This window comes from Seriola aureovittata, chromosome 12 (genome assembly GCF_021018895.1).
Source record: "Seriola aureovittata isolate HTS-2021-v1 ecotype China chromosome 12, ASM2101889v1, whole genome shotgun sequence".
In the NCBI taxonomy this organism is placed as follows: Eukaryota; Metazoa; Chordata; class Actinopteri; order Carangiformes; family Carangidae; genus Seriola; species Seriola aureovittata.
The window spans coordinates 13,541,883-13,686,061 of record NC_079375.1 but is presented as its reverse complement, the minus strand read 5'-3'; the positions used below and the strand labels follow the sequence as shown (position 1 = coordinate 13,686,061).

Genomic DNA, 144,179 nt, shown 5'->3' with positions numbered 1-144,179 from the left:
CTATTTTGATTGCTTGAATTTAATCTCATTTTCTAAATACAGGCTATTTGATAAAATTAAAAGAGTAGGGAGGAACTTAAAGAAACATGTGTTTGCCAAAAGTCTATCATAGAGTCATTTTTTTTCCATTGTCATTTTTTTTTTTTTTTTTGAAGAGTCTGAGGAGCCCATTGTGGTACCACAAGCCGCTGTACTCTCGGCGAAGATGAAGGGGGATGAAGTCATTATCTACTGATGTCTCTTTTAAATTCTTCTGTCCTACTGATGTATACTCAACCCACACTATCTCCCCCACCCCACCCATACCCTCCACCACCACCACTCCTCTCTATCTCTTCCTTATTTGACTTAATGCTGATAAATGAGCCCGTTCTTACCCATAGCATTTCTCATTCGGAGTGGCCCTGCTTGGATTTACTGGTGCTTACTTCACAGTATCTTTCTCCTTCTGTCTTTACGGAACTGGTCACAAGGACGAGAAGGTTCTAGTTGTGCAGCTCTGGTGAAGGTCATTCACCACCTTAACTAACTTCCCAGTGAGAGAGGTTCATTAGAGTTCACAGACTCGAAGGTGGCACTTTTCACTCGCTCTCACCCAAGAGGAAATTCAGAGATATGTTGTGTATATTTCATATTCTCTTTTTCTTTCATTTCCTGTAAACTGTGAGCAGTGATATTCAGAGAACCTTTTGAAATATAAGGAGGAAAAATACCAGAGGTGTTTATTGCATTTAGAGAGGAACACTAGAGCTGCTAATTTTTTACCTAGGAGACTGAAACTCTTTAAAGCAATGCCATTGATGTAAATGAACACCATTATTCTCCCAACGGTTTTTCCAGAACATTACTATAATTACCATAATTATATACTGTAAAAAAAACAAATTTGCTGAACAACTGGAGCAATATCTCCACAGCCTCACTGTTTAGTGTACGCTTGCACATTTTTCTTCAGACGCACTAACTCTTTTAGCAAACTTCTCATTCTTATTCCCCTGGAGAGCTTTTTGTGTGGCTGTACATTTTTTTTTTCCATTTATAAAAAAAAAAAAAAAGAGAGAGAATTAGGGTGGGAAGGAGAAACGGGAAAAGAAGGAACTGTGTGCAAGCATGTGAGAGATGTGGAGCTTTACTGATATTGCTGGCTGGCTGTGTGTGACGCTGGGATGCCATATCTGGGTCAGGCCTCCCAGCCTGGCTCAGGCATCATGTGAGATTCTACAGGGAGTACTCTTTAACATCAACATGGGTGAGAAGGAGATGGATTTTGCGAATATCTTGTTCGGCAGGTGTGGCACGGTAGATAAAACACTCCCTGGTAAGACAGCTGAGCAGAGATTCATCAGCAGCACAGTGGGGCTAAAACATTCACAGACCAGCTGGTACTCTCTCACAGCTCTTGGCAACCGCGGAATTGCACTTGAAATCTTCCCACTTGTGCCTACCTGTGTCTGTATTCTTTTCTGACACAAACATGCAGTGAAAAGTGATGGTAAAATGCAGCAGTGTACACCCTTGACCCGCTCCACCAAGCTATGCCCTTGTGTTACCCAGGGCCTCTGGGGTGGAGGCCCGTTGATGTACATAGTTTAATCAAACTGGCAGGGCGGCCTGCACTGACAGGGTGTGTTATTTGAGCACATTGCTCTCTGTGGCTGGCCATCCCACTCTCCTCTTTTCCTAACATGGGAGTCAGAGATCAGTGCTACGGCGACGGGCCGCATCTCTTGTTTTCTGGTGCATCAATCCCTGCTCCTCCTACGCTCACATAGTCGAGCGCAAACTCCAGGACGGCTCAGTTTGTCTTGAATTTGATGATGATCCGATCATTACTGGATTATTTATGCTGCTTCATCATGATTACAAGGTCTGGCTTTTTCTCAGTATCAGACACGTTGTTGGTAATTATGACCATGTTTATGGAAATGTAAACAGCACCATTTTGCCATATATCACTGTGAGGGAATATCTGTCTGCTTGAATGCTTTAAATTAAATTGACATGATTCCTTCTGGCGCTGCCTCCAGCTTCTTGCGCATTCCACAGGAAACATTTGGCCGCATTTGTGGGTGGGCGTACCTCGTCTCTTGCACTTGGTCCGGGTGCCTGCCCAGTGGGGAAGTGGAACCCGTGGGAGATGGTGTGAATCTCTCATGTGCTACACCCTCCTGGTGAAGCTTATCGCTGGCAGGTGAGGGGAAGCTGCTGGCAACACTATGTGTCACAGACGTGGCACACGGTGTCTGTCTTTAGCTCTTCCTAGGCCAGCAGCGGTGACAGCCACTGAAGTGCACAGAGGACCGGACATGCCAAAGATGGTAGAAAACTGGGGGTGGGGGGGGTCGAAAGAATAAAATTTATAACCTGCATTTTCAGTAAATTTTGTAGCTTTTCATTCTGTGCTCTCTAATTGCAGAACTCCTTGTCTGACCTTGCCAAACAAAATACTACCTTCATGAAAAAAATGTCTTGGAACGGGGGAGAAAGTTGTTCATTACCTTTTATAATAAAGGAATGTGCGTGGCAATATATTTTCCAGTAGTTTTAAACTATGTAGCCTTGATATGTGTCTGAACATTTAGAACAGCTAGCTATCAATATTGCGAAATGCTCTCAGACAAACCTAGAGCTGTTTTGTATTGTGGGCTGGCTACCATGTTGGATGGGACTGAGTTCAGTGTAGCCATGTTGCTTTGTTTGCGGATGTAGATGTACAAGCAGGTTTCTCCTTTCCTTATAGGAATTTCCAGCAGGCTGCATAATAAAGTTAATACTTCACATTTAAATGTTTATTTATTTTTAACGTTTCAGATTGATACTTTGATCAGAAGTAAATCTAATAAACACTGATGCTGTTAACACTAATTTACACATCTGAGCATCAATTAACTAAAATAACATGCTTTAAGTGATTGTGGTAGAATGAATGTTGACAGGTAAAAACATTTTTGCACTTAAAACTTCCAGTCAGGGCTGGTGGGTTGAGTACAAAGAAGACAATCATCGCAGTACCACCCACCATGGTCACTGCCGGATAGCGTCTGGATACTGGTAAATGGCCATGAGCGTGGTCATTCACACGGTGAGTCAGTCTAATTTGCTTTGTAAGTGAGTAGGCAGCAGTCAGGTCATCTCAGCAGGACTCGACTCGAGTAAACTTGCAGCAAAGTCCTGGGATCTGGCTTTTTTTAATTTTATTTTTAATCTGTGTCTTTACAGGGACACAAACAGTACGAGTCATCTAAAGGTTTTGTTAGAGTCAACTGTGAGGGATTAGAAAAAACGGCAAACAATAAAGGCAGGTGAGCAGTCCACAGCCACAAGTATGAGGAGCATGAACATCTAAAGGACAGGAAAACATATTGGTTTTGCTTTGTTTTGTTCATCTGATTCAGGTAGAGAAAATTCTTTGAATAGAAAAGGTTTAATCAATTCGTCAGGAGATTTTGTCTCGCGGTGTCCAATATTTTCACTGTAATGTATTGATACACTGAAATCAATACTTTAAATCTCAATCACTAAACAAGTGCCTCCTTATCACAATCTCCCCTGCTCCTTTCCTCCTCTTCCTCTCTCCTTATCTCCCCACCACTTGCCCGCATGTACAGAAATGCACACATGCATGCATGCTTGCTCATCCCTGTTCTCCAGGACTAATTACTTTAAATTAAAAAAGCTCTCCTTTGGGGCACCAATTTCACCCAGTGTCTGATGAGCAGAAATTACATGTCTAATGGAATGGAATGGTTGTGCAAATTGAAGAAATGAAACACACTTTTTTATCTTGGTGCCACCTTAAATTAGGTTTTAATTTGGACCACACTCACACATAATGGAGTGCTGTAAGCCTTCTTTGGCACCTTTCCTAATTGCCTGTGGCTTTCTTATTTCTGTAGGTCGCTTGCTGTATCCATTATCAACTATACTGACCGCCATTTTAAGCAAGATTAATTTGTGAGACAGGAACATAATGTCAAGGCAGCTACAGTAAATGTGAGAGCTGAACCGCAGTTTGTGTACAAACCCTTCTCAAACTAGAACTGTAAGAATCAGACTTCATGCCCTGTTGTTCTGCCTCTGGAAAAACGACCTGCTGACTAGGCAGAGTCTCCTTGCATGCCAGAAATATTTCCCTGCCTCTGGAAACGCAACTTGCCAACCAGGCAGAATACCCCTACATGGTAGAGATGCTGCCCTTCTTCTGGTTGAAGAACCTCCCTCCCTCCCTTCCGGAAAATGACCTGCCAACCAGAGCAATATTGACCTGCTCCTGGCGAACCCGTCAGCCGACCTACCCACAGTCTTTCCTTTCAACGCAGTTGACAGATTGATTTTCCACAGGCAGGGTGAGATTCCCTCCATACAACACCTTTCCAACGGTTTGTTTTCGACAAGGGTGGAGCGATGTTCCCGCCATGCGACAAATCCTACCTCAGTGACAAGTCGTTATGCCAGACACGGGGCCTGTGGCCTGGTCAACAGGGTGAATTATTTGGCCTGCAGGGCAATCTTTGCCTAGTTGGCATATCAATTTTTTATCAGGTAATTTACAGCTTAGTATTGTGGACTGTCAACACATGAGGCAACATTTGACAACTCTATGAGCTGAAGCACCACCATGAGGTGAAATAAAAAAGCATTCTTCATATTTTAATACATTTATGTATAACCACAACTTATGTATACATAAAATTAATTAAAAAAATGACTTAAGTGTTAACTAACAGAAATACATTAAATTCATAAGCCTAGCATAATAGGAAAGCTGGAGGAGGGGCAATGTAATATATTACCTATTATTCCTTTGTCTTTCAAGTTTTCATTTAAATATGTTTATCTCCCCTTATGCCACAACTCACCCCATGACCCCTCTCCACCCCCATATAGACTGGAATACCTGCAGTCCACAAGAGGCATATGAGTTACTAGTTAAGCAGTAAACGGCGCCCCCTACAGTGTAGAAATATTTGATTGTCACATAAGATCTAATGCTTTCATTGTAAACAACTGCCTGCACCGCCACCACCACCCGTATCACACACAAACAACAACAAATATTTTACAGGTTTTTTTATTTTCTTCTTCTTCTTGCCCTTTTGGAAGGGGAGTGGAATAAGCTGAGGAATGTTTGCTTTGCCTCCTCCATCTCAGCCCATCTGAAAAACATGTCTGAGTGAAAAAAAAAAGTGAAAGAAAAGACAAGATAGAGCTGCTGGAGTTAAAAATAAACAGAAACTGAACTTACGTGAAGAGAGTTGGTGAGAGCTTTAGAGGCAGCTTCGAGAGGCTAATGGCATAGAGGTCACAGGGCTGTGTGTCTGTGTGTGAGTGAGAAGATGAAGAGAGCGACAGGGAGAGAGTTGATTTGGAAAGTCTCAGAGAGTCCTGAACAAACTTTTTTCCAATAGAAAAAGGCTGCTGCAGATATAATAAAATGAAATAGAAGATATAATATGATTAAAATCAGCCCAAAATGTGATGTGCTGACTTTGTGAAAATACATACTCTCCACCATTAAAGAAATCACACCAGTCCCATTTAAGGAAAACTATTAAGCTTCTTGGCAACCAAAAAAAAAAAAAAAACAGCATTACTTAATTCATTCATTCATTTGTTCATTCGATTTATCTGCTTATCCCTATTCAAGATTATATGGGCGACCAGTTCCAGCATACCAACCGAGATTCAATGATAAATGAATAATGTCTTTATCTAGTTTTATTAGGATTCTGCTGCAGCCCACTGCAGCTGAAGAAACATGAACTTATCCAAATTTGGTGTAGTGTGTGCGTGCTTGCGTGTGTGTAAATTCCAGTATGTCATGAATAAGTTACACTGCAGTCTGTAATCATTACCACAGTAATGCGTTTTTCATTGTTTGTGCTCTGCTCCTGTGCACTGGATTTCAAATGAAACAACAACTATGAGGTTAAAGTGCTGACTTAAAGCTGCGTCAAAGGGTGTTTGGAAGTGTTCACGTCCTTAGTGGGTGAACAGTGTAGGACCTGTAATCCATTTTAACATTAGAGGTCTGTATAAAAGGGGCTATAATGTCTTCATGATTAATTGGCTGTGGATGTAAACATGCTCAACTTTACACTGAAAGTCAACATTTCAAATCCAATGTGCCGTTGTATTACAGACAACAAAATAAATGTTCTAATATTGATGTGCAGCACTAGGAAATGTCCAGTGACAGGAGGGTGAAAAACTGCTTTGTCCTGGAAACTATCAGTGATAACTTCAGCACTGAAAAGATGACATAAAAAGGTTGGGGGTTAGACCCATGAGTGGCAGCTAATGAGTAAACCAGAGCAAAAGTTAATGCTTTGAATTATGTACTGTTCACCTCTATTCGTTTTTCATATTTCACAGTAAATTGCATAACTATCTGCATCCAATATTACCTCTTCACCCTACAACAAACTACTTTGTGCGAGATAATATTCAAAGCTTAACCCTCAAAATAATTCACCATCGCATAAGAATTCATCCTGTAATAAGGGATTATACCACAGCTTACTCTGCAGGATTTTTTTAAAACCATAAGCTGGAATGGCACAAAGTTCTCTGAAAAGATTTAGCATGGCATAATATAAGCATTGATAGATAGATTTTAACACTCCAACCATCTCATTGTGATCATCATGACTCAGATATGCAAAGAGAGCCACTCAAGTGGGTTTGTTTTATTTCAGTTTTTACATAATCCCTCCCAATGGAGTTTAAACTGTGGACAGCAAAATAGCTTCTTCAAAAAACTTTTGGCCTCACTTGCTGAAGATGATTTCTGTGTGGGCTTTAACATGAGAGTTTTATTTCTCGATATACCAACATCGCCTGTTAGGCCAATTAACCCATGCCCCCTCTGCCAGCCTGCACAATTTTCCCAGCACATTGAGAAACTGCCGGCATTTTCAGAGATACAATGTTTGCAGAATGAATGCAGATGCTACTCTAAACTAGGTGGTCAAGGGACAAAAGAAGAAATGCATTACATTTACCAATGTAGCGTGGAGTGCGTTGCATGGAGAATTACCTGCAATAAATGAAAGCACAGAGAGGAGAGCGAGAGAGATAAAGTGAGCGGGTAAAAACTAGAAGAATGTGCCCACCATTTGCAGATTTGTTGTGTGAAATAGCTGGCCATTATCTGGACAGCCAGGAAGGTTTAGCACAGTATGAGGAATGCTAAGGTGTGTCCTGGCGTGTAATTAACAGATAAAACTGTTGGTTCATTAAATGCATATGCAGCGTCATGCATTCACTATGCCAGTATTGATCGTGGGGACATCTCCACACACCTCCCTCTTCACCGGACTTCTGACACACTACATCCATCACGCCACCTACCTCCACCATATTTATAGAATTTTAATTAGCTCTGAGCTCAAGCCAACATCATTAGCTTTTTTCTCTCTCTCTCTCTCTCTCTTTTTTTTTTTTTTTTTAGCAAACAGCCAATGCATGGTAATAATGGTCTTCTCAGACAGAAGCAGTGGGTACTTATATCAAGGACACAGCAAGAGAGAAAGAGAGAGAGAGAGAGAACAGGACAAAAGGTTGACAGTTTAAAATGACAATGAAAAATGGGAGCAGTGGAAGAAAAAAACAGCATAACATGTGGAATGCAGGCAGTAATGTCACCTTGGAATAATTTCAGTATGATTAAATGAGTAGCTCCAGCCATTCCTCTGTGATGACAGTATCTGAAAACAGTCAATACAACTGAATCCCAAGTAGGTGGGTGTGAAGTTTTAGTCTCACTAACATGCAAGACAAAACAAGTTTAGCCTTTAGATATGACCAGAAAAAAAAAAAAATAAACACCATGGTGGAAACAATACATGTTGTTTTTACAAAAGTACATTTTCTGAATAAACTCAGTGCCTCCACTTTGATACTAGTTTGTATTAAAGGAGCTATGTCCATGTTTTCTTATTGCTACATCGGCAATGTTGGCATCGACAGCTGTTTATTTACCAGTCCTGCCAAGAGCTTCAGCCATTGTTGCGTTAACAAGACAAGAGGTTATAATACGCCCTCTCAGAGGCACTACTTCTTCAGGGCAGACTGGACACTACAGTGACTCGGTATCGGAAAGTGACGAAACAGGCCGATTTAGCTGAGGCTAGCTAGTTAGCATGCTAACTTTGGTAGAAGAAATGAAGTGATAGAAATAGAAACAAAACACGTGGGTTGCTTTCCACCGCTGGAGACAGCTCTTTGCAAGTAAAGAACTGAAGTTCGATGCAGAAGTCGCATGTTTTAGAGTGGTAAGTAAACAGCTGTTAATGCTAACATTGGCTATGTAGCTATAGCAAAACTTACGAATGGTTCCTTTAAATCCACCCATTTTTGTGCATCTGGTTGCATAAATCTGGATAAGCACTTGAAGAAAGTAGTCAGCTGGACTATTATAAAAGAAACCATTAACTATAGCTTGTAAATTTTTATCCAGGTGTCTGATCACTGTCTGCTATCGGCACAGACTGTTCTTCAACCGCAGTCACGCAGGAGTTAGTCAGGAAAACAAACAATATGGTGATAAGCTCCCATCTTCCCTTACTAGTGATAAGGTGTAAGAATCATATCCACACCAGCGCATTGCAATGCAGCAGTGTCTTGGCAGCCATAAAGTAAAGTGGCCTCATGCCCAGCTGTTGAGATAATATAATCAGTAGGCCTGTCATAGGAATGACAGAGACCGACTGTGACGCTAAGGAGCCAGAGACACGCCTGTGCAGCCAACAAACAATGATCAAAAATCCTGGTTAATCATACATAAATACATATTACAAACCAGGGTGCTCCAGGTGCCATCATGCCCAAAAGATGAAAAACTGGATCTGACTCACAAGCAGGGACATGCATGAAAACACACTCACTGCATAAGTGTGTTTTACCAAATTTGCTCTCAGCTGGGTAGAGAGGCACTTTTCAGCAGCCTACTGTATATTTATTCTGATCTTGTGACTCATGGACGTGACCCTCTGGTCTGTTGGGAGATGGGACTCACACACGCATTCACTCACAGACATATACACGCGCACAGTATCACAATACTCACTTAAGGGTGACCTAATTAAGCCTGAGGGTAGGTGTAATTACATGCAACCTTCATCTGCCCTATTCTCTATTGTTATGGCTACTTGCTGCCTATGGACTCAGTCACTGTTTGCCCATGGTGTTGTCACCCAGGGACTCTCCTTGTTCAATCCATTAGCTGTATAATTCCACAGAGACGCAAATATCATTTATAAAGAGACTTTTAGGCTGGTATGCTGCCTTAGTAATCCATTTACTTTTTCTTGGTGGGGTATATAAGATCACATTGCCGCCTTCCCACTTGGTCAGATAATGATAAATTATAAAACAAGTATTCAGATCAATAATTTAGGTTGTCTTGTGTTTTTAGATTGCAGCATTTTCAAGTGTGACTCCCTAGAGACTGGTTGTGCATTATGTGCGATTCTAATTAAAAACAGTGAAATGTTGTATTCAGGTGTATAATATAAGTGTAAAACCGAGAGTGTGATTGTTTAAACACACATGTATGCTATCTGAAGGCTGAAAGCAGTGGAGCTCTTTAGCCGTTCTCTGATGGCAACAACCATGGCCATTAGTCTCCAGGTTATTAATGGAAAATGTTTTACCTAATAATTATACTGTCCACAACTGGGAAAATATGTGATCTTTTTCAACATATAACCCTCCAGCTGTATTAGTAGAAGCAGTTTCCTCTGTAATGTTGATGATGATCGAGCTTTACATTTTCGGTAAGCCAAAATGTCAAGATGACAAGTTTACGAAATTATTATATAATTTTTTTATTATATTGTAAGGAATCAAAATTTTCACCACTGAATTATAGATTGTGTGGTTTTTTTTTAGCCATGTTTAATTCCAGTTATATTGGAATTAACACACCTTTTTTTAACAGCTCAAATCACCTTTAGACTGATTTTGAGATAAATGTGCGTGCTTTCTTTGAAAATAGATTTTGGTTTTGGTAGCTTGATCCTCTTCAACCCCACTAACCTGCCAGTGGCTTTCTAATTTTAAATTCATGATGTGTGGACAAACTTTGCTCAAACCCACAGAATACTGTTTTAAATTCTGGTAAAGATCCAAAAGTGCCCAGACATGCTACAGATGTCAAGCTAGAATAACACAAAAAATGTAGCATATCTGAGACTTTACTCACCAGATATATGACATTACATTTTTAACACAATTTTAAAACAACCTATGTTTTTTCTTATAGTGCAGAAAAAGTAAACCTGTCGAGGTGGGTGGGGGGCAGATGAGGGTAAAAAGATATTTGACAAGTGTATTCTTTTAATTTTAATCTATCCTCTATCTTTAACTTGTAACAGTGTTTAATATGCACTAAAAATAAATTGTGATTCATATCATGCATTCAATCATTTAGCAACAATGGCTCCATTAATGCTTCCCCTGAAAGAAGGTCTAAATCAGGGCGGTGAGATCTATGTGAGTTATAGAAGGGGTGATGGAGGTCACTGATAAGAAATGTTATCACACAAGCTGTCATCTGTGGCAGCGATTCGCTGTAGGCCCCGTTAGTAATTAATCACAGGCGCCTGGTAATACATTCATTCGATCTAAAAGGGATTCATCGTGTTGGACAGTGGCCCTCAAAAGGTCAAACTCCGCAGGTGTTGGTCAGACTTTGAGCCCTGTATTTGAACGATGCATTAGGGGGAGTCCTCTAGTCAATACCAGTTAATCCCTATGCACATATTAAACGAGTCACTGCCAAGATTGAATTTAAATGTGTACCTTAACAATGTGTGGAAATAAAATTTACCACAGTGATTTAAGTTTGACAAGAACTACAACACAATTGATAAGATAACACAATATCAGGTGCAGAAATACATGTTGCATATCAGTAGCTCTCTTTATTTTGAATTTGAACTTCATATGAAGATAAATATTTAATGAGAAATTACAACATGCAGTATGTCAGTATTGGACAACTGCTGGAAGTGCTCTTAAAATAGAAAACACTGTTTTTTCAAAGTGCATGCAGAGGTCCGGTATATTGTCTGAACACATTTCAAACTATTGAGTGGAATTGAAACAATGCAACATGCAACAATTCATTCCACAGTGTTGGACTTGCTGATGACGAGGCTTTGATTTGACCTCTTGGTGGAGAGAATGAAAGGTTAGAGGAAAGGAATGACTGCCAAATACACTTGCATCGATTTCTTCTCCTCCATCATTCCTTTACCTGCCACTCACAATAGATGGAGTGGTTTCTGGGATGTCGGGCGCGCAATCAATGACGGAGGAAGAAGAAGAAGAAGAGGAAGTTTTGGTGGGTGGAAGACCAGGGAAAGAAAAGGAACCTCGCCCTTATTTAAAGGTAGAGTCGTAGTGTGTGGTTTGTCAGAGGCAGAATATCACGACACACGGCGAGCCGAGGAACAGCAGGATAACAGGTGATTCTGCATGTAAAGCAAATAGGTCAAGGTTGGCCGTTTGCTGAATGAGGTGTGTTGTGAGCAGGTGTTAAGAAATGACACGTTTTGGCGACACTGTGACAGCGTGTAAGAACTAAGGTTGTGTGTAGACTGACAAGAGCACTGCAGTAGAGAGAACATGAACAATGTTTACTTTGCAGTCATTTGCCGAACTGGGTTATATTTCATCTTCTCACCAGTACTCACAGACACACGCCCACACTGGGTGGATTTTTTTGACTTGGACAGAGCCAGGATGAATTGTTTCCACCTTTTTCCAAGTCTTTTTGCTAGGCTAAGCTAACCGGTTGCTGGCTGTAGCCTCATATTTATTGGACAGATATGAGAGTTTATGAGTCGTTTCATCTAGTTCCACATCAGAAATCGTTTTTCCCAACTATTCCTGTAACACGATGCAAATTTCAGTACAAATGCTTGCTAAGACTGATAAATCTTCATCTCCATCACTAAACCGAAGTTTTCCCATATCTAAAAACTGAACTAAACCAAAACTGCTTTCCAATGAAAACACCAATCAAAAGATGCCGACGATAAAATGATTTAGCTGTTTTCCTCCTCTTTTGACATTTGAAAACAGCTGCAGGGGCAGCACTTCTTTTTCACACATGAACAGTGTTTTCAAATTTAGCCAGCTTGCATGGGAGTTAGGATTGATTTTCATTTTAAAATTGTATAAAATGTTTACCATGTTATGCCAACCAAGTGAATTTTGTTGGCAGGCGCTACACCTATCAATATGGAACACAAGTTAGCTCTGTAGAAGTGCAGTGTACCGCTGTGATTTATTTTTTGTACCGATAATCTGATTTATTAACTCGGTTGAATCAGGTCTTCGCTGACATTTATCATTTGGCTGCCAATTGTCTGGGAATGGAAGCCAAAGCGAACTCAACGGAGCGCGGCAGATTTGTGTGATGCCGCTTCTTTTGAGCCAGTTGCATGAGATATGGGGTCAACCACAGTACTCATCATCATTTGCTGTTCTATTTGTGCTCTGCTCGCTCTCTCACCAGCTGTGTTGTTATGTACCAAACCTCCTTATAGGACCATGTTGATCCAAGCCTGACAAGAAATCAATAAATTGTATTCCCTTAGCATCAGTGTTAGTGGATATATATATAAAAAAAAAATCTCTTTTGAGTTCAGTCTTGGAACATGAAAGAGATCAACATGTAAGGGGTGTCAGTGTGGTTTAACTTCTTTAGACTTTGGTATAAATAAACAACAAAGTGGTCACAGGACTTAGTAAGAGATTTGCTGCTGTGCAGTATTGGATTTTTTTGCCACTACTGTGGCTACATTTATTCAAAGATAATGAAGTTGTATGTGTGCAGAGTGTGCATTTCTTTGCATATTTTATCCCACTGGGATTGCAGATGCAGATCCTCGGAGACTGATACATAGAATATATAGAATAATCACATATTTGTCCAGAAATACATCAGAAAAAAAAAAGTTGATTCTTACACTTAGTCCAATAATCCTGGTTTTTCATTTTGAATTTGACTGGTTACCCGTGGTTTAAAAACTTTTCAATTATCCTCATCAATATGCAAATTTTTTTTGTTACGGCCATCGAGCTCAGAGGACTGAGGGGGCCGAGATTTGGTTGCACACTGTGTATGTACAGCTTCAACCTTTAGCTCATCTTGTTTTGACACCTACAGTGTGAAAACATTCCCTGAAGTCAAATGTGCAGTGGGCCAATTAAATCCCACACTAAGACTGTGTGGTTATCAGGGCATAACCCCTGTGTGAGCCTGTGTTTTGTAGTCTACTGAAGTCTCTCGCTGCACCCAGCCCAGAGACTGGCAGTGAGGCAAGAGCAGCAGCTCTCACAGAAGGTGGTCTGATCAGCTTTTTAAGGTCTTCACTGCAGGGGTTAACTCACTGAGAGCCAGAGTGAGCAGCCGCCTTTGCTTCGATTTAAAGCCTGACATCAGTCCCCAAAAATCAACTCGCAAACACCCTCATGAAAATTGTCTCACCTCCTCATGTGTGTATGTCAGGCACTCTGCCTCTCTTGTTCACACTCTTAATCTACCTGTTTAAACCCCCCGCTCCTCAGCATGTCTTACCCCACCTATTGCTTTCTTTCCACTCAGGCGACTCTGCTGATCCCAGCATGTTCAGCTGTTAAATCCTAGCAGTTGGTGAGACGTGACAGTAAGATTTTGCAGAGGGCTCACTTTCATTATGATAGCGAAATAGAAGAAAACACTTTGTCAGCCCCCCTCGTTTCCATCAGATAAATGTAACGGGGCCACTGTGCTAATACGCCTGTGACGAGCAGCAACGTCACACTGAGGCTTAGTTAGACTCTTCCTTCTTCTCTGAAGGCTTTCTGGCACCAACAATGCCCTTCTGAAATCACAGCTGTAGTGTTGTTCTTTTTTAATGAGCATATTCATTAAAAAGATTATGCTGTGTTGTACTTTGACATACAATAGTTGCACAAGTGATTTCCTAAGACCTGAGACAAGCCATGAATTTCTCTCAGAACACTGTTTAAAGCCTCAGCACCTCACCCAAAGTGTGATCTGTGGTGTAAGCCTCAGCTGGATGAACAGTAATGAACAGGAACTGCACTTTATGAGTTTTGCTTGCTCTATGTCTGCTGCTGCAGCTTTGACGTCTCGTTTATTGCACTTCAGTACTTCTGTACACAAACAGATATCTCGACCACACACCTCAACAGTCTGTTGATGTGGTTCAGAGGTGCGACTGCTGAGATGAATGGCCCGAGTCGCGGTCAACCTCAGCCATTCACTCGATAGAGCAATGACTCGGGGGCTCCACCCCAGCTCATACTGTGGTGGCCACACGTTCGATGAATGCTGCAGTTTGATCGTGCAATTTACAAAAATTAATTTCATGTCATTGTTATTTCAAAACAATTTCCCAGTGAGTTTATCCTCCTATACTTTTACATGATGCTTCTGTTCCATAATACCCGCTTTGACCCATCATTTAAATCAATGGAGAACGAATGCATGTTTACTCAGGCCATGTTTACGTTGAGTCAGTCCTCTCATTGTCCTTTTGGAGATATAATGGTATCTAGGATCTATGAGATGATTGGGGAGATAGAGGAAATAAATGACATGCATATTTAGACTGTATGTATCTCTTCTGCTGTTATAATCATGGGTGTAATTGAATGAGTTCATTTCATAGCAGCATAGCATTTCGGCACCTTTTCTGTTGACTGTTCATCACTTGAATCAGTTTGTCTAATTAAGACCCAGATGTCTCATTGAGGCTTTCCACTGCTAAACAGATTTATCTAATTAATATGTAAGCTGCACATTTCAACTGAGTGTGAGTAATATGGATGGCAACTCCAGGAAGAAACACAATACCTCAAACGAACGGTGTAACAAGTAATTTGAGCCCGTCGTTAGTGTATGAGAAGTTTGAAGGTGCGGTGCATTCTGCCAAATGCTTCTTTAGGAGTAGTCGTTGTGATGACAGTACAACCACACATATCATATGAATTTGTAAAAGCCACCACACTTATTTTTCTCATAATTACATTCCATCTTTAGTAATGGTCGATGCGGTTACCAGAAATGCCATATTATGTTTATGGCAATAGCCTTTGAAATTAATTTCAGCTGTTTGTTACCAACATTTTGATTACTGTAAATAAAACACTGTTCAATTTAAATGACAAAAGCATAACATAATCCCGCTTTGAAGTATGATTTAATTGTGATGTCTCGTAAAATATAATTATATTTTTAGAGCCTGTTAAATATACTATTCATTAAAAATGTGAGTTTTAAATAATCCATCTTGGCAGTTTCTCCTGCTGCACTCGAACACCAGCCTAGAGAGAGGTGGTGGTCAGCTCCAATCTCACTTTAGTCATAATGAGCATGGAGGTGCGATGAGAAGCCTGATCATGTTAGATAAGTGACACAGAATATCAGTGAAGGGGACTAAGAGCACGTGATACCCGCACAGTGTCTGGCATATGCCACATCAAGGCACGATGAGGCTCCTGTCACAGCTCGTCACATCACTTCACTTTAACTGGGCTGTCGTGGCTTCACAGCTTAATTGAAGTGATCTCAGGTGTTTGGTTATACATGTGACAGAGAGAGAGAGAAAGTGTCTTGACTGAAATCAGCCACCTTCTATAAATATCCCCCCTCAGCCGCCTCCACAGCAAGTGTTCAATTCAGAGGAGAGATAAGTGTGACACCTAGTGTCCGTTGTCGTAATAGCATCTGGGGTTTTGAGCAGAGCCCTGCATGAGGAAAGTGTAAATGAGAAATACATGATCAGAGACACGTGAGTCATTTGAAACAATACATAATTGCACTCTTTCATGAATACAATACAATCATTTCAATAAAGCCATTTTGCATGCAGTAACACACGCTTCCAGCGATTACATAATTCCCAAACCAACCTAAATCCCATATATACATGACCCGGTTTGTGCTATCCCAAGACACACAACGACAGAACTACTTTGTCATGTGCATTGATAGCAACTGAAACATCTTGCACATGCCACTTAAAACTATAAATCCCGAGGCCAAGTCAACAGGAGGTTAAGAAGTTTGTGCGCTCCACGTTCTTGGCAGCTCAAGGCACCCCTCCATACTGAACTCAGATGGAGCCAAGTGTCCTCAGACACTCTGGTGGAGGGTGAAAACATCCTATCTGGAGAGATTGTTTTCACAGTATGCCGAAAACTAATTACAAGCAATAAATTAATTTCACGCTACTGCTTTAGAATTAATTGCATCTTTACAGAAGTGACTGGAAGTGATGGCTCAAGCAGCTCTGATAAGGGTGGACACACTAAGTGGTCTATTGAATTATGTGGCTTATCAGTGCCATTGCTTTACATGGGGATGCACTTGATAATGCTTTAAGAAATTATCTAAATTTCTGGTTTGTTGTTGTTTTAATTGCTACTGAGGTATTTTTGTCATGCAGCTCCCATGGCGCACGACATATGTTAGGACAGCTGAGCATGTTGTTTGGAGTGGTAGGCCGTTACAGAAATGTTTCTTTTACACCGCATAACTATTTATATACCTGAGCATTTACAGGGAAATTGTAATTTACTGAAGTGAAAGAGTGAGGCAGAGTTAGGTGTGTCTTATCATAGAAGATCTGCTACTGTCAAGTCAAACTCTTTCCTCCCTAGTTCGCAGTTTGAACCTAGATGATACATTTCACACTCACTGAATGGTAAGTGCCTATAAATAAACTGTGCGTTGTTCGCTTGTTCAGGAAACATTTACTCCGAGGTCTCTGAGATCATCACTGTGAGCACTTCCTCAGTCAGAATGTCCTAACAACCCAACACAGATCATGACCTCCTATATCTGCCTCTGGAGTATCTGGCCCTTGGTAAAAACAAAAAATTATGTAATTCGTCAGAAATATATACGTTTTTTTTTTTTTTTTAAATGCTCATGGATTTGTGTCGTTGCAGATTACTAGAATACCAGTCATACACAAAAGCTTTTATTTCTGCAGAGAATAGTAATTAAAAAGTGAAAAAAAAAGACTGTTTATTGATGATATGGGTAATTGAGCTTTGAGTCTGTGCTTGGAGTGCCTTCTTTAGATATTTGGGTTAACTGCTTATTGTCATTATTTTGAGTTATGTGACTTTTCAAGATTCTCCTAATTGGCCCCAGTGGGATTTTGAGCAAAAACCCTTGATGTTCACATCTCGTTCTCATCCCCCTGTAATTGTGACAGTATTATTGTAATCTGCGCGGATAATATTGTTGTATTTTTAACAAGATTCCAGTGTTTCATCATAGCGAGGGACTGGTTTCATTCCAAGATTTAATTTCCCCCTTTTTTTTTCCTGCTCTCTGCTGTCATCTTTGATACTCTTCACCACAATCACATGACAGATGGTCCTCTTCCAAACCATATAATTATATTTCCGGCTTCAAATTCATAATTCATCACATTGATGCATGATTTGCATGTCATCAGCAAAAAAAAAAAAAAAAAAAAAAACTGGTGAATTGTTTACTAGCATCAATGCTTTTTTAAAAAAATATATTTTCTATAAATTAATCATCTGTAATCTGCCAAAGCGTAATAAGATCAAGAACTCATGGGGGATTTCAATATGGGTTTCAATACATTTGTTATACTTTATTATTCATTTATGGAGGTCTGTGTCTATTGCAGCGAAACCTGTTATCTACAGAATCTCACCATTTGAAAGATGTTAATGATTAATTAGAAGTGACATTATATGGACCCTACAGTGACTCTCCTATTACTGGGAAATTTTTCACAAAACAAATTACAGTTACTGTCTGGATAAACTTTATGGCAACAGGCAGAGACAAGATTACATAATTGGGAAAGTAAAAATGACACCAACCAAAGTTCACCAACCTGATCAGCAGAAGGCTAGAGATAAATATTTGCTAGGAGGTGAATTTAGGAGGTAGTGTGGCAGTAGGTGAAACATTGTCACCCCCATGTTATGTAAAATCAGAGTGCCACTCCTTGTAAATCATTCACCAGAGTACACCTAGAGATTGAGCATAATGAACAACTGTTTCTGCTCTAAAATGCTGGTCAGTCTATCTGCCAAAATACATCAAAACAGCACAAGCAAGCTTCTTTTTTTATTTTACAAGTTAGTGTTTATTTAAAAAAAACAACTGCTGTTAACATGGGATCAAAGCTTTGAGCAAAGCTTTTAGTGCATATAGTTGAGTTACAGTTTTCACTTTAAAATGCATAGTCTGCTTAATAACAAATTTATTTTATGAATCTTATTTGAAATTTTATTTCCTTTTAAATTAAGCTTATATAAAACTAAATCTGACACAGTGAAGAAATTCACCAAGCACACACCCTCTTTAATTACCATGCATAATTACAACATGAACAACTTATACACACATATGGGAAAGTCAGATCCCTTTTAATTATCAGGTTCATGGATATTTTTCTGAACTTTTTAGCTTTCCCTCTCTCTGCTAATTCTTGCGTTCAGACAGTTGCAGGGAGTGTCAGTTACACCTCACTCCTCCCATTCACACCCATGTGCTGACTTTTGCAGGATTACTGCCAGAGTGTTGCAATAACTTCACCAACAGAGGACTGAAACTACGCCCAGTAGACTGTCAGGAGTTGCGCAGGAATGTGTTTGCACTGACATTTACTGTATCTTTTCGAAAACCAGTGGAAGTCAGTCAGCATTGCTGTCTAACACTGATAAGTAAATGTAAGAATGTAATCTGAAATGAAGTTGTGTCATTGTCTTTTGTCATTTAAGTGTTTCTTTTTCTCAAAAAAAAAATATAAAAACTATCAAATTGAGCAAACGGTTTAAAAGCATCCACACGTACATTGTATCATCAAACTAATAATACCAAAAATACCCAAACTTGTTACTAACTGATAGAAAACCCCACAGCCCACAACTTCGTATATGAATTCAACAACCATCATAACCCTGCAATAATCTGCAAAATTTTAAAGGCAAACAACACATTAATACACAGTAAAACACAACATAATAAGTATATACAACATAGTTTTCAGTGCAAAAGACTTTTACCAAAAAGCAGTGAAAATGCAATAGCAGAGCAGTGCATGCACACACTGACACCACCTGCTTGTTCTTTTTCTCATTCATGTTCAGGGGCATACCAAGCATTAAGATCCCAGGCCAGTCTACATCCTGCACAGTCAAAAGTAAACACCATTATTTTCAGCGTTTCATTGTTCATGTCTTTTTGCAGACGTCTGCCAGAGTTTTGAACTTTGGTCCAAGTGTGTTTAGGAAGTCGAGGTTATCAGTGTCGCCATAGTCACTGCAGCATCCCACAGAGCCAGCTGCAGAACCCACCCCCTCAAACCCGTAGCAGTGGACGATGTCATCTGCGTACCGTTCGTCCCCTTCTCCCCCGAAATAGGCCAGTTTCTACAGAGACAGAGTGGAAGGGAGAGGAAGCTTGTTATTACTCTTTGTGGACTAAAACCGGGTGATGGGGAGGGGAGATATTGCACCATGTGATAATACGAGGCTGCTCAGGATATGACTGGCAGTCAGATATTACACAGCGAACAAACAACTCACCAACAAATTAGAGACATAATATTTCTCACCAAGAAGTTCAGAATTATTAAAGTTTACAGAGGATATGTTCACAGCTTAGAGAGCGAGATTATATTACACATGAGAGTTACCTAAGCTCTTACAGATAACAAAGAAGGTATTAAACCTCTGAGAAAAAAAAAGGTGCACGCACTGGCCACATTTAAATCTGCCACTTTCTCACACTTTTTCTGCTAACATCCACTCTTAAGCATTTCTTTGTTGCACTATATATACGGTATATATTTCTGTATATAAACAACATTACCTGGTGTAGATAGTGGCCATTTGTTTGCCAGGTGTGAAGAAGATTCAAGTCATGGGGGAGGAGTTCGGGGACATAGTCAACACAATTGTCTATATACTGATCTTCAATGTGTTGAGTATCATATTGAGTCTGGCCAGAATATATATTAGTTTGAGTATTATATATCCCGTTCCCATTTTTGCTTTGACCTCCAAATGCGGCCATGTTCTTCTGCGACAGCCATTCTTGTTTAATCTCCTTTTGTTCAGTGGAGGGGACAGTGATGAGACTAGGATCCTGGGGAGAAAAACAACAAAACAAAAAAAAGCAATTAGGCAACAATTAAATAAATGAAGAAGAGAAAAAAAAAGGGTATAAGCTTTCATTATTATGTCCTTACCACTTCATCCCCTTTGCCCTCAGTGTTTGACGCGAGCAGGATTCCTGCACCGTCTCCTGTATCTTCAATGTCGATGTTGTCCCTCTTTGTCACGCAGAAAAAGGCAAGGAGTAGAACTGCAATAACAGAGCAAGAATGATAGAAATGAGTGCACATGGAGTGCATTTTCTAATAAGAAAAAATAAAAAAAATGCTCCATGTGCTGTAGGCATCACAAGAGTGAGCATAATGGTATTGTGGTGTGCAATATACAATGCATAATTCAGCAACAACAGAATCTTAAGCTTTCTATCACTCTTCCTGCACTTTTACACATGCATGAGTACAAACCTGTTCCATTATCTACACAGTGCAGCCTACACAATTCTGCTGGCAAGAGTATAGCAGTGAGGTACTTACACAGCAGTAGGAGGAGAGCCAGAGGCAACAGCATAGCCAGTAAAGCCAGTCCCCCTAATGACACAGAGCGATCCTGGGCCAAGCACACTCCATTCCTGCACTCGCAGATTCTTACTGTCACCACCTGTACCTCACCAAATCCCTGCAGATCTTTAATATCCACGGGAACCTTGTACAGCCCCTTGATAAGCTTTTTGGTAGGTCTCAATGTAGCTGCAGTTTCTGAGGAGGAAATGTGTATTAAAAAAATAAATGAATAAACCAACCTCAGGTTTCTCCAAGATATTGCAACAGAACATTGTGTAGACAATTCTACAGTGTAGAACTTGAATTTAATGTTTCAGAACAGATCTAGTGTTGATTATGATGATTTCAGCAAATACTTTTTTAAACCTTTTTCTTGTTATTACTTTTTTGACAACCATTGTTACAAAACGTAAAATTAGCTCTTAAAATTGTATTTAAAGAGCTAATTAATTAAACTGTAAAAAAAAAAAAAAAACTGTATACAAAGAAAGAAGTGACAGTGAATTCCACCTCAAAGTACTATGTCGTTAATATGTTACTTGTATGCAGGACCTTTACTTGTAATGGACTATTTTTAGTGTGTGGTATATGCAACTTTTATTTGAATGATGTGAATTCTTTTCCAACACATTTTATATTGGCATTAGCCTCAAAAATTAATTTGAGTTCGAATCCCGCATCAGAAAAAAATTTATTTGAGTTTCAGTTAAGGTCTAATACCGGCTCTTGGCTCTTTCTCTGGAATGCTTCTGTTAGCTTTTGTGGTAGCAGTTTGTTTTGATAGCTTTCACCAAAACAAAGGTGTTTTTGGAGATGGTAAAGATATGAAAGTATTACTGAGACTTGGATTATGTTGTGCGGATAGTTTTAACGTTGCTTACAGAGCTTGTACAGATGTTTTTTTTTACTGTGACTAAACAAGTATTTATGCAAACTGTCCCATTAAACATTCACTCTGTCAGACAGAGTTAGATCAAATGGGTAAAAATACAACCACCTACCATTAACTCTTGTCAGAGACCATTTGCCGTCGTTGTCTGATGGCAAACTAAAGCTGAAAGGGGAAGAAAGGGGAGCCTCGTCTTTGTCTTCAGCCATAACCAACACAGACCCAAGCTCTCCGTCCTGCTCACATATCACCAGCTCGCCAGTGAGGGGCAGTGGCACGTTGTCGTTGACATCCTCCACCTGAATGATGACTGTTCCTGTGCCTGTTTTGAGGCCTGGAATACATAAGTACTACATTAGTACACGTGTTAGACAAAAGCGGACATGTTGGTACTGTGAGAAAATGTGATAGACCTAGTCAGTCGAATTCTGACATCACTTGGGCGTCAGTTACTCGGAAAATTCAAATTCTGGGCTAAAAGCCCAACTTCCAACATAATACCGGGCAACTGTGAGTCATTGTAAATATCATGTTGTCAACAGGTGTTCTCAAGGTGAGACAAAGCTAAATCACGCTGTTTGTTTGGACAGATACTGGTGAGGGTGGAGCTGGTGTTCTTAACAATACCATCAAAAGACGTGACAAACATGCTCCCCTAACATTCCCAAAGCAGCATTTTCTTGGTGACAGTATGATGGAGTGAGTTTATAAAGCAGGTAATAGATGTGAATAAGAAATGTGGTAAGAAAGCAGTATTGAAGGTTGTTACGTCTTTGTCCACGGAAAAGCAAGTGCACAGCATATACAAGCAACTTACTAGCATCAACAGCCTTCATGGTGATGTTGTAAATTCCATTCTGGACAAACTGTGACTCTCTGTCGATTGTGTTTGCGACCCTCAGCTCTCCTGTACTTTTGTCGACATTGATCCAGGAGGCTGGGTCTGTGGCCTTGTAATACCTGAGAGACGGTGGAAAAATACATGTGTATTACAAGCATATTTTTCAGTGCAGCAGTCAAAGTCTGCCCTCCAGTGTTTAAGAGACGTAACATAATCTTCAGCTGGGGTCTTGAGGATTAGCTTTGATTGTGTCTGTTATTGGCCATACCACAGGAAAAGTTCATTTCTTTAAGACACATTTAAGTATGTATTTACTTACATGATCCCATTGCTGCTCTTGGTCTCAGGATCTATGGCTTTGTAACTTCCTATCAGTGTGCCATTTGGTATGTTCTCTTTGACGATGAAGCGGACAGTAGGAGCTGAGAATTCTGGGCCCTCGTCAACATCATTGACAGTTACAGCCACAGGGATTGACAGCCAATTGGCGTTTGCATTGCTCAGCTCAGCTTCGTTGCGGGCCGAAATCTCAAGCTGTACATTTTTGGTCTGCTCATGATTTAAGGCCTGGGAAAAGAAGGAGGGAGTGGGCTTTGGCTTTCCTTATGATGTGAGACTCTACTTTATGTCACGTTGAATAGTTGTACTACTACTAATTTCATAATAATAATACGAAATGTTACTCACCTTCGAGACATACAGAAGCCCCTCATTAGTTTTGGGGTCAGTTTCCATCCTGAAGTTGCCATTTTCATTTCCTTTAGTGATGACGAATTTTGAAATCCAGTTTGGTGTGTTTATTAAATCCTTGTCCTCAACCGGAATTCGAAGGATAAGTTTGTCCTTTTCATTTTCATTGATGCTGGTTGTATACTAAAAGGAAACGAAAGCAGTGTTCCTTAGATTAGACAACCAATCTTTGAGCAAAACAAGTTCAAAACACCTGTTTTTTATTTTTTTATTTTACTGTCACGAAAGAAATAAAGATAACATTTTTGTAGTCAGTATTTGCTAACAACTTACAGATGTTTCTTTGAAAGTTGGTGGGTTGTCGTTGATATCACCAACAGTAATTGTTGCTGTTCCTGTCGCTTTCAGACCATTTACTGCACCGTCCAAATCTTGTATTTGAACTGTCACCAAATGCTTGTCTTTTTCCTTAGGAAGAATGTGACAAAATGATATGAAGAAAAGAGAAATAATGTAAATTCAAATAATCCAAGAAACCAATATAAAGCATGTGTAGCGTCTCATTTTATGTTGTCTTTCTGAGTAAATTATTAAAACAATGATGGCAGAGCTCACCTCTCTGTCCAGGGTGTTAGTCACCGTGGTGATGACACCTGTCTGTGGGTTGATGGCAAACAGGTTTAATGCAGACAAGAGAGTATACCTGATTTTGACATGGAGGGTACCCTCTTGGTCTTTGTCTGTAGCATTAACCTTCCCCACCACTGTACCTGTGGTGTAAAACATGATCATTGGGTTTATTATCATTCCCACTGGGGGTCAAATACCACAGGATTACCAGTGTGCATTTCATGTACCTCACCTGGTTTGCTTTGCTCGAGAACAGTAAACTGCATCGAGTCTGGGAATTGTGGAGTATTGTCATTCACATCATCTATATCTATTTTGACGTCCAAGGGTAAGTCTGTCTCCTTTTTTGTGGTTTTGTCAAAAACTTGGGTCTTCAGCTGCAACAAAAAAATAAGTCAATTTTAGGTTAACATGCAAAAAAATCATCATCATAAGAAATTTAAAAAAGAAAATAATTAATCCTTTCAGTCATGTTTCAACATTACTTTACTTAGTTGCAACTTCTCAATTTTAATTTTTTTTCTTAATGTGATAGTAAGTTTAATGTCTTTTGTACTGTTGTTTAGAGCTTTAGGAAATTATGATGCAGTTTTATTTTGCTGGTTTGTGACATTTCATGGAACAAAAAATAAATTATTAAAAAAAGTAATTGTTAGTTACAGCCCTATTTCACACTCACCACAAACTGTGGGAACACCTCACGATCAATCGGACCGTGCACAGTCAACATTCCAGTGTCCTTGTCAATAGTGAACAGGTTAATTGGAGGCTCATTGCTACCAGGTCCACTGATCGTGTAGTACACGTTGTGCATGCCTGAGGAATCTGACACAATCTACAAGAGAAAACACATAAATTCCTACATATACAAGAAAACAACGAAAACAAACAAGGATTCTGTTTTTCATAAACCATCTACCAGAGTTAAGGCAACCCTCTGTGACTTATTTCAAATTGTAATACTTCAAAATGGATGAAGGGAAAGGGGTGAGGGAAAAAAAAAAACGTGATTCCATGATATCCTAAGGCAGATTCCAACTGACAGTCTGGTAATGCAGGTGAAAAAACATCAAAGGACTTAATAACTACATAAAGTCAGCCGAAAGTAATGTAATTAATAGGTGTGTCTGGGTGTGTGAATCAGATTATCTAGGGAAAAAAGATCATGTGACTAAAACAAAGATAATTTGTGGACTTGTATTTCCAGTAAAGACTTGAAAGTCATGCAGTGTGAAGCTGATATAGCCTACTATCTTAGAGTAGCTTGTGTTTTCGACATTAATATTACCTTTTCAATGTCTTTTGGAAAAGGCCCCGCGTCATTCTCTAATATGTTGAAGGGTGGGGGACTCCATCTTCTTTTGGAGCGCTTCAGGAAGCCTTGGCCTTTGTACTGTGGCATGCAAATGAAAGGATTTTTTTTAAAGTCCCGTGTGTACCATTCTGGCCTGTATAAACAAGGTTTACTGCACAGTAGTTTTACCTCTCTCTTCTGGAGTTGTCTGTGGACAAGGTGAACTTCTATCTCACTTTCCGGTCCCCTGCCGTCGTGAGCCCACACAGAAAATGTCCGCCCTCTTGTTGCCACAGATACAGTATTTACAGCCACTATCTCCCCATTAGTCTTTATTGTAAAACTCGGGTCCTTCAAAGTGAAGTGCAGTGAGTTGGTGTCGCAGTCGGTAAGTGTAACTGAAAGGCGAGAAAGAAAAGGTTAAGGAAAGGGAGGTACAAAGCCAAAGCGAAAAAAGCCATTACAGGAAAGGGTTCCAGGTGAAGCGGGTAAAACGGTAACATAACGAGTTAATGAACAGATTATCAGAAAAGTACCTTTTGTGACTTCGTATCCAGCCGGAATTGTTTGTGGCACAAGCACATAGAGATTGTTCGGGATAAAACACGAGTCCACACAGGACAGGACCTGAGGTAGAGTCGTTCTTATAGTGAGTTTCAGTTTATAGTGAGTTTGTTAATATTAATGAAAGGTGTTACATTACCAGCAAATAACATTAGGCTATAACTTTATTCCGTTTTAGTGTTGACAAGTTTAAAAGTAAAAGCGTTACATTTGTTTTAATAAAGACTTATGTTTTAGTACAGTGGATACTTAAAAAGAAAAAGAGACGGAACTTACCATCATCAGGCAAATGTTGAAAATTAAAACATTCGCCATTTTTGAAAACTTTTGATGCACTCCTGCTCTGCAGGAGGAAGCGAGCTGGACTCCTACGAAAGCGAATCGTCCAGAAAGTGACAGTTGATTGATTTGTGACGCCGTTTAAAGCCGAAAAGCACAAACTCGCCTGTCCCTGCACTTGTGCTCTCTGTGGGAACAGGCAGGGTTACCGAGAGCCCTGGTATCTGTCTGTCGCTACTGGCACTGACTCAACCGACCGACACACCTAGGCTGCCACACCCAGACTGTCAACCTCCCTGGTACGATCAAAAGGCGAAGCACCTTTGGGCTGTGCTCTGGGATGTGTCGCTATTGTACTGAACACGTCAACTCCTTAAAGTTTTCAAATATATATATATATTTTTTTTTTTTTCTGCCAGCAGGGGGAAACATTGTCTAAGTCTTTTGCCAGCTAAAGTGACTCCGTAATCAATTTTCATACTGTTGCAACACACCAGTACGAAGACACCATATAATTCCCCATGGAAGAGTTATGGTTTCATCATATGAGATACATATGCCTATAAAAGCAATAAAGAGTCTTAAAGGAACAATGCCATGTCTGTCAAAGCTGAGCAGGTGCTCTTGAAGATGTGTAGGCTGAAGAGAGATAGATGAAGTCATTTTTATTAGAAATCATCTATTCTATTTTTATTTATTTTTTACATTTTTACATTTACCCTTGGGATTATTACTTGTTTGTGTATCTGCTTGTCTTTCAAAAGTATCTGGCTTAAGAAACCTCACCCAGGTCCACACAGAGATTGACCCCTGCATGCCCCTCCTTTCTCCTCTGCAGCTCTGCCCGTAGGAGGAACAGAACTGGGCTCCTCACTAAACACCACAGGAATGTGAGCTGAGTGAAGCCTGGTGTGGGGGAGGCTTCGCTCCCACAGCGAAGCGCTCACTATCTCTATAAACTTCTGATAAACGAGAGAGTGGCCTGTGTCCTTAGCAACATGTTCCCATTTTCATCTAGTGTAATGCTGTAGAGCTTGTTAAAAGTAAATTGGGAAGTCCCACAACATGGGACTGCAACAGGAAAGGTGAGAAAAATGTCAGGAAGACAGTGTTGTTGTGAGTCATGGGTGTGGGCATAATGAAAGAGGCTGAGATCTTAACAGTAATTCAAGACAGACTCAGCAAAATACCCTCCTGTCTCTCCCAAGCTAAAAATGAAAGCAGGTTGTTGTTGCACTCCAGCTTCAGTGTGCACAGAGCACAAAGTGTAAGTGTGTGTGAACAGATAAACCTGTTGTGTTGCTGCTAATTCGTCTGATGACACTGTCTGACCTCTCTAATAGTCACAATAGACAAGTTTTAGTTCCTGTAATCAACCAAAGTTTTACTTTTCTGCTGAGTATCACAGTTTAAAGAAAGCCATTCGTTTGAATTTATACAGTTTGTCTGTTTGTCGTCATAGGTATTGTACTCGATGTGGCAATATGATGTTAGGAAATCTTGTGTGGAACTAACCATCTGCATGACGCTAAGAAAATATGTGTCAGGCCAGAACAAATGCTTGTAGATGTTTTCAGGTAACATGTTTAAAAAGATCAAAAACTAGTATGAATGCAGTTGTTGAGTTGAAATATATCCTAGAGGCAAGGAAGTTTTGCACCTTAAGCAGCTACTGCACCAATGCCACCACTCCCTTTGGATGAGTGCCAAATGACAGGCAGGGTGGAGCATACACGTAATGTGTGAGGGTTAGTATTTGGGTGAGACAAATTGCTTGGTGGTGTTTTTTTTTTCTTTTTTGTTGAGTGGTGTGACAAATGGCTTTTGATTATTAGTGAGTATTTTGTAATAGTCATATCCATTATTATTACTTGAATCAAACAGTCTATGACAACAACCCTGCAATAACTATTAACAAAATGAAGAATATACAGTATGTTCAAGCGTTGTTGAAAGTGTTTTACAGAGTGGTTGACTCAACTTTATAGTCAATTTATGCTATGGAATAGTACTGTGATAGACTGAGAAGTTTTTCTGTGTAACAAAAGCTCCATTATAAATACTTGAGGGTGGGATTTATCGCAAATCATATCATATTAAAACACATTCATTTTAGGGAGGTGTACTTAATAAACTGGCAACTGAGTGTAAACGCTGTATAGACATACTCACAAATACACAATTTATTCTTGATCTGGATGGTCTATATGAATTATTTTTCAATTCTGCTCCCAAGAACATTTCCTTGTCTGCTTAAAGTTGTTATGCCCTACTTTTTTAATATGGACTAATATGTTGCATGATTGCAACTAAAGCTTAAGATTACTATTATTCTGCACATATAAACCAGTATATACAATTGGTCAGTCAAAAAAAAAGGCTTCTACATGTCCACCAACAGTTTGACGGTACCTGAGGCAATGTTGTTAGAATTTTTTCTCAGGACACTGACATGTTGACATTTGACGTCCTTCATTAGCAGTTTGGTCACTCAGACTGGACAGATATATGACTCACCCAGATCATATGACATGTTTTCAGACTCACTGCTGTATTTCAGAATAAAACTTTTGTATCATTTTAATGATCTCTGTCAAATCTCTGCCACATTCATTACAGAGACTATAGGGGAAAAGAGTTGGTAGCTTTAGACTAATGCATAAGTATAATGGAATTGTTTCTTCCTCTCTTTCTGTCACTTTTTCCAACGTGCACCTTTTTATTGTTTCTTTTGCATCATACGCTTCCATCGAAACCATTGTACTGCTTGTGTTTTTGGGCGTTGTCTAATCAGACCTATATGAATAATAAACTATTGCTAGAGCAGTCACTCACTGTGGCTAAAACAAATTCCAGTGAAAATGAAGTACAACTGTCAGATTATTACATCATAATCTCTTTGTCGAAAGTAATTGCCTAATTCTGAGATGAATCCGATAGTGTGTGATATTTCTGACACACCTTTGACGTCAGGTGGTAGAAGCTTCATGAATCTTCATGAAAGTCTATATGCAAATTCTCACCATGCACCTTTGTCTTCATCTCCTTTGTTTGTTTGTCAACACAGACACACACACACACACACACACACACACACACACACACACACACACCAGTCCAGTGTGCAGCTGAATGTCTACAACCTAGAAACAGAGGTGTATAGCCCACTCCTTGGGAATTTCACAGGTGAAGCGGAAGTCTAACAGATGAGTGAGAAAGTTGATGGAAAAAAGGACTCTTAAACTCTTAAAAGGACTTTTAAACAAACCGAATACAAAAATCAAACATAGCAGACTTAATCCCCAAACTTAAGATGGAAATGGAAATGTTATCATCATCATTTCACACATTGTCACTTCAGATCAACAATTAAACATGACCAACTGGTTCAAACACAATTTGTTGCCAGTTCAGGAGCGGTTTCCTCTGAGGTTTAGTCCACCTTTACGCGTGTGTGTTTGTGTGTGTGCGCGTTTTTTTTTTTTCTTTAAAGACAATAGACTGCACGCAAACATTGCAGCTATGCGGGCCGTGGACAAAACCACCCCCACTCTCCGCCTGTTATCAGAAGTGAGCAATCAAACCGAGCGAGGAACCGCCTATAGCTGGGCTGTAATATTTCAACTCAGCCTCAGTGGGGTCAAAGTCGACACGAAACCAACAATAGACCACAGACGATTCCGCTTCAACAGGAGGATCAAGAAAGTTTGAGACATTTATTTTCAAGCTGATGGCTCCACTGCTGAAATGCGCCGTTTTCATCCTGCTGGCGATCTTCCTAACGGTAAGTAAACGAGTCAGTATGTTCAACATGTTGTTCGATACGTTTGGGTTTGTCAGAATAGCGGATTTTGAACAGGTGTGGCCCTTCTCCGTCTCCCGTGTGGAGGTAACCTCGTCAGATGCTTTGGAGCCTGTAGACTAAAAGTTAAAGCATCGAGTATCCAGTTGAAGATTAACGACAGAAAAAAGTAAATGCGTAGTCTCCGTGTTTACTCTCTCTTACTGAGCTGGAAGGTCACTGTGCAGCTCTTTCTTTATTTCCTCTTCAGCAACACAGCTTTTCACAGGCATTTCCCTGAGTATTGGATGTGGGGGGAACTACACGGGCACAGTCTTGATCTCTTCCAACTATTGGGTGGAAGTTTTTTTTTTTTTTGAATCACATTGTCAGATTAGAGGAAGTTTTTAACTTTGAGATAATTGAGATGTACATGGTAACATGGATGATATTAAATATTATATGTTCTAGCTTTAAAAGACTTTCAACCTTGAAATTTAAATTTTATTGACATCAATAAATGAGCGCACATTTTGTGTGTGTGTTTTTGTTTGTTTGTATTTTTTTTAACTCTAAGATCCTTAATGGGCCTAACCTCTCATGATGTAAAGGAAAAACACGTGTAAACTGATGGCATATGGGTATTAGTCAGGAGCAACAATACACCATATGATTTTGTAATCATTACACATTATTATTAATAATACATTTTTCCCCTATTTGTTTACCTGCAGTCAGATCCGGTGGAGGCAGAAGGAAACGACTTACACAGACAGAAAAGAGAATGGATCCTGGCCCCGAGGAAGCTGAAGGAGAACATCGATTACACCGGCTTGCAGTATATTGCTAAAGTGTGTATTGAAAAATTCTTTTAAAATTGAATAATTCTTCATTTGCAATCATCTGAAAATATACAGAATATTGAATGTGTGTTTAATGTAGGTACAGCAACATTTCATTCCTTCAAATATTTATGGCATAGACAAGTAATGTGTATTTTACAAATCACTGCTTTAATCCTTTGTTTTTTAAAGCTTAGCTTAGGCTAAGTGTGTGTGTGTGTGTGTGTGTGTTGTGTGTGTGTGTGTGTGTGTGTGTGTGTGTGTGTGTGTGTGTGTGTGTGTGTGTGAGTGAGAACAGCTCTCTCTCTGGCGAAATTCCATGTTCTTAACAAGTTGGTTCAGACCTGGGACATGATCATATACATGTATTTGTTCACACTCTTATATGCCCACACCTCTGTTTGATGTTCTAAAGCTAATCAAGTTTCATATCTCAGCTAGATGTCTGCCAAATGTCGTTATTCTCATCATAGCAAAAACTGTCTGGATGCCAAACCTCAGCTTAGGGTATATATCATGTCGCTTGCATTTGGATGATTTGAATGACGTTTGAAATTATATCTCATAGAATACAATTGGGAAAAGACAACATGTTATTTTTATAATGAAAACTTCCAGTAAATAAGCTACTTTTAGACTTTTCATTGTGAATTGAAAGTCATAGATGTCCAAATCAGGCACATTAATTTTGCGTTTCTGTATTTGTGTTTCAGATTCACTCTGACAAGGCAAGCAAACAGTCGAAGATATTATATTATCTATCAGGGCCCGGTGTTGACCAGCCACCTCAACATAGATTTTCTATCGATGCTCAAACTGGCTATGTGAAAGTCAATGTCATTCTGGATCGAGAAGATATCGCCTTCTATCATGTAAGAGCACTTATAAATCCCTTTTGTAAAGTATGAGGCATTTCTGGTCACGTGCTCAGTGAGGAAATGGTAAAGTGGTTCTGATATCTTTTCTTGCAGTTGAAAGGTAGTGCAAAATACATTGATGGGACCCCCGCTGAAAATGATATTGACCTTAAAATTACTGTGGAGGATGAGAATGACAACCCACCAATCATTCAAGCAAAGCAAGTCGGATTTGTCAACGAATCCAGTGCAACAGGTATTTTAAGACATGTACAGTATATTGGTGAAATGGTTCCTGAAAAGAAAATGATTTTTACCTGTACTCAATCATCTGTAATATTTAATTTGCTTTGGTGATTTCTAGGTACTTTTGTCATGAAAGTGATAGCTACTGATGCTGATGAAGCGAACACAACCCGATCCAAGATCTACTACAGCATTGTGGAGGAGAGTAGCTCAGCTGGGATGTTCTACATCAACTCGCAGACCGGGGAGGTCATAGTTAAAAGGAACACTCTAGATAGGGAGGTGAGGCACTTTACCCACCCCTGAAGTTTCTTGAAGCTCTTTGTCCAGTACAACTAATTAGATTTATTGTAAAAGCTTGCAACACATGGTGAATCTCACATTCACACCTTACAGGCATTTTCCATTAGTTCTTATTTTCATGAATATGCCTCTTATCAGTTCAGGTGTGGCCTAATAACTAACTGGCCTAACGACAATTTAGCATCACCACACAAGATAAACATGTTCTATTTTCCACCAGAAACATAATTCCCTGTTGGATCACAGGCAGTGAGAAAGAAAGAAAGAAAGAAAAATTATACATTTTTAGAAATATTCAACCAAATATTAAGACAGAATCATAGTCACGTTCATCAACAAGTTATGGGAAACTAAAAACTAGAAGGCATAAATCTCTGATCTTTATTTTTCTTTTTTTTTCAAGACGAAAGATACATATACGTTGACTGTCAGTGCCACTGACATGGAAGGGCAAGCAATAGGAAAAACAGGAACCGAGCAAATTGAGATCAAAATTCTGGACATAAACGACAATGTTCCAACCCTGGAAAAAGAAACGGTAGGGCTGACACAATTGTCACAATTAAAAACTCTTGTCTTCTGTTTTTATTTTTTTTAAATTTAAGCATAACTTTGCATGTGCATTTTACTTGTAGTATGAAGGGAGTGTGGAAGAAAACACCATCAATGTGGAAGTGATGAGGATCAAAGCCATTGACATGGATCTGATTCACACTGAAAACTGGCTGGCTGTCTTCGAAATCATTTCAGGGAATGAGGCAGGCTATTTCAGTATCACTACTGATAATAAGACCAATGAGGGAATTATCATGATTCACAAGGTAAAAAAAATTGTACTAAAAAATTGATTTTGATTGACTATGTAACCATATACAGTAAAATGAAGAATTTGATTCAGTCAGCAGAGAAATTCTATCATGAAACTGCATATCCTGTGCATTATCCTTTAATCTACAGGCCCTGGACTATGAGCAACTAAAGATGCTGAACTTGGAAGTGGCTATTTCCAACATAGCAAAGTACAATATGGGGACAACCACCTCAACCACAAAATCCTACCCCATTAAAATCAATGTGATCAATCAGAAGGAAGGCCCCCGTTTCCAACCAACTACCAAAGTGGTGTCTGTCTCTGAGGGCAAAGATTCCGTCTTCATCAACAAAATCATCACCAATTACGCTGCTATTGACAGTGACACACTACAGAAAGCCACCAACGTAAGGTATGGCCTCAGAGAATAGTGAAAGACCTTACTAAACAACTCTTTGTGTGTCTGAATTGATTTATTGTACATGAGTGCCTTTTTTTTTTTTTTTGTCCTCACATGTACGGATTTTCAATCTTTCAGGTATGCAAAACTCTATGATGAGGACAACTGGTTGATTATTGATGAAAAGACGGCAGACATCAAGCTGAATAAACTGCCTGACAGAGAGTCCAAGTACCTGATTAATGGAACATATTATGCCAAAATTATATGTATCTCCAATGGTGAGTTCTGTAATTATGACAGTCGTCATTATTCCACTATGGATGTACTATATACGGTGTTCAACAGGTTAATGCAATTTCTCTTCTTTGGCTTTCAGAGACACCCTCAAAAACTGCCACAGGGACCATAGCCATTCAGGTGGAGGACTTTAATGATCACTGTCCAAAACTGACCGCTACAACTCACACCATGTGCTTCGAGGATAATGTGATCTACGCCACAGCGGTAGACGAGGATGAGTTCCCCAATTCAGCACCATTTGAGTTCACTGTGATTCAGGGGAGCAGCAAGGGGAAATGGACAGTGGAGCATCTTAATGGTAAGGCCATGTGAAGAGGACAGTTACTCCTTGTCAAAGTTGCGGCAAATCGCTGTTAAATGGGAGGGGCTCTAAAAGGATTTTATTACAAATTCTGTATTCAGCTCTAGTTTTTAAATCCCAAACTTTTCTAAAGACTCATAAGCAGACTATGGTCATGTTTTTTATTGTTAATTTTCATTGGCTTCACACTGTACAAATTTGTATGAATAGCAAAAACATTTCATTGTTTACGTTGTTATGGTTCGCATCAAATCCATTGTAATTTAAACTCCAGAATCTCTTAGCCAGGGGTGTTTTGCTCTTAACCTACATATTACTGTTCGTTTTATTACTTTCCTGGAATGTACTTTGTCACAGACTGCATACCATCTCAGTATTCCGGCTTCACTGCACTGCCGTTGTGCATTGAATCATTTTTTATGTTATAAGCTACACTTTTCCTGCTATGCAAAGTAAATGTCTGTCATGAAAAAGTTCCATCTTGGCTTTTTAACTGCTGTATAATAAAAAGGAAGCACTATTACGTATCACAAACAAACATATATATATATATATATATATATATATATATATAACTTGTGCAGCAAACCTTAAAATTTGGGATTCGTCCTTTTTCAGAAACCACAGCCATCCTGCGAGACCAAGCCAAATTGTGGCCAGGCATCTACAGAGTGGCAGTGGACGTCAAGGACCAGCAAGGAAAGTCGTGTGGTGATGTTCAGATGATGGACGTAACAGTATGCACCTGCGATGAAATCACTAGAACCTGCAGGTCACGCCTGACAACGACTTCAGGTTTTGGAGCTGCAGGTGTCCTGCTTCTGCTCCTGGGACTGCTGCTACTGCTGTGTGAGTGAACTATTACTGATTTTTTTTCCCGCTTTTTGTATGTTTTGTTTTTAAATTTACCATACAAGGTTGCCACAACATCTTGGCTATGCTGTCCTTATTTTGATTCCATATGTTTATTTATATATATGTTTGTTTATTTTTCAGTGCTGCCCCTGCTGCTGCTGTTCTGCCTATGTGGAGGTGCTGCAGCTGTGGGAAGTTTCAAGCCCATTCCATTTGATACGAAACAAGGGCTTATCTCATATCACACCGAGGGACAGGGAGAAGACAAGGTACTTTGATCAGTGCAGTGTTGATATGAATGGATCTTATATAATGTTTAGATATTTTTAGTTTTGAAAATGTGTTAATCATGTTTGCCTAAAATGCTACGTCTGTAATGGAATCTCATATTTTTGTCACAGGAAGTTCCTCTTCTACATGTCCCAGTGGAAGTTGATCATGGCACAATTAATGCCAATGACGGCAATGGGGCAAATGGGTACGGAGAACTTGGAGGAGGAGCAGCTGGGGGAGGCCAAATTTTTGTAATCAATGACAAGAAGAATTACGGCCATTACGTCATGGGTCAAAAGGAGAGGGAAGTAAACGTTTCAGGAATGATGACAGGACAAGAAGACCATTTCTCTCAATACGGAGCTGGGGCCTTTGATGGGATGGCTCTATCTGAACAGTTCCTGGAAGAGTATTATTCAAGTGTGAGTATCTTAAAAATTTAATTGAAATCACAATAGGGTAGAATTAAGATGATGATAAATACACTACTGGTCAAAAGTTTTAGAACATTTAAGCCTTTCCAACTGTTTAAATGAACATAATTCAGTCTCTGTGTTTCTGAAATAAAAGCAATGAAAAGAATAAATAATTGAAGGTTTTAAAAACAAGGAGTCAGAGAACATTTTTATTGAACCCATTCTAATTGAATTATTTGACTCATCTAGCAGCCAGTCACACTAATAATGTTATTTCTACAATGGAAATCAAATGTTCCAACATTGTTGCAGAAGTTCCCACAAATGTGTTGCACTTGCAGGTTGTTTTGGTATCACCTTCTGTCTAGTACATCATGGAGTTTAAGACTGTGCTGGTTTGCCACCGAGCGAAGCCACCGTCTTCTTCTCTTCTTTGAATGTTTTGGTTCATTATCGTCATGTTAGGATGAACCCCTGACCAACCAGTCTGTCTTCCTTTGTTACTTGCCTTTATTTCACCATTCTGATAGCAGTAAAACTTCCTGAAGTACAGTATTGTACTAATAATGCATCAGAGGGTGTAGTGACACAATTTGTTCCAACATTGCCTTTTTACAGACAGAGGATTTGTAAGTAACCACAAAAAATTTGGGGCACCAGTAGGAAATGTTTGCATTAACTTTAAAGGCTTAATTTACTTCCAATTCTGCAGGTAAACTGTAAGTTAACCAATTTTTTTTTTTTCAAAAAAGGCCTATTTAACAGTTTTGTTTTTTTTATTACCTTGTGCAGCTTACCTTTCTACCATTTAGACTTGAGCTGCTTAAATTTCAACAAAACTTGGAAAAATAAAACTTTTGACTGGTAGTATACATATTCAGATAAGTGAAATGTCAGTCTATTTGAAGTGCAACTCATATATTCTGATTTTATTTGTTTGCAGAAATCAAACCATGCTGTACAACAGTGCCAGCAGAAGGATGCACTGTTGGTCTATGACTATGAGGGTCAGGAGTCCCTGGCAGGTTCTGTAGGTTGCTGCAGCCTTCTTGAGAACGATGATGATCTTGCATTCCTGAATGACCTTGGGCCTAAATTTAAAACCCTGGCCGAGATCTGTCAGGGATCAAACATAGTGATCGAGTCTGTGGATATCTCCCCAATCAGGCCAGTGTCTCCAGTCAGGCCCTCCACCCACACACACATGCAAACTCACACAGAATCAATGAGGGAGAGGGACCACGTAAACATCAACACCATCAACACCTCCAATGTAGCTTCAGGATCGTCTACCATCATCCAGGACAAGATAATGATGCCCAGTCCGACAGTGCTCATACAGCAGCCCACTATGTACTATGCTGCTACGCCCATGTATGTAGTTGAGTCCCAACCCCAAATGGTGCTTGTGGCAGGGGGTACCCAGCAGCAGTCAGTGGCTCAAGTTGGGCTAAGTCAGGGGCTGGTGCAGGTTGGTGGTCTCCAGGGGACTCAGGGTGTGGTCCTTGTGGATAGGCAGGTAGGAATGGGTGGAGTGACAGGGCAGGTAGCACAAGGCCTTTCACAAGGAACCGTCTCCAGGTCCAGAAAAGTGTTGGTGGTGGAGAATGGGTCCTCGGGTGGAGGGCAAGGTCTAGGACAGGGGTCTACAGCGCAGGGCTTGGAGGTGAGTCAAGGTGTACAGAGTTTTTCACTGAGTTCCCATGGTTCAACAGGATCTCATGATGACTCTTCTGTGATAGCCACACCCAAGCTGCAAGGTAACCAGAAACTGGTTGTGCAACATAAGAAGGTATTAGTCACTGAGAGAAATTTTGAATCTAGTACAAGAGCATAAGGCAAACCTTTTGTTTTGCATATTCACAAATTTCACATTGGTAAAAGGATAGTTTAGTCTGCTTTGCCTAAAGTGCAATAATGTATGTCGTCTTCTGGCGACACTAACACTACTGATCATACTAGTTAACACATGGTATTGACTTCATGACTATCTTGGCCATAAAAGGCATTGGGTTTCCATAGTTTTACTAGGTAGGAAAATTACTCATTAATACCAAATAGTGCTTTAATTTCTCATATGATGCCTGTTAAAATGAGGCTGTGGTAACATTAGCTGAAAGTGTACACGTTATAGTATTTGTGTAAAGTACGCAGTAGAACTGCAAGAAAACAGATTCTTTGACCCCTGTTAAACCTTGGCTAATGACCGTTTACTTTAGGCACCAAATGACAGCTGTAAATGCACTCTATTTATTTCAGGTACGCTAGTGTGGCTGCAGGGCGGGAATAGTCAAAGTAAACAGAACAGAACTAGACCAGTCAGACCTACAGTGTCTACTTACCTATTCAAACAGAAACTAAGAACCTCAGTCCAAATCTCCTAGCCAAAGAGAAACTGGAACAAGCAGAGAACAGACAAAAAGGCCACCCACCTACATCTCTCAGGGAAGAAATAAGTGGACACTTATCAAAGTTTAAAGTCAGATCAGTGAGTTCCCTTCCTATTCCAGCTCCCAACCTGCCAGGCTAGAATAGGGAAGGGAACCATTGGACTGGTTGTAGCTGGTCCTGTATCCCTGAGGGCTGCATTTGGGAACCAATCACCAGCCAGAACTCTGCTGAACAATCAAACTAGCCAACCAATCATAGCACCCCGACTGCAGGTCAGACACGTCCACACCTCAATAAGAACAAAAGGAGAGAGAAACGCAAAACATATAATGTACAAGTACACGGTAGACAGATTATAGTTTGTAACATCAGACAGATAGTGGGAACCAGTGATAATTTGGTAACGTTACTATAATAGATGTGGGATTGGAAAGCGGAAAAGGAAATGTTTGAAAGTTAATAGTCATGTCATTGGTATGGATCAACACTCTTTTCAAACAGCAGTTAAACTCTTACTTATTGCTCTTTTTGATAAGAACAGCACAGAACCAGTTTCAGAACTCTGAAAACAGTGTGTCCATAGAATTCCTGTTGAAACGACCACACAATGATATATTTTAAAGTCACTCGGGCAGAGGTAGAGATAAAGTTTCTGCACTTAGTATCACGTTTGCATTGATCCATAGAGGCTCTGCTCCAAGTGCTGTATATGTTTGTGTGATGTATTCTTAAAGATACTTGTTTTAGCTATCCTTAGCCATGCCATAAGCTGTCCAGCTTACCTTTGGCTTGCTGTAGCCTACTTAGTTATACTGTAACTAAGAGAGAACTGTTATATGGGTGGCTTCCTTGGAAACGACTGGTAACATAGATAAATGCCATTCATACTGTACAACTGTTGAAAGCACTGTTCGCAGAAGAAGCAACGTGTTTGAATGATTTATTGCACCAAGAAGGGATGAAATTCTTTATCAGTATGAACCACAGTCATTATAGACTATAAACCAAAGGAGACAACACTACACAAGTTCCCTATTGTATTGTTTCACTTGTACAATAAGACAAGTAACTCCAAAAAGGTGCCAAAGCTGTTAATTTTTTTTTTATTTACAAATGTATATTGTGACATAATTCCTAGATATATTTTTAATATGTTTATGTCATGTTATTGGTAAGGTAACATAATTTGTGTATGTGTATGGGAAAAATGAGCTTGCCAAGCACTGAAAACATTTGGTAGAATGACATTGTTTTATATTGCTGTTCTTGCTATTGATATGTATGTATTTTGTCTCCAGTACATGATGTGCTGTATGAATATGAATATGGCGTATATTGCTTTAGAGCAGAACAGTACTAAAGCAGCATTATAGTGGGGATGTTTTCTTTTTTTAAGTTTTGCACCTCATATCAGAATAAAATCAAACTGAAAAAAACTGTTGTATTGGCCATTTCTTTCTGATTAAACAGATTATATAAAACATAGTTTTGCGATATATAATAATACAGATCATGTTAAGTATTGTACATCAGGGATCAAACACTGGTATGTGACCTCATCTGAAGATTTAACAGTATTTATATATATTTATATTTATATATTAATGAATATAAATAGGTTTAACTAATGCAATGTTTCAGCCGTATAGCTTTCAACACGGAGGACATCATTCAGATCAACTATATTTGTATACACAGCAAGTCAGATGCAAAGAAGAACATCATTCCATTATATTTTGTTTTGAAATACTTCATTTGAAACTATGGTTTGGTGCTAATTGTCAAATGCACATACCTAAACCATTCAAATACTGACTGTTGAATTTGCCAGGTTAAAAACATGAACGCAGTTCCTGACCTACACAGCTATGGCATATTTTTTTGTCAGTGAAAACACGTTTGAGTCGGTGAGATTAAGGTCTCAAGGAATTTGCTCTAAGCTTTTCCCAAGCAGACAGCAGCATTCAACTGGTACAAGTGGCTTCTTTGTAGCTGACCAGAAAAGATTCCCTCATGCTTCACGTTAACAAAGAAGAGAAAGTAGAAAATCCGGTTTCCCCTCATGGATCAGGGTGCAAGTAATTTACATGGAGAATGCAGGTGAAGTCGAAAAAACGGCCAGAGTGGGGTGCCAAAAGCCTGGTTTTCATCTTTCTAACCAGAGCTGAGACTTTGGCTGTTCTTTGGCCTATTGTTTATTTTAATAATATAATTAGTAACATTTTAATAAACCAATACCACAGGATGATGATCGTGCTGTTGTGATGCTGAGATGAGGGTATGTTGTGGGTTTGACTGTGCACAGGTTGAGTCGATGTGTGCTTTGTAGAAAGCCTTGGAATTTCCTCAGTAGTGCAGTATTGTAGCGCATCTACATAATGTTCACATCAAGAAAAATGACACCTTTCCATTAGATATGTAAATACTAGAGAGTTATTATAGAGTTACAGAGGCTGCTTATTTGCATGATATGAAAGAGCATGTGGTTTGTTTGCTTACTGTTTCTATGCTATGTATCCTTGTGGGAAAATAAAGAATAGAGAGTGTAGTTTACTTAACAGTTATTAAAAAGTAAAAGAAGATTCAAAAGAGGGACTTCTACATGTCCAGACATTTACTCCTTCTTATTCAGCTCCTGAGAGGAAGCCTCCCTGATGTCTCATGCTGATAGAAATGTGAGCCAAGCCCTCAGGAGTTTTTTCCAATCCAAAACAAGTCAGGTAAAAACAGCTTTACTGACTTATAAGTATGACTTAACAATTTTATTTTGAAATTCCAGTCCTGGCAGTACACACGTTAATAGGTTTTCATCCACTCTCTCTCTCTCTCTATCTCTTTCTCTTTGTCCTTGCTTATGTAAGAGTAAAAACTTTTCCTTGCTTGTAAATGAGTTTGCAAATTTGTTGTCTTTAATTGCTTTGGTGTTATATTCGTGTCTAACCAAAACAGAAGTGTCCTCCAGACAATAGGGCACCTTACAAACATTGTTTTCCTGTCAATAGACAAAGCCTTTAAAACCTCCATGAGCAATTTTGTTAATTAATCTCTCTTCAAATCTGACACCTGTAAAAATGTAAGTAAACCTGACCTGGAACATGATGGCCTAATGGTGTCATTGGAGTCGTCTGGCAGCTTGGAATGAATAAGACTTTCTCTATTTTCTCTTTTGCTTCTTCTATTATTATCTTTCCTCTGAGACAATTTGTTTAAAAATTATATTTGCTTTCGCTTCAGTCGGAAAGGAAAAGGGTTAATAACATGTAACATAACAAAAGTACTTTCTTTATTTTTCTCTAGAATTTGTTATTCTGGCTATCAGTCTTGTCAAAGCAGATGGTTTTCATCAACTCTCAGTTGGAAAATTCCTGCTTTGATGGCCAGGACTGGGGTGTGGCAAAATGTGCAACATATTTCAAGGCTTCACTCCTTACAGAGTAGTAAGGAGTGTAGGTTTGAAATGTCAGAATGGCAACGTGTCTTGTCAGGAAGCCAAAGCATATCAGCAAGTTTCATCATGCCACTCTCATAGTTTTCAGATTGACAGTGATTAATGCAATTTCTCTCCTATTGCTCTCTCTGCAGATTTATTCATCTTCTGTTGCTGGATTCCTCAATGTTTATTTGGGTGTGTGTCAATCTGAAAGGCTCTCTGGATAATAAGGTCATAGATCAAGATGTCACAAGAAGATGTCTCAACATTTTTATGCAACTCAAACCAAACAAGATTTTTCAAATTCAACTGGTTGCATCACATTATTTGATGCTTCACATTTTAGAGGTTGCCATTCATCATCTTAAAAGGACCAAAATTTGTCCAGAGATAAAAGGTATTTTTGTCGATGACACAGCTAACTGGATACAAATCAACCTTGTTAGTCAGCCTCTCACCTGGTTTTTGTCTTTCGTGGGATAAGTTGAGGGGCCTATATTCCGATGAATTAATATCAAGTTTGCCCTATATTTGCCGTTACGCCTCTGCAGCTATCAAATAAAAACATGACATCAAGTATTGACAGGAGTGGATGTTTTATTTGAGACAGTGAAAGCATGTTGAAATAAATGTTACAAAACTGTGTTTAGGACAAGACTTCTTTTTTGACACTTGCAAAGCATGATTCTGAAAACCAAATACTATAATACTTGCATATTTTTAAATTCTAATACCACTCGTGATCTTTGTCATTAAAAGCCATATCTATATGCAGCATAATTTTTGCTAAACAGCTATATTTCATCATGATCTGCACACTGCAATATGTAGTTGAACATTTGCATCTATAGCGTGCTTCTTGTGATCTCACTGCACTGTTCAACAACAATTACTATTTGGAGGGACTGGTTCACTCAGAATGTCAGGTTAGTGTTTTATAATCAGTGGCGGACATCTTCCTCATCCTCGATTTCATCTTCTTCATATTCACCCATCTCATCGGCGGTGGCATCCTGGTACTGCTGATACTCAGACACCAGGTCGTTCATGTTGCTCTCAGCCTCAGTGAACTCCATCTCATCCATTCCCTCTCCGGTGTACCAGTGGAGGAAGGCCTTGCGGCGGAACATGGCTGTGAACTGCTCTGAGATCCTCCTGAACAGCTCCTGGATGGCCGTGCTGTTGCCAATGAAGGTGGCGGACATCTTGAGACCACGGGGTGGGATGTCGCAAACAGCGGTCTTGACATTGTTTGGAATCCATTCGACAAAGTAGCTGCTGTTCTTGTTTTGCACGCTCAACATCTGCTCATCCACTTCCTTCATGGACATACGGCCACGGAAGATGGCCGCCACGGTGAGGTAGCGTCCGTGGCGAGGGTCACAGGCTGCCATCATATTCTTGGCGTCGAACATTTGCTGTGTGAGCTCTGGCACAGAGAGGGCACGATACTGCTGACTGCCCCGGCTTGTGAGAGGCGCAAAGCCCGGCATGAAGAAATGCAAGCGAGGGAAGGGGACCATGTTGACAGCCAGCTTACGGAGGTCAGCGTTGAGCTGGCCAGGGAAGCGGAGACAGGTGGTCACCCCGCTCATGGTGGCTGATACTAGGTGGTTTAGGTCTCCGTAGGTAGGTGTGGTCAGCTTGAGGGTGCGGAAGCAAATATCGTACAGGGCCTCATTGTCAATGCTAAAGGTCTCATCTGTGTTTTCCACCAGCTGGTGGACAGAGAGAGTGGCGTTGTAGGGTTCCACCACAGTGTCGGACACCTTCGGGGAAGGCATGACACTGAAGGTATTCATGATGCGGTCGGGGTACTCCTCGCGGATCTTGCTGATGAGCAGTGTGCCCATTCCTGAGCCTGTACCTCCGCCCAGAGAGTGGGTGAGCTGAAAGCCCTGGAGGCAGTCGCAATTCTCCGACTCCTTCCTCACCACATCCAGGACCGAGTCAACCAGCTCAGCTCCCTCGGTGTAATGACCCTTGGCCCAGTTATTCCCTGCTCCACTTTGACCTGTATGGTGGAATGTTTCAAGACAAATCATGTTGGACAACAAATGGTTCCACATTCTAAGGGTTAAGGGTTTATAAGTTGTTACTGTCTTTATTGGTGGATCGCAGTGAAATTTTGTACTGACATACATGGTCCCCAGAGGATGGATCCTAATGACTATGATGATCTTGTAATTTTTCATCTAGCACCACCATAAGCATTACAACCATTAACATTTTTTATATTTAGCAACATGTCTTGGCTGCATTGTCATGAAATTTACAGCCATAATGTCTAGACATGGTAAATGACATTCCTAATGACCTATAATTGTCTAGTTTAGATTTAATTCCATTTTTATTATCATAAAGCTTAAAGACACTTCCTCTGTTTGTCTGTTTCCTGGTAAGGCGAAATGGTTAGTCATCCCATGATGCAGTTTTTTTCGGGTTTTTTTTGGCCCCTGTATCATCACTTGTGATCAGCACTGCAGCAGAATCTCCTAGTAGATTGCTTTTTCGCTGAGTCACCATGAGAGCTGTCTCAGTCTGACACAGCTGCACATGGACAATGCATCACAGCGCTGGCACATCGCTGAGAGGCTGCAGAAGCTTTGTGCTGGGAATATACAGTACTCTGCAGTGCTCTGAGGTGAAACTAAGCACAGCTTTTTCAGGATATGACAGCACTTGCTGACATGCACACATATCGTACGCACATATTGCAGCTGGTTCAGGATGAGTGGTTGACATCATGATTTACTGTCCACTCACCAAAGACAAAGTTGTCAGGCCTGAATAATTGTCCAAACGGGCCAGAGCGAACTGAATCCATGGTTCCTGGCTCCAGGTCCACCAGAATGGCACGGGGGACAAATTTGCTACCTTTGAAGGAAAAAGAGCAGAAGATAGAGGGATAGGGAGAAGTAATGGATGGAAGGGTGGGGTAAGCTATCGACAGTCTCAGCGTGCATGATGGCAGAGCGTTCGTAGTGATCCATGGAAAAAACTGTATTTCAAGTGATTCTTTTCTCCATTTTTTATATAAATAAATATACAGGTCTAAAAGGACATTAATTGAGCAGTACCGTTTGCTAATGTAAACATTTAGGTGAACAGCCTTTATGTTTAAAGGACACCACAGCCTCTCCATCAGGCTGGATATATTTAAAGACAGTGTGGTGCCTCCTGTTGTTTGTTTATGGCACTTTACCTTGCTCCACCCTCTCCGTCTGTGACCCCTCTTGCAAGCAAACTGCTGCAGCATGCTGCACTGCTAATTCTAGACCAGCGGGGCTTTCGAAGTGCTAAGCTCTGCAGAGTCCATTCAAATAAAGATGCAATCATCCCCTACCCGTGCCTCTTTTTCATCTCATCCCCATCTCGTCTGCTCAAGTCTTAATATCGCTTGCCCCTGTGAAAATCTGCCAGTTTGTCCTCTTTGGTTTTAACGAGAAATTGATTAGTAGGAATGCTCAATTAGTCTACATGCAATATTAAGCCAGTAGGCGACACTGATGTCAGCATGCAACATGGAAACAAAGGATCAATAATGCCAGCTGTTAGGAAATTGGATAGGGGTAGGCCGTAGTGGGCTTAATGTGCAGGCCTTTCATTTAGCAAAAGCAGATGAATGGGCACTGTTTGATCTCGATCCTGGATACAGATCTGCACTGACTTGTCCTTCTCTTAAAGGCTGAAACACAGGCTTTATGATTACGGCTGTCATTCACCGCATACTGCTCGACTGCTTAATGCACGATGGCTGGCTCTGAGCAGCAGCACAGGGTGCATTTGGAATGACCTTCAACATGCCACGCCAATAAAATCAGACACTGAAATCAGACCGAGGCACAGTGAGCTGGGGGGGGGGGGGGGGGGGGCTATACAGAGACTGCAGATACCTGTACTCCCTATAGAGAGAGAGAGAGAGAGAGAGAGAGAGAGAGAGAGAGAGAGGGAAGTAGAGAGAGAGAGAGATATTTTAGCAGGTTCACTGTCCTAATTTTTCCCTGCACTCATGGTGGGACCTACTTTCCCCTTGCAGCTATATTAATGACATGAGCATACAGTGGCATTCAAATGAGGTCTGTGTGATGTAAGGTCATGCAAGGATAATGAGCAATGGAAACAAAGCTCCATGTGGTGGTAAATTATTCAGATGCAAACACCTTATTTGTTTAAAACAAACATGGACTTTTCTTTTTTTTTTACCTGATGCTTCATTGTAGTAGACATTTATCCTCTCCAGCTGCAGGTCACTGTCACCTTGGTAACTACCGGTGGGATCGATGCCATGCTCATCACTTATCACCTCCCAGAACTAAGATGGGGCAAACACAAACACGCACATCTTACATTGTTGGTGGGGAGCGGGGAGATCATTTAGGAGCAAATCCTGGCGTGAAAGCGAGTTAAAGCGTGTGCGCCAGGTCTTATTGTGGTTGTTGCGCATCTGCTCGTGGCGACAAAAAGACACGCGGCGGTGGGGGGTGGAGGGGGGGGGGGGCACATCAATGCGACCGCTGGCTCCGAGCAAAGCCCAGCCAGACTGAACCCCACCCTTCATATCAATAAACAAGTAAGAATCTATTTCAAACTTTAAAAACGAAAAAGAAAAATATATTCAGCCTATTCATTTCTTCCTCAAAGAGACGCTGAATCCATAAATTATTCAACACAAAAAAACACTGGAAAATAACACGTGTGACGTTCCGCATCAAAATAACAACGACTTAGTTAATTCCCCCGCTTCTTAAATTCAATGATAATGTTTATACCTTCGCCCCAATCTGATTTCCACACTGCCCAGCCTGGATGTGAACGATTTCCCTCATGGTGAGCTGCGGATGCGGGCAGAGAGCGTCCTGTCTCGACTTCACCGGCGTCCAGTCTTCAGTCTCTTGCCGCTGTGTTTCTAAAAATCAGCACTTGCCTCATTTCTAGGGCGAGTGTTGAGCCGGCGAGATAGATAAACGTGCTGCTGATCAGATGACGTTGCACACAGCGCAGCATCCCAGTATCCCCGTCAGCCAATAGGAGCGCCCCGGTTTGATGCAGTGGACCAGAGGATCATGCTGCATCATCCTCCTGACATCACCCTGTCCCATGCAGGGGAAATGTGGCCTTTTTTTCCCTTGCTAGGCTGAGGTTGTTCTGTAAAGTCTATAAGTAGCTAAATGTTTTACCTGCCAGAAAATGTAAAACTTTATCAGGGTTATACTGAAGGCTGCACATGTGCTGATTCAGTCAGATGACTGAGGTGGGTGGATAACATATTAAGAAAGAACTACACAGGGAGCTGTGATGTTTTAGGCATTTTAGCACTCAATATGAACTCAGTGATGTTCATGTAGTAGTGTGATAGATAGATAGATAGATAGATAGATAGATAGATAGATAGATAGATAGATAGATAGATACTTTATTTATGCCCTAGGGGAAATTCAATCAAATGCAGAGGCAGCTACAGAGAAAATGCTATGACTAGGTCAGAAATGAGCTGTTGGGCCTTTATTGACACCCTCAACCGAAACATCACCACCTACACCCAGGTTTGCTTTGTGGTTCATTTTACTTTTGTTAAATTTGTTGAAGGATATGCACAGTGTAAGCATCAAGTCAAATTCAAGTCATAGCTTTGCCCAATATTTCAAATCACAAATTTGCCTCAAGGGGCTTCACAGCCAGAGTACGACACTGTCTCGACTCTGAAAAAGCTTGGATTCTTTTCTCCATATTAAGTGGCAACTGGAATATAAAACAGGGTAAAATGCAGGAGCCACCTTGGGCAGGGCCATTAGCTTTCCATTTTTAAGCCATGCTAGGAGCATAGCTCTTTTCAAACTGATGGCTCATCCACCACATTGATCCAGGCTGAAATATCTCAACATGTATTGGATAGATTCTCATAACAGTTTGTCCTGATATTCATGGTCTTAGAGAATGAATCCAAATAACTTTGGTGATCGTCTTGACTTTTCCTCTTGTGCCACCATGGCCTAGTTTGGTACAGACATTAACACACCCCCCCCCCCCCCCCCCCCCACGATGAATTGTAATAACTTTGGTGATTTCTAATCACAATCACCATCATCAGGCCAATATTCTAATTTGTCCAATACTTTAATAAATGACATAAACCAAAACCAATGTCATTTCCATTGTGTTTAGTGCTAATTAGCACACGTTAGCATGTTGATAAGATAAGCTTAGATGGTGAACACGGTAAATGTTACACCCATCAATATTAGTATTGTCATGGTGAGGATATTAGCATGCTGGTGTTGCCTACACACAGCCTCACAGAGGCTACAGACTCTTAGCCTTGTCAATTGCAAGTGATTTCTAACTCAGTACAAAGTAATACAGACAACTTTCAGGGCCCCAAGGGTCAGGGGGCGTTACCTGCTATGTCTGATTGGTAACCTAGCCTTGGCTACAACCATTGTGATTTTGAAACCCTATTGCATGATTCATGTAAAAAAAAATGGGAGAGGAGAGTGCAAGACTTTATTTTTTCATTCTTTAAAAGTCATTTTCTCAGACACAGGGCCTCCGGCCAACAGTGAAATTTGAATGATTTATTGCTTGGGATCAACGTTGAAAAGTTGTTGTAAAAGAAAAGACTCAATGAAATTCATAGTTGATCAATAAATAGTGGTTTATTTTAACAACAGGTATGGCTTATATACAAGTGCATTATGTCTGTTAAAACAAAAACAAAATGAAACCAAAGAATTGGAAATTATAAATGGTACAATCCATGGTTTTTACATTCATTCAAATCTCCCGTCGAGAGATTTGGAGTCGCACGGTTGAGAGAAGCAAAACCTGAAATGTGTACACTGGGGACTTCATGTCTCTGAGACTTATTTACCAAGTTCAAAACTATTCACCAGTCCATCCATATTATGATCCACGATCTTTCATGTTATCCATACATTTACTATTTACAAAGACATAACCCATTCTTCTTCTTGTTTTTTTTTTTGTTTTTTTTTGCTTTTCCACCAGTGAATGTTTGCCTGTCTACCCTATCGCTGGTGCTAACATTGCTTTGGATTGCTTTCACTGATTTTTACTTTTTAATTTTTACTCCAAATGAAGTCAAACCAAATGCTTACTACGAATGACGAAATAGCTCCCATCGGCAGTGTGGAATAGGAGTTGTGAAAGCAAAAGCAACAGATCTCAGAGAAGCCTCTGGTTGTATTGTGCTGTGTCATTGTCTTTACACTGGTGTTGCATGGGGTTTTGGCGATACACACAGTTCTATATCTGCAATACGCACACTGAGACAGAGAGACCAACACTCACAGACAACGAGAACTCGGAGTAATGTGAAGCTACTGACCACCGCAGTCAACCCACTCTCTACTGCAGATGCCAAGAATTCCTTATTATATCCAGGTTCAACATCCTGTTCCACAAAGTAGATTACATGTGGGTCTATTGCAAAAAGTTAATATAGTCATTTCTTTATTGTATTCAAAAACCCACTTCATTTTCCCTTTTTTTTTCTTTTCTTTTTTTTTTTTTTTTTGACTGTCAAGATGCCATGCTCCACCATATCTGACATCACATGATTGCAGGGCATTGTGCTTTGAGGCTTAGCAGCATGGCATACGTATATGTCAGACATTTAATGTTCTCATGAATCTATCAATAAATGGAAGTTTGTTGACTCCATGATCTTTTAAAAGATCATCCATGAATCGACCAAAAATAGAGCTTTCATTTTTTGATTCAAGCTTCATTTGAGAAAAAAAACAAAACAAAACAAAAACCACCAGGCAGGTTTGCCCACCCATTCAGATACCAAACGATATGCGGCCTTCATCAGTGCACGTCTGACTTGGATAAAAGCAAAACGACAATTTTGGTGAGTAAAGTACCTGTAAGGTTCTTCGTAAGTGTACCACAAGATGGTGAGAGTAACAGAAGACCTTCTGTTACGTCTGTTAAGTGTTGTCTTCGACTCCTGAATGACACCTTAATAGATCATCAATACTCCCTGGATAAATGTCATGATATACTGTGAGAGAGTTTTATCACATTTGAAATGACGAGACATCATTCAGTTGGCTCGAAAGTTTTACAGTACGTTGTTATTGTTATTATTATTATTATTATTATTACTTATTATTATTATTATTATTATGAGGATTGTTGTAAACAGTGGTCTATCTGTAATCACATATCTTTCTTTGACAAATATTACAACCTCCAATGTATGAAGTATGTAACTGCAACTGTCAAAGTTACACACATAGTTAAGTCAAGTATAATTCTGTCCATAGATGGACATGGACTTTGGATGAAAAAGTGCCTCCTTAAGCAAGAGTCTGTCAATTTAAGATTATGAATAGGTTTATCTATAAATAAAGATTTGACCTGTATTCTAAAATGTCATTTTGACAAATATATGAAATATTGCATTTTTTTTTTTAAGGTAAACTTAGTTTTGCATGTGAATGTATGAACACACTGACATACATAAACTACGTTAATGCCAGAACATGATTTGGGAAACACTGAGAAAGTTAGCAATGGTGTGACAGTTGGCAATCACATCAAACATTTTGTCATCCATGGGTTTCATCGTGTGTGTGTGTTTGTGTATGTGTATGTGTGTGTGTGTGTGTGTTCTTTTGTTTGTTTTTTTGTTTTTTGTTGTTTTTAAGGTTTGCTAGTTTGTTTTGCTGACACGTTCACAATTATTTTCATGCTTTGTCCCCACTGCAAATAATAAGGTGCCACCACACTGAGGTGCCACAAATACTGTTAGAATGAAGTATAGCTCTGTACAATAAGGGCACGCCATGGGAGATTGTTCAAAATAATACTTCGAATTAAAAAAAACAAAAAAACAAAACTGAATCAAGCTCAACAACTAATTTTGCATTTACTTACAATATCACATTTACAAATAAAAGCATTTGCATACCATAAAGTTCATTGACTGAAACGATTGGAAAAATAAAAGTTTCTTCAAGACCGACAAAATATGGGTCATTCTTTTCACTAATATCACTGTTCATACAATGAACCACGTGTTGACGAAAGCAGTTTTAGCTCAATCTCGTCTCTCAATTCGAATTCGTCAAATGATGATACAGCTTTCAGTCATTTATTAATTTGAGAAATAATCTCTGAAGTTTGAAATCGGGTTCTCTTGATTCACTTTAATCCACATACAGTCTATGGCAGGGGACTGCACTAAACAGTATTTCTCAAAATACTGCGTTAATACTAATGTTTGGCACTATGTCTACATTTAATTTTGGTCAGAGTAGTTTTTGGCATTGTATTTAGAAAAATCACTCCAATTTGGATTGTTTACTTCTATAACAGCAAAAAAGTACTTTGTAACATTCAGATTTCCTTGTCCACATAGTTAAGGCGATATTTTTTTTTTTTTTTTTTTTTTTTTTTACAAATATGTTAGACGGACATTTTATTTTGAGCAAAAGTACCAGTGATTAGATTTTTTTTTCTGTTTGTTTGTTTTTAGCATCATTGTGTTTCTCACCAGTCCTGATGACACACCTCAGTGATTGTGGGTATAGTTGTAAGTCTCTTTAAAATGACAAACAGTGATTTCCCATTCATTTACATCAAAGTAGTTTATAGGCTGGTGATTTCCAGTGACATTCAAAAAGAGCAGAAGATACTGTCACATTGTCACAAACCAGCCTCTGGCACTCTCTCGCTTGCGTGGTCTCATTTATTGGCTAAATGCAGGAAGGGAGGGTTGGAGGAAGGAGAGAGGGGAAGGGGGGTATTGAGAAACGTACAACAACTCTGTAAGAAATGTCTACTCAACTCCAGGTGGGGACCGTCTCCATGAAGTGCCTGAAGTCTGAGCAGGACAGTTCTTGCACCCCCACACACCCCCACCCACCCCCACTTGAGATATTTATTGGACGTGGGCTGCCTCCTGGTGCAACCATAAAGCTTCTTTTCCTGGCTGCAACACTGGATCACGACAACGCCACACCGTTGACAGTGTTGTTTTCTGTGCTGGCACTGTCCCTGATGGGGAGGACACCAGAGTCTATGGGGGAGGAGACGGTGCAGTCCATTAGAGAGGAAGGGGTTGCTTCTGTAGAGCCTGAATCCGTGATGGAAGTTGGTACTGAATCTAAGACGAGGGAAGCAGCTGAATCTGGTTCAGCGTCCGTGACAGTCAGAGTGGTTGATTCTGGAGTGGAGGTGTGCACAATGTCTGTGACGGGGAGAATGGTACGAGGCGTTGCGGTGCTGCTGACAGTATCTATGACAGGGGGAGTGGAAGAGTCCTGTGAGGGCGAATGGCCTGAGTCAATGGGTGGAGGTGGAGTGGGTGAAGGTGAAACAGTGACTAGGCTAGGAGGAGTAGGGGAGGGAGGAGATATATCATTAAAACAGGGAGAGGTAGAGTCTAACTGTGGTGGTTGGGAGTCTATAATAGGAGGTACGGGGGAGTCTCTAGTTGATGTAGACTCATCTACTATTTCTAACTGGATAGGAATGTCAGAGTGTGTGCTAATGGAGGGTGGAGGGTCAGTGGAAATGTTGCAGTCTGTCATAGGAACAGGAGAGGGAGCAGGGGATGGAGGGAGGCTGTCATGCATAGGTGGAGCAGGGGAGTCATACGGAGCAGTAGTGGGAGCTAAAGTGGCCTGAGTGTCCTCTGGCAAAGCTGGGTCAATTTTCAGGTTGATATTGTCGATGTCGTTACTTAGGGGGTGTGGGGATTCTAACATGGAGCTCGGTGGGGGCTCGATGATGGGTGTGGTGCAGATCAGTAAGGAGGCAGGCGTACTTTGAGGGACGGGGGGAGGGGAAGAGTCAAGTGAAGGGGCTGGGGTAGCAGCTGACTCTTTTGTAGGAGAAGGACCAGTGTCGTTCATCTCAGGAAGAGTAGAATCCGTCAAGGCCTCAACAGAATCCTGGACCGTAGCTGGAGGTTCATCAGCATCGGCTAACAGTGGGTCTGTGATGCAGGGGGCTTTGTGTAAAGGAGTGGAAGACAGCAGGTGCTCTTTGCTGGCATGTATGATGCCGTCTTTAGCCAGCGCTGTGATGGGGGTCATGGATAAAGATGATACTGACTGACCGTTGGGGTCTTTAGTCTCAGGCTTGCCAGGGTGCACCTCCATGAATGTGGGCGCGGACATATCTCCGACCGACGGAGCGGTCAAATCAACAGCAGAGGAGGCGGTGGAGTCCATGGTGGACACTGCAGTGGCAGCTGCCTCGTGGAGTGGCGTGTCATGCACCCTGGTGTAGTCCCTGCTGCTCTCGGATTGGGCCAGCAAGAGGCGCTGTTCTCCAGGTTTCCTCGGGGGAAGGAGAGGTTGACGAGTGTAGCTCTCGCCATCGGCCAGAGTCTCAGGGAGGGGCTGGTAGCGGGTCTCTGGCAGCAGGAGAATGCAGATGATGCAGATGAGAGTGCAGCAGGCAAAGATAATGTGGTGAAGGAAATAGCCCTTCTGATTGTGGAGCTCCATGATGGGTGCAGTCAGCATGCCAAAGCCAGCGCTGGCGAGGACCAGGCCCAGACCGCCACCCCTATGAGGAGACAGAAAGTGTTGTCACTTGGTAGGATTTATGATCACACAAACCTCAAACCTCATAAACCTATAAACCACCCAACCACTAAATTCACTAGAATTGAATTAAATCAAATCTATGTGGTGTTCTGCAGAACTATCACATAAATCATGCATATAAAGGGAAGCTCTTATTTTTGCTGTATGCCTCCGTTGACATATCACTGCCATTTTATCAGACAGCAGCAGAGAGTGCTGCAGTACCACCAAACGCCCTCCTCTGCATGCAGTCTCATTCCTCTCCTGCCATTGCTTAAATTCACCACCAAATGGAGCCCTTGGAGCACTGTCAGCAGAACAACTACCCCTTTACATAACCCCAGATAATGAACCTTCCAGTGCTGTGTCATATATTCTCAGAGGGAATGGCTAATTTGTACAAGACGTGGATTACATTTGACACTGAACTGTGAGACTCTGTTGTTTCCAGCAGCTCAATGATTTCATACCCAGCCTTTAACAGGAAGAGGAGCAGCTGATCCATCTGGAGGAACATGTTATGACAACCAACCTCTGTAATATCCACATTACATGCTAGTCAGGTGTAAAAAGAATGTACACCTTGATTTTTCTTATTACTTGCAGATTTATGACATTTAGAATTCCATTATACAAAGTCTATTGACAAAGCATGTAAAAAAAAAAAAAAAAAAAAAAAAAAAAAAAACATAATTTACTCCTCTTAGGAGAAAAAAGTTTTTCACATTTTGCCCTCCTCCTGTGATGGTACAATCTCTGCATTCCGGTAGGTTTACCTGATCACTGTGGGTGTGATCTCAGCACAGAAGAAGATGCTCAGGTTGCTGACAGCGTGGGAGGAGAACATGCCGATGATGGAGAAGGCTATAGAGAAGTTCTTATTCAGCGAACCTGAGCTATCTGCAGACAAAGCAGGAGACATATGGAAGTTTAGACTCAGTACCCTGAGCAGTTAGTAAAAAAAAAAAAGTTTTTTTTCTGCTTTTGAAGCACAGCATATTTAAAATATTAAGGTAAATTATGCAGATTTTTTTTTTTTTATTGATGATATTGCAGCATTACTTTATTTAACACCATACAGAGAGGAACTAATGGAATAATTCAGCTCAAATTTACCAAATAGTAAAAAATTAAGGATTTATGGAAGCAAAGACGATCAGAAAATTCAAGTGTCCTAAGTTTCCAATCATTCATCTGAACTTTTATTTCTTGGTTCTTGTGACTGACAGGAAGTAACCTGGTATCATAGCCCCAATGTTCAAGTCTTCATTTTGAAATGAATTTTAGCAACTTTTTTTTAAGTTATATTTTTGGGCATTTTTGCCTTTATTTGGACAGTACAGTGAGAGATAGACAGGAAATTCAGGGAGAGAGAGAGAGGGGATGACATGCAGCAGGGGGCTGCGGGTCGGACTCGAAACCCATGGCCGCTGCGGTTAGGACTAAGCCTATGTGGTACATGCTCTACCAGGTGAGCCACCTAGGTGCCCCCATGTTTAAGCAACTTAAATAGTTTCCAAAACTTTAGGAGTTTTTGTAAAACTTATCACAATTACTTCCTAACTGCCTTTGAGAAAACCTGGAGGTTAAGCGCCGATAAATTTTGGTCAAATAAAATGCTTCGGTTTCCCAGTAGCACTAATGTTTATTTTGACAAGTTACTGAGGAACAGGCTTGCACACAAAGAGGCTACAAAGAGCCCATTTAGGCCAAATACGGTTTGAATACAAACCATCTTAATTTTTTTTTTTTGTTTGTTTTTTTTATGAATAAGACACGTTGAAGATGGCATAGAGAGGATCAGAGGAGACTGCTCTGTGATCAGCTCTAGCTTCCCACAGGGGGATTAGTGTGGAGAGAATAAAGAGATTGATAAACAGAGGAGAGCAAAGAAGGAGTTCAGATTCACAGCTCTATAACAAAGAGGCTCACCCTCCTCAACACAACGGGGATAAATAAGTGAAAAGCTAGTCATAATTACTTCTAGGACTTCATTAAAGGTCTCTGCAGGGCTTGTATTCGCCTAATGAAATACTGCAGAATATCTGAATGAAGCACATTTTCGGAAACCTCATCAAGATAGTGCAGCAAACCCAAGTGATGTGATAAGAGTCATCATGTAACATGATACAATTTACACTTTAAAAGAATGTGCAGCTGATAAATATCATAGTAGGAAAAAAAACATCAAGTAAGAGCACTCAGTTACTGATTAGTTTATCTACCCAACACAGACATTATCAGCAAACACAAGGCTTAAGAATAGAAATAAAGACATGATCCTACCTATATTCAGATGGACACTGTACTTCCCCAGCACTAGAGGAAAATTAAAGACATCAGCAGATATGTGAGAGTGAGAAACACGAAAACAGTAACATCACATGCACTCCGATAATTAAGTAAATCCAGAGTCAAACATTACAAAGAAAAACATGCACACATGTTGCACAAAAAAATTGTCAACACAGTGTTACAAAACAAACAGCTTCAACTGGGAACATGAAACATGAGCATAACCTTGATGTGTTGACTCAGGTTAAACATTAAGTCTCGCTCATTTGTAACTGAATGAGCCGACTTGTGTACTGTTTTGATCATCTGGAGCACTTCTTGGCACACATTGACTAAAACAGCAATTTGTAATCATGTTCGACTACGCCATTACAAACAGCTAAAGGTAGCTACGCCCTGACAGAGTCCACTCACAACAATGAATGTGAGCTTTTACAGCAGGAAGCACAGAATTTCAAATGCTACTACAGCTGCATTAAAACTGTCTGCAACAAAACACATGTATCCTTATTTTCTGTATTCGGTAAATTGTTTGACAGTTAATTTGTAAATCAATGGATGAAGCTATATTTTCCACACGTCACAAAATCCCATAAAAAGGCCGATGCATTAGTCTCTCTCAGTATTTTCTATGTCTGTAGCATGCAGCCTCAAGATCAGTTTTCCATAATTAAAACATGTAAGCACCTCTACATTTTTCCAATTTACATGTTATATCTTGCTTGTCTTATACATACACATGTGATAATGTAAAAACAGTAAGTCTTGGTTTTATGGGGAGTTACATGCTGTAACTACTTCTTAGCCAGGCCAGGGCAGATAGGCAAAACAATTTTGCATTTTATGACTAAAGCATGAAGGTTTCAGCCTATAATCTACATACTCCAATGTGGAGGCAATTTGTATACAGCCTCTGGTGACCTTGAGAGGTCATTGACCTCAGCATCGCATTTTTCCAGTTTTTGCCCCATTTCTCCATTATTATCATGTATATCTTTGCCAAAACTGCATGAAGATGCTATTTGCTGCTATGGCCATGTAACATGATTTTGCTTAGAGCACTATTTTCACAGGGGGGGAACTGCAGACCCCACCACTTCCAGGTGTTAAGGTAGCTATAGGCTAGCTTGTTAAAAACACTGACAACTTCTGCTGTGTGTTCTGTGGAATTACATGACTAGCTAGCACATTAGCGAACGTTCTGATCAGAAGCTAGCATGCTAGTTTGGTCTGGACCACACTCATTACTCCAGGCGGATCTGTCCTGTCCCAGAGGTCACATCTGAAATGCCTCCACGTCTGAAAATAAACTTCATGGTTTATACAAACAGTGGAGACAGTTTCATGCTTAAGTCATAAAATGCATTATAACCTTCCACGTACAAGCTTATCTGCTGCACTAAATTCTTTTAGTTTGAACAGAGCTAGGCTAGCTGTTTCCCCCTGCTTCTAGTTTTTAAGCTAAGTTACTCGCCTGCTGGCACCGGTTTAATATTTAGCACACAGACATGAGAGTGGTATTGATCTTCTGATATAACTTTCAGCAAGAAAGCGAAGAAATCTATTTCCCAAAATGCCGAGTTGTTTCTTGTCTCTTGGAGAATTCTGTGTCCTATACTTTAAACTTCAGAGTTTATTCGATACTTCTCGCTATTAAAATATTAATAATAAACTCAATAAACTACATCATGGTGGTGTCACTTTTCAAGAAAGTAATAGAAGTTGACAGTGTCTTTCATAATGTACTCACGGTTGAGCAGACCCAGCTGCAGCAGTGACGCTAGGGCAGTGATGATCATGAACATTAGAAGGCCACCCCGCCGCCCCATCAGACCCACTGCCGGGCACAGCGCCATGCAGGACGCCACCGCAATACCTGCCATGGTGTAATAGTCTGCATAGAAGTCATGGAACATGGTGGTTTCCAGGGCTTCAGGGTCCATCATGCTGCGAGCAAAACAGTGGTGGATCCCATAGCCTGTTAGCCTGCGTACAAAAACATACAGAGGGAAAAGTAGTGAGGTAAAAACAAAGAAGTATCAGAGACTACAGTGATTAAATGAGAGGATATTGGACAGAAGATGTTTGGGGAAGTGAAAGGGGTAAGTGATAGTATGAAGGAGAGAAAAAAGCGAAGGGAGAGCAGAGAAAAAAAGAAAATCATATACGCAAAGGGAGAAGACAATAAGAACAGAAAGAGGCTGGGTGGAGAGAGAAGAGGAAGAGGAACCATATTATGTTTGCTCTCATCTCAAAGTATCTAAAAAAAACAGCACAGATGTAAATACTGACTTATTGACACATAAAGCATACACCCCACAAGCTTACACACACAAAAAAATAAAATAAAACTCAAGCAAACACTCACACCCTTCCTCCTGGCTGTCTAATGTTTCCTAAGGACACAGCTCATGTAAAATTTATGCTGACTTCGGGAGTCAGGGACATTGGGTCTGCCTAGCTACGGATGAGGTCTCAGATGGAGAGAGGGGGAGAGATCCCACTGGAGATGAAAAGAGAGAGCAGCAAGGACAAAAGCATTGAGGTCCACTGATCAATGTTATATCGAGCCTCCAGGTTAATAGTGGCTTCTTAACTGTACAAAATGTTGTGCCTGACTGGCATTGCCTCGCCCTACACACACATACTGTACAAGCACGCACATGCACCTTTTTTTCTTTTTTCCCCTCTCTCTGTTTTCTGACCCTCCCACGTACATTAGCATCTTGACACACAATTGTCCAAACGGTTTTCTAAGTGCTAACACATAAGACAAACACTTACGAGTTGACGCAGAGCACTACAATGTTCTTCCACAGGTTTCTCGTCCCGACCATTTTCACAATGCATGTCTTTTTGGGTTTCTTCTGGAGAGCTCTCTGCAGTTCTGGAAACAAGTGGACAAATCAATCTTAGAGCCTGGCCAATAATAATTCTAATAGTTTCATTAAGAGGCAGGCAATGCAAAAGGATGGTCATTTTGAATTGTTTGAAATGCAATAGCCTTAGTTTCATTTGGACGCTTGATCACTTCATATCAACCTGCTGGTACAGTGTCGGCTGAGCTGTAGTTAATATCATTTCAAAATGAGTTATCAGGTCAAAGAAAAGTTCGACTGCAGTCTGGATCCTCAAAAGCTGATTTATTGCAACCACAGGAAATTCAACATGTATTTTTAATGAGCGTGTTTCATCCCACACTCCCGCTCTCCTGCTGCTGCTGTTGTGAGACAGGTATGACAATGCTCACAGAGGAACGGGACTAGTTCCTGACAGGGCCACACCCCTGAGCTGCTGGTGATATTTCACACTGCACACGGTGGATGTTTTGGTATCGGAGTGCGGGTTGCCACAGAAACACACCTCTGCTTTGCGGTACTGTCTGCTCATGTTGACTCAGGCATGTGACGGCATTCCACATTGCTGCCTCAAGGTTATCTCCGACTGTATCACTCAGGCCTTACAGTGAACCCCTGGCTGAGCTACAAACCTCTGAGTAAGTCGATCCCTACTGAGATCTATGAGATCTATGCTGAGATCTATGCAAATCACTTCTAATTGGTACTTACACATGTGTTAAAACATTCCTCAGCTCTTCTTCTATGGCAACAGTAAGTACATCCAGTGCCACGCATTATATTTAGTGCTCAGCACTTGAAAGTAGGAAATATTACTAGAAGGGTTGGGGACAGCCAGTTACTATAAAAACAAGATAGGATAAATCAATGTCTATGGCAATGTACATTGACTGTGTGCTGCATCAGCACACAGTCTCTGAGTTCTGAAAAAGAGCAGTCAATTTCACACTGAGTGGTTTCTCTTTGAGCCCTTTCTTAGCTGTTGTTTTATTTCCAAAATGTATTGATAATTACAGAAAGCAATAGCAGGTCAAAAACAGCACTGTTGAAGCGTAATACAAAAGCAGTCTGCTATAACATTTGACAACAGCACAGCTCCTCCCTCTGCTCTATGCCTCTGACAGGGCTTCTGAGCACAGACATTAAGAGTTAACCCAGGGTCAAAATGCCTGACCTGCGTCCATCTGCCGTCTGTACACCATCATGTCAGACTATGTGCACCCATCCAGGCTATAATGAAATTAATGAACGTTCTAGAGTGTCATAATGTAATGTTCAACACCCACTGCTACCTCTGGGGTGGAATGTTACTATGGTAACAAGACAGGAATTACATATAACCTTGTCAATCTGGCTTATTTAGGGAAGCACAGATGTGGGGGATACTACTTTACACCCTGCCCTACAAAAATCAAATAAGAAAATGCAGCAAATATATAAAGACAAGAGTAGTTTAACATAAAAATGTATCAGTAAATACATATAGTAATCACAGAGAGTAAAATGGAGTCTTTTAATGCAGATATCTTTAAAATGAATGTCAATGTGTATGTTACCTGTGAGGATATTATCCGTGTCAAGCTCCATGTTCACTCGGTTTTTCTGTGCTATGTGTCCCATGATCCATTTGGAGCGGCAGTACTGCTGAGTGGCCAGCAACCAACGCAGTGACTCAGGGAAGATCCTGTCAGAAAGACGGGGGATGTCCTTGTTAATAAGGCATGAAAACTGAGTCAGAATGAAATAAAGACTGTTTGAAATCTCACTTAATCAGTGTTAGCAGCACTAAATCTTGTTTTTGTTAACCAGCATACCATTTCAACACATTCTGATTTAAATGCAGACAAGAGCTAAGGTTATAAATTGTACCCTGAACCGAAAATTAGTCCTGATTTCATTTGCTACGCTCTATTATCTTTTGTATTAAGTTACATTGCACACATTCCTCTGAGTGGTCAGATTTCTCCTAGCACAATATGTTGATTTGATGATAGTCAGTAAAAACAATGCCACATCCCTCAGTTGGCTGGATTTCTCTGGATCAGATGTTTATGAAGTAAAAAAGTGCTGGTTTCACAATCTTGCACTGGTGTGGTCTGCGACTGTTTCCACAAATCAGCAATAAACCCGGATCACCTGCAGTGTTGAACTCTTCAGCCCAATCAGCTGTGATATTTGCAGAGTCAGTTACTTTATCAGCAATGGGTCCAATTTGTGCCCATAAAGGCTGTCTGCTTTAATCAAGATAGTGGAGAAGGCTCCATACTTCCAAATCTCCAAGAGTCCTCTTGAGAGGGCCGACACAGGCACGCTGATGTGTTTTTTGTGTGTCAGCGGTGTGTGTTGTATGGACTCACACAAGTGTAGAAAGAGTCCACAGTGTTGCCCTGCACTTTACAGGTTAAGTTCACTGCGAAAAGTCCAATGATATCTGTGAGAAATATCAATGTCACAACCTGCTTCATGTCCTTGAGTGCTGTTGATGTTTTATTTTTTATTTTTTCAAGGCCGTAATTGAACCAAAGCAGACAGCAAACAGTTACATACCCTACTAACGCTTAGCAACCGAACTGCTTAACAATGAGGGATCCCTTCATATACAGTGGCAAGAGAAAGTATATGAACCCTTTGGAATGACTTTGTTTTGTGCATTGGTCATAAAATGGGTAGTGGAGACAAACACAATGTGCTTAAGCTAATATCACACACTCAATTATAGTCCTTCGTGTCTGTGTTACTGAACACACCCATCAAACACTCCCTGTGCCTGGGGGAAAAAAGTAAATGAACCACTGGATTTCAACAACAACTTCAAAAAAACACTTCCAGTAGCTGCTGAACAGACCTGCACAATGTTCAGGGGTAATTTTGGACCTTCGTCCTACAGACCGGCTTCAGCGCAGCCATATTGTTAGGATGTCTGGTGTGAACTGCCCTCTTTCGGTCGTTCCGCAGAATCTCTACTGGATTAAGGTCTGGGCTCTGACTGGGCCGCTCCAAAAATTCCTTTGTCTGAAGTCATTCTGTGGTAGATTCACTTTGATGTTTAGGGTCATTGACATGCTGCAGTCACCCAGCTTCTACTGTGCTTCAGCAGGTGGACAGCCATCCTGACATCCTGTAAAAGACCTTGATAAACTTGGAAATTAATTTTCCCCTTGATGATGGTGAGCTGTCCAAGCCCCTGTTCATACATAGTGCTGCGTGTCGTTCCAACACAATTCAAACTTAGTTTCATCAGCCCACTAAACATTTTCCCAGTAACATCGTGGACTGTCAAGGCGCTCTTTGGCAAACTTCAGGCATGAGCTGCTTCCTCCGTAATGTCCTGCCATGGAGGACACCTGCTCCATGCAACGATGCTCCATGATATGCATATGGCAGGACATGCATATGACTCATTATTGATCATTCTGTTTTGTTTGGAGTCATCTTAGCTGGACGTACGCACTTCTATGGAGAGTAGCCACAATTCTAACTCATCTCCATTTATAGACAGTTTGTCTATGAATATCAAAATTCTTTGAGTTTATAATGCTTGCAGATTAATGCAAATCAACTAAGGTGTCTGACTCCTGCACTGTATTATCCCACTAGTGTGGAAAATCCCCATCAATCCCCCATCCGGTCTGCTCCGTGTCCCACACTGATTAAAGAGCAGTATATCACCAATATTGATGTTTGATCAGTTTAGTGCTTCGCAGTGCTTTTGATTGTTTCTCAGTGGAACCCCACTTTGTTCTTCAGGTACACCATGGAAGAAAGCCAAGGTCTTTGATACACTGATAAAATCTATATTCTTGGATTTCTTCTGCTGACTTACAGCAGTGCTGTGGAGCGCTGTGCTTGGTGGCAGAATAAATGGAGGGGAATACATGAGTATTTACTGCCTGAGCTTCAGCAAAAGAGACTGCAGTCACAGGAGAGGTCACTGCAAATGAGTTAACATAAAGATGTTACATTTAATTCAGCTGGGAATTCACTGCTGGAAAATGTCCTTGGAGGCAAGGCTTTCTCCAATCTTTTTTTATAACATTTCCCCATCTGTGGAAGCATCTTTGTCTTAACAAGGTTTTATTTAGACTATAAAACAATGGATACTTAAGATGTAACCCATGTAGATTTTTACTGCAGATGTAACCACATATTTCAGCACTAATAGAGTCTTGTGTAGGATTTAAAAACACCTTTTAAACAAGGTTTTGAACAAGACAAGTCTGTTCCAAAGCAGCAGATGCTCAAGTTATTTCCTTACCAGATGTAGGACAGCATCAGCAGCAGGGGGCAGATGATAACAGCTTGAAGTACCTGCCAGTCGCGACAGAGGTAGGCCACCCCAGGCATCAGCAGCTGACCACCCAACACCACAAAATTGGCCACCATGGTCATGGAAAAACGCCATCCTGGCAGGCACAGCTCAATCCCTGACGGGGGAACAAAAAAGAGACGCAAAGAAAGGTTATTAGGTTTTTCTGCAAGGGACAAAGACACAAAATGGGCATGTATGACAACAGGGCAAATGCCACATTTCCAAGATTTCCTGACAATGTAACACCAGGAGTAATAACATAAACAGACCCAATGGATCCAAACAGTAATCTGATTTGTCCTTGTGCTGACAGAAACAGGCCAGAACGTGGCTCCTGACGACAGCGATGATCTCATGATGAGAGGTTTTTGTTGCTCTGATGCAACACAGACATAATTCCTATATCATCAAACAGTATGACTACTATTGCACAGATATTGTGACTTTTAATACAGAGAAACACCTTATTATTAGTTTACTACTAGTTGTTTTACTAAGCAAGAGTAGTAGCCAGTGCCCCCCAATAAAAGAAGAGATGTTAAAGACTTAATAGTTAATTGACTAATCAAACAATGAATTGATTAATTAAACAAAAAAAATCAATATGCCATAAGGTCAGTTAGAGATATAGGTCACTTTTAGAGCTACAGTACATACAAAGAGGTTAAATAAATCAAAAAAAAATAAATAAATAAAATGCGATAAATGACCATGTACAGTTGTTGTTCAGAGACAGTAGGCTGCTGTGAGAGTGAACTAACTAGAAAGAGGTTCCTTGTACTCATTTCTCCTCTATCAGAATGGCACTGATTCATTCACCCAGTCATTAGCATGCACACCACACTGGCAGCCAGCAACCACAGACAGTCCAGCCCTTTAGTTACTGCAGTGTTGAAGATGGCTTCACATCAAACCATAGAAAGTGAGCACAACTGTGATGCCGCTGTTCTCACCTCACCCAAATCTTTTGTCCCGCTTCATTCATCCCTTTTTTGTTATAGATCACAATTTCTTTTTTTTTTTCCGCTAATGGTTCTTTTCTGTGTCCCAGGAATGTGAACAGTCTCCAGATGGGCCTTTCAAGGTGACAGGGCCAGCATAATACAGTGGGTGTCTGTGGCCCCGCTTCATTCCAGTGGAAAAGACCGGAATTTCAATTAGGACTTGCCCCCTTCTGAGGACATGAATAATGCTCTCTGTTCACAGACACTATCGCAGCTGGAATGACAGAGCCAATGAGTGGAGAGCAGGGCGATGGGTGCAAGACCTGCTGAGTTTGAACCAACTAACCTCGAGACTCCTTCTGTGTGTGCTGCTGGGAGAAAAGTGACGGTTCACTGGGTATGGACTACATGGGATTTGAATTCTTCGGTTATGAATAAGGCGTCATGTGCACTGAACAGGCCACTGCATTGTGACGGGAAAAGGACACCCTATGGTGAGCTATGCTGTCACACAGTAAGATGTCTTAGCAGCACAAACTATATTATGATATCCATGAAATATGTATCCATGAAATATGGCACATTTTCTAGATTGAACTTCAGAATGAGTACACGAGACTGTAGAAAAGGAAGGGAGGTCTGAGCACCTTACTCCTGGTGACCCTAATCCTCCACAACCCACTAGATCAGCATTCCCACAATGCCCTGCTGCAGTCTGTGTCCTACTGACATACAGTAAATCTACCAATAGCTAATCTGATGTCACATAACAGAGATGCTGATCAAGGGTCTTTGGGTTGACAAAACAAGTTGGACATACAACAATCTATTAAAAAAAAAAAACAACACACATTTAAATGCATCTACTATACACAGTGAACGTGGAAATGACATCATCAATGATCAAGCCCATAGCCAATTAATAGTAATGATAATCCCTAAAGAAGCTTTGGCTGGTTTGCTGACTTTGGCAGAATAAGAATATGAATCACACTCTCTGGTATGTGCCACAGTAGCTCACTAGCCTTCTATCAAGTACACAGCTCAGTCAAGGAGAACCATTGTTTTACAAGAGAAAGAGACTGTTTGACCACTAAAAGCACTCAGTACAGCCACTCCCTGTACCCACAGGCTAATGTCACGACCTTTTACTGGTCACATGAGGTCCTTAAGGCCTTTTGCCACGATTTCACGGCATAATCCTGGCACACGCAATCCGTTAAGTATAAGGTAATGATAAGGACACTGGTTTGTTTGCTATATTTAATTTTTTAGGATTTATTTTTAGTGCCACCTGCAGTAGCTGGAGCTGCGGGGCCCTGCTGTAGGTGTCACAGGTGAAAGCAAACAGTGCAGCTGCATTACAGTTGCCATCCCACAGCTGTGTTCCCTCCTCTCCCCCCCACATTGACACAGCTGTGCAGGCTGGCATATTTCTTCGATTGCCTGTTTTGAACTTAAATGCCCCCTAGCAACAGTTTCTGTGTTGACTGAAAATGGCAGGTCGGTAGGACGGAGTTTCAGAAAGTTGTCAGTAAAAAAAAAAAAAAAGATTATTGCTAGTTAGTTCTGGTGTTGGAAAGGTGTGGGGTTTCAGACGCTGTTCAACCATCCAACAGGAACTTTGATTGAGGCATAATGAATCACTCCAGAATCTGGTGACTGTGAAGGCTATAGCATATGAATCATATCATTTTCATACACATCAAAACAGTGACCCTTTGTACCCTGCATGGAAGCCTCCGCATCTGCCCTGCTTTCCTACAAGCTTAGTCAGGCCTTGTCCAAGTCTCACTTCCACATAAAAATGTACTTAGTAAGCTCAGAGGCCTGGGTCCTTGTTCATGTGGGTGGACTGTATGGGGCTCATCCTTACTGGGTAGGTTTTTTTTTTTTTTTTTTTTTTTTTTTTTTTAAATCAGTACACAGTTAAAGCTCCACACCTTCAAAGCTGCGGTCACAGATGGAAAATGCTTGTTGAGACCAAACTCAAATTCAGACATGTGCAAAGCTGCTGATGAGTTCTTGCAGTGCCCTCTCTGAGTGACAAGCCAGTGCAGCAATGTCAGCACACAGCATTTCCCTGATTAGGAACCAATGAACCTTGATCTTTGCCTGGACTTACTGTAGATCGAAGAGTTTGGTCAAGGCAAACTGCATCATCAATGGAACACAGTGATCCCGTAGGGGAAGAAATCACACAGTGTGGAGGCAAGTGTTTAGCCCTCTGCAACTCGCAGTTAGTCAAGGAGGTCTCTGAGAACAGGTCACTTTGCTCTCAAGGTATCCTTCACATTTCAAGAGAACACAATCATCCAACAGGCTATGGCAGAAGGCCCAATGGAGCATGAAGAGACATATTCTGCTGACAAGGTCAAAGGCCTTTTGTCAGGTCAGTTAAAGGTAATGTAGAATGGTCTTCTCTGCTCATGGCACACAGAGAGGATCCTACTGATGGTACATCATTGAGATCCTGGGTACATATGAGCAAAAACAAACAGCTGTTTATTTACAATCTCTCTGGCAGATAACCTCCAAAGAAGGCTCAGAAGCATTTTCTTCTCTCTTTGTTTATATGTAGTGGTGATTGTGTTACCACACAAATATCCTAAGGTACCCTCCCTCTTCTTCCAAGCAATGAAAGGGGGTTATTGACTAAGAATAAGGTCATACTCATTGATTAGTCCCTTATCTGGAGCTGCAAAGAATGCCAACTAGCCTCAACTAGCCACAGGCACTTTCCTTTGTTCTATGTGAGCTGAAATTCTCAGCAATCAAACTACAAGTAGAAACACAAGCAGGAGAGTATTTTCTTTTGAAAATGTTTGCGCATGAGTGTGTTTCTAAACACACACAGAAAGATGGGCACAAAACCAAGTCATCGGCCCTCACAGGAAATGGGAACAGAGTGACTGATGAACGGCTTACACTTTGACACAAATATAAGACTAAGTCAGGGGTTACCTTAACACAACAGATTCATCAGCCTGACCAAAGAAGATCTGACACACCACTCCTTTTTTTTTTTTTTTTACACCCATAAAAAGGAAGTGCAAAGGTTGACCATGCTGATTTCGCCAATCACTGGACTTCACTCAGGAGTTTGCGGTGTGAAATAGTTTAAGGTTATGTGATGCAATGTCTTTCAAAAGCGTTGCATGATAATTGGAACATGACTCCAAGTAATCCAGTTTAAAATATAGACTGAGAATAAAAATGTACGATAGGAGGAAGTGTGCTGGGCAACTGAAATGCAAACTCTGCACAAAAAGAGAACTTTAACCCTGCTCAGAGAGAAAAAAAAAAAAAAGTCTGCACCTTAACCCATTTATCAGCAGACAGCTCGAGCGGCTTATGGGGAAGCATGAGGACAGTTCAACCTCTGATCATGGAAAATACCACTCTTTGGCTGAAATACATTTGCACTCTATACACGGTCTATGTCACACCCTGCCTTACTATATATTTCATCATCCCTTTCAGGCCATTCTTAACCCCCAGAATGGAGAAGTCCGTCTGATGGCAGGACAATATCTCTGCAGTGGTTTGAGGCGGACCTGGCTGCTGTCCTCCGGGAAGCATAGGCATATGGTGGGAAATGAAAAGCTTCTCTCTTCAGAGTCCGGATCTGGCACACATTACTCAGGTCAGGCCAGACTGAGTGATATCCATAAATGGCTTACACACAAAACAGAGAGTAAGACAGGTGAGGGGAGGAGAAAGGCAAAGGAAGAATGCTGCCTGCCAGACTTGAGGCATCTGACATTGACACAAAACTAAACCATTTACACACAGAGCTTCCATCTTTCTGTGCTGCCTCGTCTGTGCGCAGAGAGATTAATGCCTGTGGTAACAGGAGGGCACCACAGAGAGAAAGCACCTCATGGAACCTCACGCGACACGTGTGTTGTCACATGACCAAATGTAAGGCTTTGGCTTTGCATACCACATAAGATTCGTTAAAAGGTGCTCTCAAATGCTGATACTCTGTTTTCACTCACACACACACTTTAACATTAACAGTAGTTAATAGTAAATACTGAGAATTGTTGTAGCTTAAGCCGGCACATCCAATCATATGTGACGCCAACCTTTCTGTATCTGTTCACACACACACACAAACACACACACACACACACTGCTGTACTCATTCTATCCGTCTACACCACAGCACTTATTTCTTGCTATTGAACTGCTGCATGCTTTTAGCAGTTTTATTACCTCCACCTCCTTAGCCTCCTCCTGTATTAGCATTTAGATTTACATGAATTTTAAATGTTTCTTTTAATGTGTTAATGTTCCAATAAATGTTGTGCATCTCAGGCGGTGCCAGAGGGGTTGTAAGCTGACGGACAGTCTGTGTCAATTTTGACTGGATTCGTTCAGACACATCACATGAGAAGAGCAGAGCAGAGCGAAACCGCCAAACTAAAATGTATAACATTGTTGCAATAGACAGTTAAAACCTCCAAAGTAATAACTAACTCACTAACACTAAGGGCGGTCAAATTATAACTTTAGCACTCTTCAAAAAAGCTTTTAACGCAAACTACTATGGAAAAGTAGAGCAGAGTGCTGTAATGCCATTCATATCACGTGTGCTTCCCTTCACTGTGTGTCTAGTAAAATGTAGTTTTCTGTTTGTGTTTAGGCACTTGATCACTACCCATACTAGTCCAGTTCATGTACAGAAGGAGTGACAGCAAACACTACCCACACAATCAATAAAGTGCGAGTGTCTGGGCGTGTCAGGAGCAAAATTACTGTATTGGCGGAAATACACGACAATGTGTGTTTCTTTTTTTTCACCCCTGGAGAAACTACACTTGCTCATATGGGGTCATCTAAGATTTATGGATTAGTCATTAATGTGATACATTTAACATTATTTTTTATCTCTTTATCTTCTTTGTCTTGTCTTGCAGCTTCTCTTGGAGACATAAAAACATTTTCATAAGCAGCAACTGGAATTATTAACTAAACAAAATCCAAGCCAATTATATAAATAATGGATGCAGTGTGAATTTTAGCCATGACTCAATACAAGACCACAGTACTAAATCAGCTCGGAATATAAGGTTATTTCAGTGCATGACACGGTTTCATTTTTGTCATTTTGTGGTGAATAGTAACAGGTTAGGTTTTCAAGATAAATTTCAAATTGCCAATGATATCTTTTTCTACAATTTTGGTCAACTAGATGACTATTCAGTGCCAGCCACGGTTGACTGTGCTTTTGTGTGATCTGTTGCAGTCATTGCCTTTATTTATGTGGCCCTGACCTCTCATCTGGTTTGTCAGAAAAAAAAGAAGGTCCCCTCCATCATAGTGTTTGGAAAGCTTGTCTTGACTAAGCTCTGGAAATGTTATTGATACTTTTTAAATTCACATGTACTGATAAATCTGAACATCATTTTTTTGAAGTTTCCTATCCCTGTGAATGCACCATCTTTATTCAAATAAATAAGTATAGTAGGAGGACAACAACGTGAGCTGGCTATTTTGCCAAAGCATTAGCATGCGTTTGTACCACAACATCCGCCATTAAAAATAACTTTTGCCTTCTAGATCATCACACACAGAGCAGTCATGAGCATGTGTGTCAAAGGTTACTGACAGAAAAATCATGAAGCTCTTTATGATGCATGACCCAACAGAATCATGCGCTCCGTCTGTTGTCCCTCTCTCTCTCTCCCTCTCCCTCTCTCTGTGCATGTCTACAGTATCTCTCTCTACAAGGCTTCTCTCACACACAGCTATGGCATGTATAGACATGCTGCCTCTGAGTCAGACATGGAAAGTGAACATCCACTTAGGATGAGTGTAGAGACATTAGCTCTTTTCTGTAAGGCAATTACATGTAGTTCTCAAAGTAAACCTCCTGCTGCTTAAAAACATTAAATAGTTGTTTTCAGGAGGTCAGAGTTGTAAGATGAAAAACATTAAGTCATGCACACACTTTTTTTATCGAGTGAAACCTCACTTTAACCTACAATTGTTTCAGAAAGTTATATGATATGTGTCCTTTTCTCAGTGTAATAATACTGCTAAACTGATATTTGGTGTAAATAAATACTTCGGGGGGGGTGTGGGGGGGGTAATTTATGTGTTAGAAAAACAAAAGATTTTAGCCCCAAAGAGCTGATGTGAGTGCATGATATAACCTGTGTAAACAAAGAGCAAGCTCTGGCCCACTGCCCCAGTACACAATCGCCTCGTCTCAAGCTGATCACAAAATTCTCACACAAACACCCAGTGCAGCCAGCTAGCATGACTCAGCATGATGATGTGCAGTGTCTTTGTATGTATGTGTATTTGTGTGTGTGTGTGTGTGTGTGTGTGTGTGTGTTTTTTTTTTGTGTGTGTGTGTGTGTGTGTGTGTGTGTGTGTGTGTGTGTGTGTGTGTGTGTGTGTGTGTGTGTGTGGTGTGGGGTGGGTTGGGGGTGTAGATAAGGTTCAGAGGTGATGTACAGGAGGGGCAGGGTGGGGCAGGGGTGTTTACTGTAAAAGAAAGAAAAATGCAGTAGTGAGCAGCACTATGATGCTCAGCTATAGGCACTATGAGCCTTTCCTGCCTGGTGCTGTGATGCTAAAGAGGCTAGCTCACACTGTTGGAGCACTGGGGTATAAATAGTAGTGCTGCATCAGATGACTTTCTATAGCAATCGGCTTTGCTATTCTGCTGGTATACTTTGGATTAGAGAGATGCATTTGCTTGGTTTATACATGAAAGGGCTTCATGTTAATATACAGAAAGACTTCACTTTCACTTGAGGTGGTGGTGTAATTGTGTCAAACTGCCTCTTAGTCTAATACTCTTCTGAGGTGAAAAACTTTCCTCCCTCTATCCCCAGTGCAGTTTCCACATTCCTCTCAGTCTTTACGTTCCTCTTTTTCTTTTTTCTCCTCATAGTAGTTGCTGGTGCCCATTCTGTTGTCTGAATGTCTGAAACCAGCCCGCCACAGATTCTCTTTTCTGTCTCTCTGTGTGGCAGTTAGCGTCAGGAGCTGTATAAGTGTCACATCATATCAGCCATGTTGGGCCCTGCATTGGGCTTGATTCTGACAGGCCATCCTGGCGGAACGGTCAGTAGCTGTGCACAAATTGCTCCACACTCTTAAAAAAAAGAAAAAAAGAAAAAGGAGCTCACCCATGTCCTCAAAATGGGTTTCCTGATTGATGCCTCCATGGAGCAATGAGGATATATATAGGGGGTCAGGAAGGTGCTGTCTTCTTATTACTTCATGGCCGTATTCACAAGGATGTATGAAATTGTCAAACCAAACAGGAAGATTGCAATTATATTGTCCAGACTAAAATAATCGTACATATTGGCGCTTCCAGGCTTCAAGATGCATGAACTAAGACCTAATTGCTCATGGATTGATAAGAAAGGGGGATTAGTGTAACGTCTCCAGTGCAAAAACAGCTGAAGCCGGGATTTGGCTCAGACTTTCCTTTGTAAGCAGAGTCAAACAAAGCAAGCCACGAAAGAGGATCATGTGGTTTATAATGTTACATGAAGCAATGTCACATGACTGACACAGTGTCAAGACAGCAGTATATATTAGCTTAGTTAAACTCTTAGCATGTGGCCGATTCTCATGCAAATGCATTAAATACCCTAAATGGCATGCCGTGAAACAAAAGGATTGATTCTCTCCAGTAATGTGTTATTGAACAACCGTGTTCCTACTGCTGGACCGGCTCTGGTGAAGTTTTGTCAATACAGAGTGGCTACAGGGTAAATATCATGTGACAGGAGCCACACATGATTAGAAATAAGGGTGGTAGTATAGTAACGCAAAACTTATACAAATAGGCAAATGTATGTCCAGCTAAGCCGTGCTCAAGTTGGATCTACTATATAGTGATACGAGCTCTCTTAGACAGAGCTATCATTTCTGAACAGTCATAAGGACACTGTTGATTCAATGGAGCAGTTTATGTGAGGGAATTAGTTTGATTATTGTTTCATGAGGAAGCTAAATGGATGACCCTGCAACAACAAGGAGGAAATACAATGACTGATTGGATGACAAGTCTGTGCTCGCCTGCTTGTTCTATGCTCATTAACTGAGGAACTTGCTGTTACATAGGATAACATAGGTTATTTAACCAGACTCCGCAGTCCTGGTTTAACACAGGCCTGACTACCCCTAGAGTTACTTGTCTATAAAGCTACAGAAGCTTTTAACATATCATCTTAGCGACGTCTAGGCCTCTAAACCATTGCTCAACCGCACAGGTACTTGAATATGATTGTAGAGGGTAAGGTGTTGCATCAATATTTCATAAGGCATTTCAATAAAGAAAAGAACACTCCTAGCAACAGGTTGTTCATGACCACTTCATTTACTCTGTGAACACTGTATTGTAGTTTTGTAGATTGCAGATTGTATGGTAGAATAGTAAATGCAATGAATGTAAAAATAGGGAATAGAATAGTAGAGCAGGAGAGGCGGGCAGGGAAGGTAAACTTAAAAAGTAGAGACTGGGAAAGAAAGAGGAATAACAAAAAATAACTCCAGAAAGAATATTGAGAAGAAAGAAAGAAAGCAGATGTGAGGTATTATAAATTCTCTACTCTGACTCACAATAATTGGACTCTCTAAGACAAATATGCCATTTATTTGGAATGAAGAACATGCATCAATTAACTTAATATTAATCTACATTTCATAAGATAAGAGCTAAAATATGACAAAAAAACCCAAATAGGCATGTTATATAAGCTTGTCTCAGAGAAATACAGAAAAATATTGTCTCCGTAAAATTATTGTGCAATCTCTCCACCTCCTTATGGGCTCCAACTACCAGGTTGAGAACCACAGATTCATTCAAACTATAAACTGTAAGTTTATGCGAAAACAATGGACGCTGATGTCAAGTTCATTTAAATTTGATAAACTGCTATACAGTACAACTCCACCCCTTTGCCTCCGTCTGCTCCGCCCTTTTCCCTTTGTCTCTGGATTTAACGGCCTTTCTATTTTGGGAGTGGGGCAATGCTTTTCAAGGTATACAAAAAATTAGAAAGACAAGGACATTGAAGGCCCCTTCCTTCATTGTCTCACCCTGCTCCCTCCCTCTCATCTTCCCTTCCCTCCACTTTTGCAACCTGCCTCCACACTGGTCAATTACCGCAGCCAAAGAGGCTTTTAAGGATCCATTGCCAATTATCAGGATGCTATCAAAAAAGTCCCTTCTCCCCCATTCTTTGGAACCTGCATTCAGTAATATTCCCGCATAACATCCCACAGAACTAATTATTTAAACCTTTACTGTGCAGGGAGAAGATCACATCAACAGAGAAGATTCATCTCCACGAGCACAAGAGTCTGTGGAGACTCTTCCTGCAGTGATGGGTGAAGCTATAGTGAAGACAAGCCCCCCCCACCACCCCTTCTGTTGTTATCAGAATATTGATTAGCAGCAACAAGGATTAAAATCTCAGGAAAAGACACATGCAGGTGCACCTAAATCAAAATTAAAGAGTTCACTTCAAGGATACGGAGGGTGGCAGTTTCTCAGTAATGAGAATTTATCCCAACAATGGCTCTCAGTTTAATAAATGTTAGGAGGTCACTGCAACACAATTACTCTTCTTTTAGCTGAATGCTATCCTCAGCTAGAGACAGGAATTAAAGTGGAATAGCTTTTTGATTAGGTGTGTCAGGTTGTTAGTGAGCACAGTAACAGTGGGAGGATATTAAGGATTAAGAGAGGGCGGTATAGACAAAATTAGAATTGTAATAATATAATCATAATATCAAGGCATTATTTTCAATATATATATTTTCCAGTACGTAAGATAGAATGCTTTGACAGATTTTGGCTAAAGGGGTGAGATTTGTCAAACACAACATTTAGGAATGCCATAATACGATTATATGGATGTGATGAATAATATTGAAGTTCTGACTCTTGCACTCCTTACAGTGTTTGAACAACAAGAGATGCTCCTTTTTCCTAGACATGGAGCCAACAAACCAGTTTGATCTTCAGATAACTACATGTTCCAGGAAATAAGCATCCATTCTCTATAGGCTGTTCCTGCATTGCTGCTGTGGCCATATCTTGTCAGCACTTCTGTTTAGTGGAAACATTAAAACCAAGTACCCTCTACAAACCTGAGATAAAGCAACAACTAGCTTTCAGAGGGTTCTACCTGCAGGGCCCAGGGCAAAACATCTCTGCATCAGGCTATCATAGTATAAGGCAAAATACTCATTCAACACAGACGTGAGTGTGAGACATTTTAGTGTGCACAAATTATTAATTTGAGAGCACAAAATTATTAAAATCAGGAGCACAAATTTGTTTTTTTGTTTCTCCAAACATATCAGTCAATTAATATCTTCTTCTCAAAGCCTTATCTCTTGTAAGAGGCTGACGTTTTGCCTATGACCTGTTAGCTTTAGCTTCATTCCGCTAAAGGAGATATTTGTAAGTTTTGCTAATGCTACATAGCCAACATTAGCATTAACGGCTGTTTACTTACCAGTCTAGAAGAAACATTGTGAGTTCAATATCAAACTTCATTACTTTACCCGCCAAGAGCTGTCTCCAGCGTTGGAAAGCAACCCTCTTGTTTTGCTTCTGTTTCTTTCACTTCTTTTCTTCTACTGAAGTTAGCATGCTAACCAGCTACCACCGGCCCGGTCAGACCATCTAGTCACTTTTGGATACCAAGTCACTGTAGCGTCCAGTCTGCCCTGAAGAAGTAGCGCTGCTCAGAGGGCGTATTATAACCTCTTGTCTTGTAAACACAACAATGGCTGAAGCTCTTGGCAGGACTGGTAAGTAAACAGCTTTTAATGCTAACGTTTGCTATGTAGCAACAGCAAAACTTACAAATAGTTCCTTTAACATTACTTCTAACATGAATGTAGCCATCATGTGCATATTTAAGATGCTTTTATAGAAATCTTCTTTAAATTATGTCAACTAGAAATATTAAAGTTGGAGACAGAGAGAAAAGTTTTAATTTCAACTGACAAATTGACCATCCTCTGGTAGAAATGAGAAGCCTGCTTTCATTTATATCTGTGTGATATCTGAGATCCAGTGTGTCAGAAATTACTAAAATAGGTGTAGTTAGTCTGCTAACAATACCAGCATAAACTGCATAGCCTGTGTGCTGTGCTACAATGGAGATGACAGGTGTAGCAACAACAGCAAAGGCAGTGAGGTTTACCAAAGGGTCAATGAACACAAGGCTTTTAGGTGATAGTTAAAGACTTACTGAGGACGTAGAGAGAAAGGGTGATTCCTGCCAGGCAGAAGCCCTCAAAGAAGCGCAGGGTGCTGAACATGGGGACGTTGACAGAGAAGGCCACAGTCAAACCAAACACCAGCATGAACAGCACCGATATGATTAGCACTGGGTGGCGGCCAAACCTACAAAATAAGGTAAAAAGAAATGTGGATGCTTGAAAATACCTTTTCATTTCTACATATCTGTCAATAAGACTTGTGTGACAAAACTTGGCTGAAAATCTTACCAGTCAGCAAGGATTCCGAACACCAGGTATCCAAAGATGGATCCCACCAACAGAGAGAACTTTGCAATATGGACTTTCCATGCTGAGTCACACACCAGACTCCACTGTAGAGACAAATAAACACAGGCATTAGTTCCAAGAAATTTATGCTGGGTAAAAAAAAGTGAAAGAGAAATAAAATGTTTTGAGGATGAGCAATTGTTGTCTCTGGACTATCACTCTCGCCTTGGTCTGTGTGATTTATAGTCCTTATTGCCACCTAAAACACATAACAGTGAAATGTCCTTTCTTAAATATTCCATTATTTTACACAGAATATATTGCAAGGTGTTTAACTGTTAGACTTGAGGCTCAGGGGTCCTCAAAAAATGTCTTGGAAATAGTGATTCTGCAAATAAGTATAAAAAAGCTGTGTAAATTATCAAAATGATGCATTGGGGTTTTCCTCCACTATCCATGTTTATACAACGCCCACATATTTGACTTGTGATGCCACTGCAAATGTTGGAGGATCTTATTTATTTTCTGCAAATCAACATCCGGGATTTATGCCAGTAATTTCCTCAATCCAAATCATCAGGTCTGCATAAAATAAGATTTTATTATTTCATTATTTACTATTGCCTCCTCTACTGTGTGTCGAGATGTTCTATGACAGACCCCTCTGCCTCTCCTTATTTTCTCTCTTGAGCGAAACTCTCCAAACTAGCAGCAAAGGGATTCCTAGAGTGCAAACAATGCAGTGCGTGACTGCTTTTGAATTAATTGTGCACGCCCTGATTTTTTTCTTTTTCCCCCACAGCACTGACAAGTTGTGACAAACAGGCCTCGTACACAGCACAAGCAATGATCGCAAAGCGGTGCAGCAGCAAATGTAAAGCCCAGTGGTGTGTGTGCAGAAACTCGCTACTCAAAATAGTCTAGCCAAACCTGTAGCTTGGACAAACATTGACATAATTACTAAATGGTCCTGGTAGAGTGGTTGATCCTGAGAGTAACAGAATTTAAATTTCACAGAGGAGGTGGATATTAGGAATCTTTTTGAGAACATATGCCTCCCAGTTGTCTGTGCTGACAGAAGCGGCAGGAAGGAGCAGACAGGGGTGTGGTGGCCATAGCAGGTGCATCGCGTATACAGGAGGCTGATGAACACTGACCTCAGCTCTGTTTCATCTATACACTACACCTTCTTTCTATAGGAAGACCAAGAAAACACACTGCCATGTCAAGTTAAAATGACATTTATTTCGTGTGGCAGCTCCAACTAAAAAGTGTAGTTTGTTCCTACATTTTTCTCTGAGGGGCTCTAACCTCGCATAACCTCTACCATAGTGACTTGTCCAGAATGGAACGCTCCAGGATTACCCAGAGCCACCCTGCCATCACATGATCCAGGCATGCCACTCATTCACGGTTTCAGTATCAATGTCAGCAGAGAAAAACACAGAGGGAGGCAAACAAGTTGCTGTTGCGCAATCACTGCAAGACCAAGGGTGTTTAAAAGGCTGAAGCTTCCCTACTCCAGGAGCATGACAAACTCTTCAGTCTGCACGGCTGGATGACAGTTGGGTGACTATGTAGAACCAGACATCTGCGGGTGACCCCAGACAGACCAATGTTGTAAAATACCAACGTATTGAGCATTCCCAAGTCATATGACAAAGGCAAAGCAGCAGTACGTCTCACAAGTGCTAAATGCTGCTGAAATGTGCAATGTCCAAATGGGCAGCGCATGGCAGGTTGTGATTGCCAAAGTATCATTAATGTGCTTTATTTAAAAGCATCTGCCAATTTGCATATATTATTAAACACCGTCTCTCTCCAGGCCAACACTCATACACCATCATTAGCATTGACTTTCAGCCACAGCAGAACAAAGAAATCTCGGCAAACTGATTCAGTCTAAGCATGAGTCAAATCCATGCAGCTTGTCTGCTATGCCCCTATTATTTCTGTCTGTTGCTCCTTTGCTATTGTTTTGCTCATTTGGGAGTAATGAATAGAGTGCGAAGTGTGCAAAGTTGAGCAAGACACATACAAATCTATTAGCTGACAGAAAAATGCAGAACAATGAAGGACTAAGAGCAATTCAGTTGAATTCCCCAGGGTGTCTGTCGACCTCTCTCAAATGACCGGCCAGCAATGATCGGTCTACACCAGCGAGTCTCATTAGCTCAGATGAAGACACTCAACTACAGCTGCACATTTCTGCACTCGTTGAACTACAGAGAGGTGGGTGGGGGGTGGGGGGGATTGAGAGGAGGGGGAGGAAGGGAGGGAGATGGATGAAAGCACAGGAGGAGGGAGGAATAAAGATTATACAATGTAGAAACAGAACATGTAAAAGATAGAGAGAAACGTGAAGAATAAAGATAGGAATGGGGAAGGATAACAAGCTAAAGAGACAGAAATGCTTAAAAGCACTTGTGAGGAGAAAGCAGAAAACACATGGAGAGACTGCTGCATAGTTACTGCCTAGCAACAGACCATCTCAGTGGTTATCAGACTCTTTCTGCTTCCAAGTGCAAGTTTTAGCACCACTGCTTCACCGAAGGGTTGAAATCCTATAATGTGGCGTTGGCATAGGTGAGGGTAAAAGAGAATAACAAACGTGAGCAAAAGGAGGGTGAGTGAGAGCAAAAAGATACATCTATTTTGTCCATACTCACTCTCTATTGCAGCTTTGTGGTAAAAAGGATGAAACATCCCACAGATATCTGACCCCGGAGATATAGCCCGAGGGACTTACTGCCGGAGTGCAAATTTATATTGTAGGTGTGACAAGTAACTGTCATACTACTATACAACACATCAGATGAGAAACACTAACATGTTAGACAAGTTATATTTTCCTGCAACCAACAGTGACAGATGGTGAAACAACAAACCTTTGCCTTCCAATCTACTATTCACTGTCTCATTTTGTAACTACACAACTAATATACTACTACTACTCTTCTGTCGCCAAAGAAACTGCATATGCATGGACAACATAGCAACACTCCCACAACCTTAATTCCATTACACAATCCCAAAAAACAAACTTAAACCAAGGCCAAGGGTCAGACACCCCACATTTCTCACCCCTTCCTGTTACAAAACAGCACTTATCAGAAACACACACACACACTCACACATAGAGCTTCAACAGCTTTAGTTTTATCTTTTAGTCACACAAGCGTCTTCCCTCTCAGCTGACGCTGTGAGTGACTGTCATTGTGTGCTGACTGGGTATCTGCAGTGGGGTCATCGCCTTTCAACAGCTGAGACCGTTTCAAAGTGTCCCACACTGATCCGGGGTCTGTGGAAGGAGCCAACCAGCTGGGTAAACAGTATGAAGGGACACAGAGTAGAGAGGCCTGCACTGGTGTTCGACTACAGGATCATCTTTCAGATCTATGGGTGTGGGACCTCCAGACACTGATACTGGGTCTGGGTGTACCCTGAAATGAGCTTTAGCAACATATCTTTCTTATCACTTCCATACAATGCTCTAACCCACATTCTAAGAAAGATACATACCATATAATTGTGCCATCTATATACTGAGTCATGCTGAAACAGTCACTTCATTAATCACTCAACTAACAATTACTTTCATTATCAGTAACCCAGCAGTTAAAGATTTACATTACAGTTTCCCTGAAGGCCAAACTAGCATCTTCAGACCAATTTAGAAGCTATAAACACAGAATCTTTGGCATTTTTTGCTCAATCATCTCAGCTCAACAATCAACAGAAAATGAATCTACAACAATTTATATTATCAATCAATCAATCAATCATTTAAGGCATTTATTAAGCAAATGTGCCAAACACTGGCTGGTTCCAGCTTCTAAAACATTAGGGTTTGTGGCTTTTGTCAGATTTGGGTTTTGGACTGCTGGTCAAGCAACAAGCAATTTGAAGAAATTACCTTGGATTTCATTTCTGTACAATTTTCTGACATTTTGAAGAGCACATTTAAAAAAGCTTAAATGCATAGTTTGGTAGGAGTCCAAATGCTATTCTACCGTGGAGTATTACAAGAGGGGAAAAACTGAAATTGAGGTTTAGATGCAAAAATCATAAGTCCCTAAATGCATTGTTTCTCTGATATTAATATACCAGATGCAAACTTTCATAGGGGATCAATAGAGAGGTTAATCTTTGCTTTGAGGAGGTTCTCAGGTCACTATTTCGGGCAGTGTGTGCAGCTGCTACCCATCTGAATGGGAGCTGAGTAGGGTAGGTTGCAGAGAGACTCTATCTGTCTCTGAGTAATGATACATTCTCATTTCTTAGGCTCAGTCCAATTAAGACGGACCCTGAGGAGAGCCTTGACTCAATTAGGATGGGTCTCCACATTAACCACTTTGGATCCTTCACCACCACCTCAACCTCTGCTGCCTCCATCAAGGCCTTCCCTTTGTGATGACAAGAAAATGGAGCGAGCGGACATGCATTCCTCTGCTACTGATTCTGGAAACAAAACCTGGTAAGTTGCAAACAGGGAAAACATCATCAACTACATTTGTTTACATGTTGACCGCACGAGATATTAGGGGTTAGCAGAGTACTATGGCTATTAGAATTTGTTGGTACATTTTGACAGACACTAACACATTTTGTCAGTGTTGGCTCTGCTTTTTTGGGATCAAGTGTCACAGATAGCTGAGCTTAGTCATGTGAAGTTATGCCTAGGCAATCCAAACACAAGGAGAAATGCCAAGTCATCACTTCCTGCTCAAGTGTCACATCCTAGTGTCACTGCTGTGGTGGGGAAAAAAAGGGGCCTGAGAAGAGTGAGAGACGGGTTGTCAAAAGAGACAAGATTCAATTCTTCATTTTTGGCTCAGTTTTGGGATTCGCCTGCGATCTGATTCAATTTCTCCCAACGGTGACCTTGTCAGAATGTGAACTGCATGGGTCAGGGAAGACGAGCACTGGCAGGGACTTTTACCAGCCCCGCTCAGCCCTGTCACTGATCCGCAATGGTGGTAGTGTCAACATGACATTCTCAGTGTGTGTGCAAAGGCAACATAAAAGTTAGTATCTACAGGTTCTGACGCCAGCATGAAAGGAGAGGCAGCAGTGTTTGAGAGCTAAAGTCATCACACTGGAAACTTCTCTTCATTTTTTTATGCCCGAGAGAACAGACATTTTTTGATTGTTAGTAACAAAGACCCACCCAATCGATTCCCCTCACATATGCCTACATCTTCAGCTGCAAGTGAGGAATATTTTGAGCACCTCCATCCATAAAAAAGTTGTTGCTCTCCAAATTACCCTGCGGACAGTTAATGAAATCAAGACTTAAACTGTCCTTCAGCTCATGGCTGAATTAAATGGCCACAGCTGCATTTTATTATGCTTTATTTAAATGAGTCCATTATCAGTGATAAGCAGATGGGCTGTTGGTATCACAGTGGATGCAAGCTCCGGGTGCCACAACCACCTTCCTATAGCACAGAGAGGCTTCAAAGCCTGGCTTCCGATCAAAATGTTCCTGATAAGCCTTTTGATTATGGCATGAATTCCAAACCCTTTAGAGGTGAAGATGCTGCAGATTAAAATGCAATTTACTGTGCTCTGCAAGTGTATGAGGTTATCAGGGTGTGTATCAACACTTCAACTTTTTTATGAGCAAAACTGAACGATGAACACATGAATTCTCTCTTTCTCAGGTCTTTATGATCAGAATATGGAGATTTAGGGACATTATCCTGTGGATAGTTTACTCAGTGAGTCTTGTGGATTAAAGTTTCATGCTTTTCTCCCTGCACTAAAATAAAACTTGGTATCTTGATATAAGACGCAGCATCCACAGTGGGAGAAGAGCTGATAGGCATAATGAGATATAAAACCCTTCCTCCTCCAGCTAGCAGACCAACTGTGATAACTAAAGGCCTATACTGTCTCCTCAGCCTGGCATGCACAGATAGGGATATTACAACATTATGGTGATGCCATAGCAGGTAAAGGCATCCCCCTCAGAGAGTCAGAATGAAAGCTACAAGAAAATCTCACTGATGTTTGGTTTAGGCCGGTGATAGGGCAGGTGATGTTTGGCCAGGGATGGGGTTGCATTATTCTAGAGAGTGCACAAATGACCTTTGCTCTAAATCAAAGGCTCTATGTCTATTATGTGCATTACGACAACCGGCAAATTCCACCAGCCCTGGCAGGTCTGCCCAAAGTGCCAATGGTGGCCTCTCTCTGCTATAGATCACACTTTGTGTCAGCTGTTGCGATGACTCACTGTCAGCACGATGCATGGCTCACCTATATAATCTTCATACTACTTTTTTGGTCCAAAGTGAACCAATCCAAATCGTGGCTTTGGTGAATCCCTACAGAATAAAATGACTCAGTGCCAGACGGCCCATCGAGGAGAAATGCACGCCTTGGATGCAACAAAGGAGGCATTTAACATTACCACTATGCAGAGTGCTGCCAAATAACACGGTCTGCGCTTAATTTCATATTAACTATGACTGTAATGCAGCTTCAAAAGTGACATTTGTAACGATGGGTGTAGTGTTGATAAGTGCCAGAATTTCACTCTCTTACTAACGTAAATCAATCCCACTAACAGGATTAGAGCGGGTAGGGTGTCGCGGATGCACAACACAATGGGATGGAAAGGATGCCCATCCTCAATATGGACAGCTTACCTTGGTAACCACGTTCTGCACAAGTCCTGTGTGCAGCTCGAATGTCCACTCACTGCACCTACACTGCATGCTGGTCGTGTCATTGTGGTTGCCGTAACTTCCATTGGCATAAATATAAGCTGGCCGCGCGCTGATGTTTTTTGGCCTGTCTAACAACGAGGAATGACTTGTAGTCTGATTAGTCAGGTTTGCCAAAGGCTGGACACATGTGTTGTTCGGCTGGGCAAGGAGGAAATTATCAGAGAACTGGCTGAATCCAATAAATAGCGCCGGAATCCATGTCAGCACGATCAGCTGTTTCTGGTACTTCCCAAATCCCCCGAGAAACGGCAGAACAGCACCGTCGATGCGTGTCAGCAGCCCCGGCGACGTGGTTTCGGGGGACACGAAGCCGTTCTCCGGTTGATGGTCCTCCGTGTCGAGCTGCACCACGGCCATCGCGGTTTCGCCGATAGATGCCTCCGTTGTGTAGCGAAGCCGGGGTTGCAGTGCTACTACCCCCTGTCGACTCCACAATGCGTCAATGCCCCCAGCTCCGGCGGTGAAAGCCGTGCGCAGTCAATCACTGGAATGGAAATAAGACGCACCTCTTTATTATCAGGAAGCATTTGCCTCCGTCTGCCACCTAAACAAGTACTGGACTGAGTGCGGACTCGAGCTCCTAAACAAAAGCGGGTTGTAGCTGAATTACACAATGACGAAAAAAAAAAAAACTATTTCATGATCTATACCGTCGTCTGATTCATTGTGTCTGTGTCAGGAGGCAGCTGTGGCAGCAGAGCTCTAGGACGTGTAGGCTACTTCCTGAGGGAGCCACAGGTAACACACCTGCCCACAAAGGCTGTGTGCTGTTGACTCTTCCTAACATGGCACCTGTAACCGTTGGTAACCAATTTGAAAGGAAAATGCTCATTCTCTTTGCAGTTCTAGACCAAGTCAGCTTCTGAAAAAAGAACGATATTATTGTTCCTTGTTATATATATGTTTTTATTTCAAATGAAAAGACACCAGTTCTTTTGTTTGTTTAGTTGGTGTAAGTACAGCGTTGAATCTGTTTTCTATATGTACTGGATATTTTTACAACCATGTTATGTGTATATTATTTAAAGGCAGAATAAAATAATACCAAAACCATGGCAACCGTTGCTCCATAACATTTCGCTACAAAGTACCAATATAACAGTAAATTAGATTCGGGGCTTTCAGAAATTACAAATGACATGTTAGGCCTACCTAGTTGAAAGATAAATAAAGTATAGATGAATAAATGTATATACATGACTATATACAAAGACTTTCAGATGCACAGTGCAGATGTCCTATCAGCGGGGGACAGGAAGAACTAACTCTGTCCCCGCCCACTTCTATGGCAAACAAAACCTGCACTTTCTACTGTAGAAGCCAGCAAATCGAATAGGCTATATAGCCTATATATAGGCCTACATATATTTAAAGAAAACACCTAAATAAATAGTATTTATATAACTTGTAATAACTTTTGAACATCTCGGGTGATAGCAAACATATGATGACTTATGATTGCTGTTCGGGGACTGTAGTGCATGGAAGGAGGGTTATATTTTATGTGTTATTTCATAGTTTGAGGATGAGTGATTGAGAGTGATCCAGAATGTGTCTTGCCATAGCATTTTTGGTGATTCACATAGTGCTTTTTTGTGGAGGACTCTTTAGGCTTACCAGTTTCTAACACACAAAGGGTTTGTAACTAAAGATATAACTAGCTTTATTCAAGGTGACGGGATACTTTACTAATGCTTTTATAGGTCAATAGAAGTATCTCTTAAGTGTCCTGGTGGTGATTAAATCCAGTTGATTTCTCTCTTTACAATAAGCCAGCAGGTCTGCAATTAGAACTGTTAGTAAGTTATTAATAATGGATTTTTTTGTAAATGTGAATGAGTGAATGTGAATGAGTAGTTACTAAATGAATTTTGTTGCAGATGGCCCTCGGTGTTTAGCTCAACACTGGGGGTTAATGAGGTGGAGAACTAAAAAGGCAAGAGCAAGTTATTCTGGAGGAGGATAAACACCAGCCAACAGTTTTTTTTTGTTTTTTCTGTTTCTGTTTTTTGTTTTTTGTTTTTTGTTTTCCACAACTTGGCAACTCAAAACTTTTCATTTTATAGTGGCTTATTGCTGGTCTTTAAAGCTACAATGACTGATTTCTCCCCCATGAAAGCATTAGTTGCAACTTATAGATCTAAATCTTAATCAGTATCAGATAAGATTGTTAATTATCTTAATATCTTACATCTCCCCCCTTGTCTTACTGAAACTCCACAATCACTTGGCAAGACAATGTGTTATTGTGCATATACTAAAGACATATGGTCGTAATTATGTCTTGAATAATGAACACGTTTTTTTGTTTTGTAATACTCATTGTGAAAGAGTTACTGTAACCTCATGCAGACTGGATAAATTAAACAATATTTATGAGAAGACAGAGTTCAATACTAGTCAGGTCTGATTTACACCCACTAGCTTGATAGCCTATATTTATCTGACCATGTGATATCAGGCTCCTGCTTCAGCTACAGCACTCATGTGTACTTAGCAATGCTTCACCCTCCTGGCCATAATGTGCTAGTACACACAGGTTTGTTGACTCAGGAGGCTGAATCCTGCATATTTAAGTACCATTAGTTTCTCAAAGATCAAGAGAAGACATTTAATCGTTTTTTCAATCTTTTTCAGTTTCTTTTTTTGTTTTTTTTTAATGATTATTATGAAAGTAAAGCCTACAGTTGTAATACACGACACTATAGCTGTCCTTGATATGACCTCACCTTATATCAAATTTTAATAAATATATATTTCAGGCATTATCGCAGAGCTCTCAGTTGTTACTGCATGAAAAACAAGTCTGACAGATCCTGAGCGCCCCCCAGAGACGGATGACTGAGGGCCCCTGAACAGCCTGCAGTGTCTTGTTGTGTTTTATTACAGGCTGATGACACCTGCAGGCAGACTGGAGCCACAGCACTGTTGTCTCCTCATTGCAGCATTTTTTCTTTCTTTTAATCTAGCAACAATCCTGCACTGTAAACAGCTTTGCATTTTTGTTTTTTGTTTTTTTCAAATTCATTAAGTTGTTTTGTTTAAAGCTAACTAATAGTGTTGGTGAAATATAAAGTCAACTTATTTTCTTTCACTGTTGCAAGCAGCTTTAAAATGGTCACAAAATAAATGTGTAAAATTAAGGTGACAGGTAACAAAAAAAAAAAGAAAAAAAAAATTAATGAATGACCAGACTAATTTTATCTACATCATCTCCAAATCTATCATCTAGACAATGGTTTCCGAAGTGTGTTCAGAATATATTGCATGGCTGCGTTCCAACAGAAACAAGTCGACCATTGTACTTTCACACTATCTCATAGTGCTATTTGTTATCATTCAAACTTGCTTGCTACCCTCCCTGGTAACTACTTCAGGTGTGTCCAGGATCCACCCCATATGATGCTGTGAGTCAGCGCAGGTGTGTGTGTGAATGTGTTGTTTTATCTGTCTGTCTCTGTGTCATAAACTGGCTTTTTACACATGATGTGTAAAACAGAAAAAACCCAGAGGTGTGTCTGAGCTTTCACTCTGGACTGAGTAATTCAAAACTGTTGTACTGTGAAAAGATAAATAGCATTTCTACATATTATCAATAGATGTAAACATTTAGATTGTAGCTAAGCATAAGTTATTATGATTAAAAAAACACATTCTGCAGGGCAACAATGCAACCATATACTGTATAGATATACTTAACCTATGAATTTAGTGCCCTTTAGTTTCAAAGTCCAAGAGATAGCTTAGCACAATGCTGTGTGATTTATCACTTTGGGGTTAAAGTCAAGTTAGACAGATAGGGAAAACAAAAACCATACAAAGACAAACACTAATGAAGATACACTGTAAAAAGCCCTCAGTTAATCTTGTTGCAGATAAGCAAATATTATAGAAGGAATGGCGGTTGGCAAAAAAGGATTTTTAACTCAATATAATTGCAGAACAGCCTTTGATGTAGAATTTTTTTAATCAAAGCTAAGGACTAAGGCTTTATTATCTAATATTCCGGGAATTTGTGAGGATTTAATGACAATGAGTTCATATCCTAAAGTTACAAAGATATTCCATATGTTGTGCTTTTCAAGGCTGATTCTGATCTTTTGTATATGAAATCATTTCACTATTTGTAGGGGGAATTGAAAACAATCATAAAACTTTACATTTAAAAAGATTTTGGAAACACTATCCAGACCATCTTGTATGGTGTAGTCAAGACCATACAAAATGGTCTAGTTCAAGTTTTTTTGTCGCTTGATCAAAATTTTTACTGTGACATTTCTGAATTCTTGATCTTAATATTTCCTATATACTGGCTACCACCAATAGCTTTGTAAAGCAGCCCTGAAGAAATGTCTCTTTTTTTTTATGAAGCATTGTAATGTCTGAGGAACCACCTGTATGTTACTGTCATAAGGGAAACTCGGATCAGGACATAGCATTAATAAGTGAGACTTTGTCAATTGTCTACGCAAATTAACAAACCAGATGTCAGGCTTTTCTTTCACCGATTACTCAGTGAATGATGTCAGTGCGATTCTCTGGAAATGATATCATATGTGTGTCTGCAAGTGTCAGCAAGTCTCACAGTCACTGTGAATCACAAGACACAACATATGCCACAGCCTGTTTGTGAGAGTGAACTTGCTGCTGCCCATGCATTGTTTCTGATTAATCACATTTCATTCTCAGACATCTTGCTGTGAGTCCTTTGAAGGTTTAGTTTTACACTCCAGATGTGAGTTTGTTGGGTGTGACAAGTGTGAGTGACAAATTCACCTTTGCACCAAATCTCTATTACAACTGTGAAATGTCGCAGTGGTCCACGCTGGATTTTTAGTACAGAAAGCAAACATCAAGTTAAATATTTACTCCAAGCCAAGCTGGAGAGACTGTGAGCAAACCTTTTACTTTCTCCTCATAATACCCGCTTTATACAACGCAGACAGGAAGTATAGACACACGACAGACACAAAGGATAAAGGCCAAAGGGCGGCTCCGGTTCACGATGACAGACAGGCATTTACAAAATCTGACAATATTAATTATCCCTGCCTTGTTTGCCATACCTCACCGCGAATGCCAAATTTCCAGCAAGATTGTTATCTTGCAAAGAAAATATTCAAATGCCAACAGACATTTGACATTTGCATATTGGCAGTGAGGTTTTCATATAATAAGGCCGGAGCCTTTCTACTCGAGAGAAGGGCCTGGTTCGAATTACTTAGTTCCTACTATCTCATTATACAGTACAGCAAGGTTCACTGTCCTGCTGTTCATCTCTTTTGTCAAGAGAGCTATCATCAGACTGAAGTTCGGAAAATTGTACTTGTTCAGTCTTGCAGAGCCTTTTTGTTTGGAGAATGCACAAAAAGGCAAAGTAAACCCACCTGAGCCTATGGGGGGGGGTGGGGGGGGTGTAGGGTGTGTCTTGGTGTTCAGGGTGTGTATGGGTGTGTTTAGTGTTTGCGACTGGCCTTTCAAGAAATTGTCATTATTACAGTTGGGGCTGTCATGTTACAGCTGGAAGTAAAAATAATTACTGTATACTCACAAATATTGAGCACAGACAAGTCAGGCCAAGTTTGTTTAACACACGTACTGGAAAAAACGTGAATGTGTAGAAGAGAGGGATAGTAGTGCTTAGATAGTTTGAAAATTCCTGTTGAGGGCGTTGGTTTCTAAAAGTCACTGGTTCAGTTCGCACCCATGACCATGCCTCCCTCCCCTCACGTCTCTCCCTTCCTCTCTGTTCTCACACTTCCCTGTGATGCAGTGGAGTGGTTATGTGTCTGTAATGGCGGTAGCTTGGGGCTGAAACACCAGAGGGCACAATATGTCCGTCAGCAAAGTCAACCATTGTTTCCTCCTTCAGTCAAGAAAGATCATAAGACTTTATAATGAGCCTTGCATGGTTAATTTTGACCAGGCCTATATATTTGATAACTTTTTCTCAACAGAGAAATGGAGTAAAGATTTTACCTAACCATTTTTTTTCAACCCTGCCTCATACTGACACTATGTATGACCCTCCCTACTCTCTACTGTCTTTCTACCTCCCTTTCACTTTTATAAGCTGAGACACACCTATCTGTGATGTGTTTTATTTGCAGAGAGATAGTAGAGCTGTAAAGACAGGGTGAGACATGTAAAAAACAAACAAACAAACAAAACAACTTTATACCAAAAAACCAAAAAGAAGAATCTTTATTTTTACAACAAATAAAAAAACTTGGTCACTTGGTTGTCAGCGTAAGCAACTCCACAGAACACTGAAATCTCAGATGGACTCCTTTTGACCTCAAGAATGTTGAACCCTGGATGACAAATTCTTTGTGCAACCATTATCTTTACTCCCTGAACTGGGAATTTAATGTGTTGGCTCATGTTTTCCTTAATTATTGTCAACTGGGTCTGACACTATCACTTGCCAGGGTTTAAATGAGGGAGTGGAAAAGGAGAATGTAAATACTGCAGAAATTTACTGGGAACCCAGATCTAGAAAAAAGGCACAACATGGATTAAGAAAATTATTCAGAGGGTTTTAAAGTAAGGTTTTGATCATATTCAGGATATGGTGTTCACATGAGACATGGAAAACCTGGTAATTCATGATTCTAACAGCATTCAGCATCCATGTTCTGCATGCAGAAACCTGGATAAGGTGTTTACATGCCACAGTCTCTGATATTAGTGCACATATAAACGCACTCATTGTTAACCCTGAGATCCATAAAAGGACAGGGAGTCTTCAGCAAAATTAAGAATGAGTTTAATTTATTTATTTATCTATTGCAGTGATTAATGTCAATGTAAATGTGCCAGTGTTTGTCAAAAGGTTCATTTTCAGCTGCTGTCCTTTGGCTGGTTGATAAACTGTGAAGAATAAGTCATTTTTTGGAGTCAACTTGAGTAGATGTTCCAGACACTGAATGTATTAATCAATCTATTCTAACTGTGGATTTCACATGGTATGAGGCATTATATATGACATTATAACCCATACTGAAGATTTACCACAGAGATGAAAAACCATCTTTGACGTTATAAACTGTATTTGTTTTGAAGATGACACACTAAGCTTTATTTGTAACAAGATAGGCAACTGCCAAGATAATGGCAAAATTGTCCCCTCCCCTATGTCTGTCACAACAATTTAAAGTGTAATTCGTTATAACTCTACTTAGCAACCAAAGTTGTGATTGCGACATAAATGGATTTTGCTAAATGACATGACAGCCCGAGCACTACACTTCCCACACAGGCTAGTGGTTTCAGGGGTGTTTCGTAAACACAGCAAGGTGTGGTTTCTATCCTATCCAAAAGCGACCAGCTTCCGTCTATTCACAGCAGACTATTATCTGCGCAACAGGAGACTGGGCGGGGAGAGGCGCAAGGTCTGTCCGCTGTCTGGACAGCAGAGCAAAAAAACTTTTCCAACACATAAAACAACTCAGCAAAAATGAGTATGTACGGCTCTACTTCTAAACTGGCCACACTGGGCCAGAGAAGTATGTCTAATTCGCGACCGGATTTGGTTGGTACAGGTTATCGAAACGACGTGTTCGCCAGTGGAAACGACTTCCAGGCGGATTTCCAACAAGCACCGGGCGGCGGGTATGCCTACACCTCCAGCGTCTCCAAGACCTGGCACAGCGGGGGGGCCGGAGGACAGAAGGGGCACATCAGCATGGGTGGGAGCGGAGGTGGTGGATATAGGTAAGAGCTTTAAAATCACCTGTTGCTTTTGATTAAATATTACAGCATGAAAATGTGCATCAATTAGCCATTAAATGTAAATGTGTACAAATGTGACGTAGTAAAAAAAAAAAAAGAAGGTTGCTCTGTCTCAGAAATAGCGTCATACCATCGGCTACACCATACAATACTAAGTGTACTATACTATTATATCAGCTCTGTCAAAGCAACACGGCTTATTTGGGAATGTGTTGTGCGTTTAAATTGTTTTTATTTCACATTAAACGACAAAAAAATGTCGTCAAGCAGGTTCCAGTAAAGTGTGTTTGTGTAGAGGGTCATGACCTCTTTGCTTAAAGCGTAATTTTCTCCTTTGTTTTCGTTAGATATGTACAGTAAGTGATTTTATCTTTCCTCATATATTGCCCAATAGTCTGAATCCCAATAGAGAATAAGTACGTGGACACACCCCTTGAATGTCCTCCCACTAACATCATTCATTATGATGTTAGTGTCTAATTTCGTAACAGTCATGTTTGTGTCAAAGCTTTTGAGACTATTTACTTACTTTTTAAGTTTCTCTCTTAATGCTTAACTCATGGTGAACAAAGGTTAAAGTAAAATACAGGATGTGGGGGAGTTGCAAGCTCTTTAAAAAGAGAAAGACAAGGAATGTCTATCTGAGTGTTTTGTATTGGTGACCGTTCAGTGACACATTTCCACTTCCCACAAAACATAGCCAGACGTTTAAATGAGTGTGTGTTGGATTAAAACAAAAGTCTTTTTTTAAATTACTGAAACTACTTTGATCTTTATTTGATTTTCACACATTGTTGTTGTTGTTGTGTTATGCTCACTTAGAAACTTTGGTCTATCATGTTTTCATTTAGATTTCCATGCAATCCAATGATCATAACATGCATATATAACATTTGAATAACCTGCTAACTATATTAACAGCATCTGTCTTTGAAATGTTGCTTATTTAAAGCTTCATCTCACTGCTTTTTTCAATGTTTACATATTCTGTTGATGACCTTACTGAACAACAATATAGAATGACTGATTAAAATACACTGAGATCTTGGTAATTAAAAAAAAAAAAAAAAATGTCTTTATGTTTTCTTTTCAGTGCGCAGGCTATTCAGGAAAGATCTTTATTCCTGACAGGCCAGTGTCACGATTACCTGCAGAGAGCGAAGATGATTCTCAATGGTGTAAGTCTAGCACACAGATTACACTGAACATAATTGTGAAGTGAGATCACAAATATAAATTCAGATAAGGTTGGCATTTTGTTGACTGTACAAGAGACTACACTGTTGAATGCATTTCCGGTTACATATCAGTATGATTAAGCTGTATCAGCTAGGGGTAAAAAAACTGACATGGAAAGGCAGGATGTGACTTGAAAAGCAGATAATCTCATCAGCCACAGTTAAAGTGGAGTGTGATTCGGCAGGAGGCAAGAGTTCAGTGTATTTTCTGTGTAATTTTATAGGGGGGTCCTGCTGGGGAGGTGGAGAAGTTATTGATGATGGCTGCAGAATTCATTGAGCAGCTGAAGGTCTGTGGCAGAGACCTGCAGCATATGCGTGTATCCAACGATGTCTACAGAAGGTAAGACAAGATGCAGTGTGTGAGTTTCTGTGTTGACTTTGCATGTTTGTATTTGCATGTGTTCACTGATAAGTATGTATACACTTTTGAGTGATTCTGCCTGCAGCTTACTATAGGTGGGTGGTGCTAAACAGGAATAAGGTTGTAGAGTGATTCATTTTTATACTTGTGCAAGCCTTATACAGAGAAAGCGATACTTGGCAAGCGCTTCTCATTCATCTGTATTTGCCCACCTGACCTCTTCAAAGTCATGAGATCAGGTTGCCCTTGAAAGATTCACAAAGTATTTCCTTTTTTGTACAACTCTACAGTGTAGAACAGTTCCAGAGCTTGCATGCTGCTATCCATCAGCAACTTATGGGTGGTAGACGAACCAAGGGCAGTGTGGGCTCTGCTGACGGGGGCAGGGCCTTCAACGATGCCATGGGCTGGATTACCCAACAGAAGGTAAGCTCTTTCGTTCCTAAGAGAAATTTAAGAACATGGGTTGATATAATTGAAATCAACATAACAATAAGAATAGTTTCTTCATAATCAACACACATGACAATAAATGTGCAAAATCACTCGTGAAACAAAATGTTCCACAGTCATCAAGTACAGTACATTAGACAAAACATGTAAAACAAAAATGTCAGTAATTCATTTTTTAATTTTGTTAAATGATAATATTGAACTGTTACCAGCATCAGTACGCTCGTCTGATGCATTCAGTGACAACATCACCCACATGTTTTGGTAACACTTGGGCTTGGCTTTTAACCTGTTGGAGCAGTATGAAAATAATTGCACCTGCATGTGTATGCATGTCTGCGTGGGTACATTCGTATGCGCAGTTTTTTATGTGAAGGGAGGAGGAGTGTGTATATTTGGTGGTGGTGGGGGGGTGACACTTACCCTATCACTTATACTGACCTCCTGTAACTGAAACCATCTGGTCACGCTGCCAAAACCCGATCCGTGAGTGAAAGAGGCCAAGAGAGGTGCAGGAGGATTGAAACAAAGGCGATGGAAGAGCTCTGCCATTTCAGGAAGAGAGAGAGAGAGAGAGAGAGAGAGAGAGAGAGAGAGAGAGAGAGAGAGAGAGGAAGGCAGAATTTGATGATAGAAGGAGCTAAAGAAGCCGTGGAAGCAGAAAAATAAAAGTAGAAGTAAAGGAGTGTGAAATCTGACACTCTCCACAGAGTCAGTTTTTACAGGACAGGGCAGGTCAGTCGATCTCAACACGGTTATGGGAAAACGCCCTTCTACACTCTACCTCCCCAACCCTCCCACCCAACCAAAAAACACACCCTGTCACTCTGTCACCACTTCCAGTCTCACGTATCTATATTTCGTCATTCATTTTCCCTCAGTCTGCAGATATAGAAACATTTCTTTATATATTTTTGTCTCAGCCTTTGTACTTAAGTTATTGCCTTTTATTAAGCTCTAACTGAAAACGTATCACCTGATGATCCACTGCTGCCATTTTTTTTTATCTTTGTTGACCTTTCCCCGTGAGACATTCATTACTTGCACCGCTCTCAGTCAGGCTCTCGTAATAGACGTGTTGCGTATAGTGTCAGCCAAGTAATCATGTAGGAAAAGGGAGTGGTGAGAGAACAAAAGCCTTGAGAGAGAAGAGAGAGAGAGAGAAAAAAATGCGGGTAAAGAGCAGGGACTGGTTGAGGTTGGTTTGCTGGGAGGGCTCTTATCAACGCTGAGGGCTACAAACGGGGGGGGGGGGGGGGGGGGGGGGGGGGGGAATAGTTGGAATAGTTTCCTGCTCAACAACAGACTTAATGATCATATGCTGACACCTGGAGGAGAAAAGTGGAAAAGACAGATTGATGAAATATTTTTCACTGGAGCTGGTGATATTCAGTTCTAATTGTTAACCAATCTCATTAATAGACTAAAACAATGGCCTGATGTAGCTTATTTCTCTTTACCATAGAGCTCCATTATTGTCCAAACAAAATAGTAGTAAAAAGATCAATGAGCCACAACATTGCACTGTGTGACATGTTCCTTCATTACAATGAATAGGGCAGCTATTTAGGAAATTACAGGTATTTTTCAACTAATGAAACAATATAATTCTGACCTGTTTTTAAAAATGTGCGTTTCAAGTGGGAACAAGTGGGCTAAGAGGGTTAGGGTTGGAAAACATGGTTTTGGTCTTTTCATGGTTTGTTGATAATAAAAAATTAAGGAATAGTGCCACCATTATTCTATTAAGCATTATGTACAATTATGTAGTATATTTTACTTTATAAACCTTTAATGATCCATGAAATATGTTATTTCCCTTCATTGGAAGTTGATTTTGACATTGTAATTGTGTGTAGCAGTTATTGTATTTTCTAAAGGTAACAAACTGTGATTCTGCTTCTTGTAGCGTATGATTGAGACAGCGCCATGGGGGGACGACTCTGCCACCATAGAAAACCAAATCCTAAGCCACAACAAAACCCACAGCTCTATCCAAAGGAGTCAGGAAGTAGAGCGTGCTAGAGATGAACTGGTAAGTGGTCTTGCTATGTTTTTAAGCTCTTCTCAGCTGCTCTTTTATTTTGGATTGTTTTAGCCCAATGTTTATTCTTCAGATATAAGGAAAATGGTTGTCTATGCATCATGTGTAAAAATATTTTGTAATCTTATTTAAAACTGAGTAAAAAAAACGAAATCTCTTTTTTTTTTCTTTTTTTTTTAGAGAGGCGACAAGTACAACCTCTCCATCCTGGAACAAGAATGGGACAGCTTGCAGGTAGAGGCAAAGCTCTGTGGTTTATAAGTTCAGTTCAAATCAGCAGCTTCAGCATGATCACCATTGTTACTTTTCTCTTGTGTCTGTGTCAGAAAATGTCCCACAACCGTATTATTCAGCTGCGTGATCTCCAGAACATCATCGAGGAGATCTCCCGAGCCATCATGTGGGTGAATGAGAGAGAGGAGGAGGAGCTTGTTTTTGACTGGGGAGACAAGAACATCGACCAGTACATCCCCAGGAAGCAAGAGAGCTACTCAGTAAGGATCTCTGGCTGAATTGTACTTTAACCCTGGTTGGGTGTTTCTTTCTTAGTTTAAGGGTCTGATTACATGTTCACATTTGATGTGTTTTATTTCCTTTATTATTAAAATCTTAATTACATATATTGTTCCACATTGTGAACGTTTGGGGTCCTAACTTTCTGTTTTTCTGACAGAGGATGATGAGTGACCTGGAATTGAAAGAGAAAGAGCTTAACAAGCTGAAAGTGAAAGCTGATGGACTCGTGAACAACAACCATCCTGCCGCTGATAAGATTGAGGTATGTAGTTTTGCTCTCCTATATCAAACAGCAAATTATCCAGTGGTTTTGTACTGATGACTATGTGTGCCCACAGGCCTACATGGATACCTTGCAGACCCAGTGGAGCTGGCTTCTTCAGATCACAAAGTGTATCCATGTTCATTTGAAGGAGAATGCTGCCTACAGCCAAGTAAGCGCTCAGTCCTGCTCTTGCTCTAAAGCTCTGTGTGTTTTCATATGAGCACTGATCAAAAGTGTGTTGCTGCCATCTTCAGTTTTTCAAGGAGGCCAATGAGACCTATTTGAAGCTGCAGAAGCAGGATGGGGCTATCCGAAGCAGGTTTGCCTGCGACAAGAACACCCCACTGGATAACCTTTCTGAACTCCTGAAAAACCTGGAGGTAGGATTTCTTTTCCATTCAGTCCAGGAAACACATACTTCCCTGCAGGTGTGAAGCACAAAACATTCTAAGAAAATTTGTTTTGTTCAGTGACCTTAATTTGCATGTCCGCTCATCTGGTTAGGCAAGTTTCTTGACAGAACAAATGGAAAGTGTCTGCATTTATCTTGGAATTTAAATGACAAAATGTGACAGCTACTAGTTTCAATTTACAGTGACCCTGTTAAGAACACATGTCTTATTTTTGCACGTCCACAGAAAGAGAGGGAGCGAATTATGGAAAATAAGAGGCAGGTCCAAAGTCTGGTCAACAAGTCTAAAAGCATTGTCAGGCTGAAACCTCGCAACCCTGAGGAGAAGAGCAGCAGCCCTGTCATAGTCCAGGCCTTATGTGACTTTAAACAAGACCAGGTGGGATACGTGCTCTCTCTCTCTCTCTCTCTCTCTCTCTCTCATGCTATCTCTCTCTCTCACACACATACACACACACACACACACACACACATGGACACAGAGAATGAAGTGAAATGCTAATTATAACTTAGTGTTTCCTCCGTCTGTATGTCTGTTTTATGCTACAGAAAGGGATTCTGAAAGGGAATGAGGGCATCCTCAAGGACAACTCACAGCGCAGCAAGTGGCTTGTGACAGGACCTGGAGGTCTGGACATGTTGATTCCCTCTGTGTGTCTGCTCATCCCCCCACCAAACCCGCTCAGCATTGGCCTCGCCAACAAGTAAGAATGTGAATGAGAATGTAGTTCAAACATAGTCTGAGAAAATACTCTTGGTATTTCAAATCCTGTCAACTGTAGTGGATTTACTTTAACTTCATAATGTAATGTTGAAGCTCCTATACTGTATAGTTTGTGGAGCTACACATTTCCAGGAACTAGAAAAACAGCTGTGATTTTGGCACTGTGATGTATATGTTGTTGACATTGTCCAATAGATTCTTTAAGGTTTTTAAAGACTTTGGAATAAGAAAATATTCTCAACTTACAGTGAAGCAAGTTATCATTTAGATGAAATGTAAATGTGAAAAACCTAATTTTTTGCATCTGATAAATATTACCATAGGAGTGATTGACAGCTTATTCTGTTCCCTAGGAATGAGCAGTATTATGAAGCCATCATGGCGATCTGGAATCAGCTCTTCATCAACATCAAGAGTCTCATCTCATGGCAGTACTGCCTGAAAGACATCAGTTACATCAACTCTCTCACTGTCAGCATGGTAAGATTTCACAAAGAATGCAGATAACCTCTTAGTTTTATTTCAGAAATGACTTATTACTTACTTACTCTCCATTGTCTGTGACAGCTGGCCAACATGCGCCCGGAGGAGTACCGCAGCATCATCAAAAGACTGGAGACTCACTACCAAGAGTTCATGCGTACCAGCCAAAATTCTGAGATGTTTGGGGAGGAGGACAAGAAAACCATCCAGGGCCACTTCGATAAAGCCCAGGACTACTATGACACACTGATTATCCAGCTGCCTGCTTATGGTGAGTGCAAAATGTCCTTATTCCTAATTTATCAGTCCTGTAAATTTACAAAAGTATTGTTATTTTTTGCCACAATTGATAATCTTCAAACTTTTCAACAATACAGGGGAAGGAGGGGTACATCCTGGATGCATAAAACCCTCTCCACCAACCAAGACCCCCGAGCCCAAGGGTAACAGTCAGTCTACCCTCAGCATTAGCCTGCTCAGTAGTCTGCAAGAACTAAGACGCAGGCTGGAGCTGGCTGAGTCCGGTCTCACCAGTCATCTCCACGTTTCCCTTGGGGACAACAGTGCACACGAGTGCGCGGTGCACATCCAGAAGCTGGAGGTATGTAGCCATTCATCTGTTCTTCATTTTCATCTTTGCTCGAAACTCCATTTCAAAATTTGCAAAATGTATGTAAAATACGACTGTAAATATACAAAAAGCCTCCTGCACAGTTGTGCACATTAATTTCATAAAGTGTTCATTCTCTAAAAAATAGGTTGAATTTAACTCAATAAAACATATTGATTTCCAGACTGTGCACCAAGATTTGGACTCTATTTATGATGATTACCTGCGCTTAAGAGAAAAGATTATAAAGCAGCTGGAAGGGATACCTGCGGACTCCGAGCAAGCCAAATTCCTCCGCTCTGAACTAGAAATCATCAACATGAAACTGGGAAGCCTGCGGGGTCTCAACTCGGCCTACCTTCAAAGGTGCATCATTTTACTCTAATTACACCACCTTTTTTATTTATTCCACAATGTTTGAGTAAATACTGCACAAAACAAGGTAAGTACTGGGACCAGAGTGTGTGGCATTGTACAACTGTGCTGGTTACAGAGTCAAATCACTTTTCATCTCATTAATCGTTGCACATAGTCTAATGATCATGTGTCTTCGACAGACTGTCGGCTCTTAAGGCCTTGCTCCAGAGCTTTCTCCAAGTCGAGGATATCATTAAGGTCTATGAGGCCCGGCTCACAGAGAGGGAGACTTCCTCACTGGACCTTCGGGAAGTGGAAAACTATCGGAGCACACTGAAGGTTTGACACACGTTCCATATTTAATTTAGACTGACGTCTCGCGCTTTATAGTTTGAAGATTTGTAAAAAATGTCAAACAACCTAGAACAGTAACACAGTAATTAGGTACCTATTCACTTAATTCATCTGTAATGTATCTTTTGTAAGATATGTAAGATCTTTGTGTGATTCTGTATTAAAGCAAATGAAGAGTGATCTGGACCAAAAAAGAGACCTGCTGACAGCCATGGCGTCTGACCTGGATAAAGCAAAGTACTGGAATGATCAAATCTCTGAGTCCGTCCACAAGTGTGACGTAGACTTGTCCAAATATTCAGACCTTGTGAGTCAGATGTCTGACCGCTGGCGTCGGATCCAATCCCAGATTGATAACAGGTATATCAGGATAGTCTGTACATGCACACATTTCTTCAACATCTCTGAAAATCTTTCCATATGCTCTGTTTGTCACTGCTGGCAACAACATTAAAAATATCCTCTCATCCCTTCCCCTTCCTCCCACTCTTTCCTCCTCAGAGTGTGGGACTTGGAGAAGCATGAGACACAGCTGAAATATTACCAGCAGAGCAGTACTTCCCTGGAACAGTGGTTGGACAATGCCAGGAAGCGCCAGGATACCCTTCAGATGGTTAAGCTCAATGACATCCAGACCCTAATTGACCACCTCAACCAACAGAAGGCACGTCTGTACTTGTTTACATCAACAAATTGGAATCAATAATAATACTTGAACTGAACTTATTTGAATTGGAAATATCCACCATTTACACTCACATTTTAATTGAGATGCTGACAGCTATTACCATTGGTGTAGGTGTGTGGATTTTATACATTATACAGCAGCATGTGGAATGTGTTCCAAAAATGTCAGTCCTATCCCAGATGATTTATGAGACTTGACTTACTAGCTCTTGAAATCAAGAAAATTAAAAGATGTCTTTTGTTGAGCACTCAACAATTTAATTGGAATTCTTGTCTAATTAAGTACTGAACGTCTCAGAAGAAAATAATTGAATTACCCTTTTCTTACTGCACAGGCACTTCACACTGAAATTAAAGGAAAGAAGGAGAAAGTAGAGGATGTTCAGAAAAATGCAGACACCTGTGCTGCATCCATAAAGGTTTGTAGTCAGTCTATTTGCACTGTTTTCTTCCAATATTTTCATATATACTGCCAAGCTAGCATGCAAGCAACTGTGGTAGAGACTAGTGAAGTCTATATTGTGTTGTGTGTTTTCAGGACTATGAGTTACAGCTGGCTTCCTACAGTTCAGGCCTGGAAACTCACACTAATATTCCTATCAAGAGAACAATGCTGCAGTCCCCCGCGTCTGTGGTCAGACAAGAGGTATGAATCAAATTTTCAGTTACGTATTATTGACACACACCCAAATGAAAATGATAAAAGTTATTACATATTTAAGTGATTATTATGTCTGTCATCTCTTTGTTAAATATCAATTAAACAATTATTATTTCCTCTTTATTTTAAGATCGTGTAATACTGCTAATTTAAAGGCTAATCCCTTTATTGCACGTCATTGAATTATATGACTAGATTGTTATTAACAACTCAACATTTCGCATCAGTATTCATCAACTAATTCTCATTCCATCAGGCGGCTGACCTCCAGTCCCGCTACATAGAACTTCTTACCCGCTCCACTGACTACTGCAAGTTCCTAGGGGAGCTAATGAAGAACCTGGAAGAGCTGAAGGTAAGTAATGGATTTGTATGATTCCATTTATCATTCATTGAACATTGCTATGCTAACAAAGAGTATGATGAACACAAGATGAAAATTAAGTTTATTTAACAACATGGAAGTAGGTGACTGAGGCTTTTTCTGTTGCTCTCCTCAGATGAGGAACACCAAAATTGAGGTGCTGGAGGAGGATCTGAGGCGTCTGAGGGAGGACATCGAGGATACTAATCGGAAAAACAAGTCTCTGGAGGATGAGTTGAACCGCTGCAACGGGGACCTCTCTCAAGCTAAAAAACACATAATTTCTATTGAGGAAATAAAGGCGACCACAGCAATAAAAGTTGATGCTGCCAAGGACAGCCTGGACAGCACACGCAAGCAGCTTCAAGATCTTAATGACCAGCTGACCACCATTAAATACCAGCTGGATGAGGAAAAGAGGAAAAGAAGGCTGGCAGAGGAGCGCTACACCAGCCAGCAAGAAGAGTATGAGGCGGCTGTTCGCCGAAGACAGAAAGAACTGGAAGAGCTCAACTGGACCAAGATTGACTTAGAGAAGAATGTGAAGGACAAAGAACGTGAACTGGAGAGGATGAAGATGCTGCTAGAGGATGAGGAGACACGTCGACGAAATGCTGAAACAGATATCTCAAAGGTAAGAACACAGTGCACCCAGGAGATTAATCAACTAAAGCAGAAATATGAGACACAGATCCACGTCACCAAGACCACAATCCTGAAAGCCTCGCAACAGAAAGAAGAAGATGCTGCAGAGCTGAGACTGCAAGTTGACAGACTCGCTGCCGAGAAGAGAGATCTAGAGGAGGAGCTGAGGAGACTGAGACAGTCCATTGCTCACACAGATGAGCAGAAAAGCAGAGCAGAGCAGGAAGCCAGCCAGCAGAGGGCCTCAGTGGCACAAGAGACAAGGATGCGCAGTGAGCTGGAGGTGCAGCTGAGAACCCTCAGGCAACAGAGAGGAGAGGATGATGTCAAATTAAAGGAAGCCACCAAAAACAATCAGGAAAAGTCCAGGCAGATCAGCATGCTAACATTTAACCTGGATGAGGAGGGAAAGAAGAGGAGAGCTCTGGAATTGGAAATCAATCACCTGAAAAAGGCTGAGGCAGAGCTGAAGGCAAAGAACACCTCTTATCTGGAGGCAATTAACAAGCTTAAAGTGTCTGAGCAGGAGATACGCATCACCCGAGTGGAGCTGGAGAAGCAAACCAGTGAGAAAACCAAAGCTGAGCAGAGTTATGCCAGGCTGCAGAGCCGTATCCGGGAACTTCAGTGCTCTCTAGATGGGATGGAGGCTGATTTAGAGAAGCAAAAGAAGGCAACGCAAGAAGAGTTCACACGTAGAAAGAGAATGGAGGCCGAGCTGGAGAGGGTGACAATTACCTGCAGAGAGCAGACCACCACAATTAACACACTGAAATCTGTTCAGCTAGATGCTTCCAACACTGGAAGGAAGTATGAGCAGGACCTGAGGGCCCTCCAGGAGGCTCTGGACAAGAGCCTGAGGGAGCATAAAATCACAAAGGAGGAACTGGCAAATGTAACAGCTGAGCTGAAGGTACTGAAACAAAAGGTCATACAGGAGCAGGCCCAAATTCATGAGCTCAACCTACGTAATGAGAACCTGTATAAGACCATTGAGGAAAAGAGCCGCCTGCTTAACGAATACACTACAGAGATTGAAAAGCTGAAGACTCTGACACAGAACCTGACAAAGGAGAGACTGAGGTTGGAGGAGGAGCTGAGGGCAGTTAGACAGGAGAGAGATGAGCTGAAGCTTCGCAAAGACACTATTGATGGAGAAAGTGCTTCTCAGATCTCAGCCTTGCATGTCCAACTTCAGAGTAGCACCAAGAAGACAGCGGAACTCCAGGCTCTCATCAATGACCTGACCAGGGAGAGAGAAAAGCTTAAATTGGAAATAGACAAATTCCAAAAGCAATCGATTGAGGTATTTTTGATTGCACTGAAGGATCATCTCCACATAATTCAACTAATTTTTTTCTGCTTTTGCATGAATGATTATAGGTGCATTAAGACTGAACCTGATTTCAAAGTAGCCCTGCTATATATTTGTGACAATACTGAAGATGACTTATATTAGGAGTTTTGCATGAAATTCACCTAATTGCAAATGCCTTTGCTTAGTTGTGCATGATGTTCACTTTTACTTTGCATATGTCACTGAACTCTACTCATATACTAATAACAATCACTTTATGAAACACTATGTATACTCTCAGATGTTAAAACATGTATGCACACATCTCTGTGCATATGTACAGAAGCAATTAGTTCCAACAGTATTGACAGCTGAAGAGTTGTGGCTTTTTGATGTTAAAATAACATTTTGGCATTTTTGCCCAGACATAACAATGTGTTCTCTCGTCTCTCCATAGACGTCCATCATGGTGCAGAGTTCCCAGAGCCAGTACAGTGAGCTGCTGCTGGAGAAGGACAGTTTGCTGTCAAAGCTTAAACTGCTGGAACAGGACAAGAATCGTCATCAGCGCATAGAGGAGGAACTCACCCGCATCAAGCTCACACTAGAGACTGAGCTCCGCAGCAAACAGCGGCTGCAGGATGAAAAGAATTCCATCCTCAAGGATTTCAACCATATGAAGAGCCAGTATGAGCTGAGAGACAGCCAGATCAGGCAGTGCGAATCAGACAGAGACAAGGCTGATCGCGAGAGGCTCTCCCTGAAGAATGAGATTGAAAGGCTCATGCGGGAGCTGAAGAGTGTTGAGGAGAGGTACAAGAGTCGGCTGCTGAGCTCTGAAAAGGAGGTATCAGACCTGGCTGTCAAGAGAGATGCCCTGGAGAGAGAGATAAAGAGGCTGCAGCAGGGACCCTGTACTCTGAACAAGCAGACACAGACAGATGAGAGGGTCCCAAACGTTGATCCGTCCAAGCTGATATTTGATGGGGTGCGCTGCAAAGTCACAGCCCACCAGCTTTGCGACTGTGGTATAATCAGTAAAGCCACTCTCGACCAGCTCCTAAAGGGACAAAAGACAGTGGATGAGGTAGCTGTGGATATCCAGCTTAGTCTAAAAGGTACTGGGGTTATTGCTGGCATGACAACAGTTTCTCATGGGAAAATGCCCTTCACTAAAGCCAAAAACAAGAACTTCCTCAGCCCAGAGAGCACCCTCATGCTTCTGGAAGCTCAAGCAGCAACAGGTTACATAGTGGACCCTGAATTTAATGAAAAGATGCCCGTTGATACTGCCTGCTCCAGAGGGATTGTAGACACAGAAGACAGAGACGTCTTGGTGACAGCTGAAGCAGCTAGCACAGGCTTCAAAGATCCATTCACTGGCAAAGTGTTATCTGTGGGTCAGGCTTGTAAACAGGGCCGCATTGACAAAAACACAGCCATCCGCTTGCTACAGGCTCAGGAGTCTGTGGGAGGCATACTGGATCCTGTTCTGAGTGTGTTCCTTCCAAAGGATCTGGCCTTGGATCGCAATCTTATTGATGAAGAGCTCTACAGGGCTTTGAACAAGAAACCCACCTGCTACCTGGATCCTGCAACAGAAGAGAAGATCAGCTATAATGACCTGAGGAAGAAATGTACAGTGGAACCTGTTTCTGGCTTGCTTCTGCTCCGTGGCCCAGAAAAAACCCTGGAAATACCTTGTATCCGTGGTACGGTCCCTATCAAGAACCTCGTCGATAGTGGACTTCTTGATGAAACTGACTTGAATAAACTCAACCAAGGCAAGCTCAATTTAAAAGACATTGAAGAAAGGTTGAAGTCCTATCTCCATGGCTCCACCTGTATTGCGGGTATCTATGATGAGGCCAATGACCGAATCCTACCTTTATATCAAGCAATGAAGGAAGGTCTTCTCATGAGAGGAACCACCCTGGAGCTTCTTGAGGCCCAAGCTGCTTCTGGCTTCATTGTCGATCCCGTCAACAATGTCTTCTTGACAGTGGAGGAAGCCACAAAGAGATGCCTGATAGGGAAAGAGTTTAAGAATAAGCTGTTGTCTGCAGAGAAGGCTGTAACTGGATACACAGACCCAGCCACAGGAAAGACAATCTCCCTCTTCCAGGCTATTGAGAAAGATCTTATTGAGAGAGGTCATGGAATCCGTCTGCTTGAGGCCCAAATTGCCAGCGGTGGGATTATTGACCCCAAACAGGGCCACCGTATTGATGTTGATATTGCCTATAAAAAGGGGTATTTTGATGAAGAGATGAATGAGATCCTAACTTATGAAGGGGATGACACAAAAGGGTTCTTTGACCCTAATACCAGGGAAAACCTGACATATCTTCAGTTGAAGGACAGGTGTATCACAGATGCCAAAACAGGCCTAATACTCCTGCCGCTCAAAGACAAGAAGAAGTCCCAGAAGACGCAGGAAAGCCGTACCAATGTCCTCCGCAAGAGGCGGGTTGTGATCGTTGACCCAGACACCGGGCTGGAGATGTCAGTCAGGGAGGCCTATCATCGGGAGCTGATTGACTACGACACCTTCCTGGACCTGTCAGAGCAAGAATGTGAGTGGGAGGAAATAACTATCAAGGGGTCAGATGGCTCTTCACGTTTGGTGATAGTGGATAGGAAAACAGGAACCCAGTATGACATCCAGGACTGTCTGGAGCGTGGTATCATTGAAAAGAAGTCTTTGGATCAGTATCGTGCTGGAACGCTAACCCTGACTCAGTTTGCTGACCAAATTACCAGCAAAGCTTGGAGCACTGACATGACCATTACAGCCAGCAATGTTGATGACATGGTCACCTGCAGCAGCCCCACCCAGGCCTCACCGTCCTCTCCTACCGTCCGTAAACGCTTCAGCAGTATTTCTATTACTGTCTCCCCCCCTGAGATGTTTGATGATCAGAGCCCTGTGGCAGCCATATTTGACACAGAGACCTTGGAGAAGATAACTATTTCTGAAGGGCTCCGAAGAGGCATAGTTGACACTATTACAGCACAGAGGTTGCTTGAGGCCCAGGCATGCACAGGTGGTATTATCAACCCTGCCATTGGCGAGAGACTATCACTGCAGGATGCGGTCCATCAGTCCATCATTGATGAAAGCATGGCTATGAAGCTGAAACCTGCACAGAAAGCCTATGTTGGTTTCGAGGATGTGAAGACTAAAAGAAAGATGTCTGCAGCAGAAGCAGTGAAGGAGACATGGCTACCTTATGAGGCAGGACAGAGATTTTTGGAGTTTCAGTACCTGACAGGAGGCCTGATTGAGCCTGGCACTGGACGTCGCATTACCATTGAAGAGGCTATCCGCAAGGGGTGGCTTGATGGTCAAGGTGCCCAGAAGCTTCAGGATTCACGGAATCACCAGAAGAACCTGACCTGTCCCAAGACAAAACTGAAGATATCCTACAAGCAAGCCATGGACAGCTGCATGGTAGAGGAAAGCAATGGTATGAAGATGCTGCAAGCTTCCTCTGTGTCCACGAAGGGAATCAGCAGCCCTTACAACGTCTCCAACCCAGGATCTCGTTCTGGGTCCAGGGCTGGTTCCCGTACTGGCTCCAGGAGTGGATCTCGCAGAGGCAGTGTGGATTACTCCTCCAGTTACACCTACAGCTTCTCTTCCAGCAGTACCACCTACAACTCTTCCTCTTAATGCATTGCAGAGCAAAGGAATAAAATTAGGCAAGGCTTATTACTAGCACTATGCAATTTGAGTACCTTTTTAACTGTTTGCTTTTCTAAACATTTTTTTTTCGGCTACTTAATAGATTTTGGGTGATCTGTTTAAATACTAAATCTTATTAATTGAAATGTTTTGATTGTTTGCAGTTTTTGGTGATTTGGTTTTTGAATATTAAGAATAATGCTCAGTGTAATTCATGTTCTTGTTCTAATGCATACATTTTGAATGAATATATTTGTCATTGCTCATTTTAACATATGGCTTTTTTAGAATGTAACATTGTGTTATTGCTGCGCATGCACTCAGAATTGATTTAGCTATTTTATATTCTATTGCAGCTTGATTCATGTAACCCATGTTTCCTTCTGTTTTTTTAGAAAAAAACGTTTTTTGTTGCAAATGCTAAGAGTTTGGCTTAAAATACTGACTTGCCATAATATTGATTATAACTATACTATATATATTCTTTGCCACTAAAATGTTATTCAAGCGATTAAAAAATAAAGTTGTCATAACAATTACCACTCATACATTCATTCATTCATTCATTCATTCATTCATTCATTCACTCACTAGCTGGATATCTGCATTGTGCAGTAAAAGCTGAAAAGGTTCACTGTTTATCCTTGTATCAAAAGCAGTATCCATTGTTACCTATGGATGGCGCTAGTAGTCATGCTAAAACTGTTTAATTGCAAGCCTGTGATCCCACCACAGCTCCCAGCTTGACATTTTACCAGAGGTATGAAAATAAAATTGTAGACTTTGGCTGTAGTATAACATTAACTTGTCTGTTGTATTAGAGACTTTAATAAACATAATGGGAATTTCACCTGCAATGCATAAAGTCTTTTTGGCAATTTGATCATTTTGGTCCCTATATGGTTGATGTGAACAAACGTGTTATGTATCATCAGAGAAGTCTCTTCTGCGCTAAAGTTAAACTAACTGTAACAAGACACTGTTGGAGATTAAGATTTCAATTTAATAAATAAATTGGTCAGTTTAACAATAATGAATATTTAAAATTGAACTAATGAGTAAATTATTTATGAAGTTATTAGGCTTGAAAACTACTGCTGCCCCTACAGAAATATATTGTACAATTGAACCACAAAGTTTTACTTAGTTTAACAGTTTAGCTATTGTGTTTTTATACATAGACATAAAATACATTACAGACCTTTTAGGTAAATTTGGCTAAATTAATATGACATCAGTTTTTATTTTAGGTAATGAAGTGTAGGATTCTAGATAAATGCGCATGTTTCTGTCTCTTATCTTCCATATATGATCGCAGACATAGAAATTTGACTTATGTGGGCCCTGATGGTGATGAAACGCCTTTTTAAAAATGTAGAATGAATTTTATGATTTAATGGTCTAACACCAAAAAGCTAATTTTATCGCTACTCGTCCAGTTTTCACGTGTGAAGGAGTTTTTGGGGGGTCCTAGGGAGGGGGGGTGTCTGGAGGAAGTCTGACTGCGTGCGAGGGGTGAGGATGAGAACAAATGGAGGGAGGCAGAGGGTGGAGGCCACAGATAGGGGAGGTAGAGTGAGAGGGGGAGGGAAAAAGGGAGACAGCCCTAGCGGCGCAGTGGGAGGACTATCCCGTGCCAGGACTTGTGGCGGCTGCAGCGGCAGCTTGGACTGGAGGAAGTGTGTTGGGGGGCTGAGCAGGAACAGCAGGCAGCAGCAGCAGCAGCAGCAGCAGCAGCAGTAGTTCAGGAACCGAGCTGAAGCTTCCAATTTTCTTTTTATCACCGTCAGCCACAGAAAAGGCCCGAGGAGAACACTGGGTCCAGCCGGGACAAAGTGAGCTCGCAGAAGCGCCTGTGATCGGGCTTGAGACAGAGAGCACATTCCATCAGAGGGAAATGAGCCTCTCAGCTTGCTCTAAGCCTGTATGACGGGCTGAGGGCTCTTTGACTCAGGACTTTACCCCACTCTTTCTCTTTCAGCAGCTCTGACTTACAAAGGGAATCAGAGGGGGGGGGGAAAAGAAGAAGAATCAAAGTACTCGCTCTCAGTTTGAAAAGGTAAGGCACGGTGTCTGAACTTTTCCACGGTCAATCATTAGCAGGGAGGGTTTTAAAAGTCGGGCTGGTCACTTCTTAAACGTAGGATTAGACTTCCACACACTAGAGTACCTTTCAACCTTTTTTCCTCCTCCTTCTCTTTAGCCCTTTGCTCTGTCACATTTCACTGAGTTTGCTCATTTATTCAAAACAGCAAAACAAGGCACCACTCTCTGTATTTACTTTGGCTTTGAGCCCTAGTAAAACCAGGGGTGTGTGTGTGTGTGTGTGTGTGTGTGTGTGTGGTGTGTGTGTGTGTGTGTGTGTGTGTGTGTGTGTGTGTGTGTGTGTGCACCAGGTCTTTCAGCAGGACTCTGAAGACAGAGAAGGGAGTCATTCAAACTGAGCAAACACTGATCTTGTGATGTTTTTTTCCCCTTTTTAATGTGAAAGAGTATTATTGAAAGCCTTTTGAATTGAACTCCCTAAAGCTTGGCCTGACTGAGTCATTTTGGCTTTTTTTTTCTTTTTAGCCCTCTTGTCTTTCTCAATGAATTGTGTTGTGCAGTAGCTATAATTTGGGGTTCCTTGCTGTTGTGGGCCTCGGCGTACTGGAGACCTTTATAATGTGAAACATATGGGGCCATTCTTGTGGAAGACTTGTACCCAATAGTCTATAGAGCGCCAAAAGAAACAGGCCCACTTTGTCCTTTGCTGACTGCTTGGACTGAACTGCTGATGGATAAATGATGGAGACAAACAGATCGAGAGAGTCTGGCTTTCTTCTTTGAGCTACAGCTGCTGCGTGGTATTTGTGGCCTTAGGGCTATGCTTCTCAGGCAGCCATTGTTGATGACATGTACAAGCGTCCTTACATCACAGCAGCTACAGCCTTCTTCACCTGGATATCGCTTCCCTCCCTTTCCCCCTGCTTGGCAAACCAGACGCACACCTGCATGTACTGTACACCCTGTCGCGCACCTTTCTTTCAAGCAGCATAAACCATGCAGGTTGTTCCTCACATTTTGCAGGCTAAACTCCTTTGAGATTTGCTTTAATTACAGACCAAGAGAGACAGGAGAAACGTTTTTGAACTGGCAATTACATCTTTTGTTGCCGGTTCTATTTTGAGGTCAAAGTCATATGAACAATATCTGTCCCTCAAGGCGAAAGAAATGTGCGTCAGAAAGTGTCCATTTTCTCTTGCTGATAACAGCCGGCAATTACAAAGGGCTGGCAGAGCGACTGATGAACGGGGATCCTGATAGTGTGGTTTGGACAGGTGGGTTGGCAGTAGCTTGGGCATTGTGTACTGTAAGCAGAACACTGTGATCTAACCCTGGGAGGAACAGCATGGGGACAGAGCACTGGGGGCATTTCACATTGTCACAGCAGTGCCACGGCCACTTGGCTGACATGTGTAAGCCATTAAAGAGAGAGAAGGAAACCTGGAGAAGGAGGGAGACTGGAAGTAATAAAGGGGCAAGAATGGCAAGAAAGAGGGGAAAGCAAAAGAGATGGAGAGAATGAGAGAGCGAGAGTGGGAACGTAATCCATTTTGGAACGCATTCCACTATGACCTTGGGATAGAAAACGGTAATAAGGGAGTACTTTAGGAGCCTTAAGGGTGCACTGATTTGCTCAGAGCCAGGGCTGTCATTTTTATTCCCCTTCAAAATAGTGGCACAAATACATGTTATAGTTCCAGGGTTACAAAATAAACTTGCTAAAAATGCCCGGCTCCTTTATTCCGTGGCTTTTTTTTTTTCAATAGTTCTCATGGTTTTGTTTATTTCAGTTCTTCAGCAGTGAATGGGTGTCAAAGCCACAGCGTAAACACATAGAGCCCCTGACAGGAAAAGGCCAGAACAAACTGTGGCCTTGTCCCTCTTTGGGCCCTTAAACCAGCCTGTTATGTCACTGTGGACATGTTATCCAGCAGCATGAGGCGTTCGCTCGTGCCAAGTATGAATACAAGGCGGTTTGGAACAGGGAAGCTGATGGTATCAAGGTTATTAGATGGCTATTAGATGTGAACGCTAAATACCAGCTGGGGGCTACAGCCAGAGGACAAGGGCAAGAAGCAAATCAGTTCTGGTTGTGAAGCTCCTCTCATCTGATGGAGTGGTAAACAGGCATGAATAGTTCTTTTCATGTGCTGGACAAACAAAGAAATTAAGGTAATAGGAATAAGAAATGTAGCTAAATTAATACAAATGCTTAAAGTAAAAAAAAGAAAAGAAAAAGAAAAGTTTCAGTCCAGCAGTACCCTCACAGGCAGCCAGACTTCCTGAAGCATTTATGGCACTTTAGGTGTTACTCATGTCTGCAGACAAACAGTTTAGGAGATCATTAATGTGTCCAGAGTCTCCCAAAGAGACACTAGTGTACTTTATGTGTAGGTGGGCTATTTTCCGTTGGTGCAGAACAGAGGCAGCATCTAGAAGCTGGGGTTGGACGAGCTTTATCACCTCACATTGAATTGAATCTGTAAACTGTAGCAGCACAGCAGTCTGAATACTAGACAAAGTTTGCGTCGAGGTATAACAGGAGGTCTGGTGCTATTCGGAAAAGTGTTGTGTTTTTTTTTTTTCTTTCTCCCATTAGTGATGAATATCACTGCACCCATTTTTCATTTCAGACACATCATTTCACTTTAATGGACCTATAAAAATATTCAGGCTGTCACAAAATGGAGGCTGTTGCCACAACATGTCAATCATAAACCAGAAGTTTGAGCCAAGAGAAGCAATTCAGTTTGATTTGAGGGTGTGAATGGGGGAAGGGATGCCGTGATTGCTTTCATATGTGTGCAGCCATGTTTGTGGAGATTTTAGTTCTGTGTGGTCACTTTGCATCGCTTACTAATTTTCATCCTATCCATTTAAATATAAATTAATGGATGAGGTAGATTTAAGGGTCTTATTTGGTGAATGTGTGTTCCGGCTGCTCAGGTTTAAGGATGTAGTGGTTTCTAGTTCATAACATTGAAAAAATTTGATTCTTCTGGGCTTCAGGGTGCTTGTTGAGAAAAAATCATATCACTTTAGGCTTTGATGGCGACTTGTAATTGCAATTTGTCATTGTTTCATTTTTTTAATAATCAAAATAAGAACTGAAAATGAATCAATCAATCATAGAAAGAAATAATAGTTGCTGCCCAAAATTTCTGGATGGTTATTTCTCTATCCTGCATTTATTCTTCCACTGCTTTGTACAAATATGTAAAAGCGATCTGCATGGTGATGACCACGCAGAGATATCTGATGAAAGATACAGCTTGGGGAGCCTGTTGACATGTAGCAGCCGGTGTAATCGCATACAAACAAACTTTCACGTAAACGGATTCGGTCTCTGTGGCTCAAGCTGAGGTGTGGGAGAGGCTTCTTATTTGTGACAGACAAGCGTGCAAAGTTTTTGGCAACTGTTGTCACTACAGTGGGCTCAAAAAATGAAAACAGCGAGTATGAGGTCACCGTTCACATGATCAGGCTGTGATTTAACCCTTAGGGTATGACTTACTTACTCATGTCTGGAGTTTGAGACAGATCCCCCTGCAGTTCACGTTCTATTACATGATGCCGCCTTCTTTCATCTCGTGGTCCACCTGCTCATACAAAATGGAAGATTCCATACCGTGTGGGCCAGGTGAAGGGTGTGGCTCCTGAAATAGAAGCAGGCTTCATCCCAGCACTTAAATATTCCTCCCTACTCTTGCCGTCCCTGCGCTTTTTTAAAACTCATAAATAGAACGTTTGATGAATTTATTCTCAACATTGTTCAGGGCAATTGAGAGAAAGGTATTTGGAGCTGGTCATGCATGTGAGAACGTTGCTGACAGCACCCACGCAGCCTAGTCAAGCTCTTACCTGCAGAGTGTGGAGCTGGGGGAGCCAGACACACCCTAATCCCCCAACATCCTGACCTTAGTAAACCTGTTGCAGCTTGCACATAGCAGACCTGGCAACCCCTTTTTCCCGAATCTCTCTGCCTACCCCACTCCTCTACCAGGCTCGCTCTCACAGTGCCATGGGTGGGCTCGGGATTTGAGTTCCTTGGCACTGCTTATTCTGCCTTTGTGAGCTAATGCTGTGCCTCAAACCAGGAACAAAAGCAGTCAGTGCAAATTAAAGACCAATTATCTTTAGTGCGTGCTGGGGCAAGTCGCTCGTGTTGGCTTGAATGATGAGTGGGAGAAGCGAGAGGTCTTAGGAGGAAAAGGATGTTGGTTACTGCAGCGCTGCGCATGAATGATTCATGTGAAATTAATAGGCCTGAAGTTCATGTTTAGATGTTTTAGGATTTATTCTGTTGTGTAATATGTTATCAACTTTTGTGGATCTTCATAGATTTTAATTGAAGTGACTTGAAGCTTTATTTTACTTTATTTAGTTACTTTGAAATAGGTTATTTAATCAATAATTTATAAGAATACTTCAATACTGTGGGTAATATACTTATTCGCTTTCTTGCTTAGAAATAGACAAGATGATTCATACCACTGTCATGTCTGTCTGTTAAATACGAAGCTACTACATTTGGTTACCTTAGCTTAGCATAATGACTGGAAACTGAGGGAAATATTTATCCTGGCAACAAAATCGGCCTACCAGCACGACAACACGTCCAAAAAATGAAAAAAGTAACAATATCACATGGTCATACGGGGAGTTATGTGCCAAACTATTTCTTGGCATAAGCAAGTAAGTAGGAAGTTACTGTGTCTTTCTATGAAATAGTCTGGCAACTAACTCCCCGTAAAGCCACAACGTGTCGTTTTTACGGTTTTGTTTTTGTGTGGATTAAACACACAAGATACAGCTTGTTAATTCGTGAGCTTTAGAAGTTCTGGTAGGCAGATTTTGTTACCCTTGTTATCCTTGGACAGGCAGTTTCCCCCTGCTCCCAGTCTTTATGCGAAGCTGAGCTAACAAGCTACTAGCAGAAGCTTTATTTTTACCTTACAGACATAAGAGTGGTATCAGTCTTTTCATCTAATTCTCTCTGAGAAAGCAGATGAGGGTATCTCTTAAAATGTTAAAATATTTCTTTAACATCGTTAAAACTTCATGATTGTTTTACCAAATTAATTTAGTAGCATTCTTTCACACCCCTGGGTCACATAGAAGTTAAGTGTTGGTTAGATACCATTCCTATCTCAAGTTAGCACAGTACTTTGACACTTCCAAAACATTACTAAGCCTTCTTGCCATACCCCTGCCCTGGAGATACACAGAGCCTAAGTACTGGCCAACCTGTTCATTAATTTCCCATTAGTCAACAGTTTTTCCTCAGAGTCTCAGGGGAAATAGACTAACCCCGCCATTAGTTCCAACAATCCCTGAGGACCTCTTTCTCCTCTCACTCCCACCACCTCCACCAACACACACACTCACAAAACACACCAGCCCCGTTTCCCCGAGTGATGACCTCTTCATACACATGGCCTCTTTCATTCCACTCTGAGGGTTGGTTTAAACCGTGGCTACACTGTCCCTGGTTTATGGCTCCCTGGCCCCCTTCAAAGTGTTGGGCAGTAGCCTGCAGTCATTGCAGACTTAATTGACGGACACATTCTTGACTGTGGATCGTTTAATCACAACAAACAATCGGTGTCATTCAAGACGGATGGTGATATCTTTGGAAACTTTAGGAATGTGTTTCTGTTTTGGGGAGAGTATGTGCTTGTGTGAATTCATGAACGTGTATAAATCAATGTTTTGTTTTGTTTTTCTTGACCTAGTCGTTGACCTGGTGACTAAATCTGGATCAGCCAGAAAGTAGGTTTTGGTATGGTTTGACAATAACAATACATTTATATTGTTATATTCTATATAAAATTTTTGTCAGGGATAGAAAAGAGCTCAAATGATAAGTTGATTAATCGATTTGTTGAAGAAAAATCATATAAACAATCAAAACATCTTATTCCAGGAACAATAGTTCCAAAATGCAAATATCAACAAGTTAAAAATAAAACAAACATTAATATATCCACATTCTTTTAGGTAATGCTATCTTGCAGCCAGTGTTTAGACTTTGCATTAAAGGGGGTAGGAAGTTTTGACTCATCTTCAATTAAAGGAGATAGCTTATTCGATTCTACCAGCACACAGAAGGGAGTCCTTACTTGGAGCTATAAAAGTTTAGTTTTCTATGAACTTCCGCCACCTTCGTAATAACTGGAAAGTACCTGGGAGTACTTCTGTGGAAAATCCTCAAATACATCCTTAATCATATATATCAAAAACTGCATTTTTATTTAATTTATCTAATTATTTAACCTTTATTTAACCAGGACGGTATTTTTGAGTCGTTTTTCAAAGTGTCCTGGCCATTAAATCCTGCAATAACAATTAATTACAGAAAGACAAGGTAAGACTGATAAGACAAAATGTACCACATAATCAGAATTACATAGAAATGTAATTCTGAAATAATGAATAGCATTTCTAACAAAGTGATGTATAATAAATTCCTAAAAAGCCCATGAGGACAAACCCAAGAGTTGTCTAAAACCATAAAAAAAAGAGCAATCATAACTTAATGAAACTAACACATCAAGGTTCTATCAAACCCGAGAAGAGACGGCGCTTCTGCAGCAATGATTTGAACTGAGAAAAACATTTTTCAGTTGTGAATATAACCGCAGAGCCACTATTGGCACGGGCTGCTCACAGTCATTTTTATTTCCCAATGAAAATCACCTGTTTTTCTGGTTTTATTGGAATAATCTTTTCATGCTTGTAAAATGTCAGAAAATAGTTAAAACTGTCCGTTATAATTGCCAAAGAAGACAGCTTCAGATTGCTTGGTTTTCTTTCCGATCAAAAGTCAAAAACCTCAAGTCACTTTTAATTTTATGATCATACAGGAACAGACAGAAACGGCAAATCCTCACAGTTAATAAGCTGGAAACACATGATAAAAGCTGTAAACAGCTGTAAGTTGATAAGTCAACTAATATAGTGTCAGCACTAGTGTTCACAGCGACGCTACTAACAACCAACACAGAGCATACAGAGATGACTAGATAAGAGAGTAAGGGATGTGTGTGGGTGTGGGTGTGGGTGTGGTGTGGTGTGGTGTGGTGTGGTGGTGGTGGTGTTTGGGGGTGGGGGGGCAGGCTCTCTCCAGACCACCACCGCAGGAAGTTCATGGCCATGAGGTCACAGGGACACGCCATCACTCAGGGATTTACAGCAACTGGTTTCAACCGGAATTCTTTGAATGTTTTTTTTTTTTTTTTTTTCATATTTGTCGTTGTAGCTCCGAGTGACTGAGTGTAGTAACAAGAGTACTGGTGTCCAATCTTTGGATACCACTACTTTATCTCTCTTTGCAGTACAGATAAGCAACAATCATGTCTCATGTCAAAAAGCCCCTGATTTGTTGTTTCATTTCAACTGGTACAGTATTTGTGACACACACTGTTGACTGTTGCTGTGCAAACAAGACACCCTCTGTCACTATCTCAATCTGGAATTGAGGTCATTCTGTAAAGATATCTGCAGGAAACCCGGGCACAATGATTAATGCTGAGGACTTTGACCATCAAATATTGACTTGAGTAAAGTCACCTGCCTAGGTGACTTTACAGTGTGAGGTAGCTGAAAAACCTTATCCAGCATGTCTGCTTTTGATATGTTTTTTTGACAGGAAGTCCCAAGATTCAGGGATGGAGGAGGGATATGAGCTCGACCTCACGTATATCACAGAACGTATCATTGCCGTGTCCTTCCCCCGGGGTTGCTCAGAGGAGATCTACTCACACAACCTGAAGGATGTCACGCGGATGCTCAAGTCCAAGCATGCAGATAATTACCTGGTCAGTGCTGGTTCATGTACTGCTCGCTGTCTCACCTTGAAATGTGCCGCAGCCAAGTGTCAAAGTGCAAAACAGTATTGATGTCTGAGCTGATGGGCTTTCATGGAATATTGACATAAAAGTATTGATCTCAGAGTGCTTAGCTCATCTTTTAATCATGGTGATGTAACAGTAAGTCGTTGAAACACAGGTGTCATATGCCATCATCTATTTTTTTTTTTTAAATGACATTTTAAATCATAGGCTTTTTTGTACTTCTTCTTTTAGATTATTAACCTCTCGGAGAGAAGACATGATCTCTCTAAAATGAACCCCAAGGTAAGTTTAAGTGACAATCATCTGCATCAGAGTTAATGAAATCCTATCAGGACGAGTATATCAATATGCATATATATCAGTCTGGGAAAGAACAAAACACAATAGTTTTCCAGTGGCAAAGTAGATTTTGCTCATCCTCTTGTGATCAGCTGTGTCTGACCAGGCAAAAGAAAAAACACCATAATATTGATTGGTAATGCATAGGGACAGAGGATGATGCTGTGCAGAAAAATATGATATCTGTTCACAGTGTATGATGTGTTTTCAGACCCTGGATACAGGCTGGCCGGACATGCACGCTCCACCTCTGGATAAGATCTGCACAATCTGCAAGGCCATGGAGAGCTGGCTCAATGCTGACCCTCTACATGTGGTGGTTATACACTGCAGGGTGAGCATCTACAGGTTGTGTTGTATCATTAACAATTTAGCATTTACTTACTTACTTACTTCTACTACTTTTTTGTTGTATGTGCCTCTGGAAACCTGACCTCAAATCCTAAATATTCCTCTATAACATTAAAGGACAGTTTTTGTTTTAAAAATAAAGTCATATTCCTCTCCCTCTCTCTCTTTTGTGAAAAAATGAAATGAAAACAGTGTGTTTATGTGGGATCCCATCATTCATAGTAATTTTGGGGCATTGGAAACAGAGTAAAACCACGAGTGCAGAATGTGTAGTGAATCATCTCCTGTCCTCTCTTTTTCCCTTAGGGTGGCAAGGGTCGAATCGGTGTTGTCATTTCGTCTTTTGTGCATTTCACCGATGTGTCGGCCAGGTAACCACCACCATGTCTCACATTTTTGATGTTATGTTTCTACAAATGTTTGCACTGAGGTTAGGATTCATCATAATGTGTGTGCGCATGCACTCACTGCTGGCAGCGAACGATAACAACAGCACACTGCGGCACTCCTTGAAGACTCATTTTGTAGACCACAAGCAAAGTCATCGCTTAACCACAGCTGATTTATTTACCTCTTTTGACTTGGGGTCAAGGTGAATCAGAAAATGAGTCAGAGAAAAAGCCGCCTCATTCAAAGTAAAAAGGAAAACCACACAATTTAAGCCATGAATCACCCCATATTGAATTGCATGAATCAACTTGGAAACATGTTAGTTACTGTAATAGCTTCTGGCCACAGTGTCAGTTTCATGAAATCTATTCATCGTGAAGGAAACCCATTCTAACCCATTTTCTAACCATTGTCAGTCAAACAAATTCTCAGAGGCTGATGCTTTACTGAGCCCTGAAGTCAAGAAATGCTGCAAACATTTGGAGAGACGGCCTGGTGTTATGCTGCTGTGCAGATCCTCTCTGCACAGCAGCAGACATTGTAGCATTAGCACGCATCAGGCTTCTATTTAGCCAATCTCTGCTTCCCTTGGTGATTGTATCCCGATGAGGGAGACCGGGTCGGTAAAGGTGAACGTGAAAGACAGAGGGCAAAAAGAGGAGTAGAGGAAGAGATAGGAAAACAATGAGGCAGATTTACAATAGAATAGATTCAGGGAGGGTTGGGGGCGCGGGGGCAGAGGGAGAGGGACAACGAGAGAGAAACAGAGCTGTGGTGAAAAGGCTCCAGCGCCTGTTGGTTTTAGGTCTGTCTGAACAGCCGAGCTGTGCACACACTCTGGCCTCTCTCTGTCCTCCTCTCCCCCTCCGTGTTTACTTAAGGCTGGCATTCTCTTCCTCTCTGCTGGAATCCCCTGTCTCTCTGGTTACTTTCACTCTTGTCAATTATGCATGTGTGTGTGTGTGTGCGTGTGTGTGCATGCGTGTGTTTGTGTGTGTGCGTGTGTGTGCGTGTCTGTGTGTCTGTGTGTGTGTGTGTGTGTGTGTGTGTGTGTGTGTGTGTGTGTGTTGTCCTAATTGAAGTCAGGGTTAACACCATTCAATTATAGAGCAGCAGAGTGTAATCTCTCTGGAGTCATAATTGCCTAAAGTGTTTAATGTATCTCCCTGTCTCCCTCAAAGTGCTGATCAGGCGTTGGACCGCTTCGCCATGAGGAAATACTACGATGATAAGGTCTCAGCTCTGATGACACCTTCGCAGAAACGGTAAGACCCAAAACATAAGCACGCCCTTCTGCATAGCAACATGCGTCTAACCATGTGTTGTTGTTGGTGCTTTGTTGACCCACGTCCTCATCCAAACACATTCATGTCCCAGACGCACCTGATTCAATACAACACTTTGGGTGTCCTGGTGCTGTTTGTCTGTTTTGTCACTGAGAAGCCTTGTCATTGTTGCTCATTGTAATGAGAATGGGATCCCATGGACATGTGGTATAATCCTAATCTTCTGTATCACTATGAATCATCATCGCTCACACTGATGACTCTTAAACTGAACTGGTGTCTTCTGTTTGTTTTTGTTCTAATCTCTTCTAGCTGCTGTGTTTATCTGAAAAAAAAAACCTTCATCAGTGACAACAGGGGCAGATGAAAAAAAAAAAAAAATCTATATTAATCCCAATATGATACCTGAGTACCTAAGTACCAAAACCAAAATAATGAGCCTTAACTGGCCTTGTGGAGTTTGAAAGTCATGGATATCTACCTGGTAGGGAGGATTTAATGAAAAAAGCAGTATCAAATTACATTATGGAAAGTGTAGGATCCAGCATTTGCGGAGCTTAACCCATTCTTTGGAATAAAAGACAAGATATCTTGGCCTCTGATTGATTTTGACCGGTCTCTATGCTTTCATGTCAGGTATGTTTGGATCCTCAACAGTCTGTTAAGTGGATCCATGAAGATCAACGCCTCCCCCTTGTTCCTGCACTGTGTCATCCTTCATGGGATACCGAACTTTGACGTCACTGGAGGTTATTGTTGTATATTGTTTACCACTACACACAGCTGCAGCTCCCGATGAAAATGCAGTCGCTTCTGCCGCGACAGCATAAAAGAATCCAGACGTAACCACATCAGAGTTGGAGCCGTAAACAAGATGGAGACTTATCTTTATTTTATATCTTTCTCTTTTTCCAATACACACACACGTGCATGCTCAGGCAGATAGAGGCACTTGTATAAACATAAATGAGGAGAAGAGCGTGTTTATGGGTTCCCAGTAAACTCATGGGGATTCACACCCATGTTTGCATGTAAATTGCTGTTTTCGCTAATTTTCGCTGAAACAACAGAGGTCTTCGTCACATCGTGAGGCTGAAATCCCTTTCTCACAACAATAGCTTATCACACGTTAGCTGTGAGCAAAACAATCTGAGCAGCTACTCTTGAGGCCATGCTCTCGATGCACTTGTAACAAACATTTTTTGAGAATTACATTTATTTATTTATTTTATTTTTTTCAGTTTGTCGTCCATACATCAAGGTTTACCAGGGAATGCAAGCAGTGTATTCATCTGGAATCTAGTAAGTAGTTTACACTTGTGGTACAGTAATTTGAACATTATTGTTTACTTCAAAGAATGCTGGAATACTTCAAAGCAATTTTCTGTTTAACTTCGTTTAATGGCGATTTTAATTCTGAGTTACTGCTTTCTGTAAATATCTGTGATTGCTTCCAAACTCCGGCTCACACTGACCGACTCCTCTGTTGTTTTTGTTACAGTCACATTGGTCCAGGCCACAGAGACCGGGTATGCATCACCCTGGAGCCTGCCCAGCTTCTAAAAGGGGACATCATGGTAGGGAAAGAAACAAGATGCTTTCTCAGAGATTCTGACATCAGTTCCCATTGAAGTAATCACAATGTTTTTGTGGGTTTTTTTTTTTTTTTGTAGATTAAATGCTATCACAAAAGTGACCTAACTTCAGAGCGTGAAGTTATTTTCCGGCTGCAGTTCCACACGGGAGCAGTGCAGGGCTACAACCTGATGTTTGAAAAAGAAGACATGGAGGCTGCCAGCAAAGGTAGACTTTAAAAAAAAAAACAAAAAAAAACAACAACCTGAGAACAGGTCTCAACGTGCCGCCACTAGTTTACAGCGACTCCTCTGCTCCACGCAGCATCTGCAGGGCTCAGTCTGGACTTAATTTAGACTTGGCACTTTGAGACCAATAATCTTGTTTTCCTAAACATGTTACGTGTACTGAGAGAATCCTACTCACAGACAACACCATTCATCTTTCCATTTCTGCATGGCAACAGCATTCCTGTGTGTTTATATTCCAGATCCCAGATTTCCCGATTATGGTAAAGTGGAACTGGTGTTCTCCGAGGGACCGGAGAGAATCCCAGGTAGATTCCTAACTCTTCATCTTTTTCAAAAGTTGCTACAGGGAGACTTAGTTGGAAAAGCGGACACAGTGCTTTCTCTATTTTCCCCTTTGTGCCATCCTGTGCTCTGTTCCTCCCCCTCTGCCCCCTGGTGAGAAGGGATGTGGAATGCTGCAGAGGGGAAATGTAGTGTGAAGTGTGTGCTGACAGAGAGGTAAAGAAGCACAGCATGTGCTGCCCCAGATCCCCACAGGAATGAGACTATGTTGTATGGGTCTGTGTGTGTGTATGTTAAACACCTTTCTAAAATATAACAACATTTTATGTCACAGTAAAATGATGAAAGATTTGTCCTAGGGTAAGACTGGTTTGTGTTGCCTTTTTGATCAAAAATTTGATATTTCCAGTCAATGTTGTTCCTCAGAAAAATGACATAGATATGATTTCAATCTACATCTTCAGGGCTCACAGTGAAACCTTGGGATTTTATTTGTTGTTATTAACCCATGATATGCTGATTCACTTATTTGCTTTATCACAGAGAGTAAGATGACATGGTGGATATCACTTACATATGTCTGTATGCTATATGAATCTACAGCCAGGACACAATTATCTTAGCCTCGCAAAACAAATGAAAGTAGGATAAGCAGCTACCCTGGCTGTTGTTTGGTAAAAACTGTTTCCCACTTCCTGTAACGCTCATTAGTCAACACATTATATCTGGTTTGTTGATTCCTTACAAAAATTGAAATGTTAAAATAACTAAACCAAGCTTCTACTCCCTCTTCTAAGCTAAGCTAACCGCCTGTTGGCTGTAGGTTGATATTTCACATACAGGCATGAGAGTGGTGTCAATCTTCTCATATAACTCTTGGTAAGAAAGTGAATAAACATATTTTCCTGACTGTCTAACTTCATTTTGAGGCTTTTAAACTGGAAATGCAGTAAAATGTAGTAGTAAAAATGTAGTTAAAAAAAACAGCTACATACAGTATCTACAATAATGTTATTTTTGGGTCCAGGTGCCGACAGGTGGCAAAATGGGACAGATGTTATTGTGGACTACAACACAGCAGATCCTCTAACCCGCTGGGACTCCTACCAGAACATCTGTGATGGTGAAGGTACTGTTGCTACGCTGCATTAGTCACCACATGACTCACAATATTTTGTTATAACAGTGCCAGAGTCTGAATCAGATGCTATCTGAGCGAAAAAATCAGTGGCTGTTTAATGAATGGAAAAGGAATGTAGAGGGTGTTATTATGGGATTAAATTACTATTGTTACTTTTCTGCTATTCAGTGCGTTCTCTCTGTTTCTCACTTCCACAAACACGTAAGCACAAACTCTCTTTTTCTCTCAGGGAATTAACACAGCATGACAGGTCCTGTGCCCCATGTTATTGAGGGACTGCAGTGTGATTGCATTAACATGCACAGCCGGTCGCCACTGGCTTGGTTTATGTTGCAGTTGTTGGTAGCATGAGTTATTGCTCATGAGTGGGATGTAAAGTCTTGTTTCCACAGAGCCTGCCTGCGTTTTTATTATGGCAAGGAAAAGAAATGGAGGCGAAAATTTATCTCAGTGTAAGAAAGTCTTACGGTTGCAGTATGATTGGTATGACGAGCAGTGTTGTTTCTGTGTGAGGGATAGGGAGGAGGAGTGTTGTTGTAAGGAGTGAGTGCTGTTTTCAAAGGAAGAGCAGCTAGTTCTCAAGAGATTTCTATTTTGTTGTTTCATCAAATGAATAGGCATGCTTTAACCATCCCACACACACACACACACACGCACACACGCACACACTCTCACACTCAGAGCCACCCTGTCGGGGCGTCCCGTCCTAGCTGTGGTTGTTGCTCTCCACTCAACCACAGAATTCACAACAACCTCCCAGAATAGAGCGACGTGGTGGTGGCATTAAAACACATATCCACCCTTTCCCAGTGTTCATTGAGAGCTTTTATAAGCAGCTTGATGAAAATGAGCTGCCTTTTCTTTTTTCATTTAAAATATCCCAACACATCCATATAGAATTTTATGCAACACCTCTGGGAATTCAATTAAAGAGCAACCACTCAAATTGAAGAATTCATCAAAGCACAGTAAAGACATCAACAAAGAAGCAATATTTTCTCTTGCCTTTATTCCAAAGCATTCATGTGGGATATTTACAGCCTTGTTTTTCTCATGTAAACACTACATCTGAGAGGGAAGACTGGGAGCTTTGTTGGAATTCTACATCTACTTACCACCAGTCCTGTGGCAGGCCAAGATTGCCTCTGAAAGGCTGTCACTCAGAGGCTGCTCAGGAGGAGGAAGTCTAAAAAAACCTTTGCCACCGTAGTGCTAAGGTTGTGAAAAGAAAACCTAATTTACTTCAATGGCTTTTCAATCACCAATCACCATTGGGAGTGTGTGTTTATCTCCATGTGTGAATTAAGTGCTGAATTTTAAAAGATTGTTTTTCCAGAAAGGTTGTTTACTTGAGTTTACGGTCATAGCAGGTCATTGGCTTTGAGTGGCTTGGCCAGCAGCTGCTTGCAGAAGTGAGTAGTTGAAATTTATGTATGGTTTGGCTCATGCGTAAGTGGTAACAAGAAATGTTTGTAGCCCCTTGATAACTCATATCCACTGACTCTTAAAAGGGTTGGTTCATCCAAATTACAAAAGGAAGTACTAGTATTATTCAAATATCCAGATTGTCGTAGCTTTATTCACAGAATTTTTGCGATGTTTGAGACTTCTGCTGCCACACCAATATAATGGAGGTGAATGAGATATTGTTTGCTGGGCTCAGAGCATTCAAAAATTACAATTTACAAATTCAACAGCAACATTTCTTTCCAGAGCCGGTGTCCCTGTCAGTCTGAATAATCCACAGACCTTGCTTTCAATCTGTAATCCTTATGGAAATTATTTCTGTGGTAGGATGCAGTTCCATGAGAAAACATAATTTGATATTTAGCGATCACAAAGTTCAAATTTTTTAATTTATTAATGTCTCTCAGGGACAAAACTAATGCTAGGGGCCGTTTGGTTGAAAAAAAAAAAATCAAGATTGTTGTCGTATTTTCTGGGCTTGTCCTTTTATTTTTCAATATTTGCAAGAGGTGATTGAAGAGATAATGATAACATTCGCAATAGATATTCTTTCATCACATCATATACCTGGACAAAATCCCAGGTAAATGGGATGAATATAATTTTGGCCTTTTGGCAGGACAGCTATGACATGGAAATGGCTGCATGCACCAACACAACACTCCAACTTACGACGACTGAACTGAAATTGTTAATTAAGTAAACTGTGTGGAGCATCTGAACATAACCATTAGATGATGATGTGAACGCCTTGAAAGTACTGACGCTATGTACAGTATGTGCCTGTAAGACGTAACACATCACATGTCATTCAGAGATCCTGCACGTACAAGTTGTTGAGTTGCCCATACCCACTTGAATATCAATTTAAAAGAGTTGCCAAAAACTGATTACAGCAGAGTCTGTGGATTCTTCATAGTAACCAGGATATTGTTTTTTTATTGTAGTTTTTCCATGTTTTGAGCAGCACTAATAAAACACGATTCACCTTCTTTGTATCGGAATAGAGGCAAAATTCTCAATGATAAACTCTCAAAGCTTGAACAAATTCAAAAACTATTTGCATGGCTCAGTACTACTACAGGTGAGTAGTTTGTTACTCCCTTCATTTTCCGCATGTACAGTATGTTCTGTACAAGTAGTACACCGGATACATTTCCCAGAGAGCTGCCGTCTACACATCGGAGGCACGTGTAGGAGCTTGGGCGGAAGAAACTGATGATGATGATGATGATGATGATCGTCATTATGCTTTCGACTCACCGTTTTTGGCATTCAGGTGGTGCAGAGTAACTGAGAAGGAATGGAAAGGGTTGGGTAATTGCATAGCCGTACACGACCGGACCTCCTCCTGCGATACGAGAGCAGCTAGAGGAACAGCTCCGGTCTCGCCGCTCTCTGCACTGTAATTGGTGGATTATTCAGGGACTCGCTGTACCACACCGACCGACCTCATGAACACTAGATATAAATGGTTTGACTGGTTTTCTCAAGCTCACTGGCTGAGGACATATTTGGTTAACCATTCATTGGTTTGTTAATGTCAGTGTAATCCTGATAGGTAAAAAAGTTTTTATAACAATTGTTGAACCCCATAATTGAGTTTAAGGCACATCTGTTTCATGGTGATATTGTACATGAGGACGGCAGGCGTGTAATTTCATGACACACAAGAGTGAGAGAAAAACAACTTGGCTGCTGCTTTTCATGAGAATTGCCCAGAGCTCCAAGTAGAAGGCAAGGATTGCTTTAATTAAAAAGTGTCTTTTTACAGAGTGAAAAAGTCTGGAGCTGCAGGAATGTTGTTTTCATTCTCTGATCCTCTCTCGGCCGCCCTCTCCTTTTCTTTCCCCCCCCAGTGGGGTAGTCCCCTAATGCAGGGCAAGAGGTCGGGTTACTGCTTTCCTACGCCCCGCCCCCTCCCTTAAACCCCGCCCCACTTGTTTACATTCCTCTGTCCTTATTTGGAGATCTCAAGGTCCCCCTTGTGTGGAGTGCAAACACTCTCACCTTCTCAGCAGAGAAAGAAAGCCAGGCTAACTTATTGGAACTCTCTTGATAAGACCCTGACCATTATTTCCTGGTGAAAAGCCATGTCCGCTCTCGTGTGTCTGCGTGGCCTTTTCCCCTCTTTAAGTTTTGCTTTACCGGAGATGGGGACTGTCTTGTGCTCTTACCTGGCAGTGGCAGCGAAGGTAAGAGATTTTTTTTTTTTTTCTTGAGACAGATGGGTGGCCATGAGGAAGGGGGGGGGTGGGTGTCAAGATGACAGGGGTGACAGAGAAAGAGAAAGATGGCCAGTGTTGAGGTAGAGGGGGAGCATCTGTCTTAAAGCCTGCTCGCATCTTCCTAGAGGGAATGTTACCAGAGGGATTTGTTGGAAAACTCCCGGCAGAACTGACCTGCATGGAGGCCTGAGCCGAGGCTGCTCAGGGCCGAATGCAGGGGGTTAAGGGAGGAGGAGGAGGAGGAGGGGAGCATACATACAGGAGCTGTCTTGAGGAAAAAGAGGAGGGGGAGCTTTTATCATGCGTGTCTGGTATTCAGATCCTCCAGTCATAGTTTGACTGAAAGGCAAGTACTTAAGGCGGTAGATTGTGGGAGAAGCATAGGAGTCATGTTCCAGCTCTTTTGTTGAGGAGTGACAGTGCAGTTTCATTTACTTGGCCACACCGCTCACATGCACTAGGAATTCTTCTCCAACACTCATTTTGTGTAAGTCTAGTCTTTTTTTTCTTTTTTTTTTAAATGTTTAATTATTGTCTATGTCATGATGGATTTGACTCTTGCAAGATGACTGACTTTCTGTGATTTCTATTTTACTCCTGAGGATTAAGGAGGTTGTTTGGACATATGTTTGGGGTCAAGGAGCAAGCAAGAGGGAGTAGGATGGCTTAATCACAGCGGGGTGAGGAATGCAGGGGTCAAGACTCTGAAGATCCACAGCCTGTCTGACAGTCTGACTCTTGTAGTGGCATACAGAAGACTTAACATCTCTTATATAATCTGAGCGCACACTGCATGCACAAGCACCTTAGTAGTTCACCTGATGGCCTGATGGGAGAGAGGGAAGTTGTTGTAGTAAAAATTAATGGATTAGAATGTCAAGAAGAGGGATTTATTTGATGTTATTTTTTTCTGACACATCTAATTAGGCGATTTGTCTCCAATACAGTAACATGATTCACATTTTTCTCTGCCAATGTATTGATTCCCCAGTTATTTGCAGTCTGATGCTCTGTATTGTCTGGAATGTTGTCTTTGTCAGGTGAGGTGCGATTGTGAGTGTTGAGCTTTGTCAATGACAGATTGTGAATGGTGGAGTTTGCGGGATGACATGACTGTGCTTGTTCATGGAGTCTCGCGTTGTGTGTGGTTTTGTGCCGTTTGTGTTTGTCTGTCTGAGCTATTTGTGTGTCTCTGTGTGTACGTGTGCCCATACCAGCTGACTGTATGAAGCGCTGCATCTCTTCTATTTTGCAGCGCCACGCTCTCAAGGCCTAAACCAGGACAAAGCGGCTAGCAAGAGGAGCCCCAGCGGAGGAGAGGCAACGCTGGGCCGAGGGGCCCGCACGACCTCCGCCACATCCAGCCCTGACCACAGCGACCACGCCCTCTCCGTCAGCAGTGACTCAGGCCTGTCTAGCACTTCCCTGTGGGCAGACAGACCCACACCTATCACCACCGCCGCCACCGCCGCCACTGCCACCGTCACCGTCAGGGCTAACCAGGGCCCCAGCCAGCAGGAGAAGGTTCAGCTGAAGCGCCTCCTAAGCGGCTTTGGTCTTGAGGACCCCTCACTGGAGGAGATGGATGATCAAGGCCCAAGGGTGGGCATCCAGCAGATAGTCCCAGCCCAAGTGCACATCAACGGAGACCCCCGTCCCAGAGAGAGGGAAACGGACATTCTGGATGATGAGGTTATTACGGGTCACGATCTACACAGCGTGGACAGCTTGGGAACCTTATCGTCCTCCTGCCACAAGAGCAGCCAGAACTCCTTGCTGTCGGATGGCTTCGGGAGTCCTGGAGGAGAGGAGCAGCAGAGCCAAAGCCAGCACCACCTTCACCATCCTGCACCCCCTCCCATGGAGGAATATGAGAGATCCTACGCCGAGGCTAGAAGGGGCTGTCTGAGCTCCCGGAGCAACTCTGTGGCCTCCTCTAATCCCGGTAGTGCTCCCATGCCCAAGCAGCATGTCTACCGACAGGGAAGCTATTCCACACAGTCCTGGGTTCGCCAGCAGCAAATGGTTGCTGCACAACAGTTTATCTACATGCCAGAGGAAGGAAATGAGACTGAAAGATACGCAGGGAGCAAGCAGGGGAGCAGTTCACCCAAAACAGGCCTGCCCGCTGAACCACAGGGCCCAACGAAGGACACGACAGTGGACGCTCTGAGAAACACAGCACCCCACAAGGAACAGACGACAATAAACAATAACAACAACAACAAACAGGACGAGGAGTTCAAATCTTTAACGATGGACATTGACAACTCCATCGATCAGCTCAATCAGCTCATCATGGACCTGGACCCCACATTTGTGCCTGTATCGAGCTCCGTTAAGAAGAACGGCAGCGCGCATGTAAACAGCTCAGGCGGCAAATGCTCAAACGGCATCAATCTCAGATTCAGCAATAATAACGCAGCAACCCTGACAAACACACAGCAGACAGGTAAGACAGTCAGACAGTCTGGGTGTGGTGGTGGTGGTGGTGGTGATGATGATGATGTGGTGTGGTCTGGAAGTGTGGTCGTGAAAAGAAATGTGTGACGGATCATTATGAAACCAGAGAAGTGCTTTTGCTAGAAATGTCTAATAAATATGTTAATGAATTAAGTTATAAAACAACTTCAATGAACACGCCGAGAATGATTTAAAACAAGAGCAGCTCCTCTCCGACAGCATCAGCTTTTCTTCTCCTGCACTACAGAGTTCACTGAACAAAGCACACCTTCTCTCCTTCTCCCACCTGGCGTGTTTTAGTGGCAGAAATAGCAGGGTGGTTGCCAGGTTTTCAGATGTTTTCAGTATGTTTTCTGAGGAAAGGAGCACTGTCCAGACTTGTCTGCGGAGCTATCTGACTACAGGATCAGTATGGTACATGAACAGAGGGAGGGCAGCTGTCATCGAACTTTCTGAACATTGCCGTCTCTCAGTGTTTGGATTATAGAGATTGCATTCTGAGGAATACAGATAAATCAAAGTCCTTAGAATAGTTGTGTTTACCTCAGACATCCCCCGAGACTGCAAGGTTATTGTTGTGTGTATAGATTTTAAGCATTACGTATATAACGCAGACACCGCTTGATTCATTTAATGTTAGTCATCTCTAATAGATCTCTCCTTATATTACTGTGTCCTGTTGTTGTTGTGCAGCATTGCACTTCCAACTGTCCAGGCTCTTTGCTATCAATGATATGTAACTATAATACTATAACGTCGTCTTTGATTGTTGTTGTTAGGTTTGCTGTGCTTAAAGCGGTTATGCATCGCAATGATTTTTGAATCTATCATATTCACCGGCGTTATTCCCAATATATTCATGTTGAAACTGATCCCAGGGCCATATTCAAAGATGCAGCCTATGATATTGAAATGCTGCAAAGTATTTCTTCCTTGCACGCTTCATAGAAATTGCTAAATTACAAAATTCCACTCTCTATCTTAAATTTGTTTTTCCCCAAGACCTAAAGTGGTGATAAACATCATAAGAAAAATGTAGCAACATTTTGGATTTGTCTATCATGTGATGTTGATGAGCTCTTTTCAGTGGTACAAAGATAAGAGTTGTTTTTTTGGTTTTTGTTTTTATGTCAGATTTGGCTCAGCCTTAAAGGTTATGAAGTTCAGTACTGTTGGCTTCAGAATAGTCATACTAACTGTTGGTGCAATAGCGCTCCATTATATGTTTTTAGCTGAAAGCCAGTGAGGCAGAGAAAATGCAGAAAAGCTGTCTGGATGTTAGCAGCCCGTGAATCACACTCTAGTACATGTACATGTGGTTGCAGGGGAAGGGGCGGGGGGCACAGGATGGGGAGGCCTGAGGAATTTCCAAAAGAGGAACAAGTGAGCCCGGAGGCAGAGTTTTTTCCATTCGATTCCAAAGGCATACCTGTCTGTGCATATCAGCTACACAGAAGTATCATTCCAAGTAACAAACGCCGAAGGCTACAACTTTGCTAATACACAAATAACATATAGGAAGCGATGGGTTGGTTGCAGATTAATGTAGGCTTTTATATATAAATTTGCAATGGTGATAGGAGTCATGGCTCAGAGTCGTTCTGCAGAGCTGTGTCAATACATGAAGTTGGAGAAAAAGTTATTTAAGATAAAGGAAGGCTGATTAAATTGTTTCATGGATAATTCATGATTGTCTGCCAAGTCATTTCAACACCTTTAACTGCATTAAGGAGGAGAGGAAGAGGAGGGAGATGGAGGACGGAGGTTGCAGTGTTTGTGTTGTATTAAGGGAACTGGGCCTGAACAGAACTGACGAGTGACAGAAGCTCAGTAAGGTGGGGGATGATCTCCACTGGAGGCCAAAGAAAAGCCTGCACGAGAAATTTGGTCCAAATAAAAAAAGCTCTTCACACCTTCATGACTTGCAGGAGGAAATAACACTTTTGTAACATTTATATTATATTTAGTCTGTTTTTTGTTGAGGTTTTTTTTTTTTCCCAAACACATTTTTGGCACAAGACCCAAAAAAACAATACATGTTTGCAAAATGCATCTGCAGTTTCTTCAGTTGATATCAGAGTTATTTCATTTATGATTCATTTTTTGTATAAAAGAAATGCATGTCCTAGAAGAACGTGCTTAACTGAAAAGCATGCATGGAGAAACACCGCCAAGTATGCATGACACTGTCTGTGTCATCCATATTCGCCCCAGACCAAGTGAGTAATGATCCCCGGCAGTAACACTTCTGCACCATTAGCATTCTTCAGGGATGAGAGGCCAAGCTCGCTGGGAGGGCTCAAATTAACACCCTGGTGCTGAGTGGCAGCACTCTTTAGAGTTGTCACAACATTGAACCCCCACCCCTCCACCACCTCCCTGACACACACACACACACACACCCACACATGCTCCACACCACCGGCCAGAACCCTGGAATTCCTCAGCTGTCCTGTCCTCTGAAAACCCGACTGTAGCAGCACCCTGGGGTTAGCAGTGTGGTCATTTCAGTTTATAGACTGACTGAATAAAAATGTCATCAGTCCCAAACCTGTTACAGAGAGAAGTCATGAAAGTAGCCAACCCAGGTTACAAAGCTGTCTACATCAAAATGTGAACTGAAATGACTGAATTTAATGTGCAACGAATCAGAATTATTATTTATCAAATTCATATCGATGATACGATGGTATATATTTATTGTTTCTCTAATTTTTCTTTTCCAGTTGAATAATGGCTAGCTGCAATTGAAAACTAATAAAACTTCAAGACACACTGTTGTGAAAATGTTTAAACGTTTCCAGAGAACATGATCCAAAGAACGTGTGAATTTTTGCTGAGTAAAGTTCTGAAAAGCACCAAAGGTCAAAGCGCTGTTATTTTTCCTTTCAGTATTTTGATGTGTTTTACGTCCTTGAAATCAGTGATGCCTGTAAGTCAGTTAACATTTAATGACCCACTTGCTGCTGTCTACCTGTGTGTGTCCAGCTGTCCAGTCCAGTGAGGGACGGGTGGGTGTCACACAGAGTTTGAGTCGTCAAGGAAGCGATGTGATGGATCACCCAGGCTTCTGTAGTTCAGGGTGGGGCGGCACAGAGGAGTACAGGGGCCAGCGGACATACTCCCCCTGTGTGCCACAGTCTCAGGTAAATGCAGCACATGTGCACAAAGTGTAGTGCTTGTATGTATGTATGTATGTATGTATGTTGTTTTCCCCATGCGTGGATGCTTAGTTTACATGCCTTTGTCTGTGTGTTCCAGCATCCCATGTTGTACAGGAGTGACAGCGCTGACTACAGGGCCCAGGGCCCAGACATGGACAGTGGGGTTGAGGCCGGGAGCGACATGACCCCACCCACTCCTGCCTTCCCCATCTCTCCACCTACACCATATGGTAAGTACAGTGTGTCTCCTGTGTCTTTGTGAATAGGTGCCTTTTGGGGGAATAACTAATTTTGCATTTATTTCTGACCAGCTTTGATTGTCTGGTTTCATTTAAAGTCCCTGTCATTGTTTCCTTTGTGCTTTCAGTGAAAAATATGTCAGAATTAACTCACCTCAGGCAAACGCCATCTCCAAGCATGCAGTCATATGGAGGCTACAGAACAAACCATGGTAGGTTCAAAATGCAGAATGAACTCATTCTTCTGAGAAAACAGAGCATCACATGAAGCCGTTATGAACAGTCTGAGGGAAGAAAGTGGTCTTTCTTTGTGAACTTAACAGCTGCCTTGAAGAATAGACACAGAACATTGGTAGAGAAAAACAAATCTCCATGTAATTTGATGGTATATATTTAAAATACAGAAATGTAATTTCATTGTGAACTAAAAATACAGAACATTTGACCTTTTTCTAACCCTATGGATGTGAAGCACTTTATTATAGGAGGTAAAACCATTGACCAAAGTGCTGTGAAGAAAGAACATTTACACTATTCTTCTATGAGCGTACTTGTCTTTTTTCCCTTAAACCAATTAAAGATAGAGTGACAAGAAGAGACACGGTCTTTCCAGGAGTCGTCTTTCATGTCTGCCCTCTGACTGACTGTTTGGAACCACTGTCTCATTAGAGCAGAACTATCTGAGGTCCCCCCTTGCTTTACCTAATAATGGTGAGCTTGTTGTTCGTGGAATTTTAGCGGTTTTGAGACAGAGGCCGAAAACAAAGACGTCTCATGAATGAGAAAGCAGGGAGATTCCTCACCGGTCTCTGCCCTTCTTGCTTGGTTTTTGGAGAATGTCTGCGTGGTCACAGCCAGAAGGGAAAACTTTTTTTTTTTTTTTTAAACATAACAGTGTTGTTCTTTAGATTAAAACCGATCCCCTCTGTGTTTCTTTGTTGGTGGATGTTTTTTGTTTTCTTTGGTGTTTATCCGAGGTGGAACACACCCTCGCTGTTGATGTAACTTCCCAAATTCCTCCATGTTGTTTTTTTAAAATTCTTTTTATTTTTTACTCTGTCTTAATGATAGAAGTAGAAATCTAAAACAATGTAGAGCTGGTGTTGTGTTGCATCCCAGAAGGTTTAAATTGAGTTAGCTGTGGCATGTTTTTGGATCAGTGTTGTCACAAAAGCAGAAGATTGTACATGTCAGGAACTGCCCACATACTGGTAGATGATCTCGCCATGAACCCAAGCTTTACTTTCATTTTCACTCTATGCTGATCTCTCATTGACTTGTTACCATAGAGATCTACAGTATGTCTAAAGGTTGTAGGGCCTGGGAGCAGATCTGTGCCCCTGCTTTGCCTCTTACTACCTCAGACGTCCAGGCGAGAATCACCGTATTCAGCCCTGCCACATCTCCATGGTGACTGTGGGTCAGGAATCATGACACAAAAAAACATTTGTCTCTGTGTACACAGAGGGGAAACGGGGACAAGAAGAAACTCTTTCACTTGCTTTGCACTTCTCGCTCCCATAAACGTTCCCCGGAGAAACCCTGGCTGTAGAGCCTGAGTTTGAACATGAGCTGTTAGATCTGTGGCTGTCAGCGACTCCAGACTTTGACTGATTAGAATGAAGCTTTTAGATAATTATGTCAGAGGGCTTTTAATTTCTAGCTGCAATCGAGTTTGATTTGTTGACTCTGTGGGTTGTGGCGGCGGTAATTGGTAATTGGTTTTATATAGGTTGTGGATTGTTTTCATTTTATTTCAACTCCAACATTGATTGCTTGTTGCTGAAAAGAACCCAGAGCTCTTTCCTGAGGGATTTTTCATGTCATGTAATCCTATTTGTTTCAGCAAGTTTATCTTTGCTTATTTTAAGTTCTAAAGTTTGTTTTCTTCAGCTTTTTCTCTCTGTGTGTATTTATTTTCATGTTTACAGCGTTTAAAACACAAACAGCTCCATCCCGACTTTGAGTGTTTTCAAAATTATGTTTGAAGAACTCTTGTCACATTGTTTTCTTGCTCTCATGCAGAACTGCGGGAATATTCAGAGATGATCGGCCATGTTGGAGTTGACGGTTTGCCAGACTCGTCCATCAACTGCCACAGGACGCTAAGTGCTACACACTCTGCCTCCATTGTTGGGACCCTAAAGCGGACAGACAGGTAGAAATCTTACCTTTGCAAAAACATAAAGCAGCATTAACCGTTTTACTACAAGAGGATGCAAGTTAGTAGTTAAAAAGTGGGAGTCTTGGTTGCGGTTTTAGTGTTATTACCAAAGATTAAACACTATTCTTTTACCGTATGTCAGTGACCTTTTTTTTTCTTAACTCAAGCTCATCTATGAACCAGTCCTGGCCAGAGCATCCCGTCCTGAGCCGCCACTCTTCTCTGAGCGGCTACACCTCTACCAGACAACCACCGCAGCACTCCATGTCACTGGACTACGGCCACCACTCTCCTCCCCTGCACCACCCCCATATCCACCCGGCCCCCAACGCCCACAGCTCTCCTCGAAGCAGCCAGCGAAGCCGCATGGCTCGCTACGCTCTCAGCCACAGTCCAGCCCAAAGCTTTGACGAGCAGGACGACACGGGTGTCGGCTACGGCACGGACTGCCCAAACTCCAGCTCTTCTCTTCTGGGAAACGGAGGCATGGACAGGGATCTTTTGACCTCCATGGATGGGCAGAGTCAGTCACAGAGTCAGCCCCAGATACAGCCCCCACTCCTGCCTGAGAAGAAGAGGGCGTCGGACGGGGAGCATTCGCTGGGAACAGCCTCTCCAGCCCTCAGCGGCTTCTCGAGTCCCCACAGTGGGAGCTCTGTTAGTATCCCCTTCCCCAACGTCTTGCCTGACCTGTCAGCTCAGACGCCAGGCACAGCCTCACCTCTGCCAGGTAAGCTCATGTCTCATTGGTGTCACATGAGGTGATGAACACCCACAAATTAATCCTGCTAAAGCTCCTTTGGCTGATGATTGTGTGTTTGTTTGTTTTTTTTTTCAGATGTACTGGCCAGCAAGCAGGTTACTGTAAAATTTGTGCAGGACACATCGAAATTCTGGTATAAGCCAGATATCTCAAGGGATCAAGGTAGGCTTCCAGCGTCCGCTTTTTATCTAAAAAGAAAAAAGAAAACTTTTACACTTAACCATCGAGCAGCCTCATAATTATGTTTCTCTTTCCTCAGCCATTTCAGTCTTGAAGGACAAGGAGCCTGGCTGCTTCATCGTGAGGGACAGCCACTCCTTCAGAGGGGCCTATGGGCTGGCGATGAAGGTGGCTACACCCCCACCCTCCGTTCTCCAACAGACCAAGAAAGGTACGACACATGTGATATAATGTTCCTAACTTTTTAAGAAAAGAAGAAAATGTGGATTAAATGTGTGTTTCCCAAAATGTTGAAAAGCATTCTCTCAATTATCGTAGTCAGGTATCAGAGACTGATCCAACAGTGTTCATGGGAATCAACCATCACACAATCCCACACAAAGCCATCTACAGTTACAGCCCACTGTACTCACCTTCGTGGTGGAATATGAGAGTCCCCTCCTCTGTTTGTGTGTGTGTGTGAGAGCTCCTCACTGTGTCTCTCTCCTGGGCATCATCGTGATGAAGCCAAACAGACCGCTATTGCCTGATAGTCTTAGATGTACAGCTAATGTTTCACCCCTTCACAAAGGATGTGGCGAGTCCATAAGCCTGCTCTGATCCCGGGGCCTTCTCCTGGGAAGCTCGCTGCCCCACATAACTAGATGCTATATCCAGGGATTGGGTTCAAAACAGGCTGCTTCGATGTTTACTTCCTAGTGTGTTTGTTTCAGGAAATAAGGGATGAGATTTTTTTTTTTTCTTGGAAAATAAACAAAGTCTCTAGTGGAATCTGTCCAAACATTCTCTGGCCATGCTTCAACATGAAAACAAAGGCTGATTAAGCAGTGATAGAGATTCACGCATCGTTTTTTTAATTATTATTATTATTAAAAACATTTTTTTTAAAAGCGCCAGACATTAAATCCCACACAGCGTGTATCAGAAACGAGTTGGAATCTTTATAAGGTTTTTTTTTTTTTTCTTCACAAAAACAACACATGAGGGCACAAAGGATGCCCTTATGCCCTTCTTCTACCAGCCCACCACAGTGTTCAACCCTTTCATTTCATCCCCCACTCACACCTGCCCTTTTGTTTGCTCTTACCCCTCCGCAGTCCAACGGCACCTGTGGTGACATCATGACATGGTCCTTCTCCACACTCTCAGCTTAGGGCATTGTGGTTCCTTATAAGTGTGAAACCCAACCCACCTTAAGGAGCAGGCCTTTCTCCAAGCCTTTGTGTCAAAGACATTCCTCACATAGACTCCTCCTGCCCCCTCAGAGGCGCTTCTGTTGAATCATAATCCCATTAATCTCTGGGGGAGATTGAATGTAGTGATTTAATATGTTTTATGTAACTCTTAAAGGCTGGGAAATTACGTGTCGCACTGAGATAAATGCTTGGAGCTGTTATTTAGGTCAGAGTAAATCTAGGGTGTCAGATAGAGGACAGTTTAGATAAATCAGACCACAGAGGAATTGTTAGAGGAGTTAATTATCTCTCATATCTCCTTCTGTATCCTCTTTCTGTCCTTTTTTTTTTTTTCCCCCACAGGAGGCGATCTATCCAATGAATTAGTACGCCACTTCCTGATTGAGTGTACACAGAAAGGAGTGCGGTTGAAGGGTTGCCCCAATGAGCCCTATTTCGGTGAGTGCCTGCTCTGGTAAAACCTCTTTCTGCACACTTGCCTTCCAACAGTGACAGCTCCTGGCTGTTTGGCATCACAGCACCAAAGATCAAGCATTTGTGCACAACACTGCCCTCTACTGGTCTGTGTTGCATTGTACCAGTGGCTAGCACTGGATAACAACAGTATCTCTGCAGCAGACAGTTGAGTTGATGTGGCCAACACATCAACAAGATTGTCATTTGCCATAATAGTATTATCAATGATTTTATTTTAATTTCTTTGTCATCTTTTCAGTAATAGTAGAAGATGTAATAAGCAAGTGATTGATGTGATAATAAATCAGCAAATCTGACTGTAACTTTGATTTTATGTGCTGTTCTTTTACAGGAAGCTTAACCGCATTGGTCTGCCAGCATTCAATCACTCCCTTGGCCCTGCCCTGTAAACTTATAATACCTGACAGAGGTAAACATTCACACACAGTCGCACACAGTTTAATTTTCTTGAGGAAGATTATGGTCAGAATAGAAAATAAACATTATTTGGGTTCTGTGGCTTCCAGTCTGTCTATTTAGCTGTCTGGCCATTAAGTCATTTTATTTGTTTACGTTGTGGTTTTCACAAAATAACCTCACTGACGTTGTTTTGCTTTTCTTGTTCGCAGATCCTCTTGAAGATGTTGTGGAGAATATCTCACAATCAGTCACCAACTCTGCTTCTGAGCTGCTAAAACAGGGTGCAGGTAATTGTCTAACGTCACTCGCTCTGGATAGACATTATGACTGAGTAGTGATGGCACTGTACATAAACAGTGACACAATCCTTGTGTGCGGTGCGGTGGCACTTTTGGAAATGAGCGCATCCACACGTAGCCATTTTTTCTCGTCCCGTTATTATGGACTGTAGGACTTTGTCACTTATGCACTCGCTCTACCGTTATTTGCACCTAGTTGTTGTGATCTGAGTGTAATTTCAGTCTGTGTGCTCCTGCAGCCTGTAACGTGTGGTACCTGGGCTCAGTGGAGATGGAGTCCCTGACGGGTGTCCAGGCAGTGCAGAAAGCCACCAGTATGACTCTGAGCGCAAACCCTCCACCAACCTCCACCGTGGTCCACTTCAAAGTTTCCTCCCAGGGAATCACCCTCACTGACAACCAGAGGAAGTAAGTGCCAAAAACACTTTTACACCACACATACAAACAAAGACCCACTTCTCACAATAACCATCATTTTGTCCTTTTTTTTTTTTTTTTTTTAAGACTCTTCTTCAGGAGGCATTACAATGTCAATACAGTCATCTTTTGTGCATTGGACCCTCAAGATAGAAAGTGAGTATTGCTAATTTACAGTCTGAACACATGTCACTGCAGAGTTATCAGAGTGTTAGTCACCATGGCTATTGGTAGGTTAACCTGTTATTACTCCAAGAAGGAGTGGCATAACAAAATGTTTCCTAGATAATTACAGGGCGAGCAAGAAATTACATGAGCAAAGGAATATCAGCAAATCAACCCATGAAATGGTTCTAATAAGACGATGACTAACTAATCCTCCAACTAACTGTTGTCCTCATTTCACTGAACATAGGTGGAAAAAAGATGGCTGCCCTTCAGCGAAGTAAGTCAATTGTTATTTTTTTTACATACAGTGTTTCATTTCATTTACAGTGTTCAGAGCGCGTCACTTTTTCACACTTTATTCTGTTCTAGATTTCATTGTAAATGGATGAAATTGCCATTTACCCCATCAAACTGCAACCAATAATCCATAATGATAAACTGAAAACATGTTTTTAGAAATTTTTACAAATTTATTATAAATCAGAAACTCCCATTTACAAAAGTATTCAGACTCTTAATTCAGTACTTTGTAGAGGCTTGTTTGGCAGAAATTACAGCTTTGAATCTTCTTGGGAAAGTCTCGACAAGCTTTGCCCACCTGGATTCGGGCAGTTTATCCCATTCTCTGTCAAACTCTGAGTGGAGGGGAGGCGCCTCTGAACTGGCAACTTCAGGTCACTGCACAGTTGTTCTATGTGGTCCAAGTCTGGGCTTTGGCCACAAGGACAGCAGAGACTCTCTGCAGAGTTGTCTTGGCTGTATGCTTCAGGTCATCCTCGTGCTGAAAGGTGAACCGTCGCCCCAATCTCAGATCGCGTGCATTCAGGCCTGATTGATGGAGTGCTGCTGAAAAGGCCGTCATTCCATCAGATTCTCCCATCTCTGCGGAGGACAGATTGGTTCTTGGTCACCTCGATGACCAAGGCCCTTCTTGTCTGTTTACTCAGTTTGGCTTGGCAGCCAACTCTAGGAAGAGTCCTGGTGGTTTGAAAATTCTTCCATTCCACAATAATTGAGGCCACTTTGCTCCTGAGAACATTCAAAGCTTCAGAAACGGTTTTATACCCTGGCCTTCATCTATACCCCGCCACAGGTTTATCAAAAAGGTTCACCAAAGGTTCCTTGGACTCCATGGCCTAGCTTTTGTCCTGACATGCAATGCGAATTGTGGGAGCTTATATACACATATATAAGTGTGTGTGTCTTTCTAAACTAAGTCCAATCAATTCAATCAAGTTCTGGACACATCTCAAGGATAATTAAAACTATGTCATTATGGGTTAGTGAGTACAGATTGGCAAAAATTGTATCCAGTAAAGATCAGATATACAACAGAATAAAGTGCAAAAAAGTGAAGGGTCTGAACACTAAACGTTATTTTTAATGAGGCTTGGTCAGTTTGAGGCAGATGACAGTGCAGCTATTAAGTACTTTGCTCCATCTTTGCAGGATCTTCGGCTTTGTGGCAAGGAAAACTGGCACTTCCATGGACAATATATGTCACCTGTTTGCAGAGCATGACCCTGAGCAGCCAGCGAGTGCCATTGTCAACTTTGTGTCTAAGGTGATGATCGGCTCGCAGAAGAGTAAGTAGGCCGGAGCTGATCACCTGGACAAACAACAAATAAAGACTGAAAAGCTGAAACAAGGGCAAAATGTAAAGACTGAAGATGGTGATGACCTGAACATTAACCCTGGATATTAACTGGATATTTTATACATTATCATCACTTACCAGCACCAGGACATTTAATTACATCTTTAAATAGAAAAATTCAAATCCCCTTCTATTTTGTTATTTTCCTCTCCTGTAAAATGAAATGTAAATTAGCCAATTATGAAAACATCAAAATCCTAAAAAATGTGTAATCTTTTTCTACTGGTTTACAACTGTAATATCTTATACAGTTATATTCATTCTCATCGTATTTTAAGGACATAACACAAAAGCTGCTTTTCTTATCCATGCGTAGAATTTTTTATGGACAAAACCTTACGTTTTGCATGTTGCTTTTTCTTTCTACTATTTAACCAAAACAAGCTTCATTCAAGCTATTAACTTCCTGTAAAGTTGTAGCCGATGTCTATGCTGCATCTTTCCAGCGTGCAATTTCGCTTCATGGAGTTAAAATTGTGCAAAGGAAAGTGCAGCAGATATGTATAATTTGGACTCTGGGACTGGCTACATCGCATACAGGATTATTTTATCTATGCAATGTAAAATTTTATTTTTTTAAACCACAGCTGTCGGTACATGTACCTGGCTTCTCTGAACTTGTTAAATCATTTTCTTCATAAGATGGATGTGAATATGACCACTTATAAAGCTGTCAGTAACAGTTTAATGGAAGTGTGTGTGAGTGTGTGTGTGTATGTGTGTGTGTGCTGAAATGAGAGAAACCATAGTAAAAAAATATTTTAATTAAACGCTAATATATATATTGACTTGACAGGAGTTGGTTAAAAACACATTGGTACTTTGTGTAGAAGACAGTGGCATTCCACTCACCCAGCTGCCAAACCTTACACTCTTTGTGGGGGCACGTGGCCACTAACAGCACTGCAGTGTTTCAGTATCAAGAATCAATCAGTATACACCATTTTGTATATTTGATTTGACTTTTTTTTTTTTTTTTTTTTTTAAACACACAGGCTGCTATATTGAGAAAGCAAATGCTGTCATTGCGTTAGTTTTTAAAACGTGAGAACGCTCAGTGTTGGAATTGCACAAATAAATTTAGTATTGGACATATTCAGCTGGTCATCTGTCTATGACATATACAATATACTTGCTCTGGGAGACAGATTAAAATGTTGATAATCCCAGCTGAGTTTGTGTTGACGTTGTATATGAGATGATGACAAAAAAAGGTCATTAGTTTTAACTATTTTTGTGTGTTGGGCAGCCATTTCCGCCAGAGAGGGACCTACCACCACAATAAAGCTCTGTTGATATTCTTGCATTGTTTATGTACACATTTGTTATGATGTTATCATTTTCATGACCTATTATCTGTACCTCATACTTATCTCATACAATACTGTGCCTCTGTTTATAACATGCTACATGTGAACAGTTTATGTGTATATTGATGTTGCGTTGTTTTTGATGTGTTCTGTAAATAAACGAAAGGAAACGTTTATGTAATCTTGGTGATCTGTTAACCCTTCAAATTAAAAGTTTGACATATAGGCATCTTGTTTCCTCATCAATTGCTTTTTGGTTGTTGCAATGCAATTATTCCATTATCTCTGACAGCACATGTAGCTATAATCTGTATCAGCTCTTCATTGAAGTTTTGTATGGTTGCAACTTTTCAGCTTCTTGTGCATCATTTTACTAATTTCAATTTCCAATTTCCATAAATTTGTCAACTTTTTAGGTGTCGGCTACAATTTCAAATTTTAAGGTCTTTTGGTTCGGTACAACATAACTTTGAGTATTAGTCACAGGAAGGTTTCTAAATTCCAGTCGTAGCTTTGATCTCACAATACGAAACAAGATGTGAAAGGAGTCTACAGATCATGACACTGCTGTCCAGTCAATAATGAGGAAACCATGCTGGAAACATGTTTACTGTAACTGCAGAGAAAGGAAACGGCTTCAGTTCAGTTTACAGCCAGCAGAGGACACTAGCAACACAAAACATTTGAACCTGCACATGAGTGGCATGTGTTTCATGACGTGGCTTATTTCCCCAGTCAGAATTTTTTTTTTTTTTCAGCTGTAGCTTAAAGGTGAAATAGTAATTGTGTAAGTGGACCACCACCACATCTTAATAAGGCTGACACACAAGTACTCTGCATCTGTGTCTTACTCTTGCAGTACACATGCACATATCCAACACACACATGTCCACTGTCTCATTTGTGAAGTGCAGTAAAACAGGACTGTGCCTCCACACAAGCCAGGACAGGTTACTCTAATGGTGCTGAGAGGGAATAAAATTGCAGAGCTGAGCCTAAGAGGGAGGAAAGGTATAATGGGGTAGACCCTTCCTCCCCTCCTCCTCCCACCTCACTACTGTCCCTCTGCAGGTGGTGAAAGTGAAGAATTCCCGGGGAGGGCAGGAAGGAAGTGAAGGCCCAGGTGTGGCGACTGTAGAGAGCTAGAGCCCGTCTTCCTCTGTTATTTAGTGTGGAGTGGCCTCGAAATAAAAGAAGCTGGGGAAAGTCCAGAAAACCAAGCAACATTATTAGACTACAGAGGAACCTGTCAGCAGAGACAATATTTCAAACATGTAATAACAGTGTGTGTGAGCATGAGAGAGCTGGCCTAACTCGATACTGCAACAATTCCCCATCAAGCTTGATTTATATGTCTTGATATTTACTATTATCAAGCTTATTAATGATATAGAAGAATTATGTGAAGGAAAAACAGATAAGAAATTGCACAATTTTCCCAACATTACTGATGAGCTTTTCTAATATAATCACTGCTAATGTGCTGACATTCCTGACCTGAGCAAAACACTGATTAAGCCCGTCACATACAGTATGCCTGTCTCAACAAATACCAGCTTTCCAATAAACTCCACAGATTTACACCCGTCTCTTCCAGCAGACTGAACCAAATCAAGTTTCATTTTGCAGATAATGTGGAGGTGAAAGGCCCTGTTTATCAGGCTGACAGAACTCATTTTCATTCCTCAGGCACCCCCAGCTCTGCTGCATTTTTACGACCACTTAATTAGAGGGGCAGGGCTCATCTCTTCCTCTGAGGCAGAACAAAGGTTGGGGAGCAAAAATAGAAAGTGCATTCTGGGATGGCTGCACAATTTGAGGCCCCTGTTTGGTTTTCAGCAGATGCTGAAACCTCAAAACGCACTCAGAGATAAACTGGGATTTCACACACAAGCCACTTACAGATAGTTCAGCTCAGGTCAAAATGAGGAGATGTTGTGGTGTAAAGTTGATACTTATTAATGAATAATCAGTATGACTAACGTTTTACTTCAGAATCATTGAAAAAAAAAAAAGCAAAATCTAAAATCTGCGAATTTCAGGGTGATGCAGAGACAGCCATTGGAAATGTCACCATGAATACTATGAAGTTTTTATACGGGTGTGTGGCATGGTAGGGCAGTAGTGTTACTGTAGCCCGGCAGTGAGATGGACCGTTCTGTGTGGAGTTTGCATGTTAATCCTATTACTGCATGGGTTCTCTCCAGGTATTCCGGCTTACTTCTGCAATCCAAAGAGCTTACTTGGCTACTTTAATGCCCTATTATACTATTGACTTTTTGATGCCTTGCTAAACTGTGAATTTTTATGCCTTACTGTACTATGCTGTTTATGACATTTTTATGTCCTAATATAATATAAAATCTTTGGGATTTTTATGTCTTACTATACTCTGACCTTTCATGCCTTACTATACTACAATGTTATTTGACATTTTAATACCTTAATATTTCATGATGTTTTTATGACATTTTGTGCCTTACTAAAGGATGACATTTATGGATACTTTTATGCCTTACTATATTATGATGTTTTATACCATAATAAACTATTAAGATTTATGCCTTACTATACTATGACGTTTTATGCTTTAATATAGTATGATATTTTTTGAGCTTTTTATGCCTTATTATACTAGGACATTGTTTGACATTTTTAAGCCTTATTTAACTATGATGTTTTTTGATATTTTTATGCCTTATTATACTATGACATTTTTTGACTTTTTTATGCCTTACTATACTATGAAGTTTTATGCCTTAGTATATTATGACGTTTTTTTGTCATTTTTACACCAAACTTTACTATTCCGTTTTTTTTACATTTTTATGCCTTACTATAGTATGATGTTTTTTGTCGTAATTGTGCCGTACTATGACGTTTTATCCTTTAATATAGTACAACATTTTTTTTTTTATTCCTCATTTTACTATGACGTGTTTTCACTTTTTATGCCTTAGTATACTATGACGTTTTTTGACATTTTTATGCCTTAGTATACTTTGATGTTTTTTCACTTTTTTTGCCTTACTATACTATGACATTTTTTGACTTTTTTATGCCTTACTATACTAGGACGTTTTTTGACATTTTTATGCCTTACTATACTATGAAGTTTTCTGCCTTAGTATAGTATGACGTTTGTTGTCATTTTTATGCCTTACTATACTATGACGTTTTTTGACATTTTTATGCCTTACTATACTATGAAGTTTTATACCTTAGTATAGTATGACGTTTTTTGCCATTTTTATGCCTTAGTATAGTATGACGTTTTTTGATATTTTTATGCCATACTAAACTATGACGTTTTATGCTTGAATATAGTATCACATTTTTTTTTTACATTTTTATGCCTTACTATACTGTGATGTTTTTTCACTTTTTTATGCCTTACTATATTATGACGTTTTTTGACATTTTTATGCCTTACCATACTATGATGTTTTATGCCTTAGTATAGTATGATGTTTTTTGTCATTTATGTGCCTTACTATATTATAACGTTTTTTAACATTTTTTTTTGAATTTTTTTTTTGAAATTTTTAAGCCTTACTATACCATGACGTTTTATCCTTTAATATAGTACGACATTTTTTTTTATTTTTATTCCTCATTTTACTATGACATGTTTTCACTTTTTTATGCCTAACTGTACTTTCACGTTTTTTGACATTTTTATGCCTTACTTTAATATGCCGTTTTTTGACATTTTTATGCCTTACTATACTATGATATTTTTTCACTTTTTCTGCCTTACTATACTATGACATTTTTATGCAATACTATACAATGACATTTTCTGACTTTTTTATGCCTTAATATACTATGACGTTTTTGGATATTTTTATGCCTTACTGTACTATGAAGTTTTATGCCTTAGTATAGTATGACGTTTTTTGCCATTTTTATGCCTTAGTATAGTATGACGTTTTTTGATATTTTTATGCCGTACTAAACTATGACGTTTTATGCTTTAATATAGTATCACATTTTTTAACATTTTTATGCCTTACTATACTATGATGTTTTTTCACTTTTTTATGCCTTACTATATTATGACGTTTTTTGACATTTTTATGCCTTACCATACTATGATGTTTTATGCCTTAGTATAGTATGATGTTTTTTGTCATTTATGTGCCTTACTATACTATAACGCTTTTTAACATTTAATGTTTTTTGACATTTTTATGCCTTACTATACCATGACGTTTTATCCTTTAATATAGTACGACATTTTTTTTTTTATTCCTCATTTTACTATGACGTGTTTTCACTTTTTTATGCCTAACTGTACTTTCACGTTTTTTGACATTTTTATGCCTTACTATCCTATGATATTTTTTCACTTTTTTTGCCTTAGTATACTATGACATTTTTATGCAATACTATACAATGAGGTTTTCTGACTTTTTTATGCCTTACTATACTATGACGTTTTTTGACATTTTTATGCCTTACTATACTATGAAGTTTTATGCCTTAGTATAGTATGACATTTTTTGCAATTTTTATGCTTTAGTATACTAGGATGTTTTTTCACTTTTTTTGCCTTACTATACTATGACATTTTTTGACTTTTTTATGCCTCACTATACTATGATGTTTTTTGTCATTTTTATGCCTTACTATACTATGACGTTTTTTCACTTTTTTATGCCTTACTATACTTTTACGTTTTTTGACATTTTTATGCCTTACTATACTATGAAGTTTTTTGCTTTAATATAGTATCACATTTTTTAACACTTTTATGCCATACTATAATAAGACGTTTTTTGACATTTTTATGCCTTACTATAATAGGACGTTTTTATGCCTTAATATAGTATGACGTATTTTTCCATTTTTATTCCTTAGTATACTATGATGTTTTTTCACTTTTTTTGCCTCACTATACTATGACATTTTTTGACTTTTTTATGCCTTACTATAATATGACGTTCTTTGACATTTTTATGCCTTAGTATACTATGAGGTTTTTTCACTTTTTTTGCCTTACTATACTATGAAGTTTCATGCCTTAGTATAGTATGACGTTTTTTGACATTTTTATGCCTTACTATACTATGACGTTTTTTGACATTTTTATGCCTTACTATACTATGAAGTTTTATCCTTTATAAAATATGACATTTTTTAATATTTTTATGCCTCATTTTACTATGACGTTTTTTCACTTTTTTATGCCTTACTGTACTATGACGTTTTATGCCTTAGTATAGTATGACGTTTTTTGACATTTTTATGCCTTAGTAAGTAGTTTTTATGCCTATGACGTTTTTTGACATTTTTATGCCTCACTATACTATGACATTTTTATGCCTTAGTATAGTATGACGTTTTTTGCCATTTTTATGCCTTAGTATACTATGATGTTTTTTCACTTTTTTTGCCTCACTATACTATGATATTTTTTGACTTTTTTATGCCTTACTATAATATGACGTTTTTTGACATTTTTATGCCTTAGTATACTATGAGGTTTTTTCACTTTTTTTGCCTTACTATACTATGAAGTTTCATGCCTTAGTATAGTAAGACGTTTTTTGCCATTTTTATGCCTTACTATACTATGACGTTTTTTGACATTTTTATGCCTTATTATACTTTGACGTTTTATTCTTTAATATAGTATCACATTTTTTAACATTTTTATGCCTTACTATACTATGACATTTTTTCACTTTTTTATGCCTTACTATACTATGAAGTTTTCTGCCTTAGTATAGTATGACGTTTGTTGACATTTTTATGCCTTAATATACTATGACATTTTCTGACATTTTTATGCCTTACTATACTATGACGTTTTATGCCTTAGTATAGTATGACGTTTTTTGTCATTTTTACACC

The 144,179-nt window shown here is 40.9% G+C and overlaps 6 protein-coding genes across 9 annotated transcripts; 3 read left to right on the top strand and 3 right to left on the bottom strand.

The window, feature by feature from the left end:
• Positions 1-18,361: 18,361 nt before the first annotated feature.
• Positions 18,362-26,240, bottom strand: dsc2l (desmocollin 2 like). The gene is made up of 16 exons (XM_056392178.1): positions 25,884-26,240; positions 25,580-25,670; positions 25,233-25,441; positions 25,038-25,142; positions 24,429-24,584; positions 23,982-24,126; positions 23,735-23,889; positions 23,453-23,587; positions 23,117-23,302; positions 22,749-22,996; positions 22,406-22,548; positions 21,701-21,922; positions 20,673-20,894; positions 20,274-20,389; positions 19,895-20,170; positions 18,362-19,452 (listed from the first exon to the last, which is right to left on the bottom strand). Exons 1-16 carry the CDS (start codon positions 25,920-25,922, stop codon positions 19,255-19,257), a joined length of 2,646 nt encoding a protein of 881 aa, XP_056248153.1. The 5' UTR covers positions 25,923-26,240; the 3' UTR covers positions 18,362-19,254.
• A 3,214-nt stretch (positions 26,241-29,454) lies between these two features.
• On the top strand, positions 29,455-39,116 carry LOC130179147 (desmoglein-2-like protein). The gene is made up of 14 exons (XM_056391932.1): positions 29,455-29,670; positions 30,402-30,518; positions 31,223-31,381; positions 31,481-31,622; positions 31,731-31,894; positions 32,319-32,453; positions 32,551-32,736; positions 32,873-33,138; positions 33,265-33,407; positions 33,506-33,727; positions 34,349-34,579; positions 34,727-34,854; positions 34,987-35,280; positions 36,218-39,116. The coding sequence occupies exons 1-14, from the start codon at positions 29,617-29,619 to the stop codon at positions 37,109-37,111; spliced, it is 3,135 nt and encodes a 1,044-aa protein (XP_056247907.1). The 5' UTR covers positions 29,455-29,616; the 3' UTR covers positions 37,112-39,116.
• Positions 39,117-41,672: 2,556 nt separating this feature from the next.
• LOC130179436 (tubulin beta chain-like) lies at positions 41,673-46,076 on the bottom strand. 2 transcript variants are annotated; one of them, XM_056392407.1, is made up of 4 exons: positions 45,868-46,076; positions 45,302-45,410; positions 43,862-43,972; positions 41,673-43,109 (listed from the first exon to the last, which is right to left on the bottom strand). In XM_056392407.1, exons 1-4 carry the CDS (start codon positions 45,922-45,924, stop codon positions 42,037-42,039), a joined length of 1,350 nt encoding a protein of 449 aa, XP_056248382.1. In that variant the 5' UTR covers positions 45,925-46,076; the 3' UTR covers positions 41,673-42,036. The 2 variants fall into 2 exon arrangements, with proteins under 2 accessions (XP_056248382.1, XP_056248383.1); XM_056392408.1 differs by lacking the exons at positions 45,302-45,410; positions 45,868-46,076 and adding an exon at positions 44,992-44,996.
• Positions 46,077-47,731: 1,655 nt separating this feature from the next.
• Positions 47,732-82,381, bottom strand: slc22a23 (solute carrier family 22 member 23). The gene is made up of 10 exons (XM_056390823.1): positions 81,236-82,381; positions 74,580-74,683; positions 74,321-74,475; positions 62,074-62,242; positions 59,375-59,502; positions 57,745-57,847; positions 56,711-56,946; positions 54,952-54,984; positions 53,442-53,565; positions 47,732-52,645 (listed from the first exon to the last, which is right to left on the bottom strand). The coding sequence occupies exons 1-10, from the start codon at positions 81,671-81,673 to the stop codon at positions 51,073-51,075; spliced, it is 3,063 nt and encodes a 1,020-aa protein (XP_056246798.1). The 5' UTR covers positions 81,674-82,381; the 3' UTR covers positions 47,732-51,072.
• Positions 78,978-105,062, top strand: dspa (desmoplakin a). 3 transcript variants are annotated; one of them, XM_056390820.1, is made up of 25 exons: positions 78,978-79,056; positions 88,861-89,032; positions 90,144-90,228; positions 90,513-90,631; positions 90,943-91,078; positions 93,015-93,140; positions 93,330-93,383; positions 93,476-93,643; positions 93,823-93,927; positions 94,004-94,099; positions 94,185-94,310; positions 94,569-94,721; positions 94,892-95,046; positions 95,420-95,546; positions 95,634-95,820; positions 95,927-96,150; positions 96,344-96,525; positions 96,717-96,855; positions 97,037-97,230; positions 97,372-97,534; positions 97,893-97,976; positions 98,096-98,203; positions 98,475-98,573; positions 98,719-100,533; positions 100,982-105,062. In XM_056390820.1, the coding sequence occupies exons 1-25, from the start codon at positions 78,993-78,995 to the stop codon at positions 104,198-104,200; spliced, it is 8,100 nt and encodes a 2,699-aa protein (XP_056246795.1). In that variant the 5' UTR covers positions 78,978-78,992; the 3' UTR covers positions 104,201-105,062. The 3 variants fall into 3 exon arrangements, with proteins under 3 accessions (XP_056246795.1, XP_056246794.1, XP_056246796.1); XM_056390819.1 differs by lacking the exon at positions 78,978-79,056 and having other exon boundaries at positions 88,658-89,032; XM_056390821.1 differs by lacking the exon at positions 78,978-79,056 and having other exon boundaries at positions 88,659-89,032; positions 98,719-99,216.
• Positions 105,063-105,818: 756 nt separating this feature from the next.
• On the top strand, positions 105,819-138,549 carry LOC130178508 (tensin-3-like). Its single transcript, XM_056390822.1, has 28 exons — positions 105,819-106,047; positions 106,194-106,271; positions 113,910-114,078; positions 114,346-114,396; positions 114,665-114,787; positions 115,111-115,175; positions 116,376-116,459; positions 117,117-117,229; positions 117,722-117,782; positions 117,982-118,057; positions 118,154-118,283; positions 118,546-118,611; positions 119,616-119,717; positions 124,680-125,876; positions 128,876-129,033; positions 129,149-129,281; positions 129,419-129,502; positions 131,316-131,448; positions 131,622-132,184; positions 132,293-132,379; positions 132,477-132,608; positions 133,936-134,031; positions 134,402-134,479; positions 134,679-134,756; positions 135,008-135,176; positions 135,273-135,341; positions 135,601-135,630; positions 136,803-138,549. Exons 3-28 carry the CDS (start codon positions 113,929-113,931, stop codon positions 136,945-136,947), a joined length of 4,173 nt encoding a protein of 1,390 aa, XP_056246797.1. The 5' UTR covers positions 105,819-106,047; positions 106,194-106,271; positions 113,910-113,928; the 3' UTR covers positions 136,948-138,549.
• Positions 138,550-144,179: the final 5,630 nt, after the last annotated feature.

Bases quoted from the DNA above. Each gene is read 5' to 3' on its own strand.
- dsc2l (XM_056392178.1), bottom strand. From the start codon at position 25,922: ATGGCGAATGTTTTAATTTTCAACATTTGCCTGATGATG. The intron at 25,671-25,883 runs GTAAGTTCCGTC...ACTCTACCTCAG, and splicing joins TCAACATTTGCCTGATGATG to GTCCTGTCCTGTGTGGACTC. The intron at 20,171-20,273 runs GTAAGGACATAA...TTTTCTCCCCAG, and splicing joins AGGGCAAAGGGGATGAAGTG to GATCCTAGTCTCATCACTGT.
- dspa (XM_056390819.1), top strand. From the start codon at position 88,776: ATGAGTATGTACGGCTCTACTTCTAAACTGGCCACACTGGGCCAGAGA. The intron at 97,535-97,892 runs GCACGTCTGTAC...CTTACTGCACAG, and splicing joins ACCACCTCAACCAACAGAAG to GCACTTCACACTGAAATTAA. The intron at 100,534-100,981 runs GTATTTTTGATT...GTCTCTCCATAG, and splicing joins TCCAAAAGCAATCGATTGAG to ACGTCCATCATGGTGCAGAG.
- LOC130179436 (XM_056392407.1), bottom strand. From the start codon at position 45,924: ATGAGGGAAATCGTTCACATCCAGGCTGGGCAGTGTGGAAATCAGATT. The intron at 43,973-45,301 runs GTAAAAAAAAAA...TTTCCTTCAAAG, and splicing joins CTACTACAATGAAGCATCAG to GTAGCAAATTTGTCCCCCGT. The intron at 43,110-43,861 runs GTGAGTGGACAG...TCCACCATACAG, and splicing joins GCCTGACAACTTTGTCTTTG to GTCAAAGTGGAGCAGGGAAT.
- LOC130178508 (XM_056390822.1), top strand. From the start codon at position 113,929: ATGGAGGAGGGATATGAGCTCGACCTCACGTATATCACAGAACGTATC. The intron at 118,612-119,615 runs GTAGATTCCTAA...TTTTGGGTCCAG, and splicing joins GGGACCGGAGAGAATCCCAG to GTGCCGACAGGTGGCAAAAT. The intron at 135,342-135,600 runs GTGAGTATTGCT...CACTGAACATAG, and splicing joins TTGGACCCTCAAGATAGAAA to GTGGAAAAAAGATGGCTGCC.
- slc22a23 (XM_056390823.1), bottom strand. From the start codon at position 81,673: ATGGCCGTGGTGCAGCTCGACACGGAGGACCATCAACCGGAGAACGGC. The intron at 54,985-56,710 runs GTGAGTACATTA...ATTTTCCTCTAG, and splicing joins GCAGCTGGGTCTGCTCAACC to TGCTGGGGAAGTACAGTGTC. The intron at 53,566-54,951 runs GTAGGATCATGT...CTTTGTCTGCAG, and splicing joins CAGTGTCCATCTGAATATAG to ATAGCTCAGGTTCGCTGAAT.
- LOC130179147 (XM_056391932.1), top strand. From the start codon at position 29,617: ATGGCTCCACTGCTGAAATGCGCCGTTTTCATCCTGCTGGCGATCTTC. The intron at 30,519-31,222 runs GTGTGTATTGAA...TTTGTGTTTCAG, and splicing joins GCTTGCAGTATATTGCTAAA to ATTCACTCTGACAAGGCAAG. The intron at 31,895-32,318 runs GTGAGGCACTTT...TTTTTTTTCAAG, and splicing joins GGAACACTCTAGATAGGGAG to ACGAAAGATACATATACGTT.